Here is a 128945-nt window from a genome sequence, read left to right on the forward strand (position 1 = left end):
TTTTAAAACGTGCAAACAGATGTTAAGGAACACTCAGCATCTGTCATGTCGTATTATGTTTCTTGTCAACCATGAAAACATACAGCACACTGTCATTCCACACGTGCATCCATACAGACACAGACGCATGATGCACACATACACTGCCAAACATGGACATACACAGACTCAAACACACACACGCGCACGCAAACATACTCCCACCCCTCGTGGACTGATAGTTTATATCTCTCCTACCCTACTTGAGCTGTGGCCTGGTCAGCCAACCATAATATTTGCCATGTGGCAGTCACAACAGGTTTGACTCTTCATCCGGCCCAGTCTGTGCGCATTGAGTTAACAGGTTTCAGCTGCAACGAGGGCATGTCAACCCAAGAATGCACTAATCAATCATATTTCACTTCAAGCACGCATGGGCTAAACCACAACCTACCATCATCGCTCCCTCCCTCCTACAATCCCTCCTTTCTCCGCTTTCTCCACGTCTCTGGAGCACAAAGTGCGGGAAACGCTTAATGAATCAGACAAGCTGTTCACACGGACAATAATGAGCACGTTTTGGTTGAGGGGAACCACAAATTCTAGTTTCCACCAAGGTACTTGAGCTAGTGTTAGAACAATAATGAATAGTACCATAGGGATCTCTGTTAAATAAATTCTTATTAAAAGGTCAATACTGCACCAGACTTATAGAGGAAAGTGTTAGGCAAATGCATATTAAATTTTATGTCGGTAATCTGACTAAGTTTAATGGTGAGCTAAAACTCTGTTTAGGAATTCTTTTCAGACACCCTAAATTAGGTTATACAATGTAAACAATGAAATAGCATATCTGTAGCAATAAGCCACTTTAAAAGGCTTTGATGTATTCATGGATAAATCCCTCCACCCTCCGCCCCCCACCCCCACTCCCCTGCAGTGGCCCTCAGGATATCATCTTAACTGATATAAATCAGCTTTACTGCAACTGGTCAAAATTTACTTATTCACATCACAGAGCTTTCAAGTGATCATCTATCAGCAAAACTAATCTATTTTCCTCTCAAAAGGGGCTCTTTTTCATTTCAATTCATGGGTCCACTTAATTTGAGCACGACCCGTTTTAATACAACACGTATTATGTGGAACGGTTGTACCCTTGAGCAATGTACTTTACCTGCATTTCTCTGGTGCAAAGCTCAGCTTTGCAAATGGGTTCCAGAATTTGTGAGTCACTTGGGATGAAAGCCTGTGCCAAGCCATGAAATAATAACACTAATATTTACATAAGGTCTGAATTCCTCCTACCTCTTTTATTTTCTACCAGGTATAATAATGTGGGAACATCGATTGGGGAAGGATGCTAGTAATCCATGTGTTGTTAGCTGTGCTTTTGACAGACACTGGAGCACAGACCTCTCTAGCTACCACTGGTGTAAAATATAATTAAGTCACAGAGGTAATTGGGGCGTGTCCCAGCGGAGTTTTGGGGCATGTTGCCTTGGTGTGGCAAGGGCACAGCAAACTTCCTCTCAGACCCTATTTTCTAAAAACAGTCCCAATCATGCCGAGGACGCGGCCCTTCAGAGGAACTGCCAGGGAAAGTACACAGCAGACAAGAATTAGGGAGGTGGTTGAGACGGGGATGAAAAATGCAATCAGGAAACAGTGGAAGGAAGGCAACTGCAGAGAAAAAGTGTCCAGCTAATAATAGAGTTGATAACAGAGCTGTGTAACCTAAACAATATGCAGACTAACCGCTTCAAATCGGGTCTCATAGGAAAATTAGCTCATCATTTGTGCTGCTCCAGCACTCCTCATACTATGATGTGCAGATGCGAAAGCAAAATTTAATTTTCCAGATTTTTTATTTGAATGACCTACAACAAGATTGCAGAATTTACGTAACGACTAACACAATTGCACATAATTAAAATCATTATGGGCACATTTTGGAATGTTTAGTGTTATTTATTTTAGATGCTGCAGAATTTAAATAAATATGAAGACATAAAAAAAAAACTGACTAATATCCTCCAAAGCAATCTGCACTGAAAATCATAATCTCCTCCACTAGGCGAGGTCAGGAGACGAACAGGAAGCCGACGCGGTGCATCACACCTCCTATTTGAATCAAAACAACCTTTTCCTCATCCTCAAACACAATCTGTTAGGCTGCCCTATCTCCCAAGACATACCAAATAACAGATGCTTATCCGGGGCCTATCAAGAAGAGATGAGGGAATGAGTCAAAGGGAACCAATCCTCCAGATGTGTAAAAATAAAACAAGGGCAATGTTTTCAAGGGCTGGGGTCTAGCTCTTTCCCCACCCTGTCTTTTTTTTTTTTTTTTTTTAAATGTTGCTGTTTCCTATTCAGCCCTTGGCTTAAAGCAGGAAACAACAAACTCTGAACTGGTGTCTGTTGTCAAATTGTTGAGGTTATGACAGCCATCTTCAAAGAGATATAGCTGGAGTCGAAAAATGGTTTACTCGGTGTTGTCTTTCAAAACAACATTGGTTTGCCAATGCTGACCTGTTTATGGCAGAGCAGTGGGGGCTGTGGGCTTGTTTAGTGGGATGGAAAGGATCTATTGACCCTTGAGACAGCTGAGGTACACTAGTAGATCTTTAACTCCCTTTCTTGGCCAGTCTTTAGCCCCTTGCACACACAAGGGACCTTTGTGTCTCTCTCTCCTTTGGCTGGCAGCTGTGGGCTAAGCAGTCATCCATAGATCTACACATTTGCCATTTTTAAGAGGTAGAAGCAACACCACTCTATCTTTTTTCTTTCTTTTTCTTTCTAATCTTGGAATTGTTATAAATCTGGTGCACTGGCCTCTGCCAGGGGGAGCTGATTGTTCTAGTTGTGCATTGTTCTTCTATTATTCAAAGATACTGCTTTTTCTTTTCACCAAATTAGCAAAGGGACAGAAAGGAGGGGAATGATGGACTGTAACAGTCAGTCAAAGAATCTACAGAAACCTAATGGGTTTACTTCACATTACAGTATGTCTACATATTCATCCTTATTCCTAAAATGGAGGAGCGCCATCAGATGATTGCCGCAAATGTGAGTGGTTATGATAATCATAGGAAAAGTAAGATACATATTTATGCTTACACTGAAAGGAATGTGGTATTGATTTGGAGCATATGGGCATTAGCTTACAGGCTTTTTAGATTTAAGTAGGGGATATAAGTATGCTGCAGGATTGTTTATATCTATGCTATATGCATGTAAGACTACAGAGGTATGTTGAATAAGTATTCCTAAGCCATTCCAGATGTTACAGTTAAAATCATGTCATCTCCACTTAGTTTAATAGTCTAGGAATTCCATTTGGAGTAAATGCCCCTTTAACAGGGTAGTTTTGCAGGGCATTTGGTGGGATCAGCAGTCTTTGATCCACTCTCTCCTTTCCTGACTGTTGGCTCCCTTGACCTTTTGAAAACCCAATGTGACATCCACCTTTTGAGCTAAGAAGATTTGACAAATAAGTGATGACCGTTCACATTTTTAATTTAGTAGTCTGATAAAAAATTTACTATGGCCAACGCAAGACCTTGATTTAAAACAAGCTACCCGCAGCCCAACCCACCTTTCCCACCCTCCGTTACCTCTCTCCACCATCTCTTTCACTCACTCTCAGTCCCTACTCCTATACCTCTCCTGATCTTTTACTCCATTCCCCCTCTCCTCTGCTCCCTCTCACCTCCTGCCCCAATTGTTATTATGCCTCTCACATAAACACTGGGTCTGGCACCGGGCTGCCTGGATTAACCGGCTAAGAGGAATAGGGTGAGAGAGGAGCTGCAAGGAGGTTCCCTAAGTTGTTACAGGCCAAGTGGCACAAAAGATGCTCCACAGACCCTGTTTCCACCCCTCGTTTGGGACTTATATTCCTCTGTCATCCCCTACTCAGCATAATAACTCCTGAAAGGTAGATAACTATTAATAGAGTTCGCACAGCACTGCAGTCATATGGATTGCCCCGCAGCGCTGTGACTAAGTAGAACTGATGTCTCCTGTGACAAGCGCTCGTGTCGCTGTCATCCAGGACGTGCAGACACTCTGCATACATTACTGACTGCTGGCTTCCCCCCTCTCCGTCCCCCCTTTTGGATGGCACCACAGCTGTCCCAAAGTGAATCCCAAATGAGAGGATCTGTCAGGGTTTGTTTGCTGCAGGCCTTGATTTGATGCTATTACTCTGCAGATGGAGAGACTGGCTCAGTCTGTGGGAGCAGAGAGCTGCTGGTGGACAACACTTGCCTCGGGCCTGGCGGTACTGATGCACAGTTAGAACAAACAGAGAGCTGAAACTGATAAGGGAAAAAAACAGTTTTCACTCCCAGTGTCTCCCCTAAAAACAACATCCTTCTCTGATTCCTCAACACACCCTCTTGTTTTTGCTGCAGAGGCCAAATGACAAAACCTCTCTCATATCCTACTCTCATATCCCCCCTTCAGCCAGATGTTCCTCATTCATTTTTCTCAAGCGCAGCTGCATATGTAAATAATCCATGATTTCTCCTGTTGGATGGGTGGATCAGGGCATATTGTGTGTCTGTTTAAGTAAGCACTCTCTTCTCTTGTGCCAAGGGTGTAGACCTGTTTCCCACTTTAAAGCACCGTTGTTAGTTTTTCATTAGATCTGTGGGCGACAAGAAGTCTGCCTGAAGATGAGGTCAACCCCTAAGTCATAGCAGTGGCAGCACCTCAGCTCAGGTTATCTAACACAAGCAGAAGGATGACATCTTAGCTGAAAGTGCTTAGCTACCTGTTCCAAGTCAAGGCAGATTTTCTGCTGTTGTTATTCTAGCAGAGGCTAGCTGTATCACCCAGCTTGTTTCAGGCCCCCAAAGCATCTCTTTCTTCTCCGTGGCAACCATCAACTCCACCAACCCAGAGAAAGACTGACAGCCGACCCGCCACGGAGGTGTGCAGGCAAGTCGACCAGAACAATAACAAAACTGGAGTCAGAGGCAGAAAGGGGAAGAGGAGAGACCCTAATAATGGCCAGGCCGTGGCTTGACATGCTATGAAAAGTGACAGTGGACGAGTCATCCATTATTTATAGCAGTGCAGAGCTGGGTTATTTATTTTTTCAGCAGCGTGAGCAGCAAGGGATCGTGGCACAAAACAAGCAGCCAGTCGTGGCCCATTCATGTGATTGTCAGCAGGCAGGGAGGCAAGCCCAGTGGTGAAGGGAGCCGTGACTGCAGCTGTGGCCTGGTCTGGACACTGCACCCAGGACAGGATTCACCTTGACTCCCTCTGACTCTCTGACTCTCTCTGACTCTCTCTCTCTCTCTCTCTCTCTCTCTCTCTCTCTGACTGTCTCTCTCCCTCTCTCTCTCTCTCTCTCTGACTGTCTCTCCCCCTCTCTCTCTCTCTCTCTCTCTCTCTCTCTCTCTGACTGTCTCTCTCCCTCTCTCTCTGACTGTCTCTCTCCCTCTCTCTCTCTCTCTCTATCTCTCTCTGACTCTCTCTCTCTGACTCTCTCTGACTCTCTGACTCTCTCTCTCTCTCTCTCTCTCTCTGACTCTCTCTCTCTCTCTCTCTGACTCTCTCTCTCTCTCTGACTCGCTGACTCTCTCTCTCTCTCTCTCTCTCTCTCTCTCTGACTCTGACTCTCTCTCTCTCTCTCTCTCTCTCTCTCTCTCTCTCTCTCTCTCTCTCTCTTATTCTCTCAAGTCACAAGCCACTGTCAGGGGTCAAGACCTATATGGGTTCTCACTGCAAACGTGCCTTTTTAAAAGACTGAGTAATGAAGCTCTGGCTGCTGTAGACCTTTTTATCACACTGTTGTGGAACTAACCGTATTATGTGCGTTGGCAGTATAAATTAAACTAAGTATTTTGCAGTCACATATCATCAGAGTGTGCTACATTATATTAGTAAGGAGTGTAGGTGGAATATTCACCATGATAATCATGAACTGTTGATAGAGCCAACAATCAATTGACACATTCATCAGTGAGTGGCAGAAATGCTGATCGTAGTGTGAGACTGCAGTGGCTAATCTATGTATATGGATTAGCAGAAGTGTTCAATAGTTCTGTCCAGGCGACAGGATCACTGTCATTGTCTCTGATATTTATTGGAGCTGAGAGGAGCAGTGTGTGTCTGGACATGGCTTAGTACTGCAGAGATGCCACGGACGCCATCAGGGCATTTCTGGCACACAGTAGTGTGCATGACATCAGGAACAGATGTTGCACATGGTGAGGCCCATCAAGGGACAACAACTCTGCATCACTGCATGAATATTTCAGACAGCTTACTGCTGTACTTATCAAGGAAGACCCAGCTAGTCTATGATGGCCGTAGACCCAATGCAGGTATCAATCAGATCCTAAATTTTGGGGATGTTGTAATCACTTTAACACCATGTGAGCGGCAAATATCTGAGAGTCACTCGTTGCAACAGTATAGGTCCACTGGGGCGACCAAGACCAAGAATATGACATCAGACTAGAGAATTTTTCCCTATATCTGGAGAAACCGAGTTCACCACAGTCACGTTCCTGTAATCCACACCCTTTCCTAAGCGCAGCTTGAACCAGAATCCTCAACCTATCCTTGACCCCTGAGGAAACAAATCCCTCAACCAGATCCCCAGAGAGACTTTCATTACAGACAAAAACAGAATCCATGGGTGGCCAGAGTCATATTCTGATATTAGGGCAGAGGACATGGACTTGATATGCAGCTAGAAATAGTCCTATAGACTGCAGACGGAGCCCCAGGACCATGTTGAGCTTTAATGGCCCTCCTTCTGCTCGTCAATCACACATAAAGAAAATGCTTAATCGCAAATTTCAAACCAGTGCAGTGGACTGACGTCATGTTATTGGAATGGGAGAGAGGAGACAGGTTTTGAATTGCTTGCATGCTGGGCAGATGGATACCACCACAGCAAGCCGTGCCTAGCAAAGGTATATGTCCTCATGAGTTATGAGCTCGTAGCGGCATTTAGAGTTATGGTTGACACAGATCAGCACTACATTCAATATCACAATTACAGTAAAAGCTGTTGTAATGTTTCTCGTATGGAGAAGCAGCGTAAACCCTAGACCTTTACAGGAACCCAAATACTGCAGCTCGGACAGATAAGAGCAGGATGTTCATATTCATAAATTTCGCAGGCTGTATTTCAAATCCCCAGACCCAGCTTATTATCATAGATTAATATTGATACAGATTCAACTAAGAAAAGGATTAGTGTGTGGTATCACAACAAAACCCTATGATTTTATATGCAAAAAGTATCTTTTAATGAAAAAATATGCGCAGTTTTGCCATAACACTGGTAGGTTTTGAAACAAAATAAAACTCACATTCCTCAACTAGTTCTACAGAGTTTACTTTTGAGGGGAAAAATGTCTTCTTTTCCTTTGGTAGATAATGAGGTCGATTTTATTCAGTTTAATATTCATTCAAACTAAACACATGGTTTGTGTCAGTATGAATACATTTCCTTCCACTTGAATGTTAGATCTGCTTTCCAACCAGACAAAAGAGAAAGCAGTGATTGTAATTTTAAAGCCCAGCATGCCGTTCACCGCCACTGACATCTCTTTTTTAATTGACCCCAGGTCAAATAGGGACTGGGATAATATTTTGTTAAATTATTCTCATTTCCCCGTGAATCACATTTCCATATATCTTCACTTCATGCTTTATTTATTACCTCCTTACAATTACCATGCAAACGACGTCTTAACTGTCACCCCTTTCTCCCTCTGAACAGTTTAGTAAATATCAAACTGTATTTATTATTAATAAACCCACAGCTGAAAACCCCCTTTTTTATATATAAATTATTCACACACTCAAAAGCTTGGGGAGTATGGGCGCCCTCCATTCGATGCCACAGAGCCCAGCATAATTAAGACTATTGGCTAGGACTGATTCTAGTGCGTGTATCATCTATTTTGCTCTCATCTCTCTCTCCATCTGTCTGAGCCATAGGGGATCACACATTTCAATCACAACATGACACCTGGTGACAGACTTTACACAATGGATGTTGATTTTATTATCACAGCACAACTGGTGTAAGCACCCTACTGTTTTAGTGCTCACCCAAGCCCCCACCTTCACTCACTCATTCATGGTTTCACACACACACACACACGCACACACACACACACACACACACACACACACACACACGAACGCACGTACACACACACACACACACGCACACATACACGCACAAAACAATCACTTTTGATTACTCTGACTTACACTCAGTCACCCACACACATTCTCAATCCCACTCTAACTGAAAATCACATAAAAACACAGGAGCACTCACAGCGCACAACAAGCAAGTATGTATTCATGCGCACATACACACCCACACATGTACGTGTGCACACACACACATTCACAAACACACGTTCATTTACCCATGCGCTGCACTCACACTAACCTGGGTTGGCTTCCCAGCTGTGCAAGCTGTTTCTTCCATCAACATGTGTTTACTGGCAGGGGACCCTTATGTTTGCATTACAGGGAGGCAATAAACAGGGAGGCCAGCCCCAGGGTTTGTAAACTACTGTTTGGGGGAACCCTCGAGAGGACTGAGCCCTAATCATTGTGTGGTTGAGCCTCCAATTAAATGCTGCGCGAAATGTCAAAAAAAAAATAAAAAATACCCTTGTTTGTGTGGATGATATTTTTTTCTATAATCCGCACATGTTGGAGCCCTCAGTGTCAAAATCTACACTCTTTGATGAATTTTTCACACTCATATGGAGTGCTAACCACCTGGAGGAGCTAACAGAATGTGTGTGTGTGTGTGTGTGTGTGTGTGTTGTGTGTGTGTGTGTGTGTGTGTGTGTGTGTGTGTGTGTGTGTGTGTGTGTGTATTGGGGAAGGGTGGGGCGGGAGGGGGGGGTATGTGTTAACTTTAAATTGAGTGGTTGCTCGGGCCAATATACAAGTGAACGACTGATTAACCAGTTGACTGCGTAGCCTATTATTTTGGTTAATCAATAGATCATTGAATAACTGATGAGCAGCATCAAAGGACCGGCTTACCAACGGAGGTAAGCCGGTGATAGACTGCACTTTGTTTAAATCTCCTTATTAACCCCTTTGCTTTTGTTGTAGTATGATAATGACTCTATTCTATTTGGTTAACTTTAACGCCCATTGTATGACAATGAATCGGCGATGGCAGCGTTTAAGATCAAACTAAACCACTTTTTGTCGCCTGAAAACAATCACAATGTTTTGACTCAACCCCAATGAAAAATCAGCATAATATTCCTATAATAATCCTGCACGAACTTGTAGTGCGTCTGTGAAGTGACCTAACTGTACTATTTTTTGTTTATTTATTTATTTTTTATCTCCAACGTTATCACTATAATATTTCTATAACATTCCTATAGGAACTTGTAGTTTTGCTGTGGCATGTGTATCTTTATAAAATTTATTATAGGATTACAAAAGTGTATTTTTGTCAGAGAAAATTCTGGATTTGGATGTATCAACACAACATAAACCATATCGCGACTGTTAATGGTCTTGCTCATTATTCACCATGTGGACTATTCCACCCAAAAAATATTTGGTACGGCAGTCATTTAACTCCGAGTTAAGTGTTTTAAATGCCCTCCCCGCAGCGCCCGTTCAGCCAATAGCGGGCCCCTGGGGGCGGGGGCCGCTGGGCCCCCTGGCAAGGATCTGAGGCGTTTCTGACTGGGAGAGGGGCTCCTCACACTCAGCTCCTGCCAGGTTTGGTGTACCCCGAACAGATGACTGTCAGTGCGCATTTCCCATTGGCAAGCAGGAGCGAGAAGTAAACCAGAGGAGACCGAGAGGGGAAGAGTGTGTGAGAGAGAACGAGTGAGTGTGTTACAGTGGAGACAGAGTGAGAGACTCCAGTGGAGGGGGCGAGAGGCAACTTCGCCGGAGCTTATCACTGTGCACTGCCGAGGAGGAGAGGGGAGATCGCTTTCCAGCGCAGCATGCACCAGCAGGTTAAAAAGTGGACCGTGGACGAACCTACCGAGTCGGACGCCTGATTCACTTATGGACTGATAGAGAGCACAGCGAGAATTAAAAGCTGTGCCAGCGTGAGTGGGAAAGGACACTGGAAAGGAAGCTGATGCAGTGGGGAAAGTTACCAACTATGGAGATTCACTGTTAACTGAGAGTTTACGAAGTGTGGGGGCCATTCTGAAACATTGCTTTGGAAACTGGATGATTTTATAGACGTATCCCAGTGCGCTTGTACTGCCCGTCCGGTGGTATTCCTGTGCCGCGGTGGACCATAACCAGCTCCACCACAGTCGCATTGACGGAGCGATTGAATTCTTCCCCGCAACACTATCAGCGGTCCAGGCGAATAAAATGACTGCATTTTACCTCCTCGTTTGCCTTATGGTAACAGGTAAGACAGGCTTTTGTTTGTTATCCTCTTGCATGCAGCTCTGTATTGATGGAGAGGATGGACCGCGCTCCATACGGGCGCGCTGCGTCAAGCCATCCAGTGCGCTGGTACAGACAGGCAACTGATATGCTGCAGTGCTACAATTCAGTGCTGTAATTCACAAGAAATGTTTAATTAAATTTGAGCCAATATTTAAAGCAGGAGGTTTCACTGTCCGCAAGCAGACCTGGGGCAGCGGTTAAATGGCACTGCGCAAATCGGTGATGCTGTGATTTTTTTTTTGTTCTTGTTAAGCTTTGTGCTGTGTGACAGAGACGTTCATTCGCATCTGTTTTAGCAGATGACTAGAAAGTTTAACTTCTAAGGTTTTTGAACCCGAGGGTGTATATCCATAGACTGCAAAGTGTGTGCGTGTGTGTGCGTGTGCATTCATTTTGGATTCCCTCATGTTTTAATGTGAGGATGAAATTGCTCGGGTATTAGAGCTGCTGAGGATAATACAACTAATGTGCAACTGCTGCGAAAATATACCGCCGCCGTGCCGAGCTGCGCATCTTCCTCTCCCCGAAGTTAGTCAACGGTCTCTATATTGATTTCCATTAAATAAAACATTACACCGATGGGGTTGTGCCTAATGAAACCATGTGGAAATGAGGTTTAGCCTACTGAGCTGTTATGACAAGGTGGATGAACTAAGTTTTTTCGGTGAGTGGCAATCCAGCAGAGCCGTAGGTGTTCGGTTATGAGCAGATAGGGGGAATGGCATGAGCACAATAGTTCATAAACAGAAATGATAAAGGGATGCATGGTCTATCATAGGGGGCGCACACTCTCGCGTGTGTGCGTGCGTGATAGAGCGAGATAGATAGATAGATGGAGAGAGAGAGAGAGAGAGAGAGCGCGTTTGTGTTTTTGCCCCCCTTTATATAGTATAGTATATAGAATAGAATAGAATATAGAATAGTTTACCCACTTTAGCCCGACATGAATCTTCATGACATAATTTCGTAGTAGCCTGTACATCATATAGTAATCTCAAATTGATGTAAATCAGGAAGATAGAGAGTTTTAAGGAAAACAACACAAATTAATGGTTTTCTGAAATTATATTAATTGGTGTTTATGTTGATTGTTGTTTGCCTTGTGATCACCGACTGGTGGTCATAGCACCCGCACCTTTTTATTCAGGCTACCACATCACTGGGTGCAGGGTGATTAAAAGTAATCTGGTAATAGGATTAAGTTTTGCAGAAATGAGACAGAAAGACAGAGAACATTGTGTATATGCATAAACAGTAGGAAAACATTTATATTTTCCAGTATATTCTAAGCATAATCATTGTGAATGTGAAGGCTCTCTGAATGGCTGGTAGCCTATAATTTGCTCTCTATTAATTTAGTGCTGTACATGTCCTGATACAAAAAAAGCTTGCAAAAAGCTGAGCAACTATTGACTTTTAATAGTGTGTTTTTGTATGGTATTGACACTTGAAAAGTATAATTAAATTTAAATGTATCAGAATACACAACAGCATCGCACTGACACCCATTCTCTCAGGCAAGGACAAAAGGGGGAGTAATGAAATGTGTTCTGAAACACAATCCTTTCAGGCCTTTTATTCCTTTGCTTTGAAAGTACACAGAAAATTCACCATAGGCAGTGTCTGTGGTGTGCAGACAGAATCACATGCAATTTCACCAGTGTAGCGGATGCTTTCGAGATCACAAATGGTGAAGCCTGAATAAATGCCATTTGTTGTGAGTATGTCTTTACCTTCGGCCCCAGTTCCACATGGTTTTGTCATTATTCAGGGCTCGGGGGAGGGATGGCCACTGCTCCCTGACAGACTAGCAACAGCTGGATGAGGAGGGGCGGTAGCCAGACAGTAGCATAGTTCACAGACCCCCCCCCCCTCCACACACACACACACACACACACACTTTCTCTCTCTCCCTCTCTCACACACACAAATAATGAAAAGGCTAGAATCTGCCCTAATTAGAACCTAAGAGACCCTGGTTTCTAATTCGTGAGTCACCGATGCTCAACATGGGTACACACAGAAACATAAATGTATGTAGCATAAGAATTTGGCTACAGCACATGACTTTACTTTGAAATTCGTGTATAGCACATAGCATGCATCTATACGTATATGTAGCCTTCTACAACACCGATAATTTACTTTCTCGGAAAGTCCCCTGGGCTCCCAGAGGAATTGGATTCCACACTGCATCAGTATTCTGAGTAATCTTCAGTGAGCTCTTTTTTGGAACCTTTTGCTTTGGGTCGCTTGCGTCTCCTAGGGCTAAGTTCAAAGGCTGTGAGCCGAGATTACAAGTTTCTCCCTTCTTCTTAAGTCATGTTGCCACTCATGTCTCACTACAGTGTAACGCCGTGGAAATTTTCCACCTTCCTCCTTCTCACAAATCCTTTGCCTGATTGGAGAATGTGTGAATATGGGGCATGCAAGTCTGTCTGCTTAATGGGCCGGAGGTGGCTGACAGACTTTCACCATGGATTGAAAGTCTGTCCACACGATTGCATATACAAGCGCACACATACACAACCAGAGGACTAGTGAAAGAGATAGACCTTGACCAAGCCCTGTCCGCCCCACCCCATCATCCCCTCCCCTTCCCCATTAGCAGAGATTTGTCTTCTCCTTGTGCAGCACGGATATGTTTCTGGACGCAGTGGCAGCGTGGCCCAAGAGGTTTGTTTTAGGGAACTGTGCATATTTCATGAACTGCCGCTCTGCCGCTCTTTGAATTCTTGTAGAGGGAGTCAGGCTGGGCGGAGAGAAACCGAGTCGTAGAGGAGGAGGGGGATGGAGGAAGGGGGAGGGGAGGCCTGTTGCCGGGATTGGACTCTGATGTGTCACCAGCGTCTTGATGATTAAGTTGACAAGCAGCGGGAAAACACTGGGGAATACCATCGAGCATCATTAACCTTTTCTCCCTCTTATTTCTCTTTCTCTCTCTCTCACACACACACACACACACACACACACACTCACGCACATACACACACACACACACACACACACTCACACAAATACTCTCTATTTCTCATAACTTTTATTGTTTTCTCCCTCTTCTCTCCCTCTATGAATTTCTTTCCTTTTTCTTACCTTCTGTATGCCTCTGTGATAAAAAGAGATTGAGGAGAGAGTAGGTAAGTGGGAGAGAGAAAGTTTGGAGGCGAGAGCCCCAGCCAGCCGATGAGGAGTGTTAGACACGGGGTGCACAATAGTGCAGACACAGCAGAATCTGAACACAGCTGAGTCTTGAATAGAAGTGTCTTGCATTATTTAGGAGACATACTCATGGCAAAGATATAGATGAATTTTGGCCTACTTTGATTCCCTGTCGGTGTGAGCTCTGTGTAATGGATGTGCTGCTGGGGAATTGTGTTGAATGTATCTCTGGATTTTCTCGATTCACTTGTGGCCACAAATCAAACTTAAAGGTCAGTTTTTTATGGCAGAAAGCTATATACTGTATAACAATCCCCGGGATTTGTTCAGTTAAAGATATTGTAGACCTTTAGCCAAGTATATTTTAGTTCTCCTTTAGTTCTCTTAAGCGTTCCAACCAAACAAATTCAGTGAAACCCAGTTTTATTGTTTGTTTGTTTTTTGTCTTTTTGTAGAAAGTTTCTACATTTTTGCTTTCGCAAATCATCTGGTGATAAAGTCAGGCAGACACACAAACAAACAGACAGACAGTAATGGATGATCAAGATCTTTAACAATGGGCTACTGTTTCTTCTAATCCCCAAGACATGTCATGCACACATGCTGTTGTCGTCCTTGCCTCCTTCATAAACAGACAACCACCCCCCACCCACACACCCCCACCCCACACACACACACTTGCTACGTGTATGGAAGGAGAAACTGGAGGGAGAAAGGAAACAATGGGGCTTCATAATGTTGCCTCTCTCTAATCAGCTTTGCCATGCGAGTAAACACAGATAAAGAACTTGGCATTGTGTCCTGAGGCTTTGTTATCAGCTGTTAGCAACTTAACTGGATGTGTGCGATGGCACGGCTCAACACAGGAAGGCCAAGTATGGCCAGGTAGCAAACTGTGTAAACTTCCAGTATTATCTTTACCCCCCACCCCACCTCCCTTTCTCTCCCCGGCCCACCTATCCTCTTTTGGCCTTCCCTTTCTCCTTGTGTCTGTCTCTGCACATCCTCACCTTGTCTTCCTCTGGGGCGGTCGGAGGATCCGGCGAGGAAATGACAAGGAATAGGACAATGGAGGGGCCGTGTCAGCTTCCTGCCATTGCCTGGAATCCTCTTCCCCAGTTACATGACTTCAGGCTGTATCATCAGCATGCAGACTGGTGGGGACAGCACAAACTTGTTTACTCTTTTATTCTTCTCCTCTACAAACACTGTGAATGGAAAGAATAGAGAGAGAGAAACTGGGATTAATTCTGTGCAAATCATTAAAACAGCACCCCAAGGGAAAGAGTCACGTTTATACAGTAGCAGCTATTTTAAGAAAGACTGGGATTGCAATTTTCTCTCCCCAAAATGCAAGTGTCACATCCTTCTAGAGAGATGTATCACCATTTCAAAAGACCCTAAGCCAAGAAACCAACATAGAACAGAAAAATCGCCGACATACTAGACCACACATTCATTTTTATTTTCCAATCAATTCTTGCCCTGCAAGACAAGAATTTCATATCTCCTGCCGAGACACAGAAACCAACAGCAAATTGAAATTTATCTTCTGCGTTGCAGCAATATCTGTTCCTGTGTTATCTTCACCAGCCGTGTTCCTTAACCTTGTATTAAAGATAGCTCTGTTGGAGGAGGATTCTGGCAGCTAAGAAGGGACTCAGGAAAAAAAACATGAATACAATCAGACAACATTTATTCAACTGTAGATGTTTATTTATTTTACTGCTCTTTTTACTCTAACAAGATGAAATGTAATTGTCAATGGCCCTTACTGAATGGAAGATCTGAAATATTAAGCGGTCATATTTGGGGGTTATGGCATATGCACATCTTCCAGACGTGACTCATGAGGAGCACAACAAAGCAACGCCCTTAACTAGTGTTGCTCACACACTCACACACACACACACACACACACACACACACACACAGAGGTCAAGGGCACACACTGGGGCAGAGGATGATAAGCTGAGATGAGTGTTTGGCATCTTCAGGGCTATGTGCCCTTTCTGGAGCGATTAGTCAAAGTCCAACTGTCTAATTAATGATGCTCCAGCTCTTAGGACATGCCATCTCCTTAACCAACTAGGGGTAAAATGCACTCAAGGAAACAAGGGATTGCCTGCCTGCTGCCCACTTGATTAGCGGTGGGATCAGCACATGCTGTTGAGAGAGGAAATACTCCAATACCCCCCTGAGGTCCAGATCCCCTCCTTATTCTTTCTTTTCATCTTTCTCCTTTCTGTCAGTTCAAACTGCCTGGAACGCCAGGGCTAATATTGTGTTAGTGACTCAACCATTAACCAAAATAGTGGGTTGGCTGCGGGGAAGCCGTGGCTCAGTCTCTTCCTCCTCCTCACAGTGAAAGACTGCTCTGTGTTATTGTAGGAGGCTGGGTGAAGGGTTGGAGAAAGTGTAGCAACGTCTATTATTTCAATTCTTCCTGCAGGGAGTTTTGCACAGGGCTTAGAAACTCGCCATGGGAGACTGCGAGAAAAGGCAGCCAATTTGCTATCAACTGAGGGGTGTCAGTCAAAGCTTATCGATCCAGCTTTTAACTGTGGCTCCCTCAATGGCAAAACATGTTAATGTTATTGAGCTGTGTGGAGACGTGCGGAACAGTGAGGCGTGGGGGTGGTAAAGGTGGGTGGTGGTTGAACCAGTAGGAGGGTAAGGTGTGTCTCTCTCCCGCCGTCTGTTTGGCAAAAGAAAGCCGATGCAGAGACCGCAATGGGCTCAGTGTGAGGAGGAAGGGGGAGGGAGAGAGCCAAAGAGAAAGAAAGAAAGGGAAGGGAGAGGGGTCAAAGAGATTTACTGCCAGGAGCCTAGCATTACAGGTAATGGATATGCTTGTATTGGTGTAAACCAAACCTGCTGTTTTTCTTCCAGCATGGCAGAGGTGAGAAAATAACAAAGGCGTAACTGACTGAAAGTCTGAGGAGGATTAATAGACGGGGGATATTTCAGAACCTCAGGCTAAACATTAGACCTCAGGTGTACATTTTGGACACACAGAAAGTGGTTGTGTTGGGGGAGGGGGGGTTGCGCATGAAGGTGAGGTAAGGAAGGTGTAGGAGGAGGTTTTGGTGGGTATGGGATCCTCTTCCCAAAGCTTCTACATGATGGTAATGTATCTATAGTCAACACCTTAGGCCTTTCCTGATCCTGCCACATTCCTCTGAAGCTGCAGCAAGGAGGGCAGGAGCACATGGCTAAGTGCTTCCCAAGCTGGCTGGGGTGAACCTAACACCCCTCCTGGAGGAAGCAGTCCAGCCATTGTTCCAGCACATTGCACCCGTCTGACTGAGGCATCCTAGCGCTGTGCAGATCCCAGGGGGCTGGAAAGAGAACGAGGCGGAGGAGGAGAGGGACTGATTGTTCCCTGCTCAGACTATCCACAGATGGGGCTACGGCACAGGATGCTGGCTGTTTGCTTTAGAAAGTCCCAGGCGTTTGCTTTGCAGTCGTGGTGTATAGAATGCTCTGGGGGATAGAGGAGAAGAGAGAGTGCCAGTGGAGACAACAGCAGGGGGAGAGAAAGAGAGAGAGAGAGAAAGAGAGGGAGAGAGAGAGAAAGAGAAAGAGAGGGAAGAGAGAGAGAGAGAGAGAGAGATGGAAAGAGGACCTTGCCTAATATGATGTCAGTGTGAATATAGTGTCAGTGCCAAGAAGGGAAGACAGATGATACAGCCATACAATGATAGGGTAGTTGGGCTAGAGACTCCTCAAGTCCTCCCCAGTTTCCAAACAGAGACATATAGAGCAGGAGATAATGGAGAAGGGAGGGAGAGCAAAGAGAGCAAGCGAGGGAGGGAAAAAAGGAAGGGATGAGATGCAGGGTACCCAGGCTGCATCCATCATGTGGTTTGGTGCAGAAGCCATTTGTACCTATTGTTCTCCATAATTTGTTTTCTCAGTGCCTGCAAAGGGAGGGGGAATGGGGGGAGAGACAAAGCTAAGGCAGCCATTTATTTTTGCGCTAATTACATAAGTGAGACAGCATAATTAGACGTATAGCTAAATAGACAATAGACCGAGAGAGAGATGCACAGGGGGAGATAGACAGGGAGGTGTAGATGAATTCAAATAGATGAGAGACATGGCCCTCTCCATTTCACATTCAAGACTGCGAGGGAACATGTTAAAAAGAGTAAAGAGGACAGAGAGATCGAGGGATAAATGGAAAGGAAAAGAGAGAGTAAAGGAGATGGTGCGATGGAAGGGATAAAAGATAAGAGAGAAGTAGAGAAAAGCCCTCTTCACAGACTGCACTTTGAGGTGCGGCCCGATGCTGCCGGAATAGTCACCTCATTTAATACACCTGCTCAGCAGGAGGGGAAAGAGAGATATAGGGAGATGTCGGGGAGAAAAAGAGAAAAGGGCGAATGGGGGGAGATAGAAAAAGGAGACAGATCTCATCTCTGCTCTTCCAGATCAAAGGCAGAGAGTGGCTCCGCAAGGCTGTTTGTTGTGGCTTGTTTGGGAGGGTTTCTGTGTATGTGAGGTCATGGGTTGACCTGGCCTGCTATTTCTATCAGGCGACATTACACTTCAACACAGCCACATGCCAAACCCTCAAAGGAATCACGGGTAACAGGTCCAGGACAGGTAGCACAGTTTGCTAGAGAGAACTGGTGCCATTCTGAGACAGTGGAGCTGCAGTGAAGCTGAGAGGGAACTGTATGCTGTCTGGTCAAAGAGGGAGAATAGCTGAGAAATTAGTTGAAACCAAAACAAAACAAAAACACATGGAGTATGGGAGATATGTTGATATGTTGGATGTTATATCTTTTCAAATTACTGAAAAGGACCATGTTCCACGTTATTCTATCTGGCATTACTTTGTGATCTGTGTGTTGGCTATGCGGTTGTGCATGTGCGCACATTCATGTGTAGGCTATGTGTGGGCGTGTTGAGTGTGTCACCAGGCTTTCAGGGTTGTGATACAGGGGGAAGATAAATGGGCCCTTAATGAAGCCACTCAATCACAGGCTAGTTAAAACAGCTGACCAAAGGCTGGGGGGCAGTCAGGTCTGCTCCGAGGCCCATTCAGGCTGGCCGAGGGAAGCTCTTGAGCCGTCACACTTTAGATTAGCCATTCACTGCACTATAGACCACCGCCTAACTGCCCCTCTTCCTCTGACCAGTCCTCTGACACACTATAGTGGCTCAAGTCAACTCCCTGATTGTCTCGGGGAGTTCTTTAAAAGCCAATTTAAACTCAGTCCTTTGTCTCACTCCCCAGGAACTCAAAGCGGGACATATTGTATAGGCCGTGTGTGTGTGTGTGTGTGTGTGTGTGTGTGTACGTGTCTGACTTTTTTTGGGCTGAGGTTAAAGTTTTGTGTGCAGGGTCTTTGAGCGTGTGATGTTTTGTTAAAAGAACTGGGTGTATCTCAGAACTGGCACAGACTGGGGTTTTTTTGGGGTGAAAGAGAGGGTGCATGAGAGAAATCAATGGCCCAATTCAGCCCATTACAGCCATGACTGTTGCTGTAATGGTGTGGAAATGGACGGTGGTCATGTGGATCCCTTTTATACCTCCAGGCTCGGATCACAACTGAGGGTCCGATTCATTTCCTCCAGCTTTGATTAAAAAAAGAAGACTCTGAGGATTTCAAAGACTCTCACATGATGGTGACGAGTGAAGAGAACCCCCCGTTTTGTGAAATAGATGAAACCTCTATTCTGCCAGGTTTGCCGAAGGACAAACATAACACTGGCCTCCAATTTTCCTCTACAAATAACGACTTCTCTGGTCCTCTCCTCTTCCCTCTCTCCTTCCAGCCTTTACCTCTTTGATCCTGGGTAATGTGTTAACAAGCAACGGGTTCTTGGAATACCCATAACATTAGCATGTGTATTTGTGTTGAGGTGTGAGAGTGTGTGCGTCTGTGTTGGTGTATGTGCTTGTGTGTACGTGAGCGTGTGTGTGTGTGTGTTTTCACACCAATTAATGAATTGCTTTATGTGCCCGCTGAGGTGACGATGGCTTGTCTCTAGCGGGGCAGTGCTTTTTTTCCCTCCTGTGTCAGCCGCACCCCATGATGGCCGGGGTCCACTCTCACACTAACACATTAATGAGACCAGTCTAATTAGTGCTTGTGGTTCCATACAGGGGAACCAGGAAACCACAGCACCATTGTGAGCTGGCCTAATCAGGGGACCACTCATGGACAAGTGGGCCCACTACACCAGTGAGAAAGTTCACACTTATGCAGAGCTGCTTGGACTCACAGTTCTCACACTCAAATTAGTGCAGTGGTTAATTGGGGGAAAGAGTACGGTCTAAAAGGACTGGGTGTATTTTGAGTTTGGTGACCATTAATGCTCGGCTCGGCTCCTCGCTCCTTTTCCGTGCTCCCTCTGGTAGCGCTGCTCCCGAGGGCGATGCAGAAAAATGATTTTGCTCTCCTCCATCCCTCTCCCTCACTCCAGATAATTCAATCTGTTCAATATCAAATAATCTCACCCAATTTTTCAGCCTATTTTAACCTTATCGCTCAAACAGCTGCCTCTGGGGGATGAGTCTCGTTCCACCTTGTTAAAAAAGAAGGGGAGAGAAAGAGAGATAGCCCAGGAAAGAGGGATGACAAATAGCTCTCTGAGGAGTGCTTTCAGAAGCCTCTGTTTGCCATTCTCATGGGCCATATGTGAAAGAGCAGGCAAACAGATTGAAAGAGAGAGGAATAGCAAAGGATAGAGAGATAAAGAGAGAGATAGAGGGAGGCAGAGACAATTTAAGAGAAAGGAGGGGGAGAGTGTAGGTGATGTGAGTTGTGGTACTTGAGCTCCGGGGCTCTAACTTGTGTCCCACAGCACTGTTTAACATGCCCCTAGCCGTCTCTCCTGGCAGTTAATTAGAATCCAATAAGGTTGCCGCCTGTTGGTCATTGTTCCTCCAGTGTGTTTACCCTTTCCAGAGGCTCCATTCGCTGCTTAATCTGCCGAGAAGCTGAATGTCAATAGGTCAGGCCAAGACTCCAGAGCTGTGAGACAGAGGGAAAGACAGAGGGAAGGGGGAAGGAGGGAGGATCAGGGGGATGGAGGAGAAGGGTCATTTCTCTCTCCTCTCAATATTTTTCTCTGCCATTCCATTCTGGTGGTTGTTTTTTTTTCCCCTCCCTCCCTCTCGCTTCCCCCTCTCCTCTTCTTTTCTTCTCACTTCTAATCCGTCCTCTTGATTGTTCTAAGCTGCTTTCAGCCAGCCCTTGGGAGGGTGGGGGTTTTGGAGTCTGTTTTAATTAAGATTTAAAAGAAGACTCCCTCAAGAAGGGAGATTTAAGAGTAGGATGGTCTGAGCAAAGTAAACGAGTGGAGGTAGGACAGATTGTACATAGGGCTCAACAAATATCAGAAATCGGTAAAATGAGAAAATAAAAAAAGATATTTTCTGACGCACATAGGCGCACACACCCCATACGCCCCACACACCCACACACTCACACAAACACAGACAGACTCTGAGGCATTGGGGTGGCTAAGCCAAATGGGATTTTTTTTCCATTTGTAATCAAGCGGCACAATCTATATAGATTGATCTCAACTTCCTGTGATTCATACCATATCCTGCGAGGGTGATATGGGATCAGTGGTAGCCAGCAGGCAAGCTGAGGGAGTTATCTCCACACTCTGTCTAATGATCGATCATCTCACCAGATGGGCTTAAGAGCCTGTAACGCTCCACTTGTTTATCGGAGCCCCAAACCTGAGGCTTCTCAGTAGATGTGACCTGCAAAGAAAGTCCTTGTTTGCAGAGAGAGAGATGGAGAGCAAGAGAGAGAGTATGAAAGAGAGAGAATGAGAATGAGAGAAAGAGAAAGAAAGAGAGGAAGAGGAGAGGAGAGAAAGTTAAAAGTTTGCTCTTGTTGTCTTTGTTGTATGGCCAGACGTGTGGATAGATAGTGAATCCATTTCCCTGCTTAATGCGGTTATACTTGGGTGGCAATGTCACCATATTGGACACTCTGGACGTTCCTGTTAGACACTTAATTAACAGGCTTATCACAGTAGGACAAAAGGAGATTTCTCTATAGAAGTCTGGCCATCAAAGATACAGGCACCGTTACCATCCATCTTTCCATTACTGCCGCAAAGCAGATATGTTGTGTGTCACAGACAATGTGTGTGTCCGTCTGTGTGTGTTCGTCCTTGCAGTGCAGCCCGAGAAAGGGCGCGCGCGCTACTATGTTTAGTAAAACAGTCACACATGACACATCTGTCCCTGCCGCAAACCTTACATCCTTCCCCACAAGTAAAACCCCAAAGAAAACACCCCCAGAACAGAGTGCACAATGAAGTGTTTAAGTTCATCAAGCCGCAGACTTCGGTGCAGCCGGTAAGGTGTTAAAGGCCAGGCAGGGGTCAAGAGCCCAACCCACGGCATTCTCTACCAGGCTACATCCCAGCACACAGCAACCATATGTCCAGAGTTTCACAGTCAATGAGCCAACCTACCCAGCGGGACAAAGACCTATTCACACCCAGTTGACTCTGAGGAAATCTGCAATTCCATGCTGTGATTAGGACAGAATACAGCACTAGTCCAGCCAGCGGCCGTTAGAGAAAAAACAAAAGACTAGAAGATATGGAGGAGAAGGAGGGAAAGGCAAAAGGGGACAGACAAAGAACTTTACAAAGCACTTTGGGCGGATAAGCGTTAGCGCGATCTTGCCCTCAGCTTGCCGGCCCGTCTCTGCAGTTCCAGCGCCTGCCTCCATCAAAGCCCCCCCGAGACTCTCCCAGCACACTCTGCCTCTGTCACTCACAACTCTGTTAATAAGGCCAGCAGTAAACGCCAGGAAAGATATGCAGGGATGAAAGATACTTCTCTCATGTTCTCGCTTTGAGGATGTGTTTCCGGGTGTCAGGGGGAGGTGGGAAAAATGCAGCTTTATAGAGTAATGCTGCATTTTAATAGACACAATAAACCCTTCCTCTTATAAAATAATATTTTGTGTCCCATATCCTGTTGTGTAGCAGCTCTGGGGACTTTTGCCAGGCATGAAAAAGCCCCCCCCCCCACCCCCACCCTTAGCTAAAGGTATAGCGAGAGCCTATGCCAGAGAATAAAGTGTGCAGGGATCCTGGGGGAGGAATAGATCACACATATATTCTTTCACTGCAGCGATTAATATCCGGGAAAAAAGGTCAAACCTGACTTGAAACGGTCCAGTATATCACAGTTACATTCGGAGCCCACATTTCATACATCAAGCCCCGCTGTGATGTCTCATCAGCCTGGTCACACAGGAGAGACCCACGCTGCACATTATCAAAGATTGATGGGGTGTCCTAGTTAAAGACAGGGGGAGGAGAGAACATTGGAGAGAGAAGGGGAACTTTGTGTTATCCGCAGACACGGGAGAGTGTTTGGGTGAGAGGTGCTGATCGCGGGTCGTGCAGCCTCTGACGGCCCTCTACCAGCGACATCATCACCGGGGGTAGCCAAATGTTATGCCAGGCCACGCCATTGCATAACCCGAGGACCTGACCCCGAGATATGCAGGAGAACGTGCAAATGCAGCACTTTGAGATCAATGCGCGCAAGACGGTGCCGGCTGACTCAGGAAGTCGAAGACAAGGGTTGAGTCTTCCATCTCCTCCTCCCATCCGCCCACTTCCTCATCCAGGCCTGTAACGGAAGACAAAACAAACTGACAGAACAAACAGGCAGACTATGCTAAATCCTTCTTTCTCTAACACACACCCTAACCGTCTCTTATATCCACTGTTCGCTGCAGTCCTTCCCTTTTCTTGTTCAGTGCTTGCTTAATAATTAATTGATTAATTAGTTCGCTCATTAATCATTTATTCATTAATCATGGCCTGATTTTTCTAGAGGAAGCGGTGCAATCTGAAAAAACCCTGACTTCACATTTCACTCTAATTATGCTCCTTTACTAATCAACGCTTAAGAAATGGAGTTTCAGGAAATTAGTTTTTCCACTTCCCTTCTTTTTCTCAACACAAAGCAGGATGTATTGAGGTCGGCAGGTAACATTTTTTCCCTCCCTTTCTTGTGTTCTGGAAGCTCTTAGTCATCAGTAATTTTAAAGGAATGTTTCAAACTAGTGGTAATCTGATGAACAGAATAAAATTTTGATGTTTAATTAAAACTTGCCTTTTCTCCACCTCTAGAAAAAAGGGGAATAGAAATTCTGATGGCGAGGTAACCACAGACATTGATTTATAAACAGCAATTTGAAGGCCGTTTGTAAGAACAGACAAGTGGCAGGATTGTGAAGTAGATACACTTATTGTTTTCGCTGGATCCATGGCTCTCCTGGGAGAGGAGGTAATTTGTTTAATCGCCAGGAGTTATGTGCTCTGGACACAGAGATGAGGAGATGGGTATGTTCAGAAAAACCTCCTGTAATGCAGAGTGAAGATGAGAAGGAAAGTGAGGAGAAACATTTAAAACAGGTTTAATTAGAGCTGTTTTTGTCCCTTTGTGTTCCTGGTGGATGCAGAGTTCATAACGTGGCTCAGTTGCTTTCTCTGAAGAGGCTCTTGTCAGCTGCTGACAAAAAAGAATTATGCATCAAATTAAAGAGAGCTCCAGTGAAATGGAGGCAAGTCGGGCATTAACCTCTAAGCTTTAAAAAGCACACATATTAAGCAACACTAATGAGACTCTCATTGAACTAGCCGTGTTTTATATTCAAACACACACAAAAGCACAGCTTTGCCTTCAATATGCCATTGCCTCTGCTGACTGAGGTTGTCTCTCTAATTCATCTCACCAGCAGCAAGCACTGCAGCAGTGAACAATAGCATAGATGGCCCTTTTACTCTAATGAGATGCATACATTTACAACATTACCACCCTCATTAAAAAATAATAAAAAATAAAGGAGAAAAAAAGTATTAATTATGAAACGCACTACTTCCTATCGCGAAGAGCCAAGGGGGCCTCCACTGGGCTCAATTAGGAAGAGTAGGCCGCAAATCCCTAGACTAAATTAATTGACACCCCAGGGCATTAGGCCCAGAGTCCCAGTACAGAATCTAAGAAGAGAATTCCTTTGTTTTCATTTCCACCGCCTTTTAGAAAAAGCAAGAGGGGGAGGCAATTTTAACATTATCTTTTCATTGTTTTATGGATTTTTAATCTATTATTTATTTATTTGTTTTGTTTACTCGTCACATCTGCGGCTGGGGAGTGATCTGCGGGGATGGAAGAGGCGGAAGATTTACTGTTTTATTTTTTTTGTTCCTGTCCCATCTTTAAGCAGCCTTTCCGTCACATGTTGAGTACCAGTGCTGTTTTATCCCGCATGTCAGCTGTTGTGCACACACTAAACTGGGGCTTTTGCAAACAGCACAAGAAGTTAATGATTTAAAAGCACAGTAAATTATACTGAAAGCCCTTCCAAACGCTGGTGAAATAGAGTCAGGGAGCCAGAGAGGGAAATTGAGAGAGAGAGACAGAGAAAGAGAGAGAGAGAGAGAGAGAGAGAGGCGGGGGGCAGGGGGGGGACAGAGAAGGGCTGGGATTGTGACACAGATCCAGCCAACAGCCGTCTTGTACTGAAAACACCAGGGGGTAAGCAGGAACGAAATGACAAGACTGGCTCAATCAACATCTTGTCAACACTGCTGGCTGATGTGTACAGACAATTTCATACCGCCACCACTGCCTCCCTCCCCTTTTCTCTCTTTTTTATATGGCTTTTTATTTCCTGTCCTCCTGCCAGCCAGCCAGTCACTTGCTATCTGTCTACATGGAGTCAGCTCTCAGCTCTTTGGCTCTTGGCTTCAGAGTGGAGGAGAGCTTTAAAAGCTGTGCTAGAATTATACTCAGAGAGATTCTTCTGCCCACTAGAAACCCTAAAGATACAGGGCTGTGACAGTGTGTGTGTCTGTTGTGTGTGTGTGTGAGAGTGTGTGTGTGTGTGTGTGTGTGTGTGCGTGCGCGGTGTGTGTACGGCATTTGTGAGAAGACAGTACAGAAATGGGTGTATTTATGGCACATTGTCGGCCACTGCAGCACTGTGACTGCTAGAGCCATTCACATACGCTCACACACCGACTGTGTCACATCAGCACTCTTGGTCCCCCCCCCCCCCCATCTCTCCTCCCGTTTCCTTCCCTCCCTCCCTCCCTCCCTCCATCCATACCTCTCTATTACTCTATCCACTGCATCTGTTGTAGCAGGTACCCAGGGAGAAACTCAGCCGCTGCTCGCCCATGCGATCAGCCCCTCCGCTGGCCTGATGTGAGCAGCCCCCTGTTCCAGCAGAGAGAAACCTCATGGTGACAGCCTTAGAGACAGACTGATTACAGCGTTCCATCAATCCCCTCTCAAGCCCTCTCCTTTGCAATTGGAAGCTGACAGGAGCCCACTTTTTCCATTTTTACCTTACCTCCGTTTTTCCGGTCCTTCTACAATGTGGTGTCTCTTTTTTTGTTGTGGTTGTTGTTGTTGTTGTTCCCCCTGCCCTGGTTTCTTGAGTGTTGTGTTGACAGGCTGACACAAACCCCTGTGATTTTCACACCAGGGATGGAGAAAGGGAGAAAAACGGACAGGGGGATAGAGGATAGAGAGGAAGAGAGGGAGAGACAGAGAGCAAGGGAGGGGCTGGCAAGAGAGGACAGCTGACGGGGAGTCTGGAAAAGCAGAGTGATGGCAGAAAGAGCCATGGAGAAAGCAAATCAACAATTAGTAACACCTTATATAACTCTGAAAGGGGGCCTGCAAGGCATTGATTTCAGGGATCATGGCTCACCGACTGTAGAAGTATGAGTGATAAACAGAGGAATGGGGGGATGGGGCTAGCAAATGGTGGCTTGTAGAGGGATGCCGGAGTGGAAGAGAATTCTCTGGGTGGGGGAATCAGCAGAGGGGCAGGAGGGGCTGGGTGGATGAGCCGGTCCATTCTGTAAAAGGGGTCTTGGTCTGAGCCAAGATTCTCACAATGGAATAAAGGCTGAAAAGGGAGGCTAGGAGGATTAAACTCCAGCAAAACAGCTCTTAAAAAGCTGTTAGACTGCAATTTAGGCACAAAAACGCAGAAAGGGAGAAAAGATAGTGAGGGTGGGTGGGAGTGCAGCTGGAATGCGACGTGGGAGAGAAAGTATTGAGAAAGGCAAGGCCATATGAAGGTATCTTCAGAGACTCAAGCAGAAGCTACTCATTGAGCTCCTAGTCTAGGGAAAACACACAGGTGCTCACGCATGTAGTACCTGTATTTTGGGACGCTGCTGCTATGAGTTTGTGGGTGGTATCTGTTGTTAGCGCCCCTTCAAACCCTCAGAACTTCTGTAGGAGTCATGGTAATGAGCTTAGTGCGAGACCAGCCAAATCAAACATGAGATGGGTGCAGGGTCCCCTTTGGGACATACTCTGTGGCTCAGCTACCTCAGCACTAGTGTCTCACACACACACACACACACAAACACACACACATACACAGGAAGAGGAAGACAAAAGAGCCTGACTCAAAACAAAGGGATAATAATTCCATACAGAGAGAAATGGAGCTTGCATTTTCCAGCCCGATTTAGAAGCCTTATCTAGACAAGGCACAATGGATGGCATTTGGGGAGAGGGGTTGTTTATTCCAAGCTTGACACTTTTTCGCCAATTGCCTTGTTTTGTGTGGGGGTTTTTGTCTATTTTTCCTCCTCATTTTCTCTTCTCTGGCTCTTATTGTGGAAAACTCACACCAGCGGGGGCATAGAACTCTGCCTCTGCCAGTGGGGCAAAAATACAAGTAGATATCGGGTGTTATTTTTTAACATTTTGAATTATTACTGCATGGAGCAAATTGTCCAGTCAAGTTGAGAGCACTCATATTTATAGACCCCACAGGACTGGATGTTGCACTCCAGAGTTGCCCTGCACTGGATGGGAATGAGGGCATGGAATAAAATGAGGCCTAAAATAGGGACTCTCCCTTCTGCGAACGCAGCTCGGAACCTCTTACAGTGAATGAGCATACACAGTTAAGTGTCATTGTAAAACCACGGCAAAATGGCCAGAGTGCATACATAGGAGAGTGTAAGGCATAGCTGATGTTTTATTAGAGGGAAACCTTATTTTTGGAACGCTTGGTTAAATGGGTTGATGTTTTATAAGCCTGGTTTTGTCAGATTACTAAAATGGCATAACAGATTATGATGGCAGTGATTTGATAGTGAATTTACTGTAGTTAGCCAAAGAACTACAGTGCACTCAAAGGTCATGTAGTGCCATTATCTTTCCCAATCTTCAGCATCATGGCTGGCTCTTCTAATAATGCAGGACACACACACACACACACACACTGAGCCTAGTTCAATCTAATTCCATCAAGGCAGATGTCCAGTAGCGGATCATTTGTGACATCTGTCCATCCCCTCCTGATCCATGTGAATGTATCCCTATCAGTTCAGATGAAGGAGAGAGAGTGCAGGCAGTGCCAGCGTAGACGCAAAGCTCTTTAATAGGTTGTGTTCAAGTCAGCCCGGCGGTTTTGCACTTAACTGTGACCGTGTGACAGAAAAAGCAAAGTCACTGTGTCAAAGTAACTGCTAAATGTGCCCTGCAGTCCCTGACAAGTTGCTTGCCCTATTAACACTGCCCCACCCGCCACAAACACTCATTCACACATTTAGATGCACACACACACAGACATACACAACACACATTCAAGCGCACAAACATGCAGACACACACACATACAGTCAGGCAGAAAAGCACACACACACACACACACACACACACACACAGCCCCGTGTGCATCCAGCGGCGTGAAATGATATTCCATTTTGAGAAATCCGGATTAAAATGTATCAGGCCAAATGTGTTTTGACCTTGTTACTAGGGGATGGAAAAAGCACATATGCACAAACACACACACACACACACACACACACATACACATACACACACATAAAGCAAGGGAAGGGAAGAGGGTAAATGTTGGTCTTTTTTATAAAGAGCACCGGCCAATCAATATTTTAACTGCTTTAAACATTGAACGCACCACATGAGCTACACTCAACCTATACTGCACATACAGTATATACCTGCATGTACATTCAGACAAGTGTTGAAATATCAATATAACCCAGGAACTCAGACCTTTCTTTTCGAATGTGTTTCAATGGCAGCCAATAGACAAGCACCTCACTCTTAGTGTAGTGAAAGACTGAAAGGTGAAAGCATGTGTGTGTGTGTGTGTGTGTATGTGTGTGTGTGTGTTTGTGTGCGTGCATGTGTGTATGTGACACTGCAGCACACCAAGAACAAGCCTCTTCACACCCACAGCTCCTACTTCTACTGACTGCTTCCCTTCCTCTCCTCCACTCTTTCTTTGTCTGGTTCTTTCCCTCCCTCTCTCCCCGTCAGAAATGTATTCATGTAATTAAGCTGCTAATACACCGTCAAAGAATTGTCTAATTCAGCAAGGAGGAATTAAAGGAATCTGGCATGAGTCATTAGCCAGTCGAGATGTTCTGTTGAGCATTTTCAATAAGGGATCTGGAGAGCAATGAATCACTCATATGGTGTGAAGACATTCGCTACAGCACATACTCTGTACTCTATATTTATACGGCTGCATGTGTGTGTGCGTGTGTGTGTGCGTGTGTGTGCGTTAATTGCCATATGTGAGCATGTGAAATTGTATGTGGGTGAGGGAGAGAGAGAAACAATTCAATGCATGTAATCCATCTGAACAATCAAGGAATGCAGTGAATTATTACCCATTGTAAACATTTAGATACTCTGGGCAAGATACTTAATTGCAATCAATGTTTGTACTGTTGCAAGCACAAAGAGGAAAATCCCTAACGCGCCGTGCAAGGGGAGGCATACGAAAACGCTCAATAGCTCATAAAAGCAGAACGTTAGGACAGGCAGGCAGACTGTAAAAACAGCATTTTTGAAGGTATGACGGGAAAATGCCAGCCTTCGCTAAATGCCTAATAGCCTGAGCTCGAAGACGTTTCACTTCTCATTGACGCTCTCAAATTGGCTTCTTTTGATCCATAGTGCGTGACACACATACAGTACAGTCTACCTGTAAGCATCTATAGCTCGATAGGCTTTTCAAACACTGAAATAACGTACACAGGAGACGTTACTGGTGAGCTACTGAAACATGCATGGATCTCTAATGGTTTCTCTACTCAACTCTGTATTAACATCTTATTAGCCCAGATGGAGACTAAGGGAGAAGAATGGGCACATGTGAAAAAGAGAGCGGGGTTTTAAGGCAGTTGAGAACCGCAACGGTCAGAGCCATGGAGAACTCACGTTCCTGATGAGCTCACTGTTTGGCGGCTTTGATTGTACTGATGGGTGACAGAGGCAGGAGGGGGGAGCGAGGGAGAGGGGAGGAGGAGGGCAGGGTTCAGTCCATGGTGCACCCCCAGATGAAGTGGATAATTGAGTGGGGAATAAACACTGCCAACAACCTCGGAAGCCCCCTTTCAAAAACAGAAAGAAAAACTAGAGAGAATGGAGTGAGAAAGAGTGGGGAGAGGGAGAGAGAAAAGGGTGAGAGAGAGAGAGAGAGAAAATCCTAGCTACCCTCTGGGGGGAAAAGCTGCTATTGAAAAGCTATTAAACTTGCATTTAGCAGGATTGATTGGAAATGAAGAGGCCTATTAAAAGAGAGGGACAAGGGGACAATAGCGCGTCTCTGGCCGCCGTATGTTGCCCTCCTTTCAGCGGCTTTCTTCCACGGGAGGGGTGGAAGGGGGGGGGGGGGGGGACAACCCTGTCTGTTTAAGCACTCCCACCAAGAGAAGCATTTCAGGGGGGCTTAGCACTGACTGAATAGAACCCTCTTTATCTTCCTCTGTCCCCCTTCCCTTCCATTCTCCACTGAGCCACAAAGAAGGAGAGAGGGAGAATGAGGGAAGGTTCTTTTTTTAAGTCCCCCCCCCCCACTACACACACACACACACACACACACACACACCACCTATCCAACCAACCAACTACTCTCTCTCCCTCTCCTCCTACCTTCCCCAATGGATTAGTTACCTCTGGAGTGTTGCCATCTTCCCCTGCCAGTAGGGTTTGTAATACTCAATCTTCAGCATCATGGCACAAACAGTTGGAACCGCAGATCCGTACTCACGCTGTGTGTGTGTGTGTGTGTGTGTGTGTGTGTGTGTGTGTGTGTGTGAAGACGGGCCAGCCAATCCGGTGAGAGTCTGTGCCATGCTTAAACACAGCAGTGGAACGGCGGCAGGTGTCTCCACTGACTTTCAGCAGGCTCAAACGGATGGCTCCCCTGGGAACTTTAATGGAGTTTTGATTGTTTAACATCCATTTTTACAAAAAGCACACCAAAAGAGTGGCAGATTTTTTCTCCCCAGAAGTGTGGTTGCTTCGTGTCAGCGAGCATGTAACCATATGGTCTTGGGAAAGAGTTAAATAAGTCATGAGGCAGCTGACACTTCCTCTTAGAAACCATGTTGAGGAAAAAATAAATATTTCCAAACATGTCAGCCTCCTCCATCCTCGCAGCAAGCGCCATGAAAACAAGACAGAAAGAGCAGGCCAGTCCATGAAAGGGTGTAGGCTCTCTTTCACACTTCTTCTACTACCTCTTTTTTTTTCACACCTCTTACCATGCAACGTCCATTTTTTTTCAAGCTTCATACTCTGCTGGCACTGCAGAAACGTATTGCCATTACATTCACTGAAATGCCATTGGCAGTATTCTGAATAGCTATATAGTTTATGGCCATTTTGTGAATTTTAATATATTTTATGAATACCGGCGCGGACAATGTGAGTTCTATGTGATGTGATATTCATGTCATGCTCTCCCTCTTCTCTCCCAACAGCCACCCAAGCAGCCTACTTCTCCCAGCAGCCCCAGGACCAGGTGGTTGTGTCCGGCCAATCAGTGACTCTGCCCTGTGTCATTGTGGGTTACCGGGGAATGGTGCAGTGGACCAAAGATGGCCTGGCACTGGGTGGAGAGAGAGACCTACCAGGTAAATACCTGACCACCCCAAGCTCTCTCTCTTAGTTCTCTGTCTGTCTGTCTCTCTGTCTGTCTCCCTTTCATTCTCTACTGCTTTCTGTGGTTGTTTGTCGCTCTCTCTCTCTGTCTCTCTCTTTCTCTCTTGTTCTCTCTACTGCTTGCTGTGGTAAATCACTCTCTCTGTCTGTCTCTCTTTCTCTCTTTCGTTCTCTACTGCTTTCTGTGGTCGTTTGTCTCTCTCTCCGTCTTGTCTGTCTCTTTCTCTCTCTGTCTCTGTCACTCTTTCTCTTTCTCTCTCTTTCTCTCTACTGCTGTCTGTCTCTCTCTGTCTGTCTGTCTGTCTGTCTGTCTGTCTGTGTCTCTTTCTCTCTTTCGTTCTCTACTGCTTTCTGTGGCTGTTTGTCGCTCTCTCTCTCTTTCTCTCTCTGTCTGTCTTGCCACAATCAATGCCAGGTCTCATTAGAAACCAAGTCTCTCTCTGTCAACTGTTGGGGTTTTACACAAATGAATGGTGAGAGAACAAATGTACTGCAGACAGGTCGGCTGCTGCTGCAGACACCCAGCTTTAATTTGTTGTTTAGCATTTTGAGGGTCTTGTAGAAAGGTGGATAATCAATTGACTTTTGTCACGCATTGACATTTAAATGTGTGGCAGACTAGCGAGAAGGTGGAGAGGCTTCCTCCTGACCTTAGCCACTCCATCTTTATTGTGTCTGTGTTTAAAGGACAGCCTCCTCATGCAGCAGCCCTCTCACGTGTTGCATCTCCAGCCTCACACTGCTCTGCTAACACAGCGGCTCAGTGCCTGGCCCAGGGAGTTGCTGCTTGCTTTCATTTGTGTCTTAAAGAGCCTTGCCACGTTTCTCCCGCCTTTGTTCGAGGCACAAGTCTGTTCATTTTATAGTCCTTTCATTATGTGTTTGTTGTTGGTTTGTTTTTCTCTGACTATTCTCTGTGCTGGCTTCACGCAGGCTGGACGCGCTATTCCTTAATGGGCGACCCGCTATCAGGCGAGCACAGCTTGCTGATCGATTCGGCAGAGCTGGCGGATGACGCGGTGTATGAGTGTCAGGCTACACAGGCGGCGCTGCGCTCCCACCGTGCCAAGCTCACTGTACTAGGTAAGATACACAGCTCACCCATGATCCTCACAGCAGCCCTCGCGCCAAGGCCTGCAGGCTGGCAGTGCTTGGGAACAATCAGGGGAGTGTCTTCATCACAACACACACACACACACACACACACATACACACACATATATACACATACTCAAAGAATGAAACCCACAAAACACACATACACCTAAACACGGATGTATATATCCACACATTCAAATATACATCAGAATACTCAGTTTCAGTTTCTGTTCCTGTTCATAAAATAATCTGTTGTATCACCACTCAAGGATAATCCCACTGAAAATGTTGTTTCAGGGTGTAAATCATATCCTGAAAGTATATTTGAAACCCAGCAAAGCTGAGCCCAGAGATCCAGCTAGGAAAAAAAAAGGAAACCCTTCTCCTCTCAGTAGCGATAATCAAGACTGTGGACGTCTAGGATAATGTGATTGCTGCAGTCACAAATGACTTGCATAGTCGCTTAAAAGTCAAGGTCTGCACAGTTAGCACATTTTACAGTGAGCCACAAAATTTGTCAACCGCGTGGCGGTTTTTACATTAACGTGATGTGAGTGATCTACATATTCACATAGACGTTCAGAGGTGGAGGGAGGTGAGGCTGGGGGGGAGGAGGAGAAGGAGGAACAGGTCTTGTGGGAATTGGATTCAGCAAAGCACTGCTGGCACCTGGTGGCATGCAATGGAACATCACTATATTCATTAGTCCTGTCAATAGCCCACTTATTTACTTGCTAACAAATACAGAAAGTGGGGAAAATCACAGAGGGAACAGTTACACACGGGTGATGCTGCAGCTTATGCCACAACACAACACTAACGCTTCCACCAGCCAGCCTGTTGTCCTTGAATCTGCCTGTTAAGCCAGTAAGGTGAAATGGTTGTGTATTCTGAGTTCATTAAGGCAGGGTGGTGACGGATATACAGTATATAGGGTTGCCAAGGAAATTCATGGCAGTTTAAAGTCGCATGAGGTATTGAGGAACATATTTCTAATTGGACAGTTTCAGAGAACTCATCCGCGCTCATCGCCCTGCCTCTCCGCGCCAAGCGTCACTTTCAAAGCAGCACAGAGCAGTGTGGTCAGAGATCACACACGCCCACACAGCCGCAAAGATGCCCATGATGAAACTGTCACTTCTATAGTAAATGCCCTTTACGAAACCAAGGATGGAGGTTCATGAACATTATATGCATTTCATAAACAAGAGTGAATCAAATCAGGCGCAGTGCACAGGAACCTGGTGTTTATGTGTATGCATGAACACTAGGATTTTCAAAGAGAGAAGGGGTTTTAGTATGTGTGTGTGTGTGCGTGTGTGTGTGTGTGTGCATGCGCGCGCGTGTGTGTGTGTGTAAATCAATGTGGCCAGATGAGACCAAAGCAATCCTGCACAGTCAAAGGAGTCAACGGCGGGAGTGCAGTCAGGGGAATCGGCATGGAAATTAAAATCACCTAGCACTCGGATTCCATTAGTGTCCGTGCCGCGGCAGCGGAAGGACCTCTGACAATTCAGATACACACAGAGAAATTGGTTCGGTGGAGGGAGCGAGAAAGGCCAGCACAAGCCCCATGTTTACGCCTTCTCTTATTGGTTGGGGAGATAGACGCCTTCATCAGGGGTGGCACGCTTGGCTTGCCAGTGGCGCGTGCGAAACCATGCAAATAAATGAACAAATAAGCAATTCAGATGAAACATCACTCTGCAACAGTAAGAGCAAATAGAGTAATAATGCTAGAGTCCCAAGAAAGGAAATAAAATCGGTTGAGTCTGTTTTTTTCCAAATGACAACTGTTCTTGCTCTTTTCCCCAGTCTGAAACTACACCTTGTTAAACAAACACATGATGATAAAAAGATATTGTTTGCCTCTTTTGCTGTTGGATGTATTGATGTTGAGCTAAGAGTAATAGCAAACTCAATATCAGTCTGACTTCTTTGGAGGCCTTGCACTGGCCTGGAGCCATAATGAGTTTTTTTTTTGACGTGTATGTTTGTTTTTGCTTTTCAGTTCCTCCCTCAGACCCAGTGGTGGAGGGGGGCCCTGTTGTGCGTCTTAAGGCCCACGCACCACACAACCTCACCTGCAGAGCCTCAGGAGCCAAACCTGCTGCTGAAATCACCTGGTACAGAGATGGAGAGGTCATGGAGTCTGCAATTTATTCCAAGGTACAGTGAGAACAGATCTATGCACAGCATCATTCAATCACTAACACCCACACAATATTACAAAACACAACAGCGGAGCAGAAATAAATAAATGCAAAGCTATTCAAAACAGAGATACTTTCTCTTAGGGTACACTGCTCCCTCTCTCCTGTTTCTATCTTTTTTCTCTCGTTTTTTTTCTTCCTCCTCTCACCACCCTTCCCTCACAGGACTTGTTCGTTTTCTCTCTACCTCTCTCTGCAGTCCCCCTCCCATTTTCACTCATGCCTGACCCCCCACCCCCACCCCCTCCCACTCCCCCTACCACACCTCCTCCTCTGCCTCCCTCCCTTGCTTACGACCCCCCCCACCCCACCCCTTGCTCTCTAATGCAGCGACACTACAGCATAACTGGAGCATGCCAAAGCTCAGACAGGCATGAGCGTTTCATACAGTAGGGTTTCTGCAGAGAAGAAATCACCCACAACAATGCAGAAACACAATGGGGATGCGCCAGAGCGTGAGCCAGCCACGGCTGGGAAAGTGTCACATTTGTCATGCTCCCTGACCACGCTAAACGACGCTAAACGCCACATTTAAGGAGGCGAGAGCCTGCAGTGGGAAGGGAGGGAAGAGGATAGCAGGGGGAGGAGGGAGGAGGATAGTAGAGGGAAGGAAGGAAAACAGGGAAAAGAGGGAACTGTTGAGATGCCGTTGTGAGAAAGAGAGAGGGTTTCCAACGTTAAGAAGTGGCAGGTGGGGGTGGAGAACGCTTGGTCGGAGTGAGGGGTGGTGACAGGGAGTGATGTGATTCGATCTAGCATAAAAATGCTTTTTGTGTGTCTGGCTGAGGAAGTGAAAGGCCTGGTCCATTGATTTGGCTGTCCGGGGAATGGGCTCAGCTTGCCCTTGCTCTTTTCCAGAGATGTGTGACACTTCCTCCTCACTGTCACCACCCAGAAATACAGATACAGCCACCTTGGCCATCACCATATACTCTCTTTCCTTGTAGTTGTGTGTGTGTGTGTGTGTGTGTGTGTGTCAGAGAGAGAGAGAGCACTCAGCCATATCTTCAGAATCTACACCTTTCCTCACTTAGGCGTATTGATTTCTGTGAGCAGTAAATAGATTTAAAAGATGATGACAAACAAGGAGCGCTGACGGGGAACACTCTCAGAAATGTGGGAACAGCACAATATCCCCTGCTGCATCATAAAATATATGATTTAACTGCCAGGCCAACGAACATGATGGCAATTTTAATGCCTCACACATGAAAAAAAAATAAGACCTGTGGTGTCATAGAGATATACCTACAGTAAATGGTGCTATCACAGACAGCAGTGACTTGCTTGTGCCACACTGAGCCGACTTTCAGTTCTACTCGTCTGTGCAGGAGTCTGTAACATTTCTCTAAACATACGGTGTGTACACTCGGTGATTTTCCAGGTTGGACCTCCACCAACATCTAACAATTACTCTCTGTTGTTGTCCACCTCCACAGACGCTGATGGAGGACGGGAAGAGGGAACAAGCTGTCAGTATGCTTCCAATCATCCCTGAGGACAGGGACTCTGGACGCACCTACACCTGCAGGGTCCTTAACCCAGCCGCCCCTGCTGGACGACAGACATCCGTCACCATCAACGTCCAGCGTGAGTGTCCCCAACATCAGCTTGCCTCCAAAGACCACCAGAATATCACAGCACAGCATGCACTGTAGCACAGCACAGCCTATATACAGTTACCTGTAAAGCACATTTACTATTAAATATAATGAAAAATTGAGCTATGTAGAAAGCAAATAAATAGCATAATTCTATTGTACTATTAAAAGGCGAATGGTACCAATTAGAGCACTAAGTACTTAAATCCAGTATAGTACATGGCATCACTTAAGAGCTTCAGCTGAATATATACTGTAAATAAGATTCCTTCAGTACCACTTAGAGGTTAATGGAAGTGTGGTCTGCTCTTCCAGCCTATATATGCCCTTTTTCACCAGTGAATCACACTGGTGTCTGCTAGACTTCTCTCAGAAAAGTAAAAGTAAAACTCTTCCTTCCCCCAGACCCCCCTTCAGTGACTCTGTCAGTCCAGCCTCAGACTGTGACCGAGGGAGCCAAGGTTCTCTTCATCTGCTCCGCCTCAGCCAATCCTGAAATCACTGGATACAGGTATACACCAGCGTCTCCATCCCTCATTTCCCTGAAGCTCAGCTGTTCATTCTGATCGTGACACCCCGCCTCCATGGGTACACACAGAACAAGTAGACACAAATCTCTCTGACGATGATACAATCATATAACTGTCACAAGACATGATAAGTCAGAGCAGAGGGGATCTTTAGATATTGTAATAAAACCAGTGCTGGTGCAGGGAAGCTTCGCCAACACCAAGCAAAGCAGCGATATCAGCAAAATCAAGGATGAGTTTTAAGCAGTGTTGAGGCTTAAATAGGCTGCTTGATTGGCGGTATTTGATTGTGATTGGCGCAAGATATGAATCAGCTAATAGCCACTGTGGCACGCATGACTAGGTATCCTCCTTGAACTAATGCAAGCTCCATATGATATGATTATTTGCCTGTCCCAGGTGGTCTAAAGGAGGAGTTCCCATCTCGGAAGCTAACGGCGACAGCCTTGAGGTGACGGTGGACCATTCCTACTTCACAGACCCGGTCTCCTGTGAGGTGTCCAACTCTGTGGGCAGCACCAATGTCAGCACCTTGGTCGATGTACAATGTGAGTGTAACTGTCGACAAAAATTGTATGCCATGTGGTTTAGCTGTATGTGTTGATAGAGATTTCTTAGCGGTGTACTTTATTTTAAAAGGGGTCTGTTAGTGATTGTGACTGGCTGCCTGTGTTGCTCCTCCCTAGTTGGCCCCAGACTGCTATCAGAGCCTAAGCCCATGACAGTGGATATAGGGATGGATGCAGCCTTTACCTGTGCGTGGACAGGAAACCCACCCCTGACCCTGGCCTGGACCAAGCAGGGCTCTAGCGTGGTAAGGCAGCAAACACTATTCAACACCTCCTCTTGATGGTAGAGCGTCAACACCCACCACCCCTCAACACTAACCCTCCAGAGGGAAGCATTCACACATGGCCTTGAGGCATAAATCCCTCGCACTTTCCCTCCACACATTCTCTTTCAGACTGAATCTTCATCACCTCCCCTCAACATGCCTCCCGAGGGCTAAAGCCTCTGCCAGAATCTGTCTGTCCACTGACAGATTCATACAGCAGCATCGGGGCAGCTGACATTCTGTCATAACAATGTGACCACTAAATCAATCAATCAATCAATCAATCAATGAGCCAAGACATGGTTCAAACCAAGAGAATTACAGCTTGTGCCGTGTCTTGTAGAGCAGCATCTCTGCTTCTCAGACATTAAGAAGACGTGACTGCACTTGAGTATCAATTTCCTCAAAGCCAATTTCATGGGAGGAACAAATGTGACATTTCCACCTTTACTTTGCATCATCCTGGTAAAAGTCTTCCACTTCAGCACACAGCATCAGTGGTGACATCTCTTGGGAGCTTCTCTCCTGGCAGCTAATATGATTTCTGAGGCGGTGTTGGGGAAAACACCACCAGTAAAGAACACCGCGGGATGGCGTAAGGGATGCTGTCATCTTAAAGAGTGAACGCTTTCAGCCCCTCTCAGGGAAATGCTCAGGCATTTTTCTAATCCACCCGCTGCCACTGTGCCTCACATAGCCACGAGTAATGGATTAATTGGGTTACTCCATAAGTGTGTTGAAATAAAAAAATGGAGAGAGTGAGAGGGGGGAGGAGGGAAGAGGAGGGAGTGGGGGTAAATGGATTAATCACAGCTTGATGGAATGGCAGGATCAATGAGCTAAGGAACGAGTGAGTGTAGCAGCTCCAAAGGCTAAGGCCCACTCACACCACAGTACACTCAGTTCTGTCCCCACTGTTTAATTACAACAATCTCCCCAGCAGCATGGTCACTCAGCGGTGGCTGGAGTGCTTAATGCTGTGATTAAAGCTCTTCACAATGAAATTAAACTCAAACCACCAGCGTTTGTTACAATGGTCAGCCCACCTCTGTGCTGCCTCCGCACTGAGTGGGCAACTGATAAAGGTCTCAGTCTCCTCCTCTCACAGTCTCTCTCTCTCTCTCTCTCCCCCTAGGTACTCAGTAATGGTAACACCTTGCAGCTGAAGGCTGTTACCCAGGAGGATGCTGGAACATACACCTGCAAAGCCATCGTCCCCCGTATTGGGGTTGCAGAAAGGGACGTCACTCTGACTGTAAATGGTGAGTGGCATCCTTTCATAGCGTAGCGCTCTCGTGTACAGACTTACTGGTAATCTTTTAGATCGATCTGTAGAATAAGTGGCGTAATGGCATCCATATCTGACAATTTGGTATATGTCAATATTTCAAAACATCCTCTTCTTTCTCTTTTCTCTCTATCTCCTTTCTTTTTCCGTCACACCAGGCCCACCTATCATCACAGCGGAGGCCTCGCAGCATGCTGTCAAGCACTCCAAGGGCAAGCTGGAGTGCCTGGTGGGAAGCAGCCCCCCTCCTGATAAGATTGTAAGTGAGCCTCTTGTCTTTGCTGTCTGCCATTCATTTGTGTGCTTACATACACTGAGCTATCCACCTTCCAACCCACCCATATGAGAATGATCACTCGGTGTGTGCTTTACCCCTGCCCTCACCTTCACACCTTCACGCCTTCGCACCAACACACCTCCACCCTACACACTAACAAATGCATGTGCGCGCACACACACACATACCCACAATTATAACTGCACACACATTCACTGGGGGTAAGAGAGATAGTAGAGTTGGGGGAGCTGTGGGAGATCGGCTTCCTGCAAGTTTCAGCCAAACCGCCTTCAATTAGCGGCCCATGAGGCATCAGTCGGCTGACCCTGTTGAACTGCCGAACGTAGGCTGGGCTGAGAGAGGATAATTAGGGTGTGAGGAGGAGTGAGAGACAGGTGCCCTGCTGGCCTTGCACTAGAGACAGCAGAGAAGAGCCTTATTTTATAGTGCAGCTACCTAGCCCTCCTTAGGCCTCACCTGCAGGGCAGACGTGGGAGGCAGCTTAAACATGAGCCTGTGAGCTGTGTCAGCCAGGGAGCGCCTTCGAGGTCGACAGAGAGAAAGCAGAACAGAGAGAAACTGGTGTTCAGTCAGAGGCTAGCATGGATCTAAGGATAAACAGCCTGGGTAGCCTCTGCTTTGCTCACCGCTGAGGGCTTCTTCATAGAAAAGTGACTCACTCCCCTGTTGCCTGTTCTCCTGCTCCTCTCCCTAGGTGTGGACCTTTGGAGACATGAGCCTGTCCTCTGGTTCCTCCGGTCGGTTTTCTGTGCAGACGGTGGCCAGCGACCACGGAGTCCTGTCTTCTCTGGTGCTGTCTGAGACTCTGGCACAGGACTTCCAGCTGCGCTACAACTGTACTGCCTGGAACCGCTTCGGCACTGGCACGGCCCTGGTCACGCTGAAGGAGCAAGGTACGGACTGACAGGCGTACTTATCTCTGCTAGTGCCCTCCGGGGGGGGGGGGGTGAAGTGATACACCATCTCAATCCTTGTTGTGAAGGGGGGCAGATTAGGTGAAAGCAGTGCTCCTGTCTTGTGCTTATCTTAATTATACTCTTCTAATCTATATGATTTAATCAGCAGATGGTCCCTTTAATGAATATGTTTGCCCCATAACATAGATATTGATTGGGGACAAAAGTCAATTAGAAGAAGCCACATGTATCTGGGGCTGGGCACGTACTCTCTATCTTTGTCCGAGAGCCAAACGCAACATCTCAAGCTGCAACCCCTTTAAGTGATCTTAAAATTAGGTAGTAGTACTACTACAGTGGTGCTAGCGGAAGCCTTTGTTGCAGCAGACACCAAAAATAAGGTCCTCGCCAGTAATTTACATCAACGTAGCAGAGTAGGGTCTCCAGAGAAATGGGCAGCGGTATCTCCTGGAATCTCTAATTAGATTACTGTCTATTGCTTCATTGCATGTCAGGCCTTGTTACCCTTCTTTCAGAGAGATTATAGACAATAGCCAGGCTGTGGGACGCTGGGCTGCCCGCATGAGCATACGCTGGCTGTGAGCAGGCCAGGGCTTACTGCAGATGAATTTATATAGGCACTGGTGTTTCTGGGATTAGTGGGACAAATGAATGGATCTCTTTCTTTTTTTTTGCTCTGATCTGTAGGATCTTGACACTGACACTTATTCTCTACTACCTCTCATTTTATTCCTCCCTTCCTCTCGACAACCACTATCCCATCCCCCACCCCCAATACACACACACACACACACTTTTCTTCCACTACTATTCTTGTTACAGAGGCCCTGCCTATGTTGATCATAGTTGGTGCGGCAGTAGGTGGAGGCTGTGTTCTCCTCATCTGTGTCATCACTCTGGTCTCCCTCTGCTGCAGGCACACTGGCAAAGGTGAGCTCAACGGTTAGTATGGGCGAGGGGGTCAACAGGCAATTCTTCAAATCAGACTGATGAAATTGTATTTCATTTGTGATTTGAAAATTGTGCACTTTGTGCAATTTCGTACACCATCTTGAATTTAAATGGAATGTACACTATGTCAAATAACACACAAAATTTGTCTGGTAGTCTCCAGAAATAATTCAACAATTAATAATTCACTCTTTTATATCCCCATAGGTAAGAAGTGCACCCGTCTTTCCAAGAGTGATATCAGAGTTCAGATTGTTCACAGTGATCACAACGCTACGCGTGGCAATGATGATGAGGAGGATGTCAAAGAGCCCATGGTAAATTCCTTTCTTGACAGTCTCTGGATAACAGATATCTCTATTCATGTTTAGGGAAAATGCATAATGACACTGTGATGTTATGCACAGCCTTTTTGTTTTGTTCTCGATCAAGTGAGGTCTTGTTCAACCTAGTAATTCTGTTTGGTCTTTCCTCAGGCTCCTAACAGCAGCGAGTCTCCTGGGACCTCACGCACAGAGCACAGCGACCTCCTGGAGGAGGAGGAGGATGAGAGATCGGACATCAAGGTAAAACCCTACTGAAAACATTCACTTGAAGAAGCACTCTTCAATAGCAAGCATTCATCATTTTTGTCCTTGACACATATTATTCTTTTATGTAACTTTTATGACACAGTTTTCTCTGTATCCCTCATAGGACCCCACCAATGGCTACTACAACGTCCGTGCCCATGAGGACCGCCATATCCGCAGCAGTGGATTCTCTGAATATGTGCCCAACTCTCGGCCGGTCTACACTCCATCGCAGCTGCCCTCCCCCAGCCCCCTGTATGGTCAGCACAGCACCCAGCCCCGAGTCTATGACTTCTCCCACCGATACGCTACCACTACAGGGACCCGATCCACTTACGAACAGCAGCAGGCTGCCCAGCAGCAGGCCGCCCAGCCAGCCAGTATCTACCCCACTGACCCCCTGTACAGTGGCTCTGCTTACCTACCTGCTACCTATGGTCGCGCCTTCACCAGTTATGTTAAGCCTGCCTCCTATGAAAAGGTGGATGCGTACGACCAATCAGATCAGGCCAGCAAGGTGTCCAGCTCATCCCGCTTCTCCTATGCCTCCTCACAAGTGTCCTCCCAGCAGTCTGATTATGGCCGGCCCTCACAACGTATGCAGACTCATGTCTGATTGGACAAAGAGTGGAGAAGAGAAGAGTACAGGAGCAGTGAGTAGGTAACCATTGTCACCTCCACATGAGTGTGGCTGGACTAACATGAGCAGAGACTTTCTTTAATTGGATGGTCCTTCGAGGACATGTTTGGACACATTTGGAGGGAGCTGTATGATTTAGGTTATGGGATAACCATCCTTAATTTATTTGTTGTCAAGGAAGGTGGGATCTACAGTAATGGTACCTGTAGAGTTCCTGAGCTGGTGAATTCAGCAGATTGTGTTGTTCCACTCAAACTTATAATAACTACAGTGTGATACCTCACCAGGTTGTCTTTACATGATGACCACCCGAACCTGTGGAGACATTCTCTCAGTGGACTTGGGATGCAAGGGCAAACTAGAAAACAAATCAAATGCATCTCCCGACATTGAGTGGCCAAAACAACTGGGGTAGCTGTTTACCTGGATTCCAGAGCCTACTTTGTGTCAACACAAATAAAATCTCAAACATGACCTCTAAAAGAAATTGAGAGAAGATGAAAATACAAGACGTATTTGAGGAAAAAAAGAGTTATAAACAACCTATTGTCGTCCGTCATTTGGTGTTTGTTGGCATGCGAAAGGAATTCTAAGCACATTTGTGTCTCTATCATCAACAACAGACTGAGCTACACAGAGACAGTTCATAAACCATCTTGCACAACAGGCTAGCTCTACTGAACGACACATGCTACAGGCACTGTATGGACAGTCTAATCAGCAGGGGAATCCTTTTGGCCTGAGCTGCATTCCTGGAGCTTTGTGGAACGTCTTCTGATAATGAGCATGCTGGAGTAGTCCTTGTTGCTTATAGGTGGAGAAAAAAGGAGGAGATATGAAGAGAATGTGTATTGTAGCCTTCATTTTAATGGGAGACTATACGTTAACTATGTGTGTTGTACCATGTTGGACAAGGTAAGGTCATGAAAACCCAAAGATGGTGATAATTGTATTGGGGGAAAAGGAGGGCTGAGGCTGAGCACTACTGTCCTACCCTTGGTACTGCTTTTCTACTGTGTTTTCTGATTGTGAAACTAAGAGTAGGCTATTACCAGAACAATCATAGGTGGTGGTTTGGAAAATGGTGGCAATCTTGAACTTGAAATAAGCTTGAATGCAGTGTCAACTTCAGCAGGCGCAGATGTGTAAGGCAGTCCCAATTTGGACCATACACTCCAGTTTTACAGCTCAATCAAGTAGTCTCAATATGTTTACAAGAAACAGTACTACCCTGAAATACTAAGTATCTGTACAAATGGCTGAGCCCATACTTTCTCTCTCTGTTGCATGCAAATGATGTGTCTAGTGAAACTCTTCAGCGTTTATTTTCATGTCCATTCCATGTTTGAGACATTGGTTTCTGCACCTGGCCCAGTTGCATTCCACTTCCAGAGGCCTGGAAGATTCAGTATGGAAGCCTGTAACATTGGCCTGAAAAGCTGTTACAAGGCAGCCTGATTAGAGAACAAAAAGTCACTAAAAGTGAGGAAGTAAAGATCATCGCTTGTCTTTATTTTTATATTTTATATAAGCCTTAATGTACAGCGTGTAAGCTGCTCTATTGTAAAGTATCTTTATATTATATACATATGTATCTATCTTGGTTGATTTTAAGTGGGTCTACAGATTTTCTTCTCTAAGTTGTTCATCAATCACTGAATGCAGTTACTATGCTTTTTTGGAACACAACTAATTGCCATTTGTTTGTTTATTCTTTTTAATAATGTATTAAGAATTTTATTTGCTAAAAATGAGCTATCGTTGCTTGTACCTTTGTACACATATTTATATTTAAATAAAACCATTTCCGATAAAGAACTGGCTGGTTTGGGTCCTGTGAGTGAGTCAGCCCTGGGAGGAGGTTCATTGTGTGGATTGGGGAACAGTGACAAACAAAGCTTCCTATGTAGGCAAGATGATGAATACATAAATTAGCAGCGCTGTCTATGTTGATTTTCCTATTCCCCCAGTGGAGCGCTGCTTTTAATGAAGACAGATGAGATACTAGAACCCCCACTGTATGTGTCTCCACCTCCCAAAGCTGACATGCCCATCTCCTAGGGTAATAGGATAGGACTGTGACAAAGGTAGGCATTATTTGACAATATGAGTTTGTCTTGTCACCTCTGTTCCCCAGGTAGGCATGCTAGTCACGACAGGGAGGAGAGCTACATGCTCATTACAATTCTACAGTGAGAAGGGACAAGGTCTCACAAGACACACATTTATTATGCACAACATAATACAAAATGGGACCTAGTCAAAGACAAATAATACAGGTAATGTAATTAGGTACTGAGGAATCAGTGAAAGGATGTTTATTATCATAAATCTTTCATATAAAAACACACAAACAAGCACATTGTAGAAAGGATATATATCCATAATCCAAATCACAGTCACAGTGTACATTAATTGCTCATGAAAATATCTTCTTCTATCTAGAATGTCTGGCCCCTCAACCTACTTTCTGAAAAATACACATTTACACTTGCATAGTTTCATTGTAAAGCTCTATGTAATCAATAAAAAGGTCCATTGAGCAATGTCCCCTCATCAATATTTTCTCCTTAATCTATTCTCTTCAATATACAATACTTCTGCTAAATCTTTGGTTTGCTTATCCAGGATATTATTTCCAGGATTACTCGGAGATAAAGACAAATGGTGTAAAAGAACCAACCAATCAAATTCTAGGTTAAAAAAAAAACAGGAGTCAGGCTTGACCAATGAGAAGAAACTCTCATAGGGATAAGAACTCATTGCATTGCTCTGGCAACCGGTGAAACCCCATTGATTTGCTTGAGCTGTCAGGTGCGTGGGACTGAAGACCCCATCACCCTGAGCTCAACTGGCAAACAGGGAGCTGTGCAAAAGCCTATTGGATCTAATCCTCCATCTAAGCTTCTCTGAATATGGAGTTCTGTCAGATCATTCCAGTGTGGTCACAGACCAGGCAAGGGCAGTAAGCAAGTATATAACAGGAATACTGATGTAGGACCTGTTTAGATCATATAATCGCATAAAATTTGCAACAACTTAAGCATCATTCTAGTCTCAGATCAGCACTCCTATTCTAAGATACTTGATATATTCGAGCCCAAATCTATAGATATCTACAGTATGAGCCCACTGGCAAAGTGCACCATGAGAGGATGAAGGCATCTCACCCGTTTATAAATAGATAAAATATTTAATTTGTTAAGGCCTAAAAACGTAATTGGATTTTCAGGGAGCGAAATAGTATTCAGAAACATGACCTTAAAAAAAACACAATATAAAATGTTCAGATTCTGTCCCCCAGTCATCTAGCATGTAATTACTGCACTTTAAGACAGCATGAAGTCACGTTGGACAAATATGGGGAAAACAACTTAGGAGAGTCGGAATATACATATTTCATTATTTACACTCAGTGGATATTCACCAGTGAGACATGACTGATAGGGGCACAAGTGTCTGCTTTGAACCAATAAAAAGTGGTTTAAAACTGTACAACATGTGTGTCTGGGTGGTTGTGTGTGTGCGTGTATGTATGTATGTATGTATGTATGTATGTATGTATGTATGTATGTATGTATATATGTGTGTGTGTGTGTGTGTGTGTGTGGCAGCAACCAAATCAAGTGTTTTAAGTCATTCATGTGAAAAGCTGGGTCCATGCAGCAGCGTCCCCAGTGTGAGTCTGTGGCTAAATGAATGGGTGGTGGAGGGACTTGTCCTCAATCAGACTCAAATGTTCCGTCTCCAGTATTTTTAGCACCGTGACGTCGGTCCCCCGCTCCGCATCCCTCCCTGTCCTCCCAAACATCATCAAATCCCTGTTTCCTTGCGGATCCAGTCTCTCAGTTTGGTAACGCGCGAGTAGACGCCGGGCTTGTTCCGACGAGCGCAGCCTTCGCCCCAGCTCACGATGCCGGCCTGGAACCACTTCCCAGTCTCCTCGAAACACACCAGGGGGCCTCCGGAGTCTCCCTGGTGAGCACGACCGGAGAACAACAGTTATTAGATTGGGTCTGGATGTGAGAGCGTGATAATTATACGGGTGTGAAAACCTACCTATATATACCCCTATGCGCTTTTATTCTTTCCTGGAGATATTCTTCCTGTTCTACACATGTGTTGCAGTGTCTCACCTGGCATGCGTCGACTCCTCCAGCCAGGAAGCCGCTGCAGAGCATCCTGGAGGTGACCTGGCCCTCCGTCACCACGTTGCACACCGTGTCGTTGATGATCTTCACCTCCGCCTTCTGCAGCAGCCGCGCCGTGCGACCTGCCAGCGCAGGAGAAAGGGGTCAGCACTCTGTCACAAGACCTCTGTGTTCGCCACTAACATCAAAGGTGTTAATAGGCTGGATTAGTGTTGGCTAATGAAGGTTTAAGAGGCTTCCCAGGAGAGGCAACGTCTGCCTTGATATATGGATATGGAAAAAAGGCTTAATGGAATAGAGCAGATTAGAAAAAGATGAGAGAAAAGGGAGGGAGGGTTGAGCGGAAGAGGAAAGAGAAGGATGTCACGATGGGAGAGAGATGAAGGAATGGGAGGGACATTAGAGAAAAGAAAGAAGACAGGATAAAATGAGGGAGAGATGAAGGGAGGAGAAGGAAGCGGTGAGGGAAGGAAGATGAAGGGGAGAGATGAATACCACGTTGAGAGAAGGAAGGGGGAGGAACGGGAAGTCATATTTTTGATGTGAGGTGGATATGCAAAGCGGAAAAACACTTTTGTAGATTGGGTCAGCCATAATTGAGGAATATCAGTGTGCATATTCAAAATCAGTGTAACAATCAGTTACAGTAAAAAAAAAAAAAAAAAAAAGACCACAGTTCTGCCAGAAATCAGCAATCCGTGCACATTACCTCCTTCTCGGAGCGTGCCCCAGCCTGTGACCCAGCAGGACATGCCTGCAGGGAAGACGTGGGAGGGGGCGGGAAGGCAGATGGGGTGGATGGTGTTGGTGAACTCCAGCGGCTGGCTGAGCTCCAGCAGTGCAATGTCGTAGTCAAAGGTCATCTGGTTGTAATCTGGGTGGGTGATGATGGTCTTCAGTGGACGGCGCTGTACGTCATCGTGCTTGTACTGGTCCTGCATGCCGCTGTAGGTTTGCCAGTTGGATGACACATGGTTCCTGAAATAGTACATACAGGGTAATTTATTATTTTTGTTTGCACACATGCATCAAGCTACAGTGATATATATAATATGCAAATTATTTGCTACAAAATGAATATATGATAGTGAGGAAAACCTATAAAGTGAGTGTCACTAGCCTATAAATGAAATAACTGCATTGTACAGTAAATATCATTACTGAGTCTCTGAAGGATTCTCTGCTCTAACACAATGGAAGTGAATCAGGTCAAACAGCATGGCTAGTGCTCCACCTACAGGGTGCTCTGATAAATGCAGCACTCTGCTATCAATGGATGAGATGCAAATTTAGCCCCCCCCAAGGTTTTTCTGAATTAACTGTATCATCAGGGGCTAATTTCCAGACTACGTAATTTGTACATAAATGGCTCTCTGTTGAGCAAAATACTATTTTTTCCATCAGAATGCATTTAAATGTATGAGAAAGAATATTGCATAATCAGATCTAAGAAAATGAAAAACAATGTAATGAATAATAAAAAAAATAAGAGAACAATAACAATTTAATCATAAAATACATAAGAGGGAAATCGTTCCAGATCACATTTGGGAAAAGTATACCATCTTATTGCGGTGCTTGGTACAGATGAGTGTCTTACAGCTGTAACTCACTGAGGGTTGCTGGTCTGAAAGCAGTGGGCAGCAGAAAGGAGCCACTTTTCAGAGAGGATTGAGGCACCACACACATGCCCTTGGGTCAAGAAGTGAAGGCTGACCTGCCAGGGCCACTCCCCCAGCTCTGCGTTCTCCCCGCCCACAATGCGGTTCAGCTTATAGGGCCTGATGCCACAGTCTGTAGGGACATGGATGGGATGAGAGAGGAAGGAGGTTGGATGGTGAGTGAGAGAAAGATAGCAGATGAGACTGGCATAAATGATCAGAGGGAAAATCTGAAGACGAGGAGGAAGTCGACTTGAAGCCGTCATGACGCCGGCCTTGGCTGTGAACTGCATGGCTCTTTGGAATTCTAATAAGGCACACAGGCATATTAGCTGATCAAAAAAAAACAGTCAGACCCTGAGGCTTGAATGGAGGGAAAAACAAAAACTTCAGAGATGTCAAGAGCTGCTTTCAAAGAAGAATCAAATAAATAAAGCAGTCAAGGCCTGGGGCTCTTTTCTAGCAGACAGCCCAACGCGCAGCTCAACCCGGCTCTTCTATAAACTATTTTGAATGACACTGAGGAGATTAGCTCCACTTTCATGCTGTAGTTCACATTTTGTATCAAATCACATTCCTTAGATACAATGCTAAGAGGAAGTAGCCTGGAGATGATAGTGAAAAATCTTTTAAAAAATGTGGAAATTCGTAAGGAGGGGGAAGAGATTAAAAGGTTTCTTACCACAGTTAGCCTCGTCTGAGCCATCGCTGCAGTCTTTGGCACGGTCACATTCAGCGTTCACCTTATTGACACAGTCATTGTTCTTGCACTTGTAGCTATAGTCAGAGCAGATACCCGGAGCTAAGTGGGGTAGAGACGGGTCCCAAAATCAAAACACATATTTTAATCAAACCATTAGAGCTTTGCTAAGTTTAACCAGAAAAACACTATGCAATCAGTGAGGCTTCAAAGTGAGGCTTGAATGCACAATGCATAGTGATTGAGGAGCAGATTACATTGATTGGGCGTATTGATTGGGGTTGAGGTCTAATATCCCTCTTTATTCACAGAAATGAATGAGTGAGAAAGTGAGTGAGATAGAGTAGGACAAAGTGAGTGAGACGGGAAATTAAAGAAAGCGCAAAATAGTGTGTACTGGGACAAGAAGAGTGACTGTTGAATGAAGAATGAAATTTGCATCTTTATAATAGCTACACTTTTACTCTGCTGTGGATCGAGTTTTTAATGGTTCATGTTAAATGCTTAATATTGCGGCGCTGGTATGGATTTTTAAATGTGTGAATGGGTGGAAAGTGTGTGTGTGGTGCCACTTACAGACTTTACAAGAGGCCTCGTCGCTCCCGTCGCCACAGTCCTTCTTAGTGTCACACACAACATCCTGAGGCACACAAGTCCCGTCCCCACAGCGCCACTCGTTCTCATCACAACCTGCAGCAAAGGACAGAAGAAACAGAGGGATGATGAAATAATGATCAAATGAAGAAGAGAAACAGTGATGAGAGAATACAAGCCATGCTTCAGAAGGACATCAGTGCTGTGGCCACAACGGACATTACCTTCTTCTCTCTCCATCCTGCTTACATGTATTACACATGATTAAGTGTCTAGACAGACGATGAGCAAATTGGGCAAGGCTTCAAACAAGCTCCATTACTGATAAAGTAATGACTGCACACAGCCCAGGAGTCAGTGACCAGAGCATTAGCGGTGATGTGCCTTTAATGTTAGCACAATTAGCATAGCATTAGATAGGGCTTGTATCCCCCGAAGACCGCTTTAAGAGAGACAGAAATACTCACTGCACTGTTTCTCGTCGCTCTCGTCCCCACAGTCGTTGACGCGATCACACACCCAGTACTTGGGCTTGCACATGCCATTGTCACATGCAAACTGGTCCTTCTCACACTCTGGGATAACAGAAAAATGGCATGTTCAGTAAAAAAATACAGCTGAGGGAGAAACAAATATTAGAGATCTGAAGAGGATCTCTGGGTCACTGGATGTGTTTCAGCAGGCCAAAGAAAAACTAAGGGAGGGTACAGGTTGGAGCCTGGGGGAGTTGGGAGAAGGGGCTGATGGCTGGACAGGAGGATAAGAAAGGAGGAGAAGAAGAAAGAGAGGACAGCGAGGTCGGGTCAGGGGGGACTTACTGCACTTCATCTCATCGCTCATATCGCCGCAGTCATTCCAGCCATCACAGTGCAGGTCTTTGGCGATGCAGATCCCAGAGGCACAGGCAAACTGGTTGGGACAAGCTGCTCATAAAAAGACAAAAGGGGAAGGGAGCAAAGACGGGGGAGACAGAGATGGCGACCGAATGAGCGGGAGGGAGTGACAGCGTATATTCACCACATCCGTCATGTTGCCATTTGCTTGTCCCTGTTGATCAGAGCAATTATAAATCCATTTAGGTCAAACTGGGAGGCAACATAAAGGGTGGAGGGGATTGAAAGTGAAGTGCTCCTGACTGACAGTGGCAAATAAAATGGACCCAATAAACAAGCTCTCTGGTGATTAGTCCAGCTCTGAAGTGTCATCGCCACAGTCTCTAAGCCTCTATCACTGAACAGCTCCATTTGACTGTCAGCCTGCCACCGTCTTTAGTCTCTCAGACTAAACAGCTATTCTCCCTCTCCCGCTCCGTAATGGCAGCCTGCGAGTGTCACTGTCACATCGTAACAGTTCACCCATCTCGCATGTGTGGTAAATAGGGGCACGAGACAGGGTCTTAACTCACGGTTGGCGGGATCGTAGGCATTGTACTCGGCCCTGAAGCCTTTGTCGGTGAAGGACTCGTCGGAGTGGAATTTCACCTCCAGGACGTTGGACTGGCTGGTCAGGGCCAAAGAGGACAACTCCCCACAGTACCTGGGGCACAAGACCGCTGTTTAATGCACAGACTCACAGACATGCAGACAAACACAAAGCGCAATATGAACTTCTGCAATTTCCAAATCGCAGAGGCTGCAATTAATCGTTTAAGAGAGAGGTGTTTTAGAGCTCCAGGTAATGATTCCATGAGTCAAGTACAGTGTTGGTGAAAATCTTCCATCATACTCAAACTCAGTCAATCCTGCACACTGACAGCTATTTTTTTTAAACAAAATCACTTTACAATTTTGAAGGGACAAGAAAAAGTTGTGATGATATGAATAGCAGTTTAAATCACAATTGCTTAGATTTTTTGTCAACATCGTTCAGCCCTAACATATACTCAAGGGAAAAGTCGTCAATGAATGTCACTTAAATGTGTCAAAGTCTTACTTGGTGCCCATAACCTCCACATAGTCTTTGTGACACACACGGACGTCCACCCCAGGCTCCTTCATACGGAACATGGTGAACTTCACCCGCACCTTCTTCCCAGCAGGAACCTATAGCACAGAGGAGGAGCTGATCGGTTTATCACGGCCTTATTTAACATGCATGTCACTCCACTCCACTCCACCTACACACACACGCAAGCACATACACACAAACACAAAGAAACATACATGTACACACAAACGCATGCACACTAAAACACAAGCAGCACAGACACACACGCATGTGTACACACACACACACACACACACACACACACACATACATACAACACACTGGCAAACAAAACCAACACACAAAACACTGCAGCCCAGCTATAGCTGCGGCAGCAACAGCAGTCTGACAGATGAAGATAGAAGAGGTACTGAACAGCTTGGCTTCTAGAGTGCTGCCTCAGCATTCCTCTCATGGCAGGCTAAGGATGGTAAAGGAGGAGGTGGGTGGGGGGCGGCTTTGAGGTAGAGGAGGGGCACCAGGAAGAGCAGCAGTGTTGCAAACCTTGATGGTCCACTTGCAGTCCAGGGCAGGGGGATAGAAGCTGGGATGATGTGGGGAACTGAACACACCTTTGGCGTCAGTGAGGTCGCCTCCACAAGTTTTAGCTGAAACGAATGACACTTAATAGATTTATATCCCAGTATAGCACATTTTATCATTTATAATGGGATTTGGCATAAATACAGCCATAAAAGTCTATGTGATTTGTTATAGTGCAGAATGCAGTTGGCAAATGAATGATGGGGAGTGCCGGCAATGTCGACTCAGTTACCTGTAGATATAGGGATGACTTTATACTCAGCCCTGAAGCCAGGCCTCTGGACGGCACTGTCTGTGATCAAGTTGATCAGCATGATGTTGCTGGACGACACGACCTCCAGAGGGTTGGTGGGAGGCCGCTGACCGCACTTTCTGTCAGAAGAGCATTAATGGTCATATCAAAGACAGAGCGATAAAACAGAAAGATGTGTTTTATGGAACTCTGTGTATGTGCGTGTGTGTGTGTGTGTGTGTGTGTGTGCTCACTTGTGTGTTATAGCAAATAACACTGTGAAGCCTAAGATGATGGTCTGCTGCAATTACTGAATGGAATTTTACACTTCCAATAAAACACTAAAGGATGTGAAACACAGAGGGAGCTCAAATACAGCTGTAATTCTTCTTAGTCAGAAGCACTGAAACATCAATGCAGCAAACAAGTTTAAAAAGCTTAAAGAAAAAAAAATCATGTGAAAAGAAATCAATAGATAAACAGAGATAGAGAGAAATAAAGAGAGATGTGCCAATACCACTGACAGAAAGTGCTTAGATGGAGTTTCAAAGTCAAACATTAGGTACATTAGCAAAAAGTTCCAGCACTGCTGGCGGTATAGCCATGGAGGTGTGAATGACGCTGCAAGAGCAGCAATACATCTACCTGCAGTAGAATAATGTCATTATAGAGTATTATATTATGGCTCTCATAAACCCCATGTCACCTTGGATAAAGCTGATCGCTCAATAGCATTATAAAAATTTTATGCATCGCCTGGTAACGCATATTTGTTTGGCAAAGGTTTCTGAGCTTGAAATTGCCTGCAGCTACAACTGATGTTGCATTCAAGCCTGTAGTTTGAGAATCAAAACCCCCCATAGACAAAGCGCAATTACACACAGTGGTGTAGCAGCAGGTTGGCACCCTTCATAGATTTGAAAAGAGAGGTCCTTTTGAGCCAACTCAATCTCACTGAGGTCTCAAAAGTTAACAATAAAATGGGACATACAGCGCTAAAGGCACCAGGCCCAAAAAAAAAGTTGTAATCACAAATGCAGTGAAAGGAATGAAGTGGAACACGTTTTCCACCCACATCAAAATAGCTTTTTCTCCTAAATCCCTCAATGCAACATTTCAGTCAAATACAAAGTGATTCTTAGTGGCTGTCCTCTGGGAATCATGTAGGACCATATTTCCCCTCTCTCTGATCATCAAGGCTAAATAAATGAGACATATGTTGGTTGAGCCCTATCAAACAAACCCAGAGAGCAAGGTTTAAGGCAAAATAAGATAATGTGATTTGCGTGACAATTTGATGGGAGAGCAAAAAAGAGCTTGCTTTTGCTGGTTTTCTTTTAAATAAAATTCCTCTGGGGGGAAAAACAAATAAGTGCATGTAAAATCTGTCTACTTCTAGCAAATAATATTATGGTAAAACTTGAATTAACCAAAATTGTATTTAAAAATAGCACCAATATAACCATGGTTAACATGATCTCAGCCCTCCCTGTTTTTCTAAGAGTGCCCCGAAACCCTTTGGACATCCCCAGCTCTGTGTCTTACTCTGTGATGGCCTGTGACTCATCCGGACTCAAGGAGTCGTAGATGAAGACAAAGTCGTTGCTGCAGTCGTCCTCGACGTGGAAGTGAGAGAACCTGACGGAGATGGCGTTCTTCTCTGGGGCTCGGATTTGCCACTGGCAGCGGGACCTGGGGGGATACTTGACGGGGAACCCTGGGGACTGGAATGTCTGCAAGGTTTTTTCAGCCTCCAGACGGAAGAAACACTCCTCTGGGGATAACAATATTGGTCGGATTATATGCATGGACATGTACCGTACAGCACTGTAGATCATGTGTCACTCTGAGCAGCTGCCGGTTGTGACTTACAACTGATAAAGTAAAATCTGATTAATCATAACTGCTGTCAGAGATATTGACATCAAGAATTGTATCTTTTCTGTTTTCCCTCTGTATCACCTATCCTATGACCTTTCATCATGCAATTTAATGAATGCAATATTAGCTGTCAGCTAGAATAAAGTTGAACACATGTAATCATCAGCTCTTCTGTCCTTTAAGTTATGCTAGTATAGATGTATGTATAAATATGTGTATGGATGGATGTATAGCTGGCATACAAATTCCTAATTTTAAGATAATAAAGGTCTAATAAAGGTCTTCTAATCTAATGTAATGTAGTGTAATCATCCCAGGGACATAAATCACCAAGGCAGAGTCAAAGAGAAGAGTAGGGCGTGCCGACCGTCTAGCCCTGGCCTGCTACAGGACTCTCAATCTCTGACTAGAGCAGCACATGTACAGTATAGGGCAGGCCAGCCATTCGTTACAGACTGGCAGGAGGGTGAGCATCTACCCAGCTGGAAAATTACAGCTGCGAGTGATTGAAATGGGACACGCTGTACTCACTGGCTCTGGGGTTCCTGGCCATCCGAGGGTCTGTGACTGGAGACAGAAAGAGAGGGAGAGAGAGTGGTAGGGAAACAGGAGGGAAGGTAAGAACGTGTCACCAAACTAGGGAGGCTGATAGAATTTGATGCATGGGCCTAAAATATTTGGGTTGCACTTTTTCTGTTCCATTTCCCTGCTGTTAAGGGAACTGGTGATGGTGTGTAGCTCTTTCTGCTCCATCTCACCTTGCCCTACAGCAGCAACCCATACATCTCTGTCTAACTATCTGGGACAGCAACATCAAATCATACCCACAGAAATCATTTTAAAGAGGCCCAAAACCACTGAGTCACAGGGCCAGCTCTTGGCTGGTGGCCAGGATGTGGACAAATGCAATGTGAATGCTGAGAAGACAGAAGTAAGAAAAATGGCTGCCTTGAGCCAGGCCAGGGCCCAGCTAATATCATTAGAGGATCCAAATAGCATAAAATGTGCAATCTCAGATGCAGCACAAGCAGAGAGGTCTGGCTTATTTGTTATCATCTTATCAGCACATCTCAGACCAAGCTCCTATAATACAAATAGAAGGCATACAGAATACCAATGCTGATAGGAGATGACAATGACCTTATTCGGATCTGTATTCACAATGCTCTATCTCTGTTGACCACCATAATGCTAAATGCCATAATCTGCAGCCAGCACTAGCGAAGACCCAATTGACTCCCTCTATCCGCCCCTTGGTCTGACCCCAGCAGGTCCTGGTGGTACTAACGTGAGGCAGTCACTTCGCTGATGCTGATATCCTGGCGGCTCTGCTTGCCCTGGTCCCTGATGCCTTTCCACAGCATCTCCATGACCCGCTCCTCAGAGAACTCCGGCAGGATCTCCAGGTCGCTGGCTGGAATATCAAACTGGGTCCAGTGGTAGGCTATGACACCCTCACTGGAGTATACAGAGAGATGGGAGAGAGATGGAGGGAGGGAGGAAGAAAGAGGGAGAAAGAGAGCATCCAGTAACAAGCATTTAGTTTTTAATTGGTGGAACACTGAGCATTAATTTCTAAATTATACAACTCACACTGAATCTACAAAAAATTTACATATTACAAGCATTACGGCTGATTATATACAGCAGTGCAACAAATCAGATAATCTCAAGATCCCAGCAGTATATACCTGAATGCGGTGACCACGGACTGCTTGTAGTATTTTGCAAGGAATTGATCTTTCTTGTAGTTTTTCTCCAACTGTGTAGAAAAGATGTGTATTTACTGTACGGTAAGAGGACACTTCATCACGTACACCATCACTTCTGTGTCTGCCTTAAGCCTTGAAAGTGCAAATTAGCATGTTAACATAAAAACGGCATACCATGCAAAGCAGACATGACAATGAGATTCCCAATTATCTGACTTGCCCTCAGCTGCAGTGAGCAGCAGACTGTATCAAACATGGTTGTTAATAGTTACATGCTGCTACTAATCTTCATGGGCTTAAATACAGGTCACCATCACATATCATGCATGCATAGGCTTAGTTAATTTCAGAGTGACTGCTCTTTGAGGAAAACGAAAAGAAACTGCCGAGGCTATAGTACAAGGACTGTACGCCAATGGTTCAATACAGAGTCAGAGCACCTGAGTATTATCTGTATCTCCCTCAAGGTAACAGTAAAAGAGGGAGTCAGCCAGGTCCAGAAAATGAATAGGTTTCATTTGTATGGTCAGTGATAATACCACCGAGAGCGATGAGGAGGAGGAGGAGGAGGAGGAGAATTGTTCACAGGATAAAATGGTCAATTATCCATCAACATAAAATATCAAGATAGGCCCAAAAAAGCCATTTCTAAAGTTGAAGTCAGCAACATGAAATGCGATCCCATTGCCATTTTCCTAGCTCATCTAGGAGATAGGGGAGGAGATGAAATACAATTAGACATTTTTCAAGGACTCCACAGACAGGCGGTGCTAAGGCCAGCCTGGCAGGAGTGAATTACTTCCAAGAGCTGTGTCAAGGTAAAGCTGTGGGACAACTATGGTTAAGCAAGATGACTTTATCTCTAAGGTGACAGCTTTAGTCCAGTATTCTTTAACTGAAGTAACATTCCTCAAGCCATAGTCGTTATGTAAACAGTAACCGAATGAGACATGTTTTGATAGCTTTATTATTTTATTAATGGACAAATCATTGATGGCATTTCAGTTGTGCAACTGCAATTATTCTTTAAAAGCTGTTATTGTGTGAGAGCGCACGGCATGTATAAAGCTTTTTCCTCAGCGGACTAGTCATCTAATATTCCAGTCAGACCACCTCCACTCTCATCCCCACCTAACACTCTCACTCCTGCAGCTTTTCACTGAGAAAGTGTACTCTTGATGGGGTTTAAGCAAGACTTTTCTGCCATCAACATGCTCCTAAGTGGTGCTACAAACATTTCCACTGCCTTCAATAATAGGAGATGCTGTTGAGGGGAATGACTGAGAGAATGTACACCGTTTTATTCCACCCACGCAAATGTGCCTTCAGCAGTTTCTGTGCACCGGGAGGGACCTATTTAAAAAGCATTTCCACTGTGCCAAACAACATTCACAACTAATCCTTAGAGGGAGAAGGGAACTGCGTGTAATACTTTGCTCAAAATGGTGAACTTAACAATAAACAATGTAGGCCATTGAAAGGAAACAAAATGGGCCGAGCATCTCTTGACCAGAACTTATTTAGATGTCAAACTCACAATTTCTTCCAGGTCATCGGCCAGCACCTGGAACTCCTTGCTGGTGGGGTCCTCCAGCTTCTGGTTATATGGTATGTCAACCAGCTTCATATGCCCACTGAACACCTGCACTTCTGGGCCTTGCCGCATACTGACAGTGGTCTCTGAATCAGCATCTTTGACTTGGAGAAGAGAGACAGAGGAGAGTAGTATTTGATAAACAAAGAGGCAATAAGTTAACTGTCTCTGATGAAAGAGGAGAGACTGAGGGTCTTGAAACAGCTCTCAAAGCACTATGTTAAAGCCTTACTCTGTGATCTTATAGTGGGGTGACAGCTTGGCTCTCAGAGCAATTAAAACACACAGCCAGCAGAATCAGGAGGCTGTTTATCAAGACTTCAGAGGCCTTTTTATCAGACCCTATATGTGTGTTTGACTGTTCCATTGACTCTGTGACACTTTCTCCATTGCATTATTAACAGAGAAATTCAGGCCTGTCAAATAGGCTAACATTAATGGGAAATTACAAAGTCCAAACAAGCTACTCTTATACTCTTAAATCAAAGAACTGTGCCTTCAAAGCAAGCAGTAAATGATCCACTTTAGAGCTTCTGACGTGTCTGTCCTGCCAGCAGTTGATGTTGACAATGTGACATAGGGAGGAGCAGGCACCAGGATTTCTCATTAAATAAGAACAACCTTGATTTATGCACAAAATTGCTTAGAGAGTGATTTTTTTTTAAATTCATTGCCCATATAAGAGAGCAGGACTCTCTATGCCCACTTTACTATTCCAGCGCTCTATAGCCAACAGATGTACATGTGTTTTCAATAGAAGAGCGGGTGAATTTAAAACTTTAAACTGCACTCACAGACAAACAGCCAAACGAGGAAGGCTGCTACAGCTGCCAGGACTAAAAGCCCCACAAGAACCCCGACCACAATCCCAGTCTTCCGCTTTGACGGCATCTTCTCTTTATTGGTTAAAAAGTCGACCCGCTCATGCTGCCCATTCCGGCCCTGGTGAGGAAAGAGAGCGAAAGAGAGAGTCAACAAACATACAGCAAGCACGTCATGTTCTTGATGCCGAGTGTGGAGGAAATTACACTATTATATTATTCTATATGTCTTTAATATCTGTACTGTACTCTCTTTGTATTATTTTGAGAGCTGTGTGGAAATTTACAAACTGCTGTTCAGCACATCTCTCATGCCTTTGACCTGACCTGAGACAGATAAAACAGTGGCTAGTTGAATTGGTCCTTGTCTGCACTGGAAATCTTTTATCTCCGGAACCTGGCCATTCTATTCATCATGTATCAAGCATGATACCATTTCTCAGTTGAATGCTGTCTCTGTCTTCAGTAATTTTCCATTCTCCACCAGTTTGAGATAAACAAAGGTTCTGACCAGAGAAGGCCTTGAGTGTCCGGTTGGAACTGGATTTTGTCTTGCACAGATGCACCCTAATCGTAGACTGTTTCAAGTATAAGAATGTCCCGGACTTCTCATGACTCAGCTGTTTCTACTACATGATTATAAGAAGGGTGGACAAAGCTCATGGTTTCGCTCTTTGTCTCACACACTCGTTGGGTGGGCATTGCGCCTTGCTTGCAAGCAATAAAGACGACAGAAAGACAACTTTTCATCTCCAAGTCTCTTTTATTACAGAAAACTTCCACCACACAGAGATTGAAACATTTATGATTACATTCTGAGTAACAGGAAGGGATGTGCTCCTGCATCTTAAGCTGTGAATATCCAATACATATCCAACACAAATCTCCAGTTTTACCCAAATCCTAAAATACTGTTGTTTTTTTTACTGCTAAAAAACTGTTTTTTTTGACTGAACAATTCCAATTTTCTTCCCCAGTACCTGCAATGTTAAGAAGGCTGAATAAAACACTGCAGACTAATTGGTTAGGAGCCTGGATATATTTGCCTGGATATATTTGGATATATTAATCTACAGAATACACTCTAAAATCTGTTTGCTTTGAACAGCATGATAACGATGACAGACACATGCTATTGGCCTCTCTATAACCAGATAAGATCCCAACTGAGCATTTATAGGAGATTTTGCAGCCATAACCTGTAAATATATTGACCACAGAGTTGCAGAGTTGGTAAATGCTTCAGTGTCCTTCATACTGAGAATCTTGACAATGTCTAGACTTGTTAAAAATGTATTAGGCAAAAATCCTTGATCCGTTACCATGGAGAGGATACCAATAGAAACTGACTCAGTGTATTCGTCAATGCAGTTGTCAGGTTGGGGTGGTTTTGACTAGTGGAATAGATGACTTGTATACATACTGTATATGTGTAGAGCCGGGGGGAAAGTAAATAAGTAGGTTTTTTTGTGCTCATTAAAATGACCAAACTTTATGACAACTGGAAATACAATAACTGTTTTATACAATATGCAAAAACATTTTGTCATTTGACAGGCCTACAAGTGACTTCAACCAGTGACAAGTTCAAACAAGCTGCTGTTAAGTGTTGGCAAAACTGGCAAAACCCGTTCAGTGACCTGAAAGAGCTCCCAAAATTGTGTATTAGTGTACACATACACACATTCAGGCCTAGCATGGGAACTGGGGGATATCTGTAGGTAGAGATTATGGGCACGGAGCCCTGGGTCGTGTGTGTGTCTGCAGGTACTGAACGTATGAGTGTGTTGTTGAGCGTTCTCCAGTGAGTGGACTGAGAGAAAGATTTCAGGCCAGTTAGTAATCAACACACAATGAATTCAATGCCTGTGGCCCATGAGTGGAGCAGCCCCAGTGCCATTAGGGATGGAGAATCACTTTGGTATTAAATCAATTTGTCAGATGTGCTGCCCCTTAAGATGGGGGCTCAATTACATGAGTCTAGATGATAACTCATGGCAATTAAGGCCTATTCTTACCCAGCGCTGGCTTCCACACATGCTTCCTAATTGGAATCTCTAACAGCAATCATGGGCCAGAATGAGGGGAATCATTAGAGATGGGGTCAGTAAGCGCTCCAGGGTCTCTCTCTATCAGTCACCCTGATCACAGCCTAATAAAACCATTACATGCTCTTCATCATATCCCATTCTCCACTCCCAGAAAGAAATACTATCCCATTTTTTAAGTATGTATAGCATTTTTTTAAAACACCAGCTCAGTGCGCCGTTTTAATGCTACGATTAAAACGGGAAGTTGCAGTACAGGATTAAAAGCTTTGTTTCTGAACATTGAACCCTGAAAAAAGCACAACATACTGGGGCAAAAAAAAGTGTTAATGTCTGACTAGAAAACACTCTGGGCTGCAAACAGGCCTCGGGTGTGGAGCAGACAGACCTCTGGTAAACAAAAAGAGTAAGTGGGACTCCTGAAGTCAGTTGCCACAGAGTATCTCTACGTGATCAAACCAGTTTGACAGGTGGGGAACTGGCTAACTGCTGTGAGGCGTGGTTCAGAGAAACAGCTCACTCACAAGCTGAGTACTCATGCTACTTAATATCTTCAGTTCTGGTCCTCATTAAGAACATTTAGTCATCCTTAAACATACAAAATGTATTGCATCTATTTTATGTTGACCAAAAGTTGCAGTGTTGAATAAATCAAACATCAGTGCACATTGCTGAAGAGCACAGAGCCTCAAAAAGTTAAAAGGCCTGAGGCCCAAACAATGTTAGTCATCTGGATTATTTAGTTTCAGCCCTCAGTCACACCGCATGATTAGAGGAAGATACAAGAGACAGTGAGCGAATGAGAAAGAACTGAAAAAACAATTGAATCACTGCTCAAATCATAATTTAAATCAAACTGGTGTAAAATTTTATCTTCTCTAGGCCAACACATAAACAGACCGCAACAATGTATAATTCAGTCATGCAATATTTCATGTCATGAAGTGCAGAGTAAAAGTTCCCTTTTTATAATCCTCAACATTTTACTAAACCTATAATGGATCATACTGACTCACTGAAAGTAAGGCAAGAATACTCCATAGTTGGCAATGTTATTAGAGCCTGGCGCCATATTATAACAGCTTTTCAGGCATCAATAAAATACTCCTTTGGCGCTCTGATAGTAAATAATCCTGATTTCCCCCCATCTTGTATAGATAACGGGTTTCAAATATGGAGTAAATTAGGTATTTGGAAAAATTATTGATCTCTTCCATGATGAAGTCCTCCTATCTTTTGAGCAACTTCAAAGTATGCGGGGACGTCCAAGATCACAGTGCTTTCGTTCCCTTCAGATCAGGAATTTTATTAACTCAGTACCTCACTACAAAGGAGCCTTGGGATTTACTAGTCTGGAGAAGGTTCTCATTAAAGTATGTACAATTAAAAGAAAACAAGTAAGCTATTAATAATCTATTTTCCATTTCCAAGATAAATGATGAGAGAGATGAGAGATGTAGACTATTGTGGAAACAAGACCTGAAAGTTGACCTTGATAATAACGTGGAAATCTGCTTTTCTTAACATTACCTGTTCTTATAAATCCCACAAACTGCAATATAAAATAATCCAAAGGTTACACACAACCCCAAGGAATAAATACGACCCCAGTTGTCCAGGAATATGCCTTAAATGTCAAAAACAAAGAGGTTCTTATATTCATTTAATTTGGTCTTGCCCAGTGATACAAAGGTTTTGGAAAGACATTGAGAAATATATTACAGATATGATTTGTCAGTCTGTGGGGCTTATTTTAGGCTTATTCCCCCCTTCCCCAACCTTACATTGTTATAAAGAAATCCTGAGACTTATGTGGTACTCAGCTTGTTTGTCAATATTACAAGTATGGATAGGGAAAGAAAAACCAGCCATATCCCAATGGTTTAAAACGACTTCTACTTGATCTTTTTCCCTTTGAGAGATTGATTTTATGTTATATAAGGAGATTTACATGGTTTTCTATCAATATGGGATCCTGTGATATCATATCTGAGGAAAGGTCAGTGCAACACGCTGCTACGCGGCCTGGCCAGTTCTGGTCCAAAATAGAAAGAAAAAGAAAGAAAGAAAGAAAAAGGAAAAAAAGGAACTCTGGTCTGAGCTCCAGAATGTTCTCTCGAGTTCAGATCATAATGGTCTATTGTACATCGTATAAGAGGTGCTTTGTGGTATATTAATGGTGGGAATGATTGATTTCTGAGGGTGAACTTCCTGCCTCCCTGGTTTCTTACTCCTATGTGGGTTGTTTGTTTTATGTTAATAATTTGCTTATTCATTTATCTTTTTATTTTTGTTGTTGTTGCTTCAGGTTTGTTCTGTCTTGTTTTTGTAGTTTGGTAACTGGTTTTGTTGATTGTCCTTTTGTGTCTGTATGACTTTAGTACCTATGTCTGTAAAATATAAATAAAATGATTGAAAGACATTTGACAGAACTATGAAGTTGATTTCACAGTAGTTTATATTTAGCTCCACCAACATAGGTATTCTTCCTTAATAACTCCTGCTGAACTGAAATGACTTTCCTAAACAGGCACAGCTGTCACACTGGTCATCAGATGATGGTTATCAGATATGATATGACTGCAGGAGCGGTCAGTGTCACAGTGATAACTTGTGTGCACTTGGACCTTTCAGCTGCTGATTGTGCCACTGTGAGTGTCCCTGTATAGTTATAGTTATATAGTCTGAGGAGACACTGACCCTAGTTTCAACTCAACAATAAGCACTGAGAAATGGAAATACCCCAAATATTGATTTCTGAGAGGTTTTACATTGTTTGGGGATCAGTCTTGTCTATAGTTTTGGCAAATGTCTATCTGAATGTATAGTTCACTGGAGTCAATAACAATAACAGTGAATTTAATATTACATTAATTTCTTCTGCTGATCAGTTTCCACATGACTTCCCTTGAAGTGCAAGCTGAGGAAAAAAAGGTAGCTCTAATGAAATATAAAAGAAACATGAGAAAAAGAAGCCTGAAGAATTATTTACTGACTACAGGTCCATTGAGTCACTCCACAGAGAACCAAATCCACTACATTAATCATAATATCTAGATGTGATCTAATATCTACAACTGATCTCATTGCCTGTGAGTAATCTAATATTAGCGGAGGAAGAAATGTTCTGTGAAATTATCATTTAGCAACGGTTTCACTGATGTCACTAATGTGATTTACAAAGAGAATCTGTCTCAGCTTGCAGTTTCAAAGAAATCAAGGTGTGGCAGTACTTTTAGTTGAATGACTCTTAAACTTTACTACAGATTGCAGTGGTTTGATGGCAGTTTAATTACACTGAAATCTTAGTAGTTTTATGTAGTTCATTTTTTGTCAGTGTATGTTGAAGTCCTACTTTTGCATTAATGTCTGTTTCCAACATTTCTTTTATTCCACCTTATCTTCTCTCTAGTCTTTTGCTCTCACTAAGAAAAAAACCAACAGACACGCCCTGTTGTTGTTATCTTACAGTATGTCTAGCTGTCAGTAAGTTGTTTCATGCAGCAATGTAGGTTGGATACAGTTTATCAAAGTATTTGAGGGCAACAAAGGGTGGAAAAAGTAACAGCAATCTCATTTCTATAGGTATATTTCTATTCAAACTGTTTTCCCCAACACAAAGTGGAGGCAATACACTTTGGTAGATTCAGTGGAGATGAGACAGAAAAGTTGGAGCTACTTTCTGTACAGCAATGAATTAATTTCTCATAAGACAGACATACAAATCCTGATTTGACATATCATCACTAAAGATATGTCATACATGTCTAACCTAATTCAATGCATATACTGTAAGTTTGACATTCACAACACCTTTTAGGTTTGTATTCTGTCCAGATACACTACATGTCAGAAGATCTAGTTAAAACAACTATAAAGCACTACTTAGCTTCAGCACCACAAAGCTGGACAAATGGTGAATGCATTCCAGAACATGAACTGTGCTTGCAAGAGTCTAAGGTCACCACCTACATCAACTTCCTACGCAGAAGAAGAGAGGACTTCTAACTGGATCGTATCTAATGCCAATATCCCCTTCACCAGTTCCCTAGGAAATCTCATCCCTCCTCAGAAATAAGCTAATAATGTAGGAAAAAGGCACTATGGTCTAGGAACCTACCTTCCGTCTTGTCTAAAAATCCCTTGTGTGCAGCTCTTGAGTTTTTTTGATATGTCTTATCCTCTGCGGGCTGACAGAAGCAAGGGGATCAAGTCAGAACAAGCCTGGTGATTCCATGGTGTCAAAATACCTTGAAGTTTGGGCAGCCCATCTCTGAGCTGGGAGAGGGCACTTGCAGTATATGGATAGCATGCAAATGTATTCAAAAATCTTTAAGTCCTTGATAAAGTGATACTACACCAAGATAGAAAAATTGTTGTCTTTTTGCCTGACTCCTGCCATTGTTTGGTCACGTGTTTATTTCTGATGAGGTACACTGCAGTGTTTATTTCCCCAGGGGTCATTTATGCTTTCATGAAGCTGCCAAATATAAGTTCTACAGAGCTGGTGATTTTGAGCAGCCCTGCCCAAAGCCTTGTAACCATTAATAAATCCCTTTGCCAGAGGGATTCACCTTTGGCCGCCTGTCACGATTTGCTGCCTTCATCCTGTATTGGTTTTTCATGGGGTTGTGTACTGCTAACATGGGCGTCCAGAGTGCTAAAGCCCCAATCAAAGTTTAATTATTTGGCCATACAAACGTTATTCACACAGATTCCAGGAGAGTCGACTTATATGAAAAATAAGCCTTTGGTAGCTTTCAAAACTTGTCATAACTTAAAATACAGGTCTGCTTAAGTGTTAAGCCGTGAGAAGCCATGGTTTACTGTGATTTTAGAACAGCTAAGAGGCGATGTTAGATATGACAAAGTATGAAACCCACCAAACAAAATGACCAAGCAATATAGATCTTGAACAGTATGTACACAAAGTGGCTGCTAAGCAACAAAAGTAGTAATATGAAGGCAGATTTTTTTAGTTTGTGCATTAATATTTTAAATGAACTGTTATGGGATCACAGGTGTGTGTTTAGTGAAGCTAGAGTGTTTCAACATGGGGCACCATGACAGCTAGAGCTGGGCGATATGGTTGAAATCAATATTATGATAATCATAAGGATTTTTTTCAATATCGATATATCTCACAATTATGGCTCACATATGCAAAATCACATTAAATAATCAAATTAATGTTCATCCCTTTGAACCAAACAGAAATGTTAGGTGTGTTGTCAAACAAAACAGAATTTTTTGTCCGTTTTTAAATAAAGTTTGCTTGTTATCTTCAGTTTAGACAACAGAACTGTGTGTCACGATATCACAAAATCACCATATCATGACGATATGATCCCACTGAATGACGATAAACAACAATATTAAATTATCGCCCAGCCCTAATGACAGCTACAGACTGTGTTTTTAAACTGGAATAAAATTAATTTGTATTAAATAAGTTCATCATATGGCCTTAGATAGCCCAAGAATGTCTCTATCCAAAGTTTAGGCACCAGAGAACCAAAAGCCTAATCTGTGATGTCAAATTAATGTGAAGCTTGAATCGTCTGTATTGACAAAGACACTGACTTTGTCTGTGCTCTGCACTGTGTAATGTATCACTTATTGTTTCAGTAATGAAGGAATTTCACACTGCGGGATCAATAAAGTAATAGTACAATGATTACTAGCACTGCTACTGACATAGCACCTGTCTAAGCCTTTATAAGCCTAACTCCCTCTGCCAAGAAAGACTCTCCCTTTAGCAACAGGTGGATGTTGGTTTCCTGCATGAGAGACCAGAGTTCAGCTGGTGAGGGAGCCGAGGATCTGTTGTAAAAACTTAAGTTATTGTGGACAAGTTAGTGATTAGTACTAGGACTGGGGCAGGCTTTCTGCATAGTTCCCCTTTAGTCTTTGAATCAAGAGATCCAACTAAAAACTGACTATTTCCACCAGTAAATATTGTTTAAAAAATAAAAGTTAGCATGAAATAGCAATGACTCGACTTGCTTTGACTTCTTACAACTTAATTTCTGTGTTCATTTCATAATAATATTAGACATTCTCTTTTGCCTACCAGTGATAAGCTTCACATCATCGATTTTCTGAACTGACTGACTGAAAAATATGTCAACTGTTTAGTAAAGAATGATGAAAGGAAACATGAAATAAACGAAGCATAACATTGAATTTAGCTCTGAAATGAAAAGTAAACATTTCGCAAAGTGTATTTATATTTCATTACAAAACTATTTCAAACTTATATTTAATAATTAAACGGTTTTATATTATTAATTGAAAAACTAATTCCCTTTGTGAGCGCAATGTAGGCCTACATTTAAACAACATTAACTTTTAGATGTCCCAGTTTTCATAACAGGGTTCCCACACTCACTGACACCAAATTCAAGAACCTTTCAATGACTTTCAAGGTCTTGTTTAGTGAATTTCAAGGACTCAAAATTGTCATGTTTTGGGGCAAGACGTGACATTGGTCAAAATGAGACATGCGAGGCCTCATTTCTTTACTCGTGATCTTGTCAATTCAAGAAATCACAGTGAAATCACTGAATTTAAAACTGCTGTTATATCGGCGCAAACATCCATCATAGTTTTTTCCTCAGAATGTGAAGTGTTGATCCTAGGATCGACAGAGGTCCAGAGGCATATTGATGAATTTGGGTGTTAAATATTTTCATAATGAATCGAGTAGCCTACTGTCAAGGCCATCAGTCATTTTCAAAAACCTTTTATTTAACCTTTAAAATGATTTTATTTTTTCTCAAACCCACAAACTTTCAAGGATTTTCAAGACCCGTGGGAACCCTGTCATAGGCCTAAGGCACGAAAAACAAGTTGTTGTTTTCACGGTTACAATATAGAGAGGCTATATGTGTACAGAGAGAGAGAGAGAGAGAGAGAGAGAGAGAGAGAGAGAGAGAGAGAGAGAGAGAGAACAGATCTAGGCCTAAACACTGAAACGATCATCAGATCAACTCAACATTGTGACACGCTTTACAAAGTGAAGAAACGCGAACGCTGCAGTGAGAAATGTGACGAAACTTACATCGTATTCATATCTGGCGGAATGCATCTTCCTCAAATGCGTAGAGTCCACCTGGATCCCAGGTAATTGGTCTAGTCCTCTTTGAACTCCGCGGGATCGAACTCTATCGGCCTGAGCAGCAAGCTCAGGTCAATCCTCAATCCTGAATGAAACTTTCAAAAACACACGAAGAAAGTGGATTGGTACTTGCTGAAATCAAATCCCAGGCAAAGTGACAGTGTCTGTTCCTGTGTCGTCGTGGCCTGAGAATGCTGCAACACCTGAAACTGACCTTTCCCTCCCACACCTACCTACAAACCACGCCCCTACCTGCTGCAGCTGTAGGGCGAAGCTGTCAGCATGCTTTCCATACAGGAAGTGTGTTTCAGTGCTGTGAGAAAGATCAGCCAATCTGAGAGTCAGTAGCTGGCCATGTATCCTCATTAATATGTAGTGTTGTGTTCGGGGGGGGTCTCTTATATCGGCCACCTGCATCAGGTAGGCTGCACAACAGGCTGCTATTTCATTTTCAAAACATGTGTTCCCCCTGCTGGCCAAATGGAGATATTGCTGGCAAGCACGCTGAATAACCCTGCATCTCATATCATGCATTACAGCCTGAAATGAAAAGTGTAACATGAGCATTTAGAAATTAACTGCTCGACTGCATGTTGCATAAGTTTCAAAACACAGCCCATTTTGAGCAGTCTGTATAATCTACATTTATAGATTATATTAGCTATTGGCATAAATAGCAAAGCATTAAAAAATATACACAGTAAATTCTGTTTCTTCCGTTTTTAATGTAGCCATGTTATCTGTTTTTATTGTATTGCCTATAAAATTATACTCTGTTGCGCTCTATATAGGCCTATTTACATGTAAACCTTCTGGTCTTTTTTTATTTTTGTGTAGGCTATTAATCGTGACACGCTCTGTATCTTTTTAGTTGCATTTCATGTTTTGCATTAAAAATAATATTCATCTGGACCATGGCCACTGTTGAAGCTGACGCATGAAATCAGCTGGCAGGCCTGGCCTGGTATTTCCGACCCACTGCCACCAGATGTCTCTCTTCACTAAGCCACACGTGAGGACGCCCTGAGTAAAGTCCATAATAAATCCCCGCAGACGGGGCGTTGAAACAGGGCTTGGTTCTGTCAGACTCCATCCATGTAAAAGCCAACGCTGCCATTGGAGAACCCAGGAGAAAGTGCGTAGCTGCAGGACGCAGACGCAGGAGATATCGGAGGAAGGCGCCGACGAGTGCAGTGTCCATCACTTTAGCTGATGTAACTAGATAGCGTATGTTGTTATCAATTATATTATTATAACACATTTTGTCATATAGAGAAACGAAAGAAGGCGTGAAAATGGGACATACCGCAATACCTATATTGATGGCCGTATTGTCCTATTGCGTGTGGGAAAACGTCGAGGTAAGAGCAAGACAATTTTAATAATCTGTAGTCTAATGATGGCGCATTGCAATTTTGCTGTATGTCAACGTGACTTAATGACAGAATGCTTTATCTCGTTCATATCGATATGAGGCATGCCATGGACGCAGTTTTTCCCATCTCCTTATTGCTGACACGCACCCTTATCTAGGGCAGATTTAATTTGTAAATGCATGCGCTAGCACCGTCTACTGATACATTGAATGTCAACAAGAGTAATGGCACATTACGTCGACAAAAATGCAGTGATAGTGGCGGATTGGAAATGCAAATACGGTAATAAGAAATGAATGGAAGTCCACACTAAGGACATGCAATAGGCTCCATGGTTGTATGGCTTTGTGTTTGGCTGTCTGAGCCGATACTGGGCCTTTTATTTGACATGAAAATTATTCTATTGCCCCTTCCTGTATCGAAGGATGGAGAGAGTCCCATCCCATCTGGGACCTGGCCTTGCCAAATGGAGAAATCGGCATGCATCCATCCTTTAGGAGGGGTCCTCTGGTGCAGCTCTTTAGAGGGATGTAGTCAAGGATGTAGTCATGCATATTCGATCAGTGTTCTATATTACATTTGATCTTCATAAAAGCCTGCTGGAAAGAACACAAAATTCACAATTGAATCTTATAGAGTCTTGCATTCAGTTAGAAATGTAAGGCACAATGGCAGGTGAAGCATGTTGGGAGGATTATCTTCTTCCGAATCCTAATATCATTCATTTTTTGGCCTCACAAATGCATGGGAATTGGACTGTTCCCATGACAAAAGGAAAGACAAAGGAGATTTTGGACGTAAATGTTGTCCTTGGGCATTTGTGAAGCGTGTCCAACAAAGGATGACTTTGGCATATCATTGTGCATGGGTGAATGTGATACAAAGTATACTAATGAGCGATATGGGGCTCATTCTATTAGCATCAGTCTCCATCAGTGGCTAGATAAGAGAGAGTGAAAGCCTCCTGTGCAGAGCGACAGATCAATGGGCCAACCAGCACATCACAGTCGCTCCCACCCCCCTCCACACTCATCAGGGCTGACAGCAGGCCCACAGTTTGATAAGCTCCACCTTTTTTTTTTTTTTTCTCAATGACTCTTGAGTCACCCATCATCTTCCTTGGAAAAAGTTGAGGCATGCAAGTGTGGGCGTAGGAGTGTGTATGTGTGTGTGTGGGGTGGGGGGAGGAGAGGGTGGATGAGTCACGATGTCTTAGCTGGAGCTCTGGTTCAGGTCAAGCACACTTCTCCCTGGAGATGAAGAGTGAATGAATTCGCTCTTGAAAACTGTTAGATAGAACAGATAGAAAACCCCGAGTATCATGGCTGTTGGTTTTAAGTGCCCCCAAGTTACTAAGAGGATTTGTGAGATGTTTATTTATTAGCCATCTTCCACAGCGAGTCTGTATTAGTCATAAACCTCTCTTTTCATTCTGTAATAATTTCACTGCTGTAAGAGCCTTAGCAGGATTACTGCTATGCTGAGGAACAGGGTTTAGCTTCACACAAGGAGACCTGCCCATGAAGGTTTACACTGAAGATTACACTGTGAGAGGGCTGGCTGGCTGGATTACACTCTGGTATTAGTCCTAATAAAACTGTCTGCTTCCCTTAATTTAGTTGACATTCATTCATCGGAGGTTTGAATTGGGCAATTTTGTTTTGATGTCTCATTTATAATGTAATATTTGTGTATCAGTGGCTTGAGCTAACTTCTAATCAGAGTATAATCACATTTGTAAATTTAATTTGCAGACAGTATTCCAAACCAAGTGTTAGTATATGCAAGTAAAGGCCCCATATCCTTCAAAAGGCATACCTCCATTAGAAATATACCTTCAAGATCCTGTGCTGTTATGATGGGAGTGACACACTGTTATCAGGCTGTCACATATGTCAAGTACAGTAATGGATTACATCCCCTCAGCTTTGATGGCACTTACCTGTCACAGCACTGAAAGCATTTAGCTAATTGACAAACAGTGCAGTGCACATCCTGACTCCTACATGAAAGGTCGTCTTTGAAAAGATGACCAAAATGGGCACCTTGATGGGCGGCCTGTTCTTCAATAGCAGTGCAAAGTGTAGTCTGGCACTAGGAGGCGTGAATATGGGGAGCAGAAGAAGGTAAAGATTTATCGATGTCTAAGTGAAATCTGTTCATTTGGTGGTTTGTGTGTTGGTAGCCATCAGGTGGAAGCTCTTTGAATTCTACTCTCTCTTTGAGATCACAGATATTAAAGCACCACACAGGTATTACACATTTTCATTCATCAACAAAACTGCAATATGGGAAAACCTCAACCTCATACTCAAAGAAAGCAGTCGTTCAATGATTGTGTTGCGTTGCGTAGCTGTATTTCCATGAATTAGCATGTGCTCGGCCATATCTGAAAAGAGAGGGGATGTTAGAATGCAGATAAACAAACAAGTTCGCCAGCCAAGAGAGAATTGTATGCTCAGCTTTAGTCAACCAGCTCTGTATTTATCAAGATAAATGACTGCAGTGCGAACCTGAGCCTGAGCACTCCAATCCAGAGAGGCTGCGGAAGCACTAAGGCTGTGGTGGAAGACCCAGAAACGAAGCCATCTACAGGTTTCAGAGAATGCACTTCAGACTATCAGGGAAAGCACAGAGGGAGGAAAGAGGGAGAGAATAGCGAGTTCATGTAGAGAGGGAAAGAGGAGAGGGATAGAAGGCACATTTAGAAAGGATGGTTGAAGATTAAAGAGAAATAGTGAGTCGCTAAATTGCTGTGCTTGTCCCCCCCCCCGGCAATTTAAGGCCTTATGCTGGAACACAACCACACAGACTCATGCACCTCCCACCCCCATCTGCCTTTGAATGCAGTAGCACAAGGGGGATTTGTAAAAAAAAGAAAAAAGATAAGGACAACCACATTTCTCTCTCGCTTTCTCTTTCTCTCTCTCTCCCTCACACACACACACTCACCCCCCCCCCCCCCCCCCCCCCCCCCACACACACACACACACACACACACACACACACACACTCACTCTGCCCTACACTCACTTAATTAATTTTAGAGCCAACAGATAATCGGGTTCCACTAATGGTTTCCCGTGTGCTTGCTATTCTCTACCAAACGCGTGTGCCAGTGGGCATAAAATGTACCATTTTATTGTATCACATGTTTTTCCGTTCCCGTTCTCTGTATCTCGCTTCCTCTCCAAGCTTTTGAAGTGAAACACACAGGACCTGGATTAAATCCTGCAGAGTCATTGTGAAATGAGAGCTACACACGTTGAAAGAGGCACTGTACCATTGGAAAGGAATGCTGTAAATGTGCCTCAGCAGTGGAGCCATTACCAGAGGTGACAACTGAATGAAAGACATCTTGTGAGCATTTAATGCGTCCTTCAGGCCATTCCTGCAACGTTGAAACAGTGCCTGGTGTTGTGTGGTACAGAGGGCTATCAGGGGTTTCATTGCTAATGTCACTGCTAGTCGTTTAGAGAGTTTAGAGGATCTGAGGGGTGCTGGAAATGAGGAAAGTACGCATTTGTGTTTCGGTGTGTGTCGAGGGGATTTCTGCAGAAAATAAGTTGACATTATTTGCACATTTGCGCAGCACCCTTTCTTTTCTTTCTTTTCCCTCTTTCCCTGGTTAAGATGATTCAATCTTGTCTGTTGGCTTTCTTGAAAATATTTCAAATTATGAGTCTCAGTTGGAAAGGGAGTAATTCCCTCAGCCTAGGAGCTTAATAATGTTTGCTTGTGAGGCGCATCACTTTTTATCATCTCTATAGCCTATCATGCATAAACTGATCCAGTGCGTTTGATGAGTTTATTTCTCTGACTCCCCAGGTTGTATGGAATGTGATAGGCTGTTTGTAGGTCACACATGTCAGGGCAAAACATTTTAAAATCCTCTGATTTAGGCTACTTATAATTTCTCATGGATTACTAGGAATGGGGCGATATATATATCAAAATGTAATATATTGTAATACAAAAATGTGACAATACGTATTGTGGGGCAGAAAAATGAATCATCATATTAGCTCCATTTTATTCTGCTGTAGTAATCACAAATGAGATGGCTTGCCCATCACAATTTCACAAGCTCTCCATCCAAATTATATTATTTGCGCTTTGTAATGACATTTTAAAATTGTTGTTTACATCCTAGCAAGCCGATGCAATTGCTAGAAATATTTGTGGCTCAGAAATAAGCATAATTCTGCACAGTCATACCTTGTTGTCACTGAACTTTTATTTATGACATTGTATCGTGATTGTATTGAATCGCGCACCCCATTTTGCATATGGAATCGTATCATGAGATAAGCATATCGTCCCATCCCTACAGATTACTTTTCCCTTCATAGTCCGCTCACTCACTCACTATGTAAGATATATAGGTTGGGGGGAGGCATTGCAAGCCTTGAGTATTGGTAGATCTATTATAATTGCTTGCAGCTATATACGCAAAGGCTAAGCTCACCCCTGCTGTGACTGCATGCTGTGGGTGTGTGCATGTGTGTTCTGTGTGTGTTCGCACATGTCACAAGTTTGCCCAGTGTCACCTAGAGGGAGCGAGATGCCGGCATAGCCATCCCGATCACGTCCAGCCCCCGCTCCTCTCAGGAGCCTGGCAGGGCAGAGATATCACTGCAACCCAAGGTCTTCATACCCCACATGACTGCCTCAGTAAGCCTAATGGGCTGGATTTCTGCAGAAAGTTTAAAGCCAGGGCGAAGCGAGCTGTTTAGTCCTGCCGCAGCCAGTGGGAGGTTTCAGAGGAGCCCCCATGAAACATCTGCAGTGTGGTGATAACACTTGTCCTCCATGTTCAGGAGGAAAAACAGGGAGAGAGAGAGAGAGAGAGAGGGAGCAGTGGAAGAGATTGAGGGGCGGTGGAGAGAGGGGACGGCCCCAGCACAGTAGATGTTTTGAGAAACAGAGAGCGAGAGGCTGAAGGAGCAGAAGGGAGTAAGTGATGTAGAGCATGTAGAATGCTACAGGGGTTGCAGGGAGGAGCGCATGTTAATGGAGGAGCCAAACCCTATGGCTCCTTAGCCTGAGTGGCTGGGAAGGCGGAGAGATCCATCCCTGTCATGTACATGTACTCACAGGTGGCCTTGGGATGAGAGGAAGGAGGGACACAGACAGGAAAAACCCTGTGGCCACAGCACCGAGCCTAATTCATATGAGTCTCAGCCCATACTGAAGCAGAAGAGCAACATCCCATTTCCTTAATGGCCCCAGCTGCAAGGCCTGAGAGGGTGTGGGGTTGTTGGTTCCACTGAAACTGACCAAATTAGACCAAAGGAGAAGGGGAAAATTAATGTTGAATGTATTTTTTTCTCAGTTCCTTTTCTCTCTGCCATCATTTGCTCATTTCTAGCCACAGTGGCGGCTAGAAAACACACAGTTGCTTAAGACTAGGAGTGCTGATCCATTCAGTAGGATTACCGACTCATTTCCTGTGGCACGCGCGCACACACACACAGACACACACACACACACACAAATACAAACGTATTAAAGCTACAATGACATTGACGGGTACAAATGCACAACAAAGACAAGCATGCAGGTGTACACACTCACATACACCCACTTAGGTCACACACTCTACTCACAGATAATTCAGAAGTACACAGATACTATTGAAACACACACACAGACCCATTCACCACACACTCGCTGCTTTATAAAGATGGCACGCTGCAGAAGGTGCATCAATTATTGAACGCCATGGAAAGGTCTGCGCTCTCGCTTGTCGGCTGGGCTTTAGCACTTGTCACGCAGCCCCTCCAGCGCTCCGGTGCCGGCGCTCTCTTCATGCTACCTGGTCTTGATGTTCCTCCCCTCCCGGACCCAGCCCCAGCCCCAGCCCCAGCCCCAGCCCCAGCCCCAGCCCCAGTCCCAGTCCAAGTCCAAGTCCCAACCCCAGCCCCAGCCCAAGTCCCAGTCCCAGCCCCAGCCCCAGTCCAAGTCCAAGTCCCAACCCCAGCCCCAGCCCAAGTCCCAGTCCCAGCCCCAGCCCCAGCCCAAGCCCCATTCAAGCAACACAAAAGAAATTCCCCAAGCCTGCCTCTCCCTCCGTCTCCTCCCTGCTTCTGCCCCCTCATCCATCCACCCTCTCCCCCCTCCTCTGTCTCTGCCTCAGCCTCCTCCATTCTCCCCCGCCACACCCCAGAGGCACTCCTTACCCCTCCCCTCCCCTCCTTACCCCTCTCTTCTAGACACTGCTCCCCCATCTGCCTCAGCTCTTTTCAGTGGATCCTATGTGGCCAGTGTCATCTTTTCCCTTTCCCCATGTATACTTTGATTGCTCTTGAATTATTCATGCTCCAAACCCACTCCATTTTATCATCCTTTCTACCCTTTTCTACTCTTGCTGTTTTTTCTTTCATACTTCATATTTACAGACGTCTGTCTGTCTCCATCCGCATCTGCTGCGGTTGTCCATCCTCACCATGTCTTGCTGATGCACTTAAAGGAAAAGTCCGCCCTTGGATGCTCTTATGCTGTTATGTATCATCAGTCTGTGATGTCCAATGCATTCCAGGAGTTATTTTGTGAGGAAGTGATGTAATTTCCTTTTTTTGGTGTATCCACTTTCCCTCAACCTGCCTTGTCTACTTCAGTTAGTGATTTCCTACGTTTCCCAGAATGCCTTTCGACAACCCCCAGAGAACGGCCATGAACTTGTTGCTGTGTTCAGCTGTGGGTTGTGATCAGAATAAATCTAGCTTGATATTAGATATTTGGTTGGTATTTGTTTCTCCGCTTTCACTAACTTGTAAAGTAAACAAGTAAAAGCACATTAATGAATATATTTGTGATTACTGGAGGAGGAAATTTACAAAAAAAAAAACAAGGGGAAACGATGGGAAACAAGCTAGTGAGAAATATTTTCTCAAATATTGAAACCAAAAACATCGCCAGTAGCTGTTTTTTTGTTTTTTTTTGTTAAAGTGTTTTAGGTCTGGATTTTTCCTTTAGGAGAGGGTACATTTCAAAGCAAAACACTGCAGGAGTCTCTCTCCTACCGTCCCTTGAGAGAGAATGTTCTCACAGCATTTGACTCAATGTTCACATCCTATTCTGCAGTCAGTATTCAGCAACAGCAGCATAGATTCTCCTGAGGCTGCACAGAGATGACTCTGCTTATCTTTTACACAGTATGTACAGGTGACCTGCCTACTATAGAGAACTGGGTTGGTGTTGTAAACAGCTGTAGATGATGAAAAGACTCAGGTGCTCCTGTGGCTGTGTTCAATCATCAACAGAAAGATTCAGCCAGAGATAGGGAGTGACAGAATAGTATTTCATTCTTTTTTCAGCTGAGGGTCATCACACTCACCAAGGCCAAGCTGTGTCAGTTAACAGTCAATATTCACCCAAGCTCGGCTGACAAATTGGATATTTCACATGAGTCAAGCTGTGGCTTGGAATAAGAACGTAATAAAAGTACAAAGCAGGACTGGAGGTTCCAGGCCCTGGTGAGGGGTCTTTTTACAGATTGTCTCAATGATTAAACCATTTTCCCTTCGGTTGGATAGTCTACGGAGACTTTATGGCCTGAGGAAATGAGATAATACTAATATTTAATCTACTGAGTGATTCTGCAGCACAGACTGGCAGACTGCACAGCCAGCACACATTATCTCACCAGAGTGGCCCGGACTAAAATAACACTCAGAGGGCCAAGACAAGACAGGACATGTCAGCCTGGCATTATCTCAATTTTTTTTTTTTTTCAGTGGATTTATCAAACTGTGCCATCTATTGTTACCGGAAAATGCCAGCCTCCCACCCAGTCCTTACATATAAATGTGCAGTTGAGCTGGAATATGATGCATACAGAGACTTAAGCAGGCAAATGTTTGACAAATCACTTTTTCTTGTTCAAGAGCAACTTTACAGTAGATTTTCAATATTTCACATGTAGCATCTTTATTACATTTCTGTAATCCAACCATTTGATTGCTTGGAACAGCCATATACCAGTTATACCACTTTGCCACTTACACCACTCAGTTTACTTTAAGTAAACTGATACTTTAAGTATAGAGTTCTATGATAATGAGATTATTAATATGAAAAATTGTCCATTTCCTTTGTAATAGTAGGTGTGGGCGGTTATGTACTGAGCAAATTCAGAGTCTTGAGGTTGCAAGGAAAGACAGTGGGCGAAGTTGATTAAAACGAAATGGAAAGATAAACAGTTGTGTTATAACATGCTGGCTGTGTAGCCCTGAAGCAGAGGGAACAGAAGGGATATGTGACGCATCATTAAGTCAGCTACTGATTCACCATGAGGAGCTTTGCCCATGGCAGCCAGTGAACAAGAATGGGATCATTGGAAGTAAATACAACCGTACACTGTCACTGATGGTGTCATAATAATAATCATAATGTACATTATAAAAACATATTTTGTACGTAAACAAATATTGCTTTGTGGTAATTATGGCTTAATACCACTGCCTCACATGTGTACCCTTGCTGACCAAGGATCAAATGCCACCAGAGCCTTTATTGTCGTTGTTGTTGTTATCCATGACAATAATTATTATTCATTTAATTTTCATTGTCACTAATTTCTATATTTTATTATTACAGCAGATAAGATAACAATAATATGAAAAATTAAAAACAGTAAATCACAGCAAATGGACACAATTAACACAGTTGAAACATTTAAATGAATGCAAATACAGTTCACTATATACTAACTGAGCAAAAAGAGTATTTCTTAAATCTGGTGACAGATATTCACTTCACTTTTTTTTCTCCCAAGGAATTATTATTATTATAAGGAAAGTAATTTTTCCTCATCCTAAATTTGTACTGGTGGGGAAAAAAATAAGCAAAACTCAGCAGTACCCAGCATTGCATGAGTAATTTAAGTGGCTTGTAAACAACCAACAGGCAGTGACAAAGAAACCTAACCAGCCATTAAGACAGTGATCATTGACCTGCTGAGGCTCCATCGCTGAACCAAACATATGGAGACGCTTTCATGTGAGAAAGAGAGAGAGAGAGAGACACAGGCAGGGAGTGAGAGAGAGACTGAGTGACATGCTTGAAATTCTGTAGGGAACCAGTTGCTACGGTAACAGGGAAGGTAGCGGCTCCTGTGGGTGGTGTTACCACGGCAACCAGCCTCAGCGGCCAAGTGATGCTGCTGAGAGGGAGAACGTAGAGGAAGGAGAGAGAGAGAAGAGTGAGAGAGCGGGCTGAAAAATGTATGCATAAGAGTATGAGAGGAGCGGGTGAGACAGATGAGAGGAAGCTGATGTAAAACGTGGGAGCGCTGGCGTCACCAGGCGTGATGCGAGGCACCGTTTCATCAAGTAGCCCTCTAGCAGAACCTCTGTTTCCTTGCCTTGTATGGGTAGGAAGCCGGCCCCAGCAGACCCAGCATCAGCTGCTTAGCCTGCTGTTCATTAAAACAGCACCTCATTACCAGGAACAGTATGCCAAAGATGCTACGCAGGGCAGCATATTTGGAGAGAGACCAGGGGGAGAGGTTGTCCCCCCACCAATATGTCTTTGCAGTTGGCTGGGGTCAAACTGGCCATGCTGGGCTTTTCGAATAGCTACAGTGCCCCCTCTAACCTCTCACTGGGAGTTCATGACCAATATGTTCCCACTGTGAAGATACCACATGCCAGTGAGTTAAAGCAATGAACCGACTTTGGCATGTTGTGAGAACTAGAGTTACACGTTATATATATGCTATTATATTGAATCTGGTACCTGGAGTAAATGGTTCCTGGGTCTGGATCTGGTGCCTTGGCCAGTAATAAATGGTTCAATTATTAAGTGCCCCCACACACCCCACCACTCTGCCTTTGTCTCTCTTTCCGTCTCTCTCTCTCTTTAAGGGGCTCAAACAACACATACATAACCTCAAAGCCTCATTTCCATATGATACATCTGCTAGACAGGCTGCCAGGGGGGCTGGTGGGATGTGATCAGAATTGTATATGAATAAATGAGAGGCAGTAGGAAAGAGATATATGCATGCTTTTACCCTCATTCCCTCTCTATTTTACTCTTCCTCTCTGTACTGCAGGATATCACTCCATCTTAAACTACTTGTGCTGGAAGTTTGTGGCTCTGCTGGGCTGGAGATCAAGCACTGACTTATTGCTCTGCCACTGTTAGATATATGCACATTCAATTCAATTCAGTACAACTTTATTTATCCCACAGGGTGCAATTTAAAGGACGCAATTAAAGGTACAAATGATCAGGAAAAAACAAGGCATAGAATACACATATAACAAAAAGAGACAGGATAAGACAGACTGCCAGATTAATAGTTGCCCATTTGCATATTTGTGCTATTAAAGTGCAGAGTGCGGGCAGAGGTCAGCCGTCAAATGCATATAGCTAGTCCCAAAGGACTCAAGATACACTGCAAAATATACCCATCTTGACAAGCAATTTAGTACTGAAAGTACTTAAGTCTTAAATTTGTATTTTTCTTAAAACAAGTGAAAATATCTACCAATAGGATGAGATTTAACTTGTTCCCGCTGCAAATCAACATGTTTCAAGAATTTACTTGAATCAAGTAACATCTTGATACTGGTGAATTGATCCTCCTTATTTCAAGATATTTCAAATTGTTGAAGCAGTTGACACTGAACATGAAGGTTATCTCACCCTACTGGCAGATTTCTTCACTTGTTTTGAGGAACACACGTACACACTAGGATGTGCAATACTCATGAAGTACATGAAGTGATGAGGAGGTAAAAGTAGAGTGGGAGAGAACATGACATGCAGATCCATTTTAAGAGAGAGTAGAATATACCCAGGGAGAACAGATCGGCTTCAGTACAGATCGGCTGCAAAGACAGCAAAGTCAAAGGCAGAGTGAGGGGCTTGAGAGGCAGCAAAGGCCCAGAGCATGAGATAAGAGAGAGGCAAGAAACATAAGAGAGGCGTCAGATCATATTGATGCCGGCTGCCTGCTGTTTGTTAGGGAGACCGTAAAAAGGCTGTCAGCCCTTAACTGGATCAATTATTTCAGTCATTTAACCTAAACATGCCCTCATTTAGGCTTTGAAATTCCCTTAATCTACTTAAAACATGCTCAAGGGCATTATAATGTTGCTTAAAGACCTCCAATCCCCCCCCTGCACAAAATAGCCACTATTCAGACACCTGTTTTAGAATAATAACTGTCAAAAACAAAAAGGTATCATCTCCATCCTTCCTTCTCAAATCCAAACTCATGTAATTTCCTAATCTCCGATAACCTGCTAAATTCAGGATCTGGTTCCAGAGGTGGATTACCAATTTCACACTGGTAAACAGATCCAGCTCAATGCCTGTCTGTTAGTCAGTTAAATGGGGGCAGCTGATTCGTAATGCTCAGATGCAGAATAATGGGAACACCGTTGCTTTCCTGTTGTGCCCTCAGGATCATAATCATCTGCTGTGTTGTTATATATTTTATCATTATGTTATTATGCTGCCTTACCTGGAATGTTTTCATCAGAGGCAAGAGGTACTGAACCGTGTGGCACAACAAACAACAAGATAAGAAATCATTTTGTGTTTGTGTAAATTTTAGCAGCACAGATTAGTGACGGTGCACAAAACATACTGATGCCTGGAAATGTTTGTTAATAGAAATTGGGAAATTAGACTTTGAACCTTTGAATGTTTAATATTGACTCAGCCTCTTGAGTGTGTTTACTGTATAAATACTGATTTGGAGGGCTTGTTTGCATTGTGTCAGTCTCTATCTGACTGCTGAAAATCCCTGATTCAGTGGCAATTGTGTTGACATTAGGGTGTTTCAGATGGATCTGCAGAGCTCAAATCTCAGCTAAGCCTTTGATTCCTTCAATCCCCTGAGGTAGCTCTTCAGCTTGAAATCACATCTGCAGGCTCACAGTGCTCGGCATTAACATGATGGCATCTCCATGTTGTGATGCTTAACTGTCAAGGAGATTCACCACTGTTATGCAACAGGAGAAATTCATCAACATCACCATTCCAGAAAGCAGGTTCAACAAACTCTGAGTCTGAGCTGATTAACCCCGAGATAGGAAACTCTGAGTTTTCGGTTCCAGAACAGCTGATCTGAGTTAGTTCAATCAACTCTGAGTATGTTCACCCTGAGTTAAGCGTGTGCGTGACGACAATAAAAAGCCATCATCAATAGAGCTCCGATACTAGGATTCACCATGGCAACAGGTAAATAAAAGGTAGAGCCTCCATTTTAATCCAGTGGACGTAGAGATATTAATGCATGTGTATGCGGACGGTGCACATTTATCTTTAAAAAAAGAGCCTGAGTCAGAGTGTCAATAAGTTAACACAATAAAGTTGTATTCAGTGTTGTCCATTAATTCATTTTTTACCAGACTTACATTTCCTTAATGGATGATAAAGTGGTGGAATCTGACTGTGTATTAGGCTATAGCCTACATTACATTTTAAATATATTTGTTCAGCTTTAATCTGACAGGGACAAAACACAGGGGTCAGCAACTGAAGATGAAAAATATAGTTAAAGATTTTAAAAATATATAGATCAAAGACATAGAGACATGATTGTAAGCTCACAATCTGATCCAGTAATAATGTGTTTGGTGATTTGCACTTGAAAAGGCGTCGAGGTTAAAATACAGTAGATTAAAAATTTTTAGACATCTATTTGTGTCTTGGCTCAACAGCATTCAGTGACTTTATTTCAGCTACTTCAACAAATGTAGTAAATTTAAACATTGTCACTGAAATGCTGTTAAAACACGTTAAGACTATGCACCCTATTTAAAAAACTCACTTTCAAACTACATTCTGCAGCTGCACCACGATCCTGCTCACTCAGAAATATTAACATATAATCTCCAATATTATAGGAATGATGTTCCATCAGTGCGACCAATCACATCATGAGTGATAGAGATAATTATTCATTGATCCTACGTGTCTAAAGCTTCATACCGGTTTTGTAAATTTAAACTGAGATTACACATCAGGGCTGGTTTTAGCCTGCTATATTAGGGTGGGCTGGTAGAAATAATAGGTGGGCAACATGGGCGGTAGGTAGCCCAGAGGTTAGAGAAGCAGCCTAGTAGTCCGAAGGTTGCCAGTTCGAATCCCTGGCCAGATGGCACAAAAATCTGGCAAAATGACAGCTGGCAACCGGAGGGTTGTCAGAGTCAAGATCAGATGCAAGCTCCTGCCATTGTGCCCTCAGGCCTCTCCAGTTTATGGCTGTGTGTTTGTGTATGGGGTGTTTGGATGGGTTAAATGCAGAAGATTAATTTCCCCATGGGGATTAATAAGGTAGTATTTTATTCTAATTTAAAAAGAAGTCAGTGGAGGGCAGATTGATTTACCCTAAAATAAAAAAAATTCCTTCATCCAGATTTTAACATAATCAACTCCATAAAATGTGTTTTCATTGGATGAGCCTAGTTGTCAAATAAAATTAAAACCTAATCAAGTGAGACTTCTCACCATAGCCAATATTTACAAAACTAGAAGGTAGTCTTATTCAAACTCAAACTGAAAAGTTTGAGAAAGAAAACAACTAAATCAACAAACTCTCTCTCTCTCTCTCTCTCTCTATATATATATATATATATATATATATATATGTATATACATAATCCAACAGGGCAAAATCAGCATTTGCCCTGTTGGAAAACAACATTTTATAAAACTTTTTTTTCTCTTTTTTTTCACTTTGTTAGGTACATCCAACAGCAACCTGAAAATCCATATGTACAGTATATCAGTCATATATCCATTTCTTTTTATCTATCTATCTATCTATCTATCTATCTATCTATCTATCTACAACATCAGTCTCCTGTTTCCCTTGGCAAAAATTCTAACAAATTCATCCATGTCTAAGGTATTTGTTATTGATTTCTCATGGGCCAAGATCACTAAATTCCTCTTTCTTTCATTTCAAATTCACTAGTAGCTAAATCTGGTGCAAAGCATCTCCTCTCTCTGAGATTACTGTTTTTGTACATGATCCCTTACTTATATATGTTATTTTATTTATTTATTTCATTATCTATTTTATTCTATTAACTAATATTGTTATTCACATTATTTTTTGTTAATTTCATTCCTTAACATTGTCTTTCATAATCGTAATTGTGCTTTGGCAACACATGTCAAATGTCAGAGAGAGAGAGAGAGAATTAAAACATTTTCTGATTGTTTCACAGCGGTTACGTTCTAAAGCACAAATAAACACGGCCACACCTCCGCACAACCCTGCGGGAAGTGCCGCAAAGCCTGATTTGTTGTGAATAGGCCACACTCTGTGCAGCGGACGGGTCTGCCTCAGAGCTCTGTGTGTTTGTGGCTGAACACGACTTTGGAGGCGGGCTGTAGGCTGCCCACCCAATCAGAAGTTAGAAACAGTACTGGTATTTTCTGTGCTATTTTTCCATTGGCTGAACAAAAAAAACAAAAAAATGTCTTAACTTTTGATTGGGTGGGCAAGATGCACGTGTGGGTGGGCTGAGCCCACCCCTGCCCATAGCTACCGCCCGGCCTTGTTACACATTATGTGCAATAAACATTTCAGTGCAGGAACTGAAACTGACAGCTGTCAGTTACCGTGGTAACTGACCCAGAGTTTAAGTTACCTCTCTTTCTGGAACTGAAAACCCAGAGTTTCCCTCATCTCAGGGTTAACAAACTCAGAGTTTTCACTAAACCCGCTTTCTGGAATACCACCCAGAAGGCCGGCCATTTCAGTTTGTTTGTGTGTTGAAAAGCCTCATTTACACAGGCATGTAGCCTACTGCTTCCAGACTCTACGTTCGGCAGGCTGAATTTCTGAAACGTTATTACATTACTCAGTTGAGGTGTTTTCTGTGGGAGTTGTTGGCACTGAGAGGATTGCGAATCGGCCAACATCCCTTGTATTTTTGTCTTTTCACTACAGGACAGAACACGCACACAGCGTGGCGTGATGATGGTCCATGACTCAGAAGAGGCATTTGTTGACATGTGGGTGGAACAGAGAGGCAGACATGACTATATGACCAACATACCCAATGCAATTCCAAAGAAAAAAAGTCAATTCCCGGACATACTTATCACCTCTGCATTGATTTATTAAAAAGAGTCGACGTTTCGGTCACAAGGACCTTTCTCAAGACATATCAATCATAAAGTGACATAGTGCTTAAATACAGCCCATGATTGCATAATAGTCCACAGCTGTGTTGGAGGTGTGTCCATGATCCCACACAACAGCTCACTCATTCAAGATTCCCTCAACTGTCAAAACATACAATATCTATAATCGTACACATTCAAAATCCTTTTGATATTACTAACAAGCAAAACATTTTTTTCAGGTTAGTGGTATATATAAGACAGCTCAAGTCTACAGTATACAAATGCCCCATGGGGTCCTATAACTTCAAATTCATCCATGTACAAATATATAAAATATATATTTACCAAAACACATTTTCGGGAGGACATGCCCACCCAAAAAAAGGGAAACAGAAAAACAAAAACACCAAAACAAAACAACAAAAGGCGAAAGAAGTCCATCAATATGTAAAATAGTTTATACCGTGGTAGAAAAACTTTTTGACCTGTGTGTTTTATATATAAAAAGTTTTTTCTACGTATAAACTATTTTACATATTGATGGACTTCTTTCACCTTTTGTTGTTTTGTTTTGGTGTTTTTGTTTTTCTGTTTTCCTTTTTTTTGGGGTGGGCATGTCCTCCCGAAAATGTGTTTTGGTATATATATATTTTGTATATTTGTACATGGATGAATTTGAAGTTATAGGACCCCATGGGGCATTTGTATACTGTAGACTTGGGCTATGTCTTATATATATACCACTAACCTGAAAAAAATGTTTTGCTTGTTAGTAATATCAAAAGGATTTTGAATGTGTACGATTATAGATATTGTATGTTTTGACAGTTGAGGGAATCTTGAATGAGTGAGCTGTTGTGTGGGATCATGGACACACCTCCAACACAGCTGTGGACTATTATGCAATCATGGGCTGTATTTAAGCACTATGTCACTTTATGATTGATATGTCTTGAGAAAGGTCCTTGTGACCGAAACGTCGACTCTTTTTAATACGTCAATGCAGAGGTGATAAGTGTGTGCGGGAATTGACTTTTTTTCTTTGGAATTGTATTTTTCGGGGTAATTGATTCCCTGCACCACAAAAGAGACAAAGCAAGTGGTGTGCGTGTTGCCTTCTACTCATCAACATACCCAATGCAACAAAACTTCATAATTGGCCTGAGTACGAAATGCTGCTCAGTGGAGGCTTTCCGTGGTGCTGGGAGAGCGACGCATGAAACCACGCTTCAGTATCTGTGGGAGTCTCCTATGTTGTTCTTATAGTAATGGAAATCTTTTAATGAGTCTTAGCAGTGACACATGTCCTACCTTTCTGTTCAATTGTTTCATTAGTGTGAACAAGCACACAGGAAACAGGTAACAATATAACTTGTACATAGGAAATAATTAAGGTGTGTGGACCCCCAGAAGACTGAGCAGATGAAATTCCAGGTGTGTGTGTGTGTACACGCACATGAGTGTGACAGAGAGAGATAAAGACAGAGAGAGAGAGAGACAGGGAGGGAGGATATCTGTAACCTTGGTATTGTGACCCATCTGTGTGTTCCCATGTGTGAATGTAGGAGTCTTGGGAAGGTGAAGCGTCCATTCATGTGGGTAAGGAGCCTCCGGCCCAGCCTCATGGTGCCATACATCGGGGAAGTCTGGCGTCCAACTAAGGTCTTGTGACTCCAGGAGGAGACAAAGACCTTTAGAGAAGAGAGATAATTCAGTCTTGACTTCTTTGCTATTCCCCAGCTGCAGCAGCCTGCAGAGTGATACTTGGGAAGATAAGCTTAGACCTTGAGAATGGATCTGCAACTCTGGGGCTGTATAAACAGACCTCAGTGAGCACAGCTCTGAATAAACATGCTCCTATATAAACACAGCCATCAGATGGCTAGCACTGCCAGCCCGGAAATCTCTGGACTCTCTCTGGCTATGATGCCAGACATGTCCCGTATTTTAAGCCATACTTGAAATGAAATCAAATATCGGGAGCTGGGTTTTGGCTGCTGTTTCAGACCTAGATGACCCCTGGGGGTTCATGGTGATTATGGGGCCATCTGCTCCCAGTGTGCCCAGCTGGAGGTTGGACTGCAGTAATCTGGATTGATGAAGCCAGACTTAGTGAAGGCCATGATGTTAGCACATCTTCACAACCAAAAGCCTCCATTGTAATGGTTGATGCTCAATATTAAAATGAAATAGCGTTCAGTTGCTTTATAGCTGTGTGTGCTTTACAGGATGTCTGCCATAGCACAATACATAAAACACAGTATTGTCTAATATTTTCCATTCTGCCCATCAGTCTCCTCAGAATAGCAACTAAATGGCCTCAACGATTAGTCAGGCAAGTGTAATGATGAGTGTCAATGTGCAGAGCTAACCTGCTCCATCCTCCTTTGTCCCTTCTGCACCCTGAGCCTCTGGCAGACTGATGTTGCTACTCTCTAATAACTACATGCCACACCAGGAAGAGCCCTGATGGAGCCTATGAATAATTAACAAACATGATTACCATGATGAATGCTCCCAAATCTATCTGACCATTTAGCACCAGCCTAGGGAGGGAGGAACAACAGAGGAGTGTCAGGCATTGTGTGAAAGCTGTTAGGGAGGGAGAGGGGAGACTGGAGGGATGGCAAGGATAGGGTGGCTGGGGAAAATGAGCGGGGGGGGGGGGGGGGGGGGGGGGCTCAGCCGTGAGGGGAGGGAGAGAGAGATTAGAGAGGGAATGTAGAGAAAGAGTGAGGGAGTGGCTCCTAGCAGGCAGCCACCCACTATTCAGCCATCTGTGCTGCAGAGAGCCACAAAGACATGGACAGGAAGGCACAACACAGCCTGTGTGCGTGTGTGTGTGTGTGTGTGTGTGTGTGTGTCTTTCTGTCTGTCTGTGTCTATGTTTGTGTGTGAGTGTGTGTGGAAGCCTACACATGCGCTAGAGTGTTGTGTGTGCATGGGTGTGCACATGTTCGTTGCACATGCATGCGTAAGGCCCATTTGTGAGTGGGGTGTGTGTTCACCTCTCTTGTGATACAGTTGGCCAGTCCACGATGTTGTAAATAATCAGGTAAACACATTTTGTACTAATGATATAACCTATTGGGATTTTTGCACTAATTTCATGACTTAACAACTGATGATGTTGTGGCTGTGTTCCATTGTATCACTATTATTTCCATTCCCCATTTCAGACTTCAGCAAGTTACATTCAACACGTTGTAGCTAGGAGCTATGATAGTAAATACTTAAGGTTGCCAGTTGGCCATCAAATAAGACTAGGTGTCCAGGTTAGCTACAAATAATGAACAAACCAAATGAACAACATCTTTGTATAATAGTATCAATTTCCTGCTATATTCCTGATTTACTAACCTACTGTAAATGAAGATACAAATCAAGATCATTTTAATCTCCCAGTTAAAAATGTGTAGCCGCATGTTTAGTTTATTATTGGGATTATTATTAGTATTGTGGTGAGCCTGCAAGGCAGGGTTAGATTCTTGGTTAACTGAACTAACTGTACTAGTGTCAAGCCAGCTAGAATGAAAGAAATATGACACAGTTGTCAAAATAAAACCTTTATTGATGAATGGATCCTGGAATTTCACAAGTTGTTGCATCTCTATGATGTGTCTTTGGTTGTCTTATTACAAGGGACATCATGGTGATGTAATTTGGTGAGCTGGGATCTCCCAGATCCCTGCTGCTAGGTGGGGATTAACCCCTCAGGGGTCTGATGTCTCCAATTCATCATCAGGTGTCAAGAACACTCACTGGCATCCATCTCTGACTAGAGAGTCTATGTTTATCTTTTAGCTACTGTATATAGCTACATAGCTACATAACTGGCTACATAACTGTTCCTAGCACAGCAGTACCAGAGGACTTGCTGTCTACTGTAAACCTCTGATACATTTAGGCACGGCTATCCAATGTATGGTCTGGCAGCAGCTTGTAAAAGGTGACAAATGATGAGCGGGCTCCTCCCCTCCCCTCCACTGCTCTGCTCTGGCTTGCCTGGCAGGGCCAGGAGATTGCATCATTACACGGGATGAAGTCATCCTGCAACATAAGGGTGGAACAGGTGCTGAAAATTTAATTAGGACAGGGTGGATGATGTTGGAGGAATATGTAAATGTACTGCCCTGGCTCAAGCTCAGCTCTGACTGGCAGGTGTATTCACACTGCAAGATTCTAGTTGTTGGAGTCTCTTATTCTCCCTCACACTGACATTGGGGTCATCACTATACAGTATATCCTCCACACTGCAGCATAATGTCCTCTACCAGAGGGAGATCTGTGAAAATGATGAGTAGCTATTATCACATCTGCACCAGTTGCCCCACAGCTTCTGTTCCAGTATGCTCTGTGCTCTCCACTGTGTGGGAGCACTCACTGTTTCACTGTGATGCTATCTGCTATGGAGACCATGGCGGCACACAGGTGATTACTGAGTTGAGCAGCAGCTCAGTATACAGTAGATGTTGAGAAGTAGAGAAAAATAGAATATCAAGGGAGCTAGCAGAGGGAAGGAACCAGGCGAAAAGGCAGAAAGCCAATCGATGTCTCCGGGTTTATGTCACCCAGCCGTTATTAATGATGCAGCTTTCTCTGCAGTGGGGAGCTGTCAGGGTTCTGGGCTGTCTGCCTGTTCAGCCTCCTCAGCACTAGGCCATGATATGTGGGACTCAAGATCAAGCTGGGGGTGGGGCAGCACTACCTAACACGCCCCAACCGCCCCACACACAGCAACACAGATACACACACGCACACTTCAGCACACCACAGTTCTTCTCACTGAGACATCGAGTTTTAACTGTCCAATTAAGGCAGTCCACGGGGGAAAGGAGAGCGGCTCTGCAGCCTATCCTCTCCTGGAGAAGAAGCATAATTGTTGACAGATCGTGAAGCATTATTGTGAAGCCAACTGGATCAGGGTTTTCTCAGCCAGCCTCTGATGGAGACTGGGAGTGTTTGGAGAGACTTACACTGCTGTGGTCACACCAGAACAGTCCTAACACTCTATAGTCTAATTGGCTTCAAATACAATAAAAGCAAACCACTAAGACATAGAAAATCTCGGACTGCGTATTTGTCAGTCCAAAGGACAGGCAATTACAGCTATAATTGTGTGGTATAAAACATGGCCAAAACAGCTTAATTGAGGCACAAGCATCTGATTCACAACATGAACTATAGAAAAAAGGTATTTTTAGCTGTGAATGAAAGCTTAATGCTTTGCAACAAAGGACCACTGTCTGTAGCTTGTAGTCTGTAGCCATTTAATTTGACAATGTGTCTGTATTGTAAGAACCCAAAGCACTGTGGGAATAGTACATTTTACTCATGTATTTCTGTAAACATTACCAAGTCACTTTTCCTGCCCTGTCCTCTCTCATCCACAACCTTTAGCCAGAGCTTGTTTTCCACTTGACTGCCTTTATTAGGTAGATGCTACACTTGGTTCACTGATTGATTTATCACTGAAAATTTAGCATCTTGGCACATCCCATACACTGCCCTATGACATGTGAACGAAGGCAACAACACACACCCTGACCAATAAATCTGTATAAATAGTTCTGTCCTGCCCTCAAAATGATTAAACCAATTAATGAGGAGAAATTACCTTGCTTTAACTGAACAACTATAGAAACACACAATTGGACTGGCTGAGGCTTTCATTTTACAGTTGAGTTTACAGAAATATCAATAATATGTGATCTAGTACTTGGTAATAACAATAATAAATATGATGCAATTTATATAAAAGTACATATATGTATTGTAGCATTAACATATAGCCTAATTTTAAAGGCTATACTGTCCATTATCATTTACTATTGGCATTCCCAGGTTAAAGCACAGTCATGTCAGATGTCTCTCAAGATCCTCAGTATTAGATTAACTGATTGTACAAATTAGTTATTTTTTTTGTTTTTGTTTTTTTTTTCTTTCAAAAATGAGATCCACAAAATGTACAGACCTGATTGTTGAGATTTGGGATATACTGGACAATGAACTTAATGTAGTGATTTTTATGGATATGTAGCATTTTGTAAATAAAGTCTTAAAATACAAAAACATAAATTTCTATCCAGCAATTAGCCTACTCAAAATGCAAGTGGCATCCTAAAAGTATTTTTGATCTCACTATTTTGGGTATGAATATAAAGGGATGGCAGGCATGATGTTTTTTCTGTGGTCATGGTTGTCGGTGGTGGTTTTGGTGGTGACCAGCCGAATGAGGAAGGAGAGATTATTCTCCAAACTGGGTCAAAGACAGGCAGGAGTTTTTCTGCTGCCAGGACATAGGAGGAGGAGACAAAGGAAGAGGAGAAGCAACAGACATATAGAAGTGTACTTCTCAAAACGATATTTCTTATTAGTGGTTATCACGGGAGGCAGATCTAATCTGGTCCCAGATCAGAGTGGAGATTGGGTGTGCGGCCACGCCACGCCGGAGGTCAGGGCCTCAGGCTCCTGATGGACTCCTATTGATTGGGGGGAGCGTGGCGATACAGTTGCAGTCGCGCAGCATTGATTTTCTGCAAGTGCAGTAGTGGAGAGCAGGCAGGGGGAAGAGGCTGGACCAGGGGGAGCTGCCAGGTTATCTTCTCAAATATCCGGAAGTATTTTTTTGTGGCACTGACCTTCCCCGAGTCAAAGAGATATATCTATTTAGCCATTAGCTCAGCAGCTACACTGGATTGACTGTTTCAGCAGCTTAAGCAAGCGTTTTCCTCTGCCTATCCACCAACCACGCAAACACTTTGCTTTACCGATAAAAAGATCCAATTCAGCATAGTCAATATCTAACACGGTCATTCAGTTTTTGCAGGAGAATCTAACATCACACACTGTGAAACTAGAATGAATAAAGTTTAGGTCAAAGCATGGGTTGCCTGTGAACTTTGAACCCAATCAGAGAATTCTACAATATTCTGAGGCTGCAAATCCATTTGTCAAGGTTGTAGCTACATTTGAGGGTTTATTTTTAATCCCACACACTCATTATCATAGATTCCCCTCCTATCTTAAGCCCAATTATAATGCATAGACTGCACTGGGCCTATTATATTTATTGTATATTTACTCATGGGTTTTTATATATTTATTTTTCTGTATGAATTTTAATTAGAACTTCAAACACTTTAGCTGCAGTCGGCCAAGGCAGGGCTTCCCTTTGATCAGGCGTCACTCGCCCACATTTTTTCTCCTCTCCTTCTTCCCTTTGGGCATCTTCCTTCTAATTGGCTCAGCATTGCTCGTCTCATCTGTCAGTCAGTTGGTCTATCTCTCTGTCTGTCAGCACAGATAAAAGGATATGAGCCATTCATAGGCTTGGGGTCTGCAGGTTGCCATTTTGAAGAGTTTCAGGGTCGGATGGCAAACATTAACTCTTGTTCTCTGCCGTGAATCTTACTGTCAAATGATGCCCTAAGAAACACATTACATTACATTATTCTGCATTGCTTAAGTCATGCAACCTGCATGAGACAAAAATAAGGACTGTGTGCTTGTCTTTGTTAGATAGTCTAGGGCCATTTCACTTTTGCACTAGCGATGAGTCATCCATCCAGAGAGGATATACTTTTGTACTTCTCCTTGATTCTTGAGGAATAATGCTAGAGGCTCACTGATGTCAAGATTTCTATTTTTTCCTCCGGAAAATACAGTTTAGTCTGTTTACGTCAGGGTAGATCATGTCCTTGTTTGTGCTGTTTATGGAGCTTTGTCCTCTCTACCTAGTCCCTCCCCACCCTCCCTTACTCCCCTCTCTTCTTCATCCCTGGGCTCTCTCTGTGCTGTGTTAATGTAGTGAAGTGGCCCAGCGGTCAATGAGCTTGTATTAACACGTGACTCCCAGCCCCAGCTGCTGTTTGTTCCTCTATGTGGGCTCCCCTGGGCCCTCCCCCAGGCAGAGGCAACATATCCCACGATCAATAACAACATCCTAGAAGGCCGCTGGAAGAGAAGGCGAGGGGGGGCAAAGGGAGCAATCTTTTACATACTGTTGTATATCTTTGCCTATACACCTTCTTCATCCACCCTTTCCTTCTTCTCTCAGCTCTCAGTGCTGTCAACAAACAGGGGGCGTAGGCCATCGGTCGATAAGTCAGGCTTTTTATTGGCTCTTGCTGTCACTCACTTCAGGGTTACAGCAACAAGGAGTCTGGTATGGATCTTTCCTGAACTTTTAGGTTTGCCAATATTCTCTTAAAGCATGCAGTGTGCGCTTGATTGGTCTATGCATTAGCTTCCTCGTCCTTCCTCCACACTCTCGGTTTCGATCCTTCACACACTCTCCCTAGCACACAAACACTCTTGCCTACACCCTTGGTCTAATAGAGGATAGTACTGGAGTGCATTTGGGAATGATCCATCGTCTGGCCTCCCTGGTTCAGCCTCAAACGCTATAATATCCGCCACTGTGTTTGTATCGACTCCTCTTCAGCTCTCTCAGGAAAACATCTAAACCTCCCTCCCCTCTCTCTCTCTCTCTCTCTCTCTCTCTCTCTCTCTCTCTCTCTCTCCCCCTCTCTCCCTCTCTCCCTCTCAAGGCCCTGGCCATGGCCGAGGTGAATGGGCCAGGCCCCCTGGTGGCTGAGCCGCAGATTGCCATGTTCTGCGGCCGTCAGCTACTGCATATGAACCCAGAGACTGGCCAGTGGGAGCCGGACCCTCAGGGCCGCCAGGGCTGCTTCACCGAGCCCAACCAGATCCTGTCCTACTGTCAGGAGGTAGGGATCTAAGCACCACATCAAACGTTGCAAGGGAAATAACATAAACCTAAACGACTGTAATGAACACGTCTACATCAATGCTACTAACATCAGCATAATCCGAATCAGGATCACCCATAATGGCTGAGTACTCAGTTGTATCAGGAGCTGGTTCTGGGAGAATGTAGCATCTAGTCAGCAAGACATTGTAGAAGACATAGCAATCAGAATAAAACAGCAAATTCAATTTCCTGTTCTTTTTTCTCTAATTTGGTTTGTCTAACACCTGTCCTATCAAATCTATATATTTGACCATATATAGTGGAGTGATGGTGGTCTATTGGAATATTGCAATATTTCATTTGTGCCACCATCCACCTCTCTTCCTCTTGTTACCTGATGTGTGTACTCTGTAAAGTCTACTGTAAAGTAAGCAATGGCACACACACTGTCTACACATTCCTGCTTCAAAAATACATTTGTTATGATCTAGTGCAAGTGTAAAGTGCAACCATGCGCCATCTGGAGGCAAAACAAGGCACAGCTGCTATAGAAAGCAGCAGTCGTGCCTGAATTGACTGTAATGTGATTAGCTGGCACATTATGCATCTGTGATTGCTTTTTCACAAAAGCCTTCCCTTTTTCCTTGACATTTGTGAAGAAAGCATTTTAGCACGCATTCAGACTCTGAGCCAACTACATTTCTTACACCATTAAACCTCATTATGAATTTGTGCTTCAAATTATTGGCCTAGATTTTAATTGAAAGTAGTCAAATGTGAAATTGGAAATATTGAAAGACAAGAATGTTCAATGAAATTATAACTTCAGTTTGCCGTGTCACACCATGGCTTCAGACAAAAGCCTTACACTGCCGTATATAAGTAGTAGGTGAACCAGAGAATATGTTGCATGACTCTTTCCCTTGTTAGTCTTCTCCCCACTGACTGTGCTCTCCCTCTTCCTCCTCCCTGATCCTACTACCTTTATTCTTCTCTGACCAATCTGTCCCTATCCACTGCACCTCTCGTCTTCTATCCCTCTGTTCTGTCCATCCGCCTATCTGTCTGTTTCTGTGTCTCTGCCCTTCTGCGCATGTGTCCGTATGTCCAGATGTACCCAGCTCTTCAGATCTCCCATGTAGAGGAGTCATTCAGACCCGTCACCATCCCTGCCTGGTGTAAGAAAGGCTGGGGCCACTGCCAGACGCACCCCTTCATTGTCCTGCCCTACCGCTGTCTAGGTAAGAGCAACACACCTCTCTGCCGTTAGGTAATTATCAATACCAACAATACGCAGGTCGATACTTGTGTCCTTGTGGAGAACGTTCTTCCCAAGTTGCCTGGGAGAGAAAACATCCTTTACAGTTTGAGATGGACTGTGCATGAGGACACCCCATCAATTAAGACGCACAGGTGTTCACATCCCCAGCTGTTTAAACCATCTCTGTATTATAGACTATAGACTACTGTACTCAAGACTGTAGCAGTGTTTATTTATGGCAGCTAGTTTGGACATGATGCGTTGTTCTTGCAATGAATCTTGGGGCTTCCCATTCATTCTTGTCAGCCAAATCAGCATCCGGTGCATCCTTGATTTTTTGTGGTTTGCAAGTAAACCTCTGATTTCATTATCTGTCCTCTGTCCTGTTTTGGAAATGCCATTTCGAAATGACAGTTCAATATTATGCAAAACACATCATGGAGGACAGAAAGACTCCTGTCTCACTATTTGTACTTATTCTTACAAATATCCTCCTGCACAGTATAATTAACTACAATTTTAACTTAAGCTTTAACTTGATTTGATTTGATAGAGTTGATTAAGAGTTGTGCACCGACATTTAAAAAGTGAATTAGCTTTATTGGCTTATTGGCATTAAACACAGTGGTCCAAAATGATTTAAAAGTGGATAGACATATATGGCTTCCGTAATGAATATTGTATGTTCACTTCAAGCAAAGCACCCCTTTCACTTTGGTATGTCCTTGACTTGCTGGCTGCATTTTGTCTGTTCAAAGTGGTTGCACAGTACACATTTACATTTTGTGTCAGTCTCACCTATGTACCCTATCCACAGCTCAGTAATACTAGCTCACTATCATACTTCTGTTGTATGTATTTTATGTATTCTAAAGCTCATGCGCCACTAGTTTTCTCTTAATTTATATTCTCTCTCTCTCTCTCTCTCTCTCTCTCTCTCTCTCTCTCTCTCTCTCTCATTCCTTATTAAAGCACATTTATGTTTGATATTCTGTTTTCAAACGCAGCAGTGAAGTGTAGTTAAATCTCTTACGCTCCCCCGTCTTTCTCTCATCCATGCTGCAGAGGGGGAGTACGTGAGTGAGGCCCTGCTGGTTCCTGACCGATGCCGTTTTCTCCATCAGGAGCAGATGGATGCCTGTGAGAGTTATGTGTACTGGCACAACATTGCTAAGGAGGTGAGAGGGGCAGCTATATGGCAGATGTTTTCCTAAGGAGAGTTTAATTTTAAACACATAGACATATCGGCATATTCGTGAATAAGGAAAAGAAAGGTTTTTAGCCCATTTGAAGCTAGTAAGCTGTGAAAAAATTTCCACTCATGCATTTTGCAAATGCTTAACTATTCACTTTTCACAATTTACTATTCAGTGCATGTTTAACATCCCTTGTACAGCCAGTCCTACCAACAGTAGCAGACTAGACCCAACAAGTCTCCACAGTGGTGTATTGTGTATCACATCATACTTCATCAGTACACCTGCCTGAGGTGTTTATTGCAGAGCAGAGAGGTGACAGAGTTCAAGCTGTATCTCGGCTTCATATCACCTCCAGTCAACTTCTTATGTTCAGAGAGAGGCCGCCCTATGGATTTTTCATTGTTTTGTCTTGTTATAGAATGCATTTCCTGTCATTGTTTAAAATACGAAAATATTCTTATTTATGTGTTCCTTTTTTTACTCCCAAGTTTTTGTACCTAATTTAGAGATTTATATAGTTTATGTGTAACATTAGAGACTTCTTTTTTATATCCTTATTATATTTAAATGTTTTTGGTATGCATTCTATTTTTTGCTCTCATTTTGGTCCCATAGTGCCTCCACAGGACTTCTTCAGCCTCAGCTGTCTCTAATTAACCTTAACTAAGGAATATAGTCTGTCTAGTCCAACCACATTTTACATGCTGACGAAGACCTCTGTGGGCCAAAACAATGTTTTTAACTTTGTGGATTAAATAAATATATTGTTACATTGTGAGCAAGAGTGGTTCCTTTTCACTGGCATTATTCAACTTAGCTTTTGGTTGCACCTTGGTAGGAGCGCTGCCTTCAGTTTGTTGTTTGATTATATGTTAAATCCTATCCGCACCCCTCATATCCTTTTGTCTGTCCCAGGCATGTACAGCAGACAGTCTGGAGCTCCACAGCTATGGGATGCTTTTGCGATGTGGAGACCGTTTCCGGGGGGTGGAGTATGTGTGCTGCCCAGGAAGGGGGAGTTCCAGCGGCAAGGGGGAGGCAGAGGGAGGAGATGCTGTCCCTGCTCAGACACTCACATCTCAGACCAGCGGAAAACTCAATTCTGTGTAAGGCACTAAAACATTTAGCCTCAGTACATATAAATGTCATAGCATGATGGGTCGTTCATTTAATACGACGACGGCAATCAGATTAACGACTGACCCTCATGCCCTCTCATACCGCAGTGTCAAAGTGACGCCGCCCACTCCGAGCCCCTCTCCTGACGCAGACGTGGACGAGGCAGATATGGAAGAGGAGGATGACGAGGTGGTGGAGGAGGAGGAGGAGGAAGAGGAGGAGGAAGAGGTCGATGAGGAGGAGGAAGAGGAAGAGGAGGAGGGGGAAGAGGCAGGAGCGGTGAAAGAACCAGAGGAGTACGAATACCCCATCGACTCAGGTCCCTACCAGGCCTCTGACTATCTGGACTCCTTCTACTACGAGAAAAGCCAGCACCGCAAGCCCAGCACCTCCCCACCTCTAACAAAGGGAGACAGCTGTGAGTGTCCCTCCCTCCTGCTCTTTAGGTTTGGTCTGTAAAGAGCTTTGCCTTCAGCCAGTGAACTCTGTGTCCTGTTTTCTAACGGTGGCTAACAGTGCAGTAAAGGGACCGAGTAAATGCTGACAGTATCACTCCCCCTTTCTTTCACTCTTCCTTTCTGGGGAATGAAGTGTAGTGCATCTCCTGCACTCTCTTTCACTCCATCGCCCTGTATTGTGAAGAGGAGGATTACGCTCTCTCTCTCTCTCTCTCTCTCTCTCTCTCTCTCTCTCTCCCCCCTCTCCTCCCTCTCTCTAATTCAAATTCAAATATGCTTTACTGGCATAACAAAAAAAACAAAAAAAACTGTATTTCCAAAGCAGTACAGTATTTCAAATGGGGTGAGATTGCAACATTGACTAAAAATTAATAATGAATAAACAGTAATCTAATGCATATCAACAATCATATCAACAACGGTATACTCAAAAGCAGTTCAGTAACTAGTTCAATTTTGCAATTCAATTGAGTTCATAGCTGTCTTTCTCTTGCTGTCTCTCTGTGTCACACACACACACACACATACACACACACACACACCACATGCATGCATCTACACAGACATGCACATACATTTCTGTGTCTGAATATAGGAGTTACATATGGGTGCCTAGCTGATGCATTTGGTGCACTACTCATCTCCAGCTCGGTCTCCAATTCAATAACACTGACCACTGGCCTGCCATCTGGATCAATAGCCTGTTATCCACAGTCACGCTCAAGACCTGAGTGTCAGAGCGTACTGGTGCTTATCACAGACCCGCAGCTACCCCCAGGCCTCAGTAGGGTTCATGTTAGTGCTATAAATGGAGTAGTCGGTCACATTACACATCAACTTGAATAAGCCAAATCAAGGATGGTAAATCATGGTAGCGTTAATAAAAAATATTACAAAACAATTAACCTCCTTAGTCTACATGGAATTTTATGTCTGAGGTGATGTAAGAACTTATTGATTGATACTTAAAAGTGGTTGGGATATACTTTGGGTGTGTGATGCTGTAGTTTGTTTTCCTTGAAAGTATTAAGTCCGACAGTAGAACTAAAAAATCCCTTGCTGGTTCCTCAGCCCACTTAGAAACCTTTGGCCAATGCTGTGCTTTTAATAAGAGGATAATAGCTGCCTGGCTCTTGCAGCCTGTGTGATGGTAATGACCTCTCTTTCTACCCCTCCCTTCTAGTGACCACACCTCGCCCCACAGATGGTGTTGATGTTTATTTTGAGATGCCAGGGGATGACAGTGAGCATGCCAACTTCCTGCGTGCCAAAACAGACCTGGAGGAGCGGAGAATGAAGCGCATCAATGAGGTGAATTTCTCAGGGCTGAGAACAGGCTAATGCTTTGTTGGTCGGCAGGCAGGAGGTTTCAGACAGTCAGTTAAATAATCTGGGATGAGATTTGCTGTTCCGTTCCTCTTACTCCCCAAACTAATTCTCAGACTGGCAGGGGCACAGTAGACCGCAGTGGCATGTAGATTGTTTACCTGCATGCAGGATGTCTGCAGAGTAGAGCAGCCAAAGAAAAATTCAATATATGCCTCAAAAAAAGTGTGAAACTATGATCATGTGTCGTACTGTGTGTCCGTCCCTTAGATCATGAAGGAATGGGCAGAGGCAGACATCCAGTCAAAGAATCTGCCAAAGTCGGAGCGGCAGGCCCTCAACGAGGTAAGCTGAGATGTGCCATGGAAATCTGCTTTCAGGCCTTGATACAGTACTTAAAATACTCATGTGTACATTTAATAGTATGTGATATAATTAGTCATCATTTGACTATAATCTCCAGTTTTCCCTTTCCCCTCTCTCCTCTCTCCTGCACCAGCACTTCCAGTCTGTGCTGCAGACGCTGGAGGAGCAGGTAGCAGGAGAGAGGCAGAGGCTGGTGGAGACTCATCTAGCCCGGGTGGAGGCCACACTCAACAACAACCGCCGCCTGGCCCTGGAGAGCTACCTGACCGCCGTACAGACTGAGCCCCCACAGGTGAAGTCGCTATGGAGTACAGAGAAAAGAATGCAGAAATACAACGTTAAACCTGACCTCAATCGGAGATCTGCTTTAGATTATTTTGCTGTGCAAGGGAGATGAGTTCTCGCTCTCTGGTATTCCCTGACTCTCCCTCCCTTCACTTCCAGCCAGAGCGTGTGCTGCAGGCTCTGAAGCGATACATGGCTGCAGAGCAGAAGGACCGCAGACACACACTTCGACATTACCAGCATATTGAGGCTGTGGACCCCCAGAAGGCTGAGCAGATGAAATTCCAGGTGTGTGTGTGTGTGTGTGTGTGTGTGTGTGTGTGTGTGTGTGTGTGTGTGTGTGTGAGAGTGAATGTGTGTAAGAGAGACAGAGGTGGAAAGTAACAAAATACATTTACTCAAATAGGGTACAGTTTTGATGTACTTGCACTTTACTTGAGTATTTCCATTTTGTGAGACTTTACACTTTTACTCCACTACATTTCAGAGGGAAATATTGTACTCTTTACTCCACTACATTTATTTGAGTTACTAGTTACTTTGCAGAATAAGGTTTTACATGCAAAACATACAATAAGCTCATAATATATGATGTATAGTTAGAGTTTAAACTACACAGCAGTATATTGATTAGTTAGACCTAGTGTTACTTAGACCACCTACAACATTAAAATACTTCTTACAGGTTAATGCATCAATAATTTAACACTCTGAAAGGGACCGTTCTTCAGAATGAGTAGTTTTACTTTTGATACTTAAGTACATTTTACTGCTAATACTTCTATACTTTTACTTAAGTAAAATTTTGAATGCAGGACTTTTACGTTTACTGGACTATTTGTCCATTATGGTATTACTACTCAAACACTGTGCGCATACTGTAATGCTTTTGAGATTCTAAGCTAGCTCAAGCTTACCACTAAACTTACAGTACGTAGCATGCTCACATTTTAGCATGTATACTAGATATACTGTATACTGGACTCACAGAGGTGAAGCAGCTACCAATCTTCTTGTCGTTACACTAAGATCAAAGCCAGGCTTTGCTGACTTGAAAAGCAGTTTTAGACAGATGAATCTATAAATAGAATATCTATCCGAAATTTCATTTTTTTCTCAGGAGAAGGAACTAATTCTCACTCTTCTGAGTGCGTGCACCAACTCGTTGTTCTTGCTCTGTTGGTCCTCTCTTGGTAATACGCCTAAACAGAACGGGTGTTGTCTTATTTTGCAGGTGTACACACATCTCCATGTGATTGAGGAGAGGATGAACCAGAGTCTGGCATTGCTGTATAAGGTCCCTGCCTTGGCTGAGGAGCTGCACAATGATATCCGTATGCTAAACTGCTGTTGCCTATCATTTGAACAGTTGTCAAAGTTGTGTTAGTTAAGTTTAATTCAAGTTTTTTAGATATGACTCACATTAAGGGCACTCATCAGCCCTTGTGACCTCTGTTTTTTTTTCTGTGCCCCCCTCCCTGTAGAAGAGCTGGTGAAGGCAGAGCGAGGAGACATCAGTGAGCTCATGACCACCTCCTTCTCTGAGACCCGCACTACCGAGGAACTTCTGCCGGCTGAGAGCGAGGAGGAAAAAGACGATGAAGAGGAGGAGGAGAGAGCCTTCCAGAATAGGCCCTACCCTCCCCGCATTGGTACATATCCACACACACACACACACACACACACACACACACGTCCTACATCCTCAAGCCCATCCATATTGTGTAAGTGACTTTTAAAATCATAAAATGGTTCTCACAGGCTGTTATAGTTAATGTTCTTCCTTCTCTCTGTTCTTTCCAAAGAGCCACAGCCTAATAAGAAAGGTGAGCTGGATATACAATACCATTAAAGCATGGAATTGCACTGTTTGCCATGTGATATGATGCTCTCTGAAATTATATTAGTCTAAAACATTTTTGTCTGCTTTCTTACTGTTGGTTATAGCTAAACTTTGTTGCTTTTCTGTCTCCGTCCTAAGTGTCTGCAATAGATGAATATGATTATACCACATCTGAGAGAGGTCCTACTTATGAATATGAGGAAAAGGTAAGAAAATGATTATTGGTCAATATACTGTAAATGGGTAGTGATATTTCAAACAGACCCCACCCCTACTTGTATATATGTTCAACCTTTTTTATGTTGTCTTGTTTCTTTATCATAATATTTCCCCCTCTCTCTTTACACACACACACCGTCTTGTGCTCAGATCAACACCTCTGTGGAGCTCAAGCAGGTAGTCTACAAGTCTCCTGAGATCCAGAGAGATGAACTGGTAAGGGTCCTGTATAAATATTTCAGTTCTTTTGAATGATAAGTATTGTTTGACGAAATGAACATGAATTGAAAGGAAAATGATCAATTTAATTTTGTCCCTTTGTTGTCTCCTCGTTTTTTGAAAGTCTCAATGCACATTTGTTTCTATCGACCTTCAGCAACCTGATGCCTTGGAGACGTTCAACCGTGGTGCCATGGTGGGGTTGCTGGTGGTGGCCGTGGCGATTGCCATGGTGATGGTAATCAGCCTGCTGCTGGTGCGCAGGAAGCCATACGGCACTATCAGTCATGGCATCGTAGAGGTACGACCCCAAGCAGGGGATTCATTTTACCTCATTTATCCCAAATGCAGTCTCAAGTCAAGAAGCTGTGGATGATTTTGTACCCAAGTTGGAACGGTGTATTTGCTGTCCATTAAAGGTCCAGTGCAATGAGATTTGCATTTCTCAATTTCATAGTATGATTTAACAAAGGACCTGTGAATGTAAAGTTAGCCAAATTATTATAACTGTCAGCACTGTGGAAATTTGACTAACGCCCTGTGAAACTCCCTCTGGCTGTCAGCAGAACCAAACAGGTTTGATAGGTTTTAATGAATGCTCTGATTGGTCGACAGTATGCATAGTTAATGAGGTGTACCATACTCTGTCAGACAATAGCCAGACAGCTACTTGCCAAACTAGCCAAATTCTGCGCCTCCTTTGTTGCTGGGTGCTGAAGTTCCAACACTGGATATTTGTTCCTCAAAGATAGAAACACTGGCCTGCAGTGAATGGCACAATCATAGGGAAGGTTAGGCTCTCACTCAGTCCTACAAGCTAATTGTGTCAGAAATCAACATCAAACTTTTCCTGATTGAGTTGAAATCATTGCACTGCATCTTTAACTCATTAACTGGTCTGTTTAGCGCGTAATAATCCTGGCCCCTCTGTGTCTCGCAGCAGGTCGACCCCATGCTGACCCCAGAGGAACGCCAGCTCAACAAAATGCAAAACCACGGCTATGAAAACCCCACTTACAAATTCTTTGAACAAATGAACTGAGGTGCTGGGCGTGGCCTACGGGTCATGCCCAACCACTTGTTTTGCCCCCCCCGCCCTCCACCTCCCCTCCCTTCCTTAAGGTGGAGTCCCAGCCACACTTCCTATGATGGATTTATGATGTATTGTGACCATAAAGTAACTAAACAAATACGGGGTACATCCCAAACCCATTGTAAATGACCAACAACGACCTATCATCATTACCAGAGTGTGAACAATGAGATATGATACCAACTCACGTCACCTATTGTAATCCCTTACTCCTCTGGGTTAGAGTCAGAGGATTGCTCTTTCCATTACCAGTGCCACAGCATTTCGTAATCTTGGAGACATTCACTTGTCTATACTCACCTCATAGACAGGAATACCATCTCAGTGGCGTGAATTGACCCATTACTCCTCAATAGAAATTGACTCAATGTTGAACGGTGCATAATGCTTTATAGTACTTATTTTTCATTAGTATACTCTTTGTTAAAATCGTACCACAGTCGGATATATGTCTCTGTGTAGATGAGTGTGAATGAAAACCTAGATAAATAATAGTATAATTCTCAATTTAAACCCCACTCAATGATAGCAGGTAAATTATTACCAAGGTAAATGTCACATTAACCATACCTCCGTAAGCTAAAGTTCGACAATGACTCGAATATTGAGACATTACCATTAAGTAAGGATGTGTTTACTTTGAGTGTGTGAGGTATTTTAGTTTCGCCGACTTTAATTAAACACGCAAAAGGCCAAAAAGACCACACTAGTCCATACAGAACAAAGTGCTGGTGATATAAAAAACATTGGGCTCATCATGTTTTTGACTTCTGAAGATCTGCCCTTAGATTATTCGGCAAAATGTACCAAATATACCATTCAACTAATTTAGTCAGTGAATGAGTTTATTTTCCTTGTATTGCTACCTAAAGAACTGTAAAACAAAATAATCAGAAGTCCATTATTTTAATGAAAGCATGACAACTCGGTGTATGATGCTGCTGTATTTATTTGTGTTGTTCCTGTTATTGCTTTTGAGAAGTTGGAAATGTCACCGTTCAAAATGGACAGTGTAAATAACTTAAGAAATACATACTACTAGATAGACATTTCTATGATTAATTTGCATTGATGTAATGGAATAATACATTAAAAAAATAGTACATTGTGCTGTTATGAGAAGGAGAAACATTTTCCTAACATGGCTGATTGAAAACGGACTGTTGTAAAAACCAGCACAAGACAACGACACAGTATCTTCTGACTGAATGTATTTAAGGTAGACGTTGAGATTCCATCTTCTTTTCAGTAGTGCATCATTCCCCCTGTAGACCTCATAGGAGTAGTCAAGTTCAACATACCCAGTAGACAAACCACATGCCTGATGCCCCTCTCATCACTCCCTGTAGTAGCCAGATTATTTTCACATTTGGCGGGTGTGTATATCCGAGCGGTGGAATTTAAAGCATAAGTGCGTTATATAGACCAGTTGAGTGCTGAGTGCAAAGAGAGGCCACAGCTATAGTAATGTGAAGTGTCCGTGTGTGTATCAAGTCATAAACACAGACCACACTCAGGCATGATTATAGTAAAACATACTGTATGTCTTTAAATCTATTGCTTCAGTATGCTGCCAATTTGACATCTTAGACTCAACAACATTGAATGTTAGTACTCTATTGATGCTACATTTAAGTTACTCTACTCATAGATAGCTTTTCACTGAATGACTCATTCTAGACAATGTAGTACCCTGTATATGTAGGTAAAAAAGGGATTGTCCCTTTTTACTCTCTGGTTGTTAACTGCTTAGTGGGTCAGGTGGATTTCCTTCAGCCACCTGCTAATACTATCAAACCATCTTGGTTGAGGAAGGTCACATAGTGGGAAGTTGCTTTGTATTCATCAATCTTTATCTATAGGCCTAGTACAGATAGTCCATACCAAAACCAGTTAACGCTTAATGGTTTATTTGCTGTTCACTGGTGGAAGTTTGCTTCATATAATTGCATTTGTCCATTCAGAAGAGAGATGTCTTTCACTCATAAACTGTGCTTTTTTTTCTTTTTGTAAAAATTGCTTTGAAACAAACAAAAAGGAGTTTGACTATCTGAGTTATAATTCAAAATTTATCCTCTGTTGCTTTTGTTAGCCAGAATAATCGCAGGTTGCGGTTGCGTTATGACTGGTGAAGAGAAGACATAGCCCTTGTATAATTTGTACAGCTACGTTAGTGAATGAAAATGTTGTATGTTCACAGTTTAAGTCAGTTGATCTTGTAATGATACTACTGAAACCATAGATGAGAATAAGCTTGCCTATGTTCCCCTAACCACTGAAGGTTTCCTACCAGCATTTAGCAGACTTAGAATGGTGTATACTGTAGTTACTCAACTCACATTTGTACGTATGTCCTCTGTCGAATTCTAGACTTCTTTGTTGGTCTGTCCCCTTACTTCCCAATGAAATATAAACAATGTTATTGAGATTTTAATTGCTGCATTATTGCCTTTTACAATGCTGTGTTTTGGATGTAATTATTATGTATTTTTTATTTATATGTAATAATCAGTTGGATCAAGGGTCATGCTTTTCACCTGTAATGTAATTTTAGAAGCTTGTATAAGAATACATTGACACCTATAATAAGTTCAGAAATGTGAAATATAGACAGGCGTACGGCCTATACCTAATTGACAAGGTGTGGCACTAAGCACAACTACAACCAAATTATTCCATTCATATACAGGTTGCTTTAGGGAAGACATGTAACTGAATGTTAGCTATTGATACTGTCTGTCTGGTTTCAATTATATTGCATTGATTTTAGGGATGTTCATAGCATCATTGAGAGAGCTGTTCTTCATTTTCATTCAGGACTTGACCAAAGACATGCTCGAGAAAAGATCAGACAGATATTCTAATTTGGCAAATTGTCCTCTGTTGTGTAACTGTATTTGCAAGCAATCTGAGAAATTAAAAATCTGATCAAGCTAATTAATAGTGTAATAAAATAAATGACCCATAAAACACTGGATCTGTGCCTCTTCATTTCCACACCAAATGGGGCTATTCCTCATTCTATGAAGACTGACAAGTTCACATGTTCACAAGTTCACAAAAAATATATATATATAAGTATATCATTCAGTTCATGGAGGCAACCAAACAAAATGACAGACACGCTGGAGATTGAAAACTGACCATGTAACCTGTGTAATTCAACCTATGATGTAAAAGCCACAACCGAGTTGGGGAAACCTTGTGGTTCACCCACACAGGAAAAATGATTTATTTCTTTGAATTTCCTCAATTAGATTTCTTTGGAAATAGAAACCTAAAGTTACCACTAGAAGGCATACTTCTGTGCCGAATGTAAGTCAACATTAAAAGTGGTTGCCTAATGAAATGCCTAAATCATGTGAGATTAATGCCCATATTGAGTTAAGTATTGAGGCTACATCGGCTGAAACTTGGAATTTAGATAAGAATTGCATCTAGTACTAAAGGAAATGTATCAGTGGTACAACCTGCCAAGTTAGGTGACATTCTTGGAAGTTCCCATGATCACAACCTCCAACCCATAATAACAAATTCTCTGTAATTGAGGATTAAGTGCCTTTGAGCATAATGTGATATCACAAATAATGATGTAGCTGTGGCAGTATCAGCACAATGAACCTCAAACGCCAAATTGAAATTCACTTTTTTTTTTTTTTACAAGTAAATTGTTTTTCTTTATATTTCATACAATGTTATCATGCTTAAGTAAATGATTGCTTTAAATCCAGTCAGTGCTAAACTTTTTATTGTAGTAGGATTAATAAGCATTAGACCCTGGCTGAAACCAATTGATAAGAGGCAGTGACACAGTTCCCAAGCTCTAATTTACTTGACTAGTGTATGTAGGCTTCACACTTCCTTCACCCACAAATTACAGAGAACTCCGTCTCTGTCAAGCCCCAGCCCCCAGCCCTGCACAGGTTCACTTCTTCCAAACCACAACACTGAGTCGTCCTCTACTGACGGGTAGTCCTGCTTACACAGATTACTGTGAAAAGGCTCTGCGGCTGTACAGTGACAGTTTGCCATTGATGCCTCCAGTGCAGATCAGTCATCTTGGTAGTGGTTCCTCTGAAGTTCACTGCTTACACACCGCTGCTGTGGTAATGTAACAGGATTCACATTCAACCAGGCTTTTATCACCTCAGTTGCATTCTCAGTGATCATTTTGTTTAGTTCAGTAACACTTTGATTCATTCAACAAAAACAACAATGTGAAACTCGCTAGTGCAGAGCTCAAAACCAATTTGTATGTCAAGGTAGCTGGCACAAACATGTCAGATTAACGTCATCGACATCATATAAGATGTGTGGGTGCCTACAGACCCACTATCACAGAATGTGTGAGGACAGCAGCTCTTCAAGCACGCAACCCATTTACCTCACCTACACACACTCACAGTTAGACACCTCAGTGAGTCAGCGCTGATGCCGGGCAGGCAGACTGTCTCTGGTGGTGATCGCTCAACTGACAGTGAGGGGATAGCAGGTGCTGGGGAGTGTGGTGTGGGGGAATAGACAGTCTAGATATTACTGGTCGGTAAAGCCCTATGCACCAGCTCCTGCTGTCTCCTACCCATATAAGAGAAGGTGACATTTAAGTGGTGGGTATAATGCTAATTGCTCACAGAGGAATAGATGAGATCAGACTGTCCAGTGGTTTGAGCAGACGTCAACACTTCACACTCAAGTAAATACGGACACATACAAAGGCATATGCATAGTAGGCCCGCATGTCAGCATGCACGCACGCACGCAACCACCTATACACTCACACACACACATACTCACATAAACTTAGTACATACATTGTCAAACACATGTAAAGTAATATACTGAATACAGTTGGTAAAAAGGAATGCATCATATAGGTACTTATGGACTGCTAATATGTAAAGGTCATCTGGAAAAAAGTCAGTAAAGAACAAATAAGTCATTGTTTGCTCCTTGTTTATCACCTTCTTGAGACTGCGATCACAGGAAAGGCAAGGAAACAGCTTGTGGTTAACACTATATGTTCTATGAGAAGCCTACAGAGGTGATAGCATCTAATTTAAAATTTGACATTTTAGGCATTTGGCTGATGCTTTTAACCAGAGTAGCTTACAATGGGTCCATCTAGTAGTATTTCCTAATAGATGTGTACTTTAAATGATCTTTAAATGATATCTAAATTCAGCCACACACTAAATTTGACTAAGATTTCTTTGGTTTGTCTGTGTATGAGCTCTAATAAATGCAACATAAAAGCATTTTTTTGTTTGTTTTTTTGTTTTGTGTAAAATTTCATATAGTTTATATCTGTATCCCATTATGCACAAAAAACACAAAAAATGAAACATTCCATTGTGTCATTTTTCCCTTATATATTTCACAGATGAGAAATCTTCAACTCTGAAGTAGCGCAAAACTTCAAGTTTATAACTGAAAGACCTGGATTTTAAACAATGGATCTAAGGATTATGATTTGAATACATTTACAGTACCAACCAAGTTATGACTGGCACCATCAGATATTCAAATTAGTAGATTATCTCTTTTAATTCCATTTATTCATTAATTTGTTTCCACAAGTCTATGAAAAGGTTTGAATAGCCATACCACCTTACCAGCAGCCCTTTTGAAACATGTGCTTCCTATGAGGAATATGTTTGCTGAGGCCAATCAGTCACATTGTTCAGTTTACTTGGACAAAATGTGGACAAAATGTTACACTTTGTATCATATAAAGTGTCAAAATCTGGGGATATCCAAACAAGCATTCAAGAAGAGGATCGTTAGTTTGTTGGAAACTATCGGTCCATCAAGTTAACTGCTCCCATATTCACCAAGTCAGTGATGTTCAAACCAATCATATGGAATAAATATCATAGTAACTTGACTGCAATTGGATCTACACATACTGCTATAAATCTAGCCAGTAACTCTGGTAGTAGTGAGCATCTGAAGATTGGCCTCATTAATATTCCATCACTCTCAACTAAAGCAATGCTGATGAATGACCTGATTAAGGAGCATAGTCTTGACATGATGGGTCTATGTGAAACCGGGCTAAAGCCTAACATTTTTGTACGTCTTAACGAAGCCTCTTCGTCAAACTACGTTAGTTCAAACAGTAATTTTGCATCATTTGAGGTCCTTGATTTGTGACTATAGTCATGCTAATATTTTATTTATCTGGCCTGTGGCATTGCTGTCTCTCCTCCTACATGCCAGCCTTATCTGACCGTTACTTATTTTCATTGTAATGATAATCCTGGTGATACCTATTGCAATCACCAATGGGGACTTTGGTGTACCACAAGGCTTTGTTCTGGGCCCGTTGCTATTCTCAATCTACATGCTTCCTGTCTATGAAATCATCTGTAAATTTGGCATTACCTTTCACTGCTACGCTGACGACACTCAGCTCTATATACTCGTTAAACTGAATGACCACTCCAACTTCGTGAAGTTAGAGGTGTGCTTTTCCTAAGTCCTGGATGCCCCTAAACTTCCTGTTCCTCAGGGACTGAGTGATTTCCCAGTGTCCTAGTATCAAACTATTGGCATTAGCCTACATTCTATCATACTCTCTCATGTGAGTCAAATAAAAATGACGTTAAAACTGCATTTTACGATCTTTTCAATATCATAAAAATCTGACCTAAATTAACAATAGCAGCGGCGGAAACCACAGGCAGCAGAGCTTTTTCTTACTGCACTCCTTTAATTTGGAGTCCCTGCTGCAATTAGAGTGGTAAATTCTATTAATGTCTTTGAATTCAGTCTTAAAAAACCTATTTATTTTCACTATCATTTGGCCAGCCTTATAGCTTTGCACAATTACTGGGAGTGATTCAATCTCTTCATAGAGTAAGGTTAGACTAGTTAGTTAGCACTAGTTCAGGTTCCTCTCAATGGGAATTTAGCTTGTGTGTCCTGTTCATTCATGTTTCATTGAAAATCAGGTAACTTTTACATAAATTGACTCATATCTTTGCTTTAACCAAACAATCGTAGTTATGCATGATCTGGAAACAGGAAGCATCTATTTTTTTTTATTTTAAAAAGGGTACTACAATTTGATAAACAACGCTGTAAAAATGAATACTTACATAATGCAGAGTCTTTAAATTCAGTAGTAGAACAAAACTTATTCCATTTGTATGCTAAATCAAGGTTAATTTAAAAAGATGTAGTATATTAGTATATACTGCTTGATTATTAATTAAACATTAAAAGCAAACAAAGGTATTAGACAATGTTAATGTTGTGTGTGTGGCCAAAGGTTTAGTTCATAAACAGGGGACTAGTAGTCACCCATCAAATTCTGTCATATTGACCTAAGCATTTGTGTAAGTGGTGATGCAGATACTGCTATTTCAGGTGTGCAGGTTTCATCTGAGGCCTAGCCCTACATATCGGTCCCACTGGCCTCTCGCCTGCTACGTTTCCTGTCACAGAGCAATTTGTTTAAAGTGGTTTTGTCTCAGCACTGAACCTCTGCCTATTTATGCAGTGACCAGCAAGTGAGGCTGGAGGGGAGGAAGTAGTGTGGATCATTTACAGGTTTACTGCATCTGTAGGGCATATGGACATAAATATGCCTCTAACCACTGGCCCCCCACCTCTCTCTCTTTCTCACACACACACACACACACACACACACACACACACACACACACATATGCATAGTTTGGTAGTTTGGTCAAATAAAATCTGTATTTGTTTCAGAAAAGGCACTATTTAATTTTTATCAGTATAAAATCAGTAGATCAGTATATATCAATATACATATGCCTTGATATTTCTTATCTCACCATGTACCATTATAATTTTGTCACACTAATGTTGAAACCGCTTTTTCAGAATGTGAAGTGAAGAATAAAAAAAATCAAAAATCATCTAAAAAGTATTTAACTCAGGAGAAATGACAAATTCCCCAAGGTCATCATTGTATCTCTATACACCAGCCTTTCAGCACCATAATCAATGAGCCAATGAGGGAGAGATGAGTTGAAGAGGAGGGACTGAGAAGACAGAAGAGGAAACTACCCTGTCCCTTACCTAAAACAGTACCCAGACAGAAATGTCACTTCACAGCCATGATGCAAGTTAGCTCATCACTCCAGGGAGGATATTCACAAATCAACCGGTGAGTGTCTCATTCACTCAGCTTGCACCTCTGCTTCTTAAGCCTTTGAGATTGTCAACCACAAGCAGATGTACTCCAACATTGCTCACGCTCTGTCTCTTTTTTTTGTATTTTCTGTCACCTGCTGTAGAGGCAAGCTAGTTCTCCACTATTGATCTTGTGATGCTAGTGTGCTTGTGGCTTTTAGACCGGGCTTGTCACTTGCAACTCCAGTCCTTTAAATGTGAGCTGTGGCAAGGCTCACTGTTAGTTCATGTGCTGTCAGAGGATGTGTAAATCTGACATTGCAAGGTTTTCCCCTCAGTAAGCAGTTGAGCGTATGTAGATAAGTGCTGTGACTGCAGCCAGCTTGAAGCGAGATCTGGTAATCATGTCACAGTTGTTACAACATTAGTGGAAAGTTTGATAATTTCACAAGGCAGATCATGTTCCAGATGAAAGGAACTTTGTAAGGTAAGGGTAAGGGTTGAGACAATGTTCGCAAACTGACAGTTTTTTTGGTCAAAAATGTTTATTGATTTAAAGTAGAAACATAGAATAGAATAGAATGGAATAGAATAGATGATTATAATGATTTATAGCCCTGCAGCCTGAGGAGAGCACTATATGCATTTCTTCAGTGCAGACTTGAATGTAGGACTGCATACATCTCAGGAGCATCACATCAACATGAATTGGAAAACAGTCACAATACTTCCAAGTAGTGTGAGAACCAGTTGAAACTGGACTGTATATATTGGCTCTCTAATAGTCATCCAAATGACAGCAAAATTTCTGAAATCCCTCTGGAAGGACAGCAAGTGAAAAGAGAATTTTCCCATGGAGATCAAAAAAATATCGTTAACATATTAAAGAATAACAGAAGTAAATGCCACAGGTTTCAAATTTTGTGCAAAAATCCCCCTGATTCATCATAAAACAAATTGCTGTTGATTTAAGTTGCTTTATTACTTATTCACCAAGAAACATATTGCCCTATTAACCCTCCAACTGATACTTAATACTAAAATTACTACTAGGAGTAGTTGTACTAGTACTATTACTACTAATACTATTAATAATAATAATAATGATAATGATAACGGTAATAAGATACCCAAGCCATGACTAGATTACAATCCGCTTTTGATGTCCTTCAGGCATCTTTCATCAGTCTCAAACTTGTTCTAAATGCTGAAAAGGTGTGTTTTCTCCTTATTTCTCCATATTCCTCTTCCTGCTATCACTTAACACCTATCACCTACACTTAATGGTACCAAAACTGAACTTGCACAATCTTATAAATACCGGGGAATTTGGCTAGACAGCAGTTTGTCTTTCAAAACTTATCTGAAGCTGACTCAGAAACTATGTTTCAACATAAAGCATATTTTTCTCTCTTGTACAATCGACTGTCATTAGTCATTTGATTATGGAGATATCCCGTACTCACATGCTGCCCATTCTACCCTAAAACAACTTGATGCAGTTTACCATTGTGCCTTGCGTTTTATTATCAGAGACACATTTCGCACTCATCGCTGTGAGTTGTATGAGAAAGTAGGAAGGACCCCGTTAACAATAACAAGAGAATTACATTCTATTATTTTCATCTATAAGGCTCTTCTCCTAAAACTTCCCCAGTACATCTCATCTCTCCTTGCTTTTAAAACCACTAACTACTGGACCAGATCTCAGGACTGGCTAACCTTAGATATTCTGCGTGCATATACTGAATTCGGAAAGACTGCTATCCAGTACTATGTACCTTATAAATGGAACAAATTACAAAGGACTTTGAAACTAAACCTCTCTTATTCCATTAGATGATTTAAAATTCTTAATTGACTTATTTAATTATGTTTGTGATTGTCTCTGATGATCTGTCTATGTACAGTATGTTCACTGAAGGCTGACTCTGTAACGTGTGATTGGATTGTGTCTGGTCTCTCTTGAAAAATAGATCATGATCTCAATGAGACTACCTGAATAAATAAAGGTTCAATCAATTGTAGTCAATGTAAAAATTACATACTTTAAATCACAATCAATCACAATGACACCTGTACAGTATGTAGTTCCGCTTTCAAAGCGGGTTTCTAAGGGTTGATAAGGCACTTGAACTGGAGCTTAAAAAGTTGAATTTAGGTTGCTTCAGTAAATACATTTCTGACAAATGCACAAAGTTATGTCAAGTCAAGTCAAATCAGGTTTATTAATATAGCCCTTTATCACAAAAGCACACCTCAAAGGACTTTACAAAGAACAAGCCTACCTAAATCTAACTAATCACAAAACACACTGGTGGAATACAGTGTACAAACCAAATAAAACACAAGGAAACAAAACAAAAGCTCAAGAAAATAACAACAATCTTCAAACAAACAGCATGTTGGAAGATATAACAGGCCGCTGCCAACCTAACCTATCTAACCTAGCATAATCTACCCGGCAACACCAAACAGGAAAAACTCCCAAGAAAACCTTACTAGGAAAAAATATGGAAGAAACCTTGAGCAGGCCCATTATGTGATGCATTCCATGTACTATAACAACTAGCACATTCACATATTTTCAGATATCTAGGCTTCACTGAGTTAATATTTTTTCTAAAAGCCTACAGAGTGTACTCCGCTGTTATCATTTCCATCCCGAAACAATCATTTGTGGAGATTATCAATGGGGAAAACTTGCTGTCAACGTGTCATTCCAAATCTGTTCGGATAAAAATTTCAGTTTTTTATTCATATTTTATCAATAAGCAAATATTAGTTTGTGGCAATTAAAGACCAATAGCTGTTTCCAAATATAAATTTAATTGTATGAAACCTGAATCCTGACTCTTATCAAATATTAAAAAAAAATTAATAAAGTGTTAATCTGAGTTACCTTGTTCCAGTAATGATAAACTAGGATAACCATTGTACAATCGCTTTCACTCTCACAGATACTTGCTGTACCATTTACATATAATACATAGCCTTGGATTTATGGGCCATAGTTCACTTTTATGTTGTCATCATGGCGTTCATAAATAATGTGAATTGAATTGCCCAAAAAGACAATAACATACATTTATGGGCTGTCCAATAAACTGACAAATACATTTGAGTTATATGCAATAATTTTTTTTTCTGAATTCTTTGAATTATTAAAATACATATTTTCAAATATGATCTTGAATTATTACTAATTCGGTGCAAGATTTTCTATAATATGAATAGTAACTTGAAAAACTTCAGAGAGAAAGAGACAGAGAGAGAGAGCGATCATGCAAAAGTGCATTCATTTTTCACACAATTCCAGTAACAATGACGGCAAAATGTCATTACGCACATCTACTTTCCATTTCCAGTCACCATCAGAGGACAGAATGGAGTTGCAATTGTGCAAAAGAAACAACTCTAGTAATAGCTCATGGTATACTGCAATCAATAGATAAACGCCGCTGCGCAGCCGACCACACACTGTACAATCGTAAAGGTTCATTAGACTTCAAACTGTGCAAAGATGACTGCTTCTCATGCATCCTGTAGTTTCAACATACAGCAACAGCTAACTGTTTCTCTTTGTTTTCATCCTTGCAATCTCAATTTCAGATGTCACTTCCACATATGTCAGTGAAAAGCACTATGTATTCCACCCCCTGTGCACTGTTGCGTTTGCAGATGTTTATCTTACCAAATTACGGTCTTATTGTTGTTGACGATCAGACAAACTTCACTCATGTTGATGCAACTCGTGTGTACAGTCATTAGTCATGGTTTCATATACTGTTAGGGCTTTGTGGCTTTAGAGCGTGTACATGAGTGCTGAATATCAAAGCTTTCACAAAACAGAGTACATTTCCACACATCAACCAGACATTCAGACAAGATATCTGGGACAGCCGTGATTGATGACGGTATTTTTACAGAATTTAAAGACTTGCAAAAACATAGCGAATGAGCTGCTGTACAATGTAGGGGAATGCATGGGGGGGTAAATAGCCTCGAAACAAAAATCTATAGTTGCTTTAAAATGTGTTGCTAAAGCTATTTTGTAATCTAGTTGGAAATCAAAATCACTGTTGGAGATACGATACCAACTCACCCCTACATCGACATAATATAATCACCTTCGTACCTCCTGCCCCCTCAACTCTCACCACAGCTGCTTGAAAACATATTGTCTGGCAAGGATGGAAAAAAGAACCACAGAGGGACACGTTATCTGTTCATCAAAAACCAATCCACCAAGTGATTTTCCTATTTACAATTCAGCATTTCTATCATTGTCAGTTTTTGCAAGATCATACCATACATGGAGCATAATCTGATGTGATCCATCCTGAACGTTTTCTGTTGTTCTTTTGATCTCCTGTCCCCAGGCCTTCGTTAACTTCGCTGTAGACCTCAGAAATGATCCGTATAAACAACACCCAATACTTCCACTTCCTGCAGCATGCAGACGCTCTACGTCGCTCAGGCTCACTCTGTGACGCCATCATCTCAGTAGAGAGTGAGACTTTCAGGGCCCATCGGCTAGTGCTGGCCTGTGCTAGCAGGAGACTGGCACAGCAGCTCGCCCAGGGAGACGCAGACAGCCCGGTCCACTGCACTCTGGAGCTTTTCTCCCCCCACACCTTCCAGCAGGTTTTGGACTTCACCTACACCCAGACCCTGGAGGTGCCTGTGGATGACCTGCGCCTGCTGCTGAGGGCCGCACAGCTGTTGGAGATGCAGCCTCTGGAGGACCAATGTCGGAAGCAGCTGGACACCCTAGACTACAGAGCGAAAGAAGAGGAGGAAACAAGAGATATTACAGAGCTAAAAGAAACAAGAGAGGCCACAGATGGGATGGATCAGAAGCACAGAGGAAGTCCAGTAACAGAGGTGAAGCTCCAAGGCAATTCCTCTCCAGCGGAGGAGGCGGACAACAGCCTTGTCACGCAAAATCTTCTTCCCTCTGATCCTGTCGAGGGCCCCACCAGCCCGCCGTCGCCAAGAAAGAAACCGAGAATGTCATCCATGTCAGCGACACCCTACAACAGAGACAGTGTTATTACCCGGCCTGCCACCAGCCATTCTTCTTTCTCTTCTCCTTGGGCTTTCCCTAAGAACATGTGGCACCCTGTGAACGCCCTGAAGCGGATGGCAGAGAACTACTCAACCTTAATCGCAGCTCACCCCCTCCAACCCTCTCCACAAGCAGTAGCATACCCGTTCCCCTTCTCTACTCCACACATGTTCCCCCTGCTAGCCTCCTCTTTTCCCTCCCAAGTTCACAGCTCTGTAATGGGCTACTCCGGCGTCCATCACCCTTATACGCAAAACCTTTACGCTGGATCTCCAGGGATGGTGGACATAGTGAAGCAAGGCCTGCTAAAAAGAAAAAATCCCAGCCATAAAGCATTCATTGGGACCATTCAAACCAGTGAACCAAGGTAAATCAACACTCTGACATCATTCTGGAAATTTCAGTTTTTACTTTCAATCATTGTCTCCCTATTTACCTTTCACAAAGTAAGTCAGAATCCCCTAATTTGCTCAGTTGTTCCCTTGCGACAGCTACCCAGTACCTGACTCACTGGTGTTTGGGTAGATGTGCGTGACTGAGCCTCCTGCGCTTTCCAGCGAGAAGAGTTTCCCCTGTTAACCCTTCCCTGCCAGTCCTAGACATTCAAAGACTCTCTTTTACACATCATCATCATTGTTAGGTTTTTTTTTGTTGTTTTTTTTTTTAAACTGTTTTTTTAATTAAACACAGCACAAGAGGGCACCTTGTAGATTTCATTTTCCAAAAATTCCAAATGAAAGTTTTAGCACTGTAAATTTTGGAAGTATCACAATGATTCAGTGTCTGTCTTGCATTCAAGTACAGTGACTAGATTGACAGTGACTAGACGCCCATGCATAACGGTCATGTTCCTCTATGTTGAATTCTCTTTTTACCATAATTGTCCTGTACACAACACGAAGAAAATACTTATGTACAGTGGCCCACTCTCCTTTAAAGTTGACTTAAATGACTTCATGTGAGTAGCTTACAATTACAACAACACTGTAATGGTAGTTATGATTATGCATATGCCTCCTTTTTTCAAGTCTAGGCAAATATTGTACAGTCTACCACGCAGTATAACTAACAGTATATAAAGGGGAGCCCCCTAAGTTTCTCCCCTCTCTTGCACACTTCAAGGTTTTCCACCCACTGATATAGCCTGTTTCACTGTTTAGACTGGCAGGTCTGTGCAACACATATGAAAGGGTTTACAAAGTTCATGTGTCAGTGTGGAAAATAAATATTAATTCATAAGTGTCACTTCGATATCCTGTTCCTTCCTCTCCAACATTATGTGAAAGTTAAATGAGCTTTTATGCTGAGCGAATGTTATAAACATCTTGTGGCTGAGGATGGAGAGGAAGGAAAGGGTGTTTAAGGATGTAATCTATGATGCCGTGATATGGACTGCAAACTGACTTGAGTATGTTGCATCTGATAGTAAACCTAACCCTAACCCTAAAACACAAAAAAACACAACTTCTCCTCTCTCTGCGTTTCTTCATTGATGCACCTCTTTGCAAGCTGAATAAAAGCAGCTCCTACATTTTTGTTTTAGGTATAATTTGTCCCTTTGTCACAACACTTGCCTCAGAAAATCTCTTTGCCACAGATACCCTGAGGCGTATAAAGCCCGAGCAGAGAGAGTTAAAGACTGCCAGCACTGCAGTGCAAGTCTCCTTGGTAATCCATTGCAGGAGTCAACCTCAACATCATCAGGTAACAATTTGATTATGTCAAACCTGAACAGAAAACAGAGCTCACTGTGTTTAATTGGTCACAATGCATTGGACATACTGCACAACAAGATGAACTGAGGGAAAAAAATCTATGTCGGAAAAAGTCAATAACAACGTTTAGCCCATGCAGGACCTGTTAATTTCGAGTGATAGTAAGATTTCTTGTGAAGCATGACCTCTAACCTCTGCAGGTTCCAGCTACGTAATGGAAAGTGATAAAGAGAGTTGTGGTTTTGAGAGCATGGTGCAGCAGGAGCAGTACTGTGGTTACTAGATACAGCAAACAGTACAGTATGTTCTGCAATGCAACAGTGGTTTGTCCTATGCAAAAAGAAAAAAAATGTATATATGGTATAAATTAGTACTTTTGGGGATTTTACTGTGTATGTGTGTGTGTGTGTGTGTGTGTGTGTGTGTGCGTGCGTGCACACATCTGACGGGGTTCACAGTGTACAGTCAAACTGATAAACATTTCTTATCTGATGTTTAATTGTCTGTACTCAATGGAACATTATGTTCATGCTTCTGGAGGTTAGAGTAACACTTTGCTTTACAATTGCCTTATTGCAGTGCATTAACCAGTGTATTAACTTATAAAGTTATTTAAGTACACAGTTATGAAGGGATAAAGTTAGGAAGTTTTGTAAGTATACAATAATACTCAAGTAGTTATTGAAAATCTCTCTAATACATTATCTACTTAAAACACTGTAACACAATGTGGACAAAAAGTGCATAAATGTAATGTATTGCAATAAGTACTTGCAAAAAAAGAGTTCAAGCACCTACTATTATGTTGTGTACGCTACGGTGATAAGACTATTATATACATAGTGATACATTTGATTTTTTCCAGCAGGAAATACATTTTACCGAGTGTTTCTATGTCGTTTTGTTCCCTGAGGTCTACTGGTATGTTTACATCATGATTCAGTTTTCTGCAGTAGCCAGCTGGTTTCCCACAAAATTACTCACAAATACCTTGTCAGCTGCTAGGACTCTAGTATTTTTGTCAGCTGCTAGGACTGCTAGTATTTATTTCAACACAATACATTTGTACACTTTGTAAAAACTGTGTTGTTACGCCCTTGTAAGAACATTATGTGTTTGGTAGATTTTCATGAAGTACTAACAATATTTTGGTGCACTTACAATACTTTTGTAAAGGTTAACATAAAGGTTAATGTGCTGGAAAAAGGCCACTGAAAATTAAAGCGTTACCAAGGTCAGATGTTAGGTCTAATGAAGTGAGAGAAGGAGAGAAATATTGGACAGGAAACATGCTAATGACAACAGGCCTTAGTAAGATGTGTTTAGAGTGGTGACTGTTCTATTGTTGTGGTTTAGTCTCTCAATTTCCCCTACTACATCCACCCCCTTATACTTCAGCATCCTGTCTATACTATGGGGCCCAAGTTTTCACTTGAGTGAACCAAAAAAAAAATGTGAGGTGCTGAAAGGCTACAGAGTTGCTACCTAAACCTCAAAATTGCACCTTTGTAATTTCAAAAGAATCACTATCACATACATTCGGGGAGTGGGGGGAGGGGGGGGGGGGGGGGGAGTACCAGTTCAGAGTAACAGGAAAATAGGCTTGCAACAGGATGCTCACCAGAAATAGACTTGCACCTCTGAATGGTGACTTCAATATACTGTATTCCACCAATATATGGTTGTAAAGTTCATGCAATAAGTGGTAGCTCCTCTGAATTTGGGTATCACGTTTATACAAACAGCTGATTGAATATAATCCTATGTGTGACCACAACCTGGTATTGTATCAGGCTTTGACTTACTGTGTCGCAATCTCTCCTGCAAGTAGCAGGTCATCTCAGTGGCCTGTAGATCTCAGGGTTTTCTATATGTGAAGGAAAATGGAAATGCACTCTTAATCTGATACCAGATATTTAAACCAGGTGTGCATTGATTTTCCAACGGTTATGCCTCTCTTTCAAGTTTGCATACGCAACCCTGAGCGCACGCACTCACGTTTATGTTCAAAAGCAGCATACATATTTATCCACAATGTCTTAAATTACGTAACATTTGACATTTTATGTATCCAGAGCAACATGCAATGAGTGAGCAGGTAGGGGTGCAGCAAGGACAGGACATGTCTGTTGGTGGACGCACTTGGCTGTTGCAGGGATTGAACCTCATTCTGTCAGCACAACATTAACACCCCCACCTGTTTCCTCTCTCTTGTTCTCTGCTCAGGTGAGGCCTGCATTGGGTGCAGGTTTTGTGGAAGAGGAGATGGGGTGCAGCATATGCTACGATCCCATCGACAAGAACACAGTGTGGAAAAGCCCTACCAATGCCAACACTGCCCCAAGAGGTTTAGTCTGAAACATCAGCTGGACACACACCATCGAGTTCACACTGGTAGGTAAACTGTCTATGCCGCCCTAAAAAAGCAACGGTATTGTTGATAGGGAAGTAAACTGTATATCATAATAGTGAAATAGCATTTATGGGTCTAACTTTTTGTGATATTAAATGTAATCCCCAGTCATGACCTTTGACCTTTGACATAGGGCAGTATTTGCAACTATGTATCTGTGAGTAGTAGTGTGTTTGAATGAGTGCACATACTAGCATCTAAGACTATACCTCCCCACCATGATGCCCAATAGCCTTTTTATTATTATTTTGTATTGAGGAACCTTTGGGCACAGAATACATAGATTCAAGTACCAATCAACAATAGAATTCCAATGTTCCATAATTTGTAATTTCATACAAAACAAAAACAAATAGTAAAAAGAAAGAAAGATAGATAGATAGATAAATAGGTAGATTGTGGTCATTTCCTATGATTTACACAGCGCCCCACATACACAATAAACAGTAATACAGAGTAATACCATCTAGTAAAAATCCTTTCGCTGCCCTGAACTCTACATATCTAAATGTCCAGTTACAAAGAATGCACTTCTTAGCCAAAACAAGTTCGAAAAAGCATGAGATTAGAGGGACTCATGGATAGATTCCTTTCTAGGAGACTGAGCAGGAATACACATGTATTCTTTCAAGCTTTGACAGAATGCTATTCAACTCTTAAGAGATCAGTGACCAAAATTTGCAAATGCTAGGACATTGCCAGAAGCAAGGGAATATAACCATTTCCATGCCTATAGTCTTACTTCCATCCAACATGTATGAGAGCCTCTCTTCTCCCTCCCTTGTCTCCTGCTGCCCCTTCCCTCTCCTCCAAGGGGAAAAGCCTTTTGAGTGTCGCCTGTGTGGTCAGCGCTCGCGGGACTACTCAGCCATGATCAAGCACCTGCGGACTCACGGCGGGGCGTCGCCCTACCGGTGCACGGTCTGCCTGGAGTCCTGCAGCAGCCTGGTCGCCATGCAGAGGCACGTGAAGAGCCACGCGGTCCAGGACTTCCCCCCCGACTGGAGCATCAGCAGCACCTACCTGTACACCTCACACATCTGAACCATGCCTCACACCTTGCAACCAAGCACTGAGGCCTCTGTCTACCCCAAACATCTCAAAGGCATAAAATAATTGAGACTGAGACTGCAGTTTATTTAAATTCACAGCTATTAGGCTATTTGATTAAGCTGATTCTCAGTGACATGTCAGAAAACAAACATGAGCGTTTAGCAGGTTAATTGGATTTATTTACCACTTCACAAGGTCATGTAAGTGCATTAAAATCACAGCAACATCTCGTCCCCCACGAATGATGCAGGCATCCCTTGGACCAATCAGCTAACAAGACGCATCATCCCCCTAAATTTCATCAAAATTGTAATCATCTGAGAGGTTGAAATGGGAATAATAAAGATTTAGAGGTTATGTAAGAGTGAATTACGACTGAAAGCAGTCCAGCATTGTTCTTAATATCAGTATTTATCTTCTGAGGAATTCTTAATGTTCTTACTTAATCTCATGGGATTCTCTACATTGTCAGGTATTGGTGCCAGGCACCCCAGCACCCATTCACTTTCCACTTGTGCTTTACACACTGGACCGCTCACTGGCTGTAGTTCACAGGCCTGGCAAAATTGTTACAGATCTGTCACAAAAATAAAGGAAAAGTGGAATATAGATATTTTCCACATGGGTAACTATACACAAAAGCAGAGCAGTGCATAAACCATACTTGTTCACACAGTATTCCAGTCACATAAATCTGAAATGAATGATGATTGAAGAGCTTTTGGTCTTCATGGTCACATCATTGTGTGAAGTTATCCCAGCAGTCCTCACATGTATGCAACAAAGTGTACTTTGATTCTTGATGCACATTACCTCCACTAGAGGGAGCCTCAGGCCTGTCTCACAAGAAACTAGTGTGTTAACTTGTACAGTAGCATTACTTTTTTGAGTTAAGATGTATGGCAGTTAAGATGAATAACATGCATGTGGCAGAAAATAAATGAATGTTCAGCCTACACAAGGGACCTGTCATTTAGTAGGCTTTTCTGGATCAACATATCTTGTTTTAGACTTGATGTGTCAAATAATCTTGAATAAACAAGCTTGTACACAACACTTTTGCAATGCTTTGTGACTTGCCAAGATAATACTGGTTAGATAATTAAGAATTTGTATAAATATACTGCATTGTTTCCAATTTTGGCTGATTTTGAGTATTTTTTTCTATAGTTCAATGTTAAACACATTGCAACATGCACATCTTTGAAAAAAAAAAAAGGCTGTTCCCTGTGTGTGTAGGTAGGTGTAGGTGTGTGTGTGTGTGTGTGTGTGTGAGGGGATGCATGTGAAGCTGGATATGAGTCCTCATGTATAAACATGATAAGTCAATTAAGTGGGATGAGGTTGGATCCCACTGTCTGCACATTTACATGACCTAATTCCACAAAGACCAATGCACAGATATTCCATTTTGGCTTACAGGCAGCGCCTTTGATGATTATATCCATAACTTCCATGTCATTAATTCAAGATTGACTCTATAAGATACTTTGAATAGATTACATTTTAACCTTACAAAGAAAGCCCAGTGTCAACCGTTGTTACGGAGAGCCTTGTTTTTGGCTCCCTTCATACTCATTCACCTCCAGGATGTTACTAATGATGAATCCTCCATGAGATGGTTGCTTGTCTTTATCCTCCTCTGCTGTTCCCTCCCCCCAGGTCCCCCAGTCTCTGCTGCCTCTGGGGTCATGGAGCTTACAGTCTGCCAGTAACTGGTGAGCCTGGCTGGCGCTGCAGTTAGGCAGCGACACCTGGTAGGTGGTGTGGAAGCGACGCAGGTCCACGCGGAAAGAGCCCTTTTCCAGGGTCATGCAGGGCTCAAAGCGTGCCCCCCACTCAATCTCCGTCTCAATATAGGACGTTTTGGCTTGACACATCATGCCTGAGTATAAAGCAAAAAATATATATCATCAGATGGTAGTGATATTCCACTTAGTTTTAACATGGGGGTTATTTGGCACTTGAAAACCATGAAAAGCAGAATATAAACTACTCACCAAGATCCGATGCAGCTGGACGAGTTTGTAGCGTTCTGATTTTTACTTCCCATTCATTTGAATGAGGCCATGAAAATAGCCTGAAAACATGACATGACATTTAACACGTTCGTGAACAGATTCAACAACAGATCCCGCTACTGTGATTTTCAATTGATGTTTGGTCCAACGTTTTAGAACATAATTTTGCCAAATAGAATTTTTATTGATAGAAGAGAACATAGCGGAGGGATACCATTTAGGAGAGATCCTCTCCTGTTTGGGAGACCGCATCTACTTTCATTTTTAAATACTAATTTTAGTGTAAACCAAGAATAGAATTGCAAAATGATGAAGGACCCAGGACTGCTTTATTGTCTTAAAAGCAGGATCTGTTGTCGAATCTGTTCATGAATGTGTTAAATGTCAGTTTTCAGGCTCATTCAAATGAATGGGAAGTGAAAATCCGAACGCTGCAAACTCATCCAGCTGCATCCTGTGCCATACCCCCATGTTAAAACTAAGTGGAATATTGCTTTGATGTTTACTCTGTCAAAGATGTAACATGAATCACTGTTTTGTTTAGGTGAATCACTGTTTTGTTTAGGTGGATTTTTATATCGTCTGCCACATGATGTCCCTATCCACAATTACCTGTGCTTGAATCTTCACAGACACCTGTTACTCATCTTCTGAATCATGGCTGAGCTGGCATAATAGCTGCTTATCTGCTGACCGTTAGGAACAGCCAAAACAGGATACAGAGATAAGTCTTATCAGCTGGAGGGAGAGCTTTTAATTTCCTGTCCGTTCAAAAAAACAAACTGTACCTTCTTCCTGGTTCAGTAGACTATTTTGCTTGCCAAGGAAATCTTGCAAACCTTGCTTTGTTGTCTACTGTCTGTACAATCATTCCTGTCTTTGACTGTAAAAATAACATTTTCTAAATATATTTCTAATTTTTTTTGATAAAGAACCACATAGATAGATAGATAGATAGATAGATAGATACATACATACATACATACAGATTCTGACAACTCACCAGTGGCCTCAACAATTCCTTCCAAGATGACGATGATCTCAAACTGTTGTCGTCTCAGCTGTTCAGGGCCCAGCTCCCAGAATGGACTGTTGGAGTCAATGGTGTGCTGAATGACTTGAGGCTCCACCAGGAAGAGGCGGTCTGAGCCACTTTCATAGCCTAGGTCAATCTCTGACTGCTCAAGTGGCAGGAACTCGCCCTCCACTGTTTGGCGGGACTTGATTAACTTGGCGCGGACCTTAGCGTCCACCATGTGGCTCTCTCTCAGGTCCCCCAGGCGGAACATCAAACATAGCTGGTCGTCACGGTTGGCAATAACACAGCTGCGGCTGAAGAGCAGTGTCTCAGCCCGCTTTTTAGGCCGGGATATTTTGACAAACATGCAACCCACCATGAGGGCATCAATCATGGATCCCACAATGCACTGCATCATGACCAGCAGCACACCCTCATAGCAGGTAGGGGAGACAGTGCGTGAGCCATAACCAATAGTGCGCTGCGTCTCCACAGAGAAGAGCAGAGCTGAGATGAAGCCATCTATGCCCAAGTAGCAGGGCCTCTGGTCTAGGAGACGGTCCTCAGTGCTGTTGAGGGCTTGCTCTAGTCCCAGGTCGCCTCGGAGGTAGGCATTCATGAAGTAGAGACCTGCAAACAAGAACCAGGTGGAGATGTAGCACATCATGAACACAAAGAGAAACCAGCGGTACTGGAGGTCCACAAAGGAGGTGAAGATGTCGGACAGAAAGCGGCCCCTCTCAGAAATGTGACACAGGTTGACACGGCACTTTCCGTCTTTGGAGACATAGCGGAGTTGCTCCCGGACTTCTGGAGGAATGGTGGGTGTTTGGGCACACTCACTCTCCAGGAGCTTACTACGGGCCTTGGCCAGCCTCTCCATCTCTCTACCAGGGCTGGACAGGGTGCTGTGTGCAGGCGACAATGGGGCGCTATGAAGAGAACTAGTGTTAATGCCCTGAAGAGGGCTGGTGTTGCCCATGTTAGGCACACTGAGGGCATGGCGGGTGTAGCGTGAAACCCTATTGGTCTCTATCAGAGAGCAGCGGCGGAAAAAGGCTAGCTCTGTATCTGTGGGACCTTGGTTGGCGGGTGGAAGCAACCAGGTATTCCCCCGGTAAGGACTGTAAGGAATATCTGTGGTGCTCTTGTGACGCCGTATGGCTGTTGCAAGCTGGGAGGAATCACTTGGCATGATGTCAGGAAGAGGAAGGGAGGGCTCTGTATCAGTCTGGAAAATGAAAAACACAGAGGAATGTCGTTCTCACTATCTATCCAAACAATGTTAAAAGCTTCAGTGGGAAACTGGTCAGTGTCATTGTCTTTACAGTAAATGACTACACTTCCATTCAGAAAAAGCAACGTGGTTTTCAGTGGAACTTGCTTGCAAAAGGACACTTGTGAAATTTTGGTTTGTGTGTTACTGTTACCCTGTCTCAGTGCCTCACATCCTTGGCAGACTACATAGGCAGTAGTAGCAAAAACAGTGAGATTTAACAAATTTGAATGTTGAAGGATATGATGAGAGACTACCGCTCTCAAAACATTTATCAATGCAACCACTAAACAAACAATCAAACAATATAATCAGAATAGGCATTCAACAAATATATACTCAACAAAAGGAAATAAACATTCCTCTAAAAACAATCTCATTCCCTTACGTTTATCAGGTGGCTCTCATACTGAATATTCCCCCCAGGAGGTGTGGACTGGATTACCACGATAGATTTTGGTTGACTGGGAATGGATGTTCGCCATCCCCTCGGCCCATCCTGTGTGGCTCCTATAGCCCCCATGGCTCCCATGCTCACTGCTGTCCCGGTGGATCCGGTGGACCCTCTGGTCTCAAAGTTATCATCTCTTCTGGTACCAGGGTACATTACTGAAGATGTAGCATCAGGAATGCAGAGAAAATACACAGCAGCAGCAGAGTATGGGCATGGTCATTCGAGATTCGAGGTGATCCAATCATTTAAGACCTGAGGACACAAAAGTCATGTTAAGCAAACAGACATCTAGTCACTCTTGAAAATGTATATATAATATATTCTGATGACCTCACTCACTCATGCCTATGTGAGCACACATACACACACTTGCGTGTGACACAAAATTGCCACACAGAATCTCTATCTGGGTTTGGTCTTGAAATAATCACACCACTGGATTCCAGGCATACAGTATTACATCCTAGCAGGAGATCATTAAAGCTCATTAAATGGACCACTCAAGCTTGTCAGAAACAGCTTAGACATTGCGCCATTGCAAATAACGAAAGAGCACACTGCTGTACTTGCAAACAATACAGTATGGTTCCCAGATTACTTTTATTTTTATATTTTAACCCAATAGAAACCCAATATAAATGTTGAGTTGACCTGACCTTGGGACCACGCTGACCTGCGGTAGAAACATTCCATTGCTGCATGAAGCATTGCACACCAGCCACAAGAATTCAAAGACTTGCTCTTAAAGCAGTATTAGTCTGCTCCACAATCTCTTCAGATTGTGGAGCAGCAACACTGAGGGAGGAAGCTTTAGGGAGTTATCCTATCCAGACTCGAGCTACAGTAAAGTACATGGAGCCTTTAGCTCTAAGCCCCATCATCCTGCTGCCTCAGCAGTACTAGCACTGTATCCTCCAGCGCAGGGCAGACTTAGCTGCTCTTGCCTTATAGAATATCTACATACAACAGAATGCTGAGGTTACATATTATAGACCTGCTAATGTGGACAATACACATTGCAATTAAACCTGATTTAAAACTCACAATCCAAAAGCAATCCCCTTACTGGAGAGATATATGGATGTAAAACATCACAGCCTGAAAAACTTGTAGGAAACATGTATTTGGGAGTAAAGTTATACAAAAGAGACAAATAATGTTTGTGCTATGTAATACTTAGCACTGAAACTCAAGGTCTTTGTTTAAGACTATGGTGATGTAAGCCATAGATAAGCAGCAGTCCCTATTTGTAAGCCCCTAGATGTTGTTTACCTCTTCTAAACTGGAGACGCCTACATTACTCATCACTGTCATGTGTTTTATATCAAACAGTTAGCTGTTCCTCTCTGTGAGAAGAGATCAGCTAGGGTTCTGTTTATTCATAAAGCTCTTCTCCTCATATCTCATATCTTATGTTGTTTATTGACTGGACAGTTGGAATTGACCTGCTATCAGGACTGGCTGCTGCAGGTTCCTTAGGTTAGCACTAACCTGGGAAATGAGATGTTGTACTCACATACATCCACACCTATCAGAGCTAAATTAACACTTTTGGATAGTTTGGAACAACAACCCAGATACATATGAGCTCTATGAGTGAACAAGCAACACTTGTCACCTCCAAATAATTGTCACTGAAACATCAACATTTACTAACACTGTAAAATTTGCTGTGTGGTAAAGAACCTGATTAACTGATTAACATTTTCACTACTACAACACTAAGGCAAAAACGCCACAAACCTCTTGCACAACAAAACACTGCATTCACAACTATGTTATCTCTTCTCAAAATGTAATTTTGCATCAAAATGACACACACAAGCCATCATATGAATACAACAACCAACTACACACTAATGTGCTCTATGGAAAACACTACTATGAATACCTTATCAGTAGGCTTATGCCTTTTGCATTTTCAGTTACACTTATGCACAGTAGCCTGTTGTAAAAAGACTGTTGCAGTAATTTTTATCCACGCAAATATAGTAGCCTAACACACAAATACAGGAACAAAATAGGCTGCATCCTGCCTCCTATTTGGGTCTGGCCACAGCACCTCATTTACATCACAAGCCATGTTCTCCCTGGCCAAATAGTGGGGGAAATAATTACCTGGAGTCACGTAACCAGGCCTGGAAATCCCCCCACAACCTATTTCGCCACGTCTCCTCCTTTGCCTTCTATTGGATTGAGAAACGGTGAATAAGATGGTGGGAGATACAGAACCAGTAATTGTTATTTAGTATAAGGAAAATTGAGCATCATTTCAGGAAATGTGTGTAAGTAGTTGTGAAAACCTATAAAGCCCACTGGTGGTTATATGACCCATCCATTGCTCCAGGCCATCATCACCCAGGGAGAGGGCAGTCATACACCCAAGGGCTCAAAAAATCCTCAGGGCCATCTGTAGTACATTTGGAATTTAATTGTAAATGTTGCCCTCTCACACAAATATGTATGCTATTTCAGCCATCTTCAATCATTGTACACAGTAATTGTCAGCATTTTTTGCCTCATCTGATGGGGTGGGGCTCTCCACATTTTCCCTCTCTACTCATTCTGTGCTCCATCTTGAAATAAAAGTATCCCCTCTACTTCTCTTCTGAGCTCTTATTTCTTATTTATTCATAAATCTTTTCGTTGATAATTTTAGGATCATGGGAACTGAAAACTGGTTGACTCAGGTTACATGGTTGGGTGGACAGCGGTAAGATGACTCAAAAGATGAGAGCAGCGCAGAAGATGGATCAAGTTTAACCACGGTATGTTTGCTCAAGGGCGGATATTTCCTTTCACTGTTGGGGGGGACAATAAACAGAAAAATTTCTCAAGAGCAATTCCTGAAGGGGACACCAAAGGTGCCGCCAAAAGTACTGTTGTATTAAATGTATATAGAGGTCCATTATGAAACATTTCCATAAGCACTTCATTCCTTTCTTATGAAGATTTTATCAAGTTGCCTTTGATATTACTGGGGTCTTTCTACTGAAAAATGATCGGATGTCTGTTTTTCTTTTTTCTGCCATTTTAACTGACCTGGCTGGCTGGCTGGCAGTAGTAGGAGAGAAGCAACACCCATTAACTTAACTAAAGCTAATATATGCCTAATTAGATTTAGTTTAAAAAAAGCAGATCTCTAATGTTTTGCTGTCAATGTGTAAAAGTCCAGAACGCTATGAAGCCTGCCAGAAACTTACTTAATATTTTAACATAGTGTTTGTTGTAATTATGTATTTTTTTATGAATTAAGTCTTCATTTATTTCCAAAATTATAAACAAAATTACATAGTGGCAGCCATTTTACATGCAGTAAGAAAAAAAGAATATACTTAGAACCTAATTACGTAGGGTAAGTTAATCTTAAATATTATATTATAGAAATATCACTGTTACCATCTACCAAAGATAATTTTGGTATGAAAACCCGCATTTTCATTTAACCAAGTATCCTGTATCATAAATACATGTCTGGCATTTGTAACAAACCAAACCGCTTGAAAATCGGTCGAAAATTCAGCGAGTTATGATGATTTTAATTGTGGACAGACCTCCTGCCTCCATACACATACATGCATTAGGAGACGCGGCTCCGTACCAACACGCTGACGCACAAGATTCAACCGCGAGGTAACGGAACAAAATGTAGTCTGGTTACATTGTGAATGTGT

General features: G+C 43.0%; 5 protein-coding genes across 8 annotated transcripts; 3 read left to right on the forward strand and 2 right to left on the reverse strand.

The window, feature by feature from the left end:
• The first annotated feature begins 9854 nt into the window (after positions 1-9854).
• kirrel3l (kirre like nephrin family adhesion molecule 3, like) lies at positions 9855-44129 on the forward strand. Its single transcript, XM_071900091.2, has 15 exons — positions 9855-10396; positions 31393-31545; positions 32507-32656; positions 34683-34840; positions 36324-36474; positions 36891-36996; positions 37415-37563; positions 37702-37829; positions 38986-39112; positions 39297-39397; positions 40131-40329; positions 41176-41283; positions 41512-41621; positions 41781-41870; positions 42001-44129. Exons 1-15 carry the CDS (start codon positions 10357-10359, stop codon positions 42490-42492), a joined length of 2262 nt encoding a protein of 753 aa, XP_071756192.1. The 5' UTR covers positions 9855-10356; the 3' UTR covers positions 42493-44129.
• Positions 44130-44819: 690 nt separating this feature from the next.
• st14 (ST14 transmembrane serine protease matriptase) lies at positions 44820-67734 on the reverse strand. 2 transcript variants are annotated; one of them, XM_078287005.1, is made up of 19 exons: positions 67503-67734; positions 58365-58512; positions 57514-57674; positions 55956-56026; positions 55553-55722; positions 54796-54831; positions 53929-54157; positions 52384-52523; positions 52113-52216; positions 51555-51664; positions 51028-51158; positions 50441-50545; positions 50090-50197; positions 49605-49718; positions 49011-49130; positions 48281-48461; positions 47377-47645; positions 46653-46789; positions 44820-46491 (listed from the first exon to the last, which is right to left on the reverse strand). In XM_078287005.1, exons 1-19 carry the CDS (start codon positions 67527-67529, stop codon positions 46330-46332), a joined length of 2523 nt encoding a protein of 840 aa, XP_078143131.1. In that variant the 5' UTR covers positions 67530-67734; the 3' UTR covers positions 44820-46329. The 2 variants fall into 2 exon arrangements, with proteins under 2 accessions (XP_078143131.1, XP_071756198.1); XM_071900097.2 differs by lacking the exon at positions 67503-67734 and adding an exon at positions 64560-64666.
• A 956-nt stretch (positions 67735-68690) lies between these two features.
• aplp1 (amyloid beta (A4) precursor-like protein 1) lies at positions 68691-105108 on the forward strand. Of its 3 annotated transcripts, XM_071900100.2 has the most exons (18): positions 68691-68920; positions 92593-92772; positions 93868-93997; positions 95083-95195; positions 96132-96322; positions 96443-96524; positions 96573-96753; positions 97977-98104; positions 98390-98464; positions 98619-98777; positions 98930-99058; positions 100005-100104; positions 100255-100422; positions 100576-100596; positions 100752-100819; positions 100983-101048; positions 101209-101352; positions 101992-105108. In XM_071900100.2, the coding sequence occupies exons 1-18, from the start codon at positions 68855-68857 to the stop codon at positions 102091-102093; spliced, it is 2103 nt and encodes a 700-aa protein (XP_071756201.1). In that variant the 5' UTR covers positions 68691-68854; the 3' UTR covers positions 102094-105108. The 3 variants fall into 3 exon arrangements, with proteins under 3 accessions (XP_071756201.1, XP_071756199.1, XP_071756200.1); XM_071900098.2 differs by having other exon boundaries at positions 96443-96753; XM_071900099.2 differs by having other exon boundaries at positions 96443-96753; positions 101995-105108.
• A 5106-nt stretch (positions 105109-110214) lies between these two features.
• Positions 110215-121634, forward strand: zbtb32 (zinc finger and BTB domain containing 32). Its single transcript, XM_071900105.2, has 5 exons — positions 110215-110284; positions 114633-115688; positions 116919-117025; positions 119263-119430; positions 120264-121634. Exons 2-5 carry the CDS (start codon positions 114664-114666, stop codon positions 120491-120493), a joined length of 1530 nt encoding a protein of 509 aa, XP_071756206.1. The 5' UTR covers positions 110215-110284; positions 114633-114663; the 3' UTR covers positions 120494-121634.
• A 409-nt stretch (positions 121635-122043) lies between these two features.
• On the reverse strand, positions 122044-125424 carry kcnj20 (potassium inwardly rectifying channel subfamily J member 20). Its single transcript, XM_071900089.1, has 3 exons — positions 125206-125424; positions 123527-124772; positions 122044-122387 (listed from the first exon to the last, which is right to left on the reverse strand). Exons 1-3 carry the CDS (start codon positions 125422-125424, stop codon positions 122044-122046), a joined length of 1809 nt encoding a protein of 602 aa, XP_071756190.1.
• Between the last annotated feature and the right edge of the window lie 3521 nt (positions 125425-128945).

Source organism: Centroberyx gerrardi, chromosome 12 (genome assembly GCF_048128805.1).
Source record: "Centroberyx gerrardi isolate f3 chromosome 12, fCenGer3.hap1.cur.20231027, whole genome shotgun sequence".
Classification (NCBI taxonomy): Eukaryota; Metazoa; Chordata; class Actinopteri; order Beryciformes; family Berycidae; genus Centroberyx; species Centroberyx gerrardi.

What these genes read in the sequence shown, in the direction of transcription:
- kirrel3l (XM_071900091.2), top strand. Translation starts at nt 10,357, where the DNA reads ATGACTGCATTTTACCTCCTCGTTTGCCTTATGGTAACAG. An exon ending in AGTCTGCAATTTATTCCAAG is followed by an intron (nt 34,841 to 36,323) that starts GTACAGTGAGAA and finishes CCACCTCCACAG; the next exon opens with ACGCTGATGGAGGACGGGAA. An exon ending in ATGAGAGATCGGACATCAAG is followed by an intron (nt 41,871 to 42,000) that starts GTAAAACCCTAC and finishes TATCCCTCATAG; the next exon opens with GACCCCACCAATGGCTACTA.
- st14 (XM_078287005.1), bottom strand. Translation starts at nt 67,529, where the DNA reads ATGCATTCCGCCAGATATGAATACGAT. An exon ending in CCGCCAGATATGAATACGAT is followed by an intron (nt 58,513 to 67,502) that starts GTAAGTTTCGTC and finishes TTTCCTCACCAG; the next exon opens with GGCCGGAATGGGCAGCATGA. An exon ending in GTGGAGGTTATGGGCACCAA is followed by an intron (nt 51,159 to 51,554) that starts GTAAGACTTTGA and finishes CTTGTGCCCCAG; the next exon opens with GTACTGTGGGGAGTTGTCCT.
- aplp1 (XM_071900098.2), top strand. Translation starts at nt 68,855, where the DNA reads ATGGGACATACCGCAATACCTATATTGATGGCCGTATTGTCCTATTGC. An exon ending in TACAGACTGAGCCCCCACAG is followed by an intron (nt 98,778 to 98,929) that starts GTGAAGTCGCTA and finishes CTTCACTTCCAG; the next exon opens with CCAGAGCGTGTGCTGCAGGC. An exon ending in CTGAGCAGATGAAATTCCAG is followed by an intron (nt 99,059 to 100,004) that starts GTGTGTGTGTGT and finishes CTTATTTTGCAG; the next exon opens with GTGTACACACATCTCCATGT.
- zbtb32 (XM_071900105.2), top strand. Translation starts at nt 114,664, where the DNA reads ATGATCCGTATAAACAACACCCAATACTTCCACTTCCTGCAGCATGCA. An exon ending in ATTCAAACCAGTGAACCAAG is followed by an intron (nt 115,689 to 116,918) that starts GTAAATCAACAC and finishes TCTTTGCCACAG; the next exon opens with ATACCCTGAGGCGTATAAAG. An exon ending in ACACCATCGAGTTCACACTG is followed by an intron (nt 119,431 to 120,263) that starts GTAGGTAAACTG and finishes CTCTCCTCCAAG; the next exon opens with GGGAAAAGCCTTTTGAGTGT.
- kcnj20 (XM_071900089.1), bottom strand. Translation starts at nt 125,424, where the DNA reads ATGTACCCTGGTACCAGAAGAGATGATAACTTTGAGACCAGAGGGTCC. An exon ending in ATGAGAGCCACCTGATAAAC is followed by an intron (nt 124,773 to 125,205) that starts GTAAGGGAATGA and finishes TTCATTTTCCAG; the next exon opens with ACTGATACAGAGCCCTCCCT. An exon ending in AGGAATTGTTGAGGCCACTG is followed by an intron (nt 122,388 to 123,526) that starts GTGAGTTGTCAG and finishes CTTTATACTCAG; the next exon opens with GCATGATGTGTCAAGCCAAA.